Source organism: Trichosurus vulpecula, chromosome 4, assembly GCF_011100635.1.
Source record: "Trichosurus vulpecula isolate mTriVul1 chromosome 4, mTriVul1.pri, whole genome shotgun sequence".
Lineage (NCBI taxonomy): Eukaryota > Metazoa > Chordata > Mammalia > Diprotodontia > Phalangeridae > Trichosurus > Trichosurus vulpecula.
Window position 1 is genome coordinate 180,465,797 of NC_050576.1, and position 143,847 is coordinate 180,609,643.

At 42.7% G+C, this 143,847-nt stretch overlaps 3 protein-coding genes and 2 pseudogenes across 3 annotated transcripts; 3 read left to right on the plus strand and 2 right to left on the minus strand.

Moving 5' to 3' along the window:
• Positions 1 to 15,527: 15,527 nt before the first annotated feature.
• On the minus strand, positions 15,528 to 32,500 carry RSAD1 (radical S-adenosyl methionine domain containing 1). Its single transcript, XM_036757257.1, has 10 exons — positions 32,232 to 32,500; positions 31,371 to 31,504; positions 30,991 to 31,195; positions 29,900 to 30,265; positions 29,475 to 29,538; positions 29,248 to 29,395; positions 28,911 to 28,965; positions 25,014 to 25,117; positions 24,668 to 24,850; positions 15,528 to 15,685 (listed from the first exon to the last, which is right to left on the minus strand). The coding sequence occupies exons 2-9, from the start codon at positions 31,427 to 31,429 to the stop codon at positions 24,676 to 24,678; spliced, it is 1,176 nt and encodes a 391-aa protein (XP_036613152.1). The 5' UTR covers positions 31,430 to 31,504; positions 32,232 to 32,500; the 3' UTR covers positions 15,528 to 15,685; positions 24,668 to 24,675.
• Positions 32,501 to 34,874: 2,374 nt separating this feature from the next.
• ACSF2 (acyl-CoA synthetase family member 2) lies at positions 34,875 to 71,947 on the minus strand. Its single transcript, XM_036757256.1, has 16 exons — positions 71,634 to 71,947; positions 52,316 to 52,511; positions 51,653 to 51,781; positions 51,039 to 51,092; positions 50,200 to 50,318; positions 49,799 to 49,961; positions 49,460 to 49,555; positions 48,922 to 49,070; positions 48,421 to 48,512; positions 48,014 to 48,090; positions 40,068 to 40,175; positions 37,793 to 37,944; positions 37,267 to 37,408; positions 37,031 to 37,147; positions 36,099 to 36,167; positions 34,875 to 35,957 (listed from the first exon to the last, which is right to left on the minus strand). Exons 1-16 carry the CDS (start codon positions 71,765 to 71,767, stop codon positions 35,907 to 35,909), a joined length of 1,848 nt encoding a protein of 615 aa, XP_036613151.1. The 5' UTR covers positions 71,768 to 71,947; the 3' UTR covers positions 34,875 to 35,906.
• On the plus strand, positions 42,816 to 46,886 carry CHAD (chondroadherin). The gene is made up of 3 exons (XM_036754039.1): positions 42,816 to 43,610; positions 46,218 to 46,381; positions 46,745 to 46,886. Exons 1-3 carry the CDS (start codon positions 42,831 to 42,833, stop codon positions 46,884 to 46,886), a joined length of 1,086 nt encoding a protein of 361 aa, XP_036609934.1. The 5' UTR covers positions 42,816 to 42,830.
• Positions 71,948 to 124,470: 52,523 nt separating the features above from the next.
• Positions 124,471 to 125,367, plus strand: LOC118847889 (annotated as a pseudogene).
• Positions 125,368 to 126,259: 892 nt separating this feature from the next.
• On the plus strand, positions 126,260 to 129,985 carry LOC118845897 (annotated as a pseudogene).
• The last annotated feature ends 13,862 nt before the right edge of the window (positions 129,986 to 143,847 follow it).

The following is a 143,847-nucleotide window of genomic DNA, read 5'->3' on the forward strand; positions in this document are numbered from 1 at the left end:
CGGAACACGATGCCCAACCAGGGCGCCCATGGCCTGGGGGCCAGCGAGCCAGGGTACGTGATGACGACATCGGGAGGGTGCGTAACGCCCGGGGTCGGGCGGGGCAGCAGAGGCAGAGCTTGTATCTCAGCATCTCGGAACGCAAGGCCACCTCCGGGGCCATCTAAGTCCAACCCCACTCCCCTTCCCCACTTCACAGAATTCAGGGCTTCTGGGGAAAAGGCAACTCGCTCTCCCCTTTGGCCTTTAATACACCGTCCCTACAAATGAGAAGTCCAAGCAAGTGGCAGAACTGGGATTCGAACCCACGCGTTCTCCAAATCCGACTTCCTCTGAACCCAGCTGCTGCCTTATCTGCGTATTAACGAGCTGACATTCTAATAATCCATCAGTCAATTTACATTAATAAGTGCCCACTATGTGCCAGGCAGCCTGCAGCGTGATGGGGTCACAAGAAAAGGTAATTACATGGTCCCTTTGGATCAAGGAGCTCAGTCTAATGGTGACAACATGCAAACAACTACCTACAAGCAAACTACCTACATCCTATAGGACATCTTGGATACATGAGCGACTAGGTGGAACTCTGGGCCAGGAGTCAAGAAAATCAGAGTTCAACTCCAGCATCAGATGCTTGCTAGCTGTATGACCCTGGGCAAGTCACTTAACTGCTATTTGCCTCTGTTTCCTCAGCTCTAAAAATGGGGAAAACAGAGCACCTACTTTCCAGAACTGTTGTGAAGACCAAACGAGATAATATTTGTAAAAAGTAGTGCTATATAAATGCTAGTTTAGTCAACAGAAGGAAGGCCCTGAAATTATTAGAAATACTCAACAGAGATTTATCACTTTAAGAGCTACAAAACATGCAAAACAATTCCAGGGGGGTAGATAACAACCTCACAGGGGTTAAATGACTTGTACTTGGTCATAGGATCCCAGACCTGGAAGAAATAAAAATAACCAAAAACCCCTCATTTTATAGTTGAGGCTCAGAGAAGTTAAATAAGTTGTCCATTGCTGGATATCCAGTGAATGGTAGAGTCTGAATTTGAAACCAGTTCTTCTGACTCTGTATCTAGTATGTTTCTACTGTACCAGCTGGAGGTCCACCTTTTGTGTGCTGGGTCAGTCAGTGTTTTCTGGGGGATCCCTGTATTCCACACCAGCCAGTTCTAGTCCTCCAAATACTGTCCATCCTTATTCATCTTTTCTGTGCTCTAGAGCAATGAGCCCCAGGACACTTGCAGGGCTGCCTTACCAGATGGTAACAACTCCTTTCCAGGTTTCCCTAGTTCCCCTCACCAATCCTCTCATTCAGTTAGAAAGAACTCTGGACTTAAGTCAGAAGACCTGGGTCCCAGGCACAGACTATCTGCTAGCTATGCAATCAATTTACTCCCTCTAAGTCTCCACTGTGTGTTTCATAAAACAAGGGAGTCGTGTACAATGGAGAAGCATTTAAAGACATTCTCCATTGTTAGAGGTACCCTCATGGCAGCACTCCCTCAGTTCAAGTTCAATTTCAAGAGGAAATGAGGCATTTCTACGTCACTGAACAGGTAACAGAAGGAGGTTTACTTGGCCCTAACATGACAAGGATATAGGAGCACTGAGCTCCACCTTCCATAGATGTGGCCTCCTTATGGCATCTTGTCAGCAGGTAGGGTATGGTATCTCAGGCATCCACTGAGTATTGGAGGTCTGGAGCCCATATGCATGAGACTTTTTGTGACCCTGTTGCAGGAGGGAAGGAGTGAATGTAAACCATGTTGCAGTGGAAGGTGATGGGGTGAGACATGGGCCTAACCTATGTTATGGGGAAACACAGGCAGAAATTATTCCCATCATGCCCATTAACAGCAACTTTCAAGTAATACTGTCCACTATCACAATCTCTTCAGCTGCAGGAGGCTGCAATACTGGCAAACTCAGATGCCAGATTGTATCTGCACAAGGTTTGTTATCTGAATGATACCTGCTGAGGCCAGACTAGAAGGGTAGCTGTTCTTCCTAAGGCTCTAAGGGCTCAGGGGTCCTAGGTTGTCTCCATTTGAATCTGAGAGGAGGGGGTGGTCACATGCTCCATGAAATGGCCACTATTACACATATATTGGGGGCAGCCAGGTGGCACAGTGGATAGAGGGCTAGGCTTGGAGTCAGGAAGACTCATCTTCCCGCGAGTTCAAATCCAGCTTCAGACATTTACTAGCTGTGTTACCCTGGGCAAGTCACTTAACCCTGTTTGCCTCAGTTTCCTCATCTGTCAGAGGAGCTGGAGAAGGAAATGGCAAACCACGTTTGCCAGGAAAACCCCAAAGGGAGTCATGAAGAGACTGAGATGACTCAACAACAACAGCACATATATCTCCTGCTGTGTCTGGAGGATAGGTCATAATTGGAAAAATGCTTTAACCCAGTTGCACCCTGAATCTCACCATTAAGTTTCTAGTGGTCTGTGACTTTTTCTCTGAGATTATGGCATCGTTTGCAACTGTTAAGCATCATTAGGAGAATATGTTTTTGTGCCAAGAAGCAACTTGGAATCATTGGACGATTTCCAAAATACATTCCAGGAGGCATATAAGATAAAGCTACAAAAAAATCTGCATTTTGGCATATGACTAGCAAAAAGCAGGTAAACTGATAAATACTTTTTATAATAATGACAAAATATAACAAATGAGAATTAACCTACCAAGATATATAAAAATCCATGGGAAACAATTTTCACAGAAATAAAGGAAGAACTAAATAGTCAGTAGTATAGCCTATGCAAACATACAATGAATTTAAAATGTCAAAATTACACAAGTGAATTTATAGATTTAATGTTACACTAATTAGTTCTATGCTGTTGGGCTACTTCAGAGAACTAGACTCTTTTTTTAAAGCATCAGTTCCTAGAACACTGAGGAGTATTATGAATGAGATCCATAATCATTCAAAAGAATTTGGTCTAGTTATAGAAGAAAAACCAGGTGCATGGAGAATGCATATTGTCCAGACTATGATATATAATTAGATGGATCACCTCTAGAGCCCATAACCAGTATAACTTATCTATGTCAATATACATGCATGTCAGTATTTGTGTGCCTGTATATATGTGTATGTATATGCAGTGGTGTGCTGGTAAATGTTAACAACCAGCTCTATGAAAATGTGTGGAACACCTATTTTTAAGTTTAGTCTATGTTATTAACATTTCTTCATCACTTTCTCAAGTCTAGATAATCGAGAAAACAATAAATCATGCTTTACTTTGTAGCATTTGCCAATTTCCGACGTACAAATGCCCACACTGAAAATTTAGCAATAGCCTCTCATGAAGGTTAAAGTTAAATCAAGCACAAGCATATACATATATGATGGGCATGTGTATATGTACATTGTATGTATATGCATACATGCATGCATGTGTATCTCTAGGATAGACATTGCACATAGACAATGAGGTGGTCCCAGAGTTGAACAGGAAGGAGATGGGTGTCTGGATTGCTTTTGGGAAATTGCATAATCCTTTTGTCACCTTAAGCTTCTTCCTGAAACAAAGGCCCATCTTTTTAACACCAAAGTTCTTAGAATACTATAATCTCTGAATATCTAAATGAATGAGCAAATGTATAAGCACTTATTAAGCATTTACTATGTGACAAGCCCTAGGCTAAGAGCTGGGGAAATAAATGTTGTTCATCGTCCATTTTCGAAGAGGACCAATAACCTCGAGGAGGGATGACTTGGCTTGTGTGTGAATTTGAATTTAAGTGAGGCAGAGTTATGCAAAGTCATCAGCTTCACTCTCTCTTCCAGAGTTATCTTACCACATCAAAGTGGTAAGACAAAAGTCAAGACAACCCACTGTTGAAACAAATACAAAATCAAAGTCAGTCCTTGCCCTCAAGGAGTTTATATTCTAAAGGAGAGATGACCCACCTAGGGGAATGGTGGCCAGGGCCAGGCACTTTGGTCTGGAAATTCTGAGGGAAGGTGGTGAGTAGGGCCATAGAGTGGGTTGATACACTCCATACAGGAGTTTACTTGAATTGGAGTTGGGTAAGCCAGGAGAGTAGGGAGTGAAGTAAAGCATGGTAGGTGGTACTCTCTTGAAACAGTGGTCTCAGAGGGGCAGCCACCAATGAGGACAGTGAGCCCCATGGTGGAATTTCCTCCAACATGGTGAAGCAGTAGCATGGTTATACTCTAGCCCCCTCTCTCAGAGGCATATGGTGGGAGTGAGCAAGCTGCAACTCATCACAAAGAAGAAATCACGTGGGAAAAGTAGTACATTTTTATAAAGGATATTACCAGAGAAGCATATGACTGGCCAAAAAAAATGGACTGATCATATAATAAGAGCAAGCGGTAAGCAGTGGACAGCCAATGGGCTCTATTGCTATGCACACAATATCAAGAGAATTCAAGGAAGGCCCCTAGTCCATTGGGAGGATCCCTATGTTAGCTTATGGGAAGGGACAAAAATCCCATAGGTTGGCAGGCACAGATGAGTTATAATATGCATTATTAGATTGGGTATCCCATCAATGATGTCACACACTTATTGTAACATTGGAGTGTGAGGAAACAAAAGGCAGCATTACTAAAGGGGACCATGAGGGGGAAACAAGAAGCAAGACTTGCACTGTTGTTGTTCAGTTGTGTCTAACTCTTCCTGAGCCCATTTGGGGTCTTCTTCGAAGAGATAATGGAATTGTTTGTCTTTCTTACTGGCGGCCTGGCATTCTATCCATTGTCACCTAGCTGCCCAAAAGACTTACTACCAGGACTCAGCTCATCATCTCTTGTCTGGCCTATTGCACTAGTCCGGGTGCCCAGTGTCTCTCCTCTCTGAGTCCTTCTCCACACAGCTACCAAAGTGAATTCCTAAAGCACAGGTTTGACCATGTTATTCCCTGGCTCAAGAAGCCCCAGTGAGTCCTGATTGCCTCATAGATAAAATATCATTGTCTGTTTGGCGATTAAAGTCCTTCGAAGCCTAGTTCCTGCCTAGCTTTCCGAACTTTATTACTCTCCACCAAAGTGGCCTATTTGAAATTCTCCTCCTACAACAAACCCCTCAGCCAACATGTTGCCCCCCATGTCTAGAATGCTGTCTTCTCATAGAAACCCTTCTTGTTGTTGTTCAGTGGTGTCCAACTCTCCATAACCCCATTAGGGACTTTCTTGGTAGAGATATTGGTTTTCCATTTCCTTCTCCAGCTCATTTTATAGATGAGGAAACTGAGTCAAATAGGGTTAAGTGAATAGTCCAGGATCACACAGCCAGGAAGTGTCTGAGGCCAGATCTGAACTCAGGAAGATGAGTCTTCCTGACACCAGGCTTGGCATTCTAAGCTGCCCTGTAGAAACCCTAGCTTCCTTCAAAGCTCATGTCACATGCCACCACTCTCCACAAAGCTTATCTCAGCAGCCTCTCATCCAATTGAGAGTGCCCTCCTCTACCAAAATTACTTTTGTCTATATATTTTTAAATATACTAATCTGTGTTCGTGCTTTCTCACGGCTTTGAGTCCAACTTGGACATATCTAAACTGCTATTATAACATTCTAGAGTTCTGTGATTACCCAGCTCTAGCAGCTTGCTCCTTTGCATGGCTCCTTCAGGCAGTATAGCCCTGCCAGGCTGGCAGAAGGCTTGAAGTGTCCAAGAATACAGACATATATTATTACTTCACAGCTCAGTTTACAGCAACACCTGCCAGGGACAACCCGTGCATGACATCAGTGACACTTTCCAGAGGCTAGACTCTCTAAATAAAGCATGGGTCCTCCCAACAGGCCCTTGTCCATCATCATCACAACCCGTCAATAGATTTTAGGGAGCCTCCTTTAACTTACCACCCCTCCACTCCCATCATCATCTTTCACTATCAGAATTTTTGCTAGGACTCTGATTGTTAAGGATGCTGCAAAGCAGTGGTATTTCCTCTTGTTTTCGTTTTCTTCTTTCACCTTTCTTTGACCCTCATCCACCAAGAGCCTTCCATGCTGTTTGATATATTAATTTACTGCTGAGAATGATCCTTCCCAACCCAGATCTCTATTCGTTCTTCAAGAATCCATTGTTACTACTGACAAGTAGGTGGGTGTGGATTTGTCCGGGGTGGGGGAGACAAGGGGGGCAGGAAATGTGAGGAGTAAGGATAAGGCCTGATAAACAGAGTTTAGGAGTGGGAATCCTCCTAGAGAGGGTCAGACAGGGCTAGATGAGATTAAATAGAAATACAGTTTGATACATATGTAAACAACTCTCTCAGGCTTAGACTTTGATTCCTTATCTTTCTCTTTCCTTTTCTTTCTTCCTTTCTTCTTTCTTTCTATCTTCCTCCTACCCTCTCTCCCTTCCTTCCTTCTTGCCCTCCTTTCTTTTTAAACACTAGATCTTCCTATGTTGCCCAGGTTGGAAGTGCAGGGGCTACACATAGGCTTGATCCTACTCCTTGAGCTTTGATCAGCTCCATTTCTAATCTGGGCCATTTCACCCTTCCTTTGGCAGCCTATTGGCCCTTTTCTCTCTGGGGGATGGGGTCAGGGGCAACGTATCTCACCATATCAAAACATGTTGAACTTAGTACAGACACATGATCAGCATAGAACTTCAGCTAAGAAGCTTCTGAACTCAACTGCCTTAGCCCCCCTGGTAGCTAAGATTAGTTTTGTAACAACAAGCCCAGCTATTTTGTCTTTTGTACTGAGACTTACCCTTAATTCCCCGGGAAAGGTCTGTTATTGTTTTTCCTGTTTGTTTATTTTTAATCCTACCCCTTGTTCAGTCCTTAGTTCCACAGCTAAACATGCCCCCCAAAGTGGACTAGGTACACCATAGGTACACCTATGTGGTACACACAGGGACCAGAGACCCAAGCCACCACTCAGACTGTATAACGTGGTGTAAACAGCATGGGACTCAAAGTCTGAGGACCTTGACTTGAATACTGGCTCAGTTACTTACCACTACTACATGTGTCACCTTGGACAAATCCTTTGGGTCTTCAACTTCTTCACCTGGCTAATCTTTAAAAGTTCTTTCCTATTTGAAATCCGATGGTTCCATGATCCCCTCCCCCAGAAAAAGGCAAATAGTGGTGATGGATAGTTGTGAAGGATAAAGAGGCAAATTGTTTCAGGCAGGATTTCATGGGATGTTTATGTAGGTGGGGTCAAGTGTTTGATTCTCATTTCTGTAGGTAGCTCTGTGGTATAGTGGTTAGTTTGCTGGCTTTAGAGTCCAGAAAACCTGGGTTCAAATTCTGCCCTCAATACTTACTCTTCTGTGCATCTTTTAAATTTAAATTTTATTGTTTATTTTTAATTAACAAGCATTGATTTTCTGTTTCTCTCACTTCCTCCCTCCCCTTTGAACACAAAGAAAATAAAATTAAAAATGCTCATAACAAATACGCATAGTCAAGCAAACCAAATTCCCTCACTAGCCATGTCTAAAGATGTATGTCTCATTATGCACTTTGAGTCCAAACACTTCTCTGTCAGGAGGTGGGTAGCAGGCTTCCTCTTTGATCCTCTAGAATCATGGTTTGTCATTTCATTGGTCAGTTAGAAAATTTTCCAAAATTTTTCCTTTGTTTTTCTTAAAACATAGTTGTTGTTATATAAATCATTCTCTTGGTTCTGCTTATTTCTCTCTGAATTAGTTCAAAAAGCTCTTCCAAGTCTTCTGTAAAACTAGCCATTTTGTCATTTCTTATGATGTAATAATATTCCACATCCATATGCCATAATTTCCATATGCTGTAATTTGTTTAGCCATTCCCCTATAGCTAGGCATCCCCTTTATTTCTAGGTTTTTGCCACTACAAAAGGAGCTGCTACAAATATTTTTGCACATATGGGTCCTTTTCCTTCTATGATTTCTTAAGGTGTATGACTAGTAGCTGTATCTCTGGGTAAAAGAGTGTGCAACAGTTTAGTGACTTTGGAGGTACAGTTCTAAATTGCTCTCCAGAATAGCTGGACCAATTCATAGTTCCTATAGCTGTGCATTAGTGTACTTGCCCTATTCATTGATTTATTTTCTCTCTCTTTTGTTGATGAAAGCATTTAGAGATATAAATTTTCCTCTAAGGACTGTTTTAACTGCATTGCATAAGGTTTGGTATATTGTCTCATTATTGTCAAGTTCTTTGATGAAATTTTCTATTGCTTCTATGACCCACCGATTTGTTCTTTGACCCATCAATTCTTTAGGATTAAGTTAGTCTCCAATTAATTTTTAATTCTTTATTCAAAGGCAACTGAATATAATTTTATTGCATTTTGATCAATAAACTATCTTCTTTTTTGATTTGAGGTGAAGTTTTTATGGCCCAATACATAATTAGTTTTTGGTAAAATGCCACCCATGGCTAAAAAGTATGTGAACTTCTTTCTGTTCCCATTTAGAAATCATCAAAGTTGTATCATCTCTAATTTTTCTAAAGTTCTATTCGCATCCTTAACTTATCTCTTGTTTATCTTTTAGTTAGATTTATCAAGGTCTGAACAGGGCATGCCAGGGTTCCCCCATCATAGTTTTACTATTTCTGCATGCAATTCAATTAACTTCTCCTTAAGTATTTAGATGCTATGCTATTTGGTGGATATATGTTAAGTACTCATATTGATTTGTTATCTAGGATGCCTTTAAGCATAATTTCCCTGCTTACGTCTTTTAGTCATATCTAAGTTTTCTTTAGCCTTAGGTGAACTTGTGATTGCTATTCCTATGTTCTGAGGTTATTGGAAGCATAATAGATTCTGCTCTAGTTCCTCATTTTGACTGTGTTTCTTGTAAACAACTTATTTTTGGATTCTGCTTCCTAATCCATTCTCTTAATCTCTTCAGTTTTATGCATAAGTTCATCCCATTTATTAAATATGGATATTTTGGCCAAAGGATGTGAAAGCAGTATGCTTGGATCATAGGATAATAGATGTAGACATGAAAAGGGACCTTAGAGGCCATCTCATTCTTCATTTTACTGATGGGGAAACTGAGGCCCAGAGAAGTTAAGTGACTTGTAGCCAATGTCAGATAATGTCAAAGGAAAGGTTTGAACCAAGGTTTTATGCTGGGGACCAGGGTACTGGTGGAACTGGGGAGGTGTGAGTTAACCACTCCCAACTCCCAGATAGGTGGCACAGTGGATAAAGAGCCAGGCCTGGAGTTAGGGAGAACTGAATTCAAATCCAGCCTCAGATACTTACTAGGTTTGTGACCTTAGGCAAGACATTTAACCCTGTTGCCTCAGTTTCGTCATGTCAAATGAGCCAGAGAAGGAAATGGCAAGCCACTCCAGCAACTTTGCCAAGAAAACCCCAAATGGAGTCACAAAAAGCCAGACATGATTGAAAAATGACTAAACAACAATACACTTCCATAAGACTTCCACAAGGAAGTTGTAGAGCAGACCTGGAGCAGTTTAGGCTAATTTTGCCCATAAATATATTGATCTGGGACCCAGTTGTGAGTTTTTTGGGCAAAAAGAATACAATCAGAGTTTTTAAGAGTTTAGTGGCAAGCTCCCTGAGACCCTGGGGAACCTCCTTGTCAAGTGCTTGCAACATTCTTGGGGTCACTTGTCATTATTTCACTGCCTTGGGACATACTTCCTAGAATAGGGGAGGATTTAAATGATTTTTTATTAATAAAAGAACTGTTTGCTTGAACCCCTGGGCACCAGAATGTGGAATAGTGACTAAGATGTCTTCTGACTTTTCCACTCCTCAGCATGCTCTTTCTACCATATACCCTGCTGGGATGAAGAGTAAAGCAGTAGACACATGATGGCAGACAGCTGGACTGAATGAGGGAGCACTCCAGGCTTAGTGTGTGAGGAGGGGCAGTAGGCATACAACACCTAATCCAGAATTTGAGGGAAGAGGAAAAGTTCCATCTGGGGGTGGGGGAAATAGACATGGGATTCTCACCTGACTTACTAGGTGCAGCTATCATTAGATGGGCAACTCCTGCTCTCAAAGGGCCAGTCACCTATGTAATGGTCCCTTACCTGTTTAACCTGTTTGTAGGAAGATGGTAGGAGCCATTGACATGAGTCACCTTGGGGAAAGGAGCCCTTCCTCCCACCCCTGGGGTCTTCTTACACCTGGATACTTCCCCTCTCCTCAATTCTTTCTCCACCAGCCCTACCCTCAGACTCACCATTGTCTCTTAGGCTAGAGGGCAGATTTTTTTCTAATGGCCTAGAACTCCCTTCACAAATATCACAGATCTTGTCCCTACCTATCTAGTCTTATCCACCAGGAATTCTGGCTCTGTTCTCTTTCCCCCCTAATGAAAGCAATAGTGGAGGCAATTGATCTTCTGTGGGTACCACAAATACAATTTTCCACAAATACCAGCTCTCAGTGTTATAATGCTTCTGTAGCTTCTGGTCTAAAAGTTTCAAAATTATTATAGGACTAGACCTCTAAAGTTCCCATCTCTTGAAACCTACAATCCTAAAAAGAGGAAACAGGGACTAGACACACTAGACAGATGTCGGCAGCTTCAGACCTGAATCACCCCAGCTAGACAATGTGTATATCCAAGGGGGAACAGAGCTAAAAGCATGTGATATAATGACAAAATCACTGGAACTGCTGTCCGAAGACAGCACTTTTTGCCACTTATTAGGCTATGTGTGATCAAGGGCAGGTCAAGTCTCTGGGCTTTAGTTTCCTCATCTATAAGATGGGGATGATAATAGTTGCCCTGCCTAGCTCCTAGTTTAAGGGCAATCAAATGAGATCAGTACACAAAAGCACCTTGAAATTAGCAAAAATCTTACCAATGTAAGCAGTTTTAAGCTGTAGTTCTATAATTATATATACACACATACACGTATATACACACATCTACATATATTCATGTGTATATATACAATATATGTATGTTCTCTGTGTCTCTCCCCCTCTCTTTCTTCTCTTGTCTTTCTCCTTTTCTCTCCTCCTCCCTCTTCTCTTCCCTTCTCTCTTCTCCCTTCTCTTTCCTTTCTCTCCTCCCTCTCTTCCATTCTCTCTCTCTCTCCCCCTCCCTCCCTCCCTTCCTCCCTCTCTCTCTCTCTCTCTCTCTCTCTCTCTCTCTCTCTCTCTCTCTCTCTCTCTCTCTCACATTTCCAGCTTCCCTTGTTGTCTGCAGTAAAATGGAAGGACCGTGAAAGAAATGAGAATTACAGTTATTACACAGAACCTATTTCCTGTCATGTATTTTCTCACAGACATTGATAGTATCATGTAGGGGCCCTGATCTTCAAAAAGGTTGGAAACCACTAGTATAGTGGAAAGAACATTGTACTTGGGAGTCAGAAAACCATTGCCAAGTCAGGTAATCTAAACTTTTTCATTTGTAAAATGCAGTTAATACTATTGGCTCTACCTGCATCATAGGGGTCTTGGCTAACTGTAAAATGATTTAGCAGCAACATTGGTCCCAAAGAAGACACACACATATAAACCCTAGGTAAGGGTTGGGGGGGGTACCCCAAGGGGTCCTATGAGTGTGGAACTTTATGTATGACTTTCTCATGTTTTTTCTGATTTTTTTTTTCTCAGCTCAATTCTACTTTCTGCAGGAAGCCTTCCTGGTGCCTCCCCACCCCCAACCCCTCAATCTTCTCCCAGCTAGTGCTTTTCTTCTGAGATTACCTTCCAATTACATTTCATATACTTAGTATTCGCAGTTATTTGCATGTTGTCTTCCCCATTAGAATGTGAGTTCCTTGAAGGCAGGGATGATTTTTGCCTTTCTTTGTGACCCCAGAGCTATGTATCCTCTGGAACATATCCCACGGAATGGCTTAATAAATGCTTGTTGACTTACTGACTTCTCTTCCTCTTTTTTCTTTTTTTAAAAAAATTTTTTTGTTATTTACTAAGCCATGCATACTCCATGATACCATTACTAGGCCTAAACCCTCAAAAGATTAAAGAAAGAGGGAAAGGACCCACATGTACAAAAATACTTCCAGCAGCATCTCTTTTTGTGGTGGCAAAGAAGAGGAAATAAAAGGGATGCTCCTCAACTGGGGAATGGCTGAACAGATTATGGGATATGAACACAAAGTAACACTATTGCGATATAAGAAACAATGAAGGTAACAGTTTCAGAGAAACCTAGGAAGACTTGTATGAACTAAGTGCAGAGCGAAGTAAACAGAACCAGACAAGCAAATTATACAGTAACAACAGCATGGTAACGACAAACAACTTTGAAAGACTTAAGAATTCTGATCACTGCAATCACCAACCACAATTCCAGAAGATAGATAATGAAGCATGCTACCCACCTCCTGACAGAGAGGTGATTGACTCAGATGCAGAATGAGACATACTTCACCGGACATGGCCTTTTCTGGACCTGGCCAATGTTAAGGATTGGTTTTGCTTGATTACATAAGCTTGTTATACAGGTATGTTTGTTTTTCTTTTAAATTGGCAAATTGGAATGAGATGCAGAGGGAGAGAAAACAGATTTTTGTTCATTAAAAAAATGTCATTTTAAAAGTCCTTTGTCATTGGGCATGGTTCTCTGGAAGGAGAAGGGTTACAGGGAGAAATCTAGATGATTTGAAAACAAAAGAGATCAATAAAAATCTATTTTCAAAAATGATTTACCAACAGAAGTGTGAGGTAAGCATCCTCTTATGTACATCCAGTGTGGCAGAGAGAACCCCTGGGACCAGAGGATCAGCGAAACCTGAGAGGCAAAAATTGGTGACCCTGACACAAATTCAGCCCTCCTCTTTCCAAGCCTGACCCTCTGTTCCTTCTAGTGGAAGTGCTGGGTGTTGGAGAGATGACAGCAGAAGGGAAAAAGGCAGGGCCCAGATATGACACAGAGTGTGGGATGTTTGTCTCCTGAATCACTAGGAGCCAGACCTACTGAGCACTAGCTCTGGCCCTCATTCTGGCCCAGTGCCCCTTGGCCCTTTGAAGGAAGGAAGCTGCCCTCCCTCAGGCCAAAGAGGAAGGCTAACCAGCAGCATGAGGTCTCAGGTGGCATGAGTCTTGGCGGCTGGGAGGAACCTGAGTAGGGATGGCAAGAATAGTCCCAGAGCATATCTAATGTATCTAATGGCAGCATTTGCTCACTGCCTGACCTTCATTTATTTATCAAGATCCAAAGATGACTGGTGAGAGGGGAGACACAATGGTGACACTGGCTTTGGGTTCACATTCTACCCATGGGACTCAGGACTCTGAAGTGAGCATGTGTAGAGAAACAAAGGGGGATGTATCCACCCCATGAGTTGCCTCATCCTGAGGCTGACTTTAACACACCTGGCTTTGATACTCCAACCTAAAAATACAGCTTCCACACAGCTGGGAAACTTGTAATCTAGAAAGAACCTCCAAGGCAAATTGCCAGGGCCAAGGTGGCGAGCACGTGATTAAAACAAAAATTGCCAAGTCACATGCTCAGTAGATAAATGGAAAAGGAAAGATAAGACTTATGCTTCCCTGTTGGCTTTTAAAAGCCCTTATGAAAGGCAGGATGGTACAGCGGATGGAATTTTGGGTGTGGAGTCAGGAAGAACTGACTCGACTTCCCACTCAGATGCTTACTAGCTGTGCCATCCTGGGGAAATGATTTGACCTCTTACAGCCTCAGTTTCCTCATCTGTAAAACAGGGATACTATTAAGTGGTAAAATAAATAAAATTTCATATTAAAAAAAAACCAGGGATAATATTCACACCTATTTCTCAGTGTAGTTGTGAGGACCAGATGAGATAAATATGAATAAAACACCTTGTAAACTTATAAATATTAGCACTTATCTACATACAGAGAAAGAACTATGGAGTCTGAATGCAGATCAAAGCAGGCTCTTTTCTCTTTTTTCTCTCTCTCATGGTTTTTCCCTTTTCATATTCTTCTTTCACAACATGACTAATGTGGGACTATGTTTAATATGATTGGACATGTATAGTCTATATCAGATTGTGTGCCATCCTAGGGATGGCAGAGGGGAGGGACAAAGAAAAAAATTTAGAACTCAAAATCTTATAAAATTGAATGTTGAAAACTATATTTACATGGAATTGGAAAAAATAAAATACCATTGGGGGGAAGAAAAAAAAAGAAATGTTAGCATTCTTCAGCCAGTCACATGTTCTGTGGATAAATGGAAAAAGATAAGGTTGGGGTTTTTTTTTTTGACAGTCAGTGTCCATTCCTTTTACAGTTTATGTTGATTTCCATGGACTGCACAAGCAATCAAAGGCACCCAGCTATGCTTTACATCAATGTTTCACACAAAGCAAATACAGAAATATCATGTTACCTAATTTTCTATTTTAAAAAATTCCTATGGGCACAAAGCAGAACATTGGAAAGTCACCAAGGAAAGAATATGCATAAAGAAAGAAGTATTTCCTACATCAAAAAAAGTCCAAGAATCACAAAGTCTACAGGAGCTTGGTTAATCACATACTGCAGTTTAATCAGTATAAAAACAAAAGGGGGTTAGCTTTGTAATAAAAAATAAATTCCAATTTGGGAAAGGGCAAACTTTACAATAGCAGCCAGTAAAGAAGGGAAGGGAAAGGTGGCAAAATAGGTGAACAGGCACATTGGAACTGTGGGGACATATAAATTGACCACAGTCAAACCAGTGTAAGTTTCTTGGTTTTCCATGGAAGACATTTTATCTACCTCTTTTTTCCTTTTAAACTTAAGTCCATTGAAGTCCAACACATTGCTTCAATTTTTATTTTGGCTTGGTTTTCTTGGCAACAATACAACAGAATAGTAAGTTTACTACTACTTCTGCTCACTGTGGAAAAATTAGATGATGAAGATAAGGTTTATAAATGCCCATACCACTCCCTTTATTTGCCACCCTACTGGCAAAAAAGCCTTTATGAAAGGCAGTGTGGCTTAGTGGAAAGAGCGCTGGACTTGGAGTCAGAAGGACCTAGGATAGAATGCCACTTCAGATATTTCAATCAGGCAACAGGTGTGTATCAGGCAACTTGTTATGCCAGGCCCTGTGCCTGGCAATGGGAATACAAAGAAGAGTGAGACAGTTGGGGCAGCTAGGTGATGCAGTGAATAAAGCACCTGTCCTTGAGTCAGGAGAACCTGAGTTCAAATCCGGCCTCAGACACGTGCTAGCTGTGTGACCTTGGGCAAGTCATTTAACCCCAATTGCTCTGCAAGAACAAAACAAAACAAAACAGAGTGAGACAGTCCCTGCCCTCCTAGACCTTACATTCTATTGGAGGAGACATGTCTAAATCCAGGCATAATCTTAATTTTTTTTGCATTTTTAAATTAAACTGTATTAATTTAATATATTTTATTATTGTATTACTGTATTGATTTATTAAATTAATTACTGTATTAATTTAATTTATAATCTAAATTAAACTGTACTTTTTAAAAGAAAGGGAACAGAATCTTGGGGGAAGAGTCAGTTTTACCTAGAGTGGATTAACTGGCATAGCGAGAGATTCTGTGTATGTGTGGAAAAGACACAGAAAGAACTCACAGAACTTCTTTCCTAAGAGACAGATATTTTTTAGAGAACTTAGTTTAATTCTTAGCTTATGAAGAGACATTAGGTGGAGAATTCCTGGGAGACTTGGGTTGTCCTGAGAAAATTGTGTTCCTATAGTTGACGTCCCATTGGTAAAAAGATTCAGGTCCATATCTCTTTTCCCTGTTTTTGGAGAACAAAAAGTGACTGAGTGTGAACAGTTTCTTACTGTGACACGTTGTAAATAATTATTTGTTTTTGTTTTATTACTTGTTACATAGTTAATAAGTTATATGAGCAAGAATATTGATGTTTAAGCCCATGAGGCAAAGGAGTTTGAGATTGAAAGAGAAGAGGAAAAGCCGAGGGAGAAAGAAGTTTCTTTGGTTTATTTATAAACTGGAGTTTGGAGCTAATTGAGAGAAATTATGTATTTCTAGTCATTTCTGAGGAAATGTCAAAACCTACCCCTTGATTGTCTTAGAACTCAGAGAAATAAAAAAGGAAATGAGCTACTAAGTTAGACAGGGCTGAGGGTGGGTGTGATTTTCAAGTGGTTACATATGTAGCCCCAGTAAGACTTCACACAGGCTATGCATGTGGGGGAGAGGATTGGCTATTGTTTCTAAAATCTCTTATTTATCAAAATAAATACAAAGTTATTTGGGAGGAAAGTACTAGCAACTATGTGGATTAGGAAAGACCATGCAGATAGTAGCATTTAAACTGAACCTTTTTTTTTAGTACGGGGGAATGGGTCTCCCTGTTTCACTCAGGTTGGAAGGACATTGGCTACTCACTGGCTTGACCCCACTACTGATCAACCCAAGAGTTTTGACCTGCTCCATTTGTGACCTAGGTCAGTTTTCCCCTTAAACATACTGCTATCCACTATCCCCACATCTCTTTCCTTATCCCCCTGCCCCCCACTCTCAAGTGTGGACACCTGATTAATTCACCCCTACTGCAGCTCAAAACTCCAGAGCTCAAGAGATCCACCAGTCTCAGCCTCCCTAGGGATTACAGGCATGTGCCACTATACCTGGCACTTGAGAGCTGAGTCTTGAAGGTAACTGGGGGATTCAAAGAGGGACTTACTTATTGGCTAACCTCAATAAACCTCAGTTTCTCATCTATAAAATGGAGATAACAGTACCTACATCATAGTGTTGTTATGAGTACCAAATGAGAGAATTTAATGCATTTTCAGACAGGACCAAAGTGGGAATTTGTTTTGATTGAGTATGCATATTTGTTACAACAGTTTTGTTTTTCTTTTTTCCCAATATTAGGATGGGAATGTGGAAGGAAAAAGAGGTATTAATCAGGTTGCTAAAAATAAGAATGAAAAAGAAAAGAAGGAAAAGAGAGTCACTAAATCATTTTTTTAAATGACGGAAGAGGATGAAAAGAAACACAGATAAGGACAGCTTTGATTGTTAAATATTGAATTAATTTTATATTTAAAAAGAAAGGCAAGAGGGGAGTTTATGTGAGCCAAGATGTCAGAGAAAAGCTAAAAAGTTGCCTTAGCTCTCTCCAGTTTCTCTCAGAAAACAATGTTAAATCAAGTCTCTAAATGGATTCTGGAGTGACAGAACCCACAAAAAGATGGAATGAAACAAGTTTCCAGCTTAAGATAGCTTAGAAGGATTTTAGGAAAGAAAGGTCTGTCTCACTTGGGTAAAAGGGGAGCATAGCCCAGCACAGACAGTACCTGGGCAAGTCAGTGGGAGGCTCTTAGCCACAGCATAGATCAGCAACAGAGGCCCCTAGGTCCTGGCTCAGGAGGCCAGTGGCACAACAGGCCAGCTGTGAGGCCTCCCACCCCAGCACAGAAGGCTTACTGCCAGTCCTGGAACCCCAGCACAACAGGTACAACTAGGTCAAGCCACTCCAGCACAGTGGGCAAGCTGCAAGCTCCAGTGGCTCTGGTGCAGAAAGCCAGTGATCAAGCCCCTGGCCCCCCAGCACAAGAAGCTTGGGGCAGTGCCTGCCCTGTGTCCCAGGAGTAGAGCTCAAGTTTAAATGTCACAAAGTAGGCTAAAAATGAGCAAAAAACCAGAAAAGAGCCCTGACCATAGAAAGCTACAAGGGCAACAGGAAAGATCAAAACACAAACTCAGAAGAAGACAACAATATCAAAATGCCTACATGCAAAGCCTCAAGGGGGAATATAAATTGGTCTCAAGCTCAAAAAGCCTTCTTGAAAAAGCTCAAAAAGGATTTTAAAAATCAAATAAGAGAGGTAGAAGAAAAATTAGGAAAAGAAATAAGAGTTATGCAAGAGAGAGTCAACATCTTGGAAAAGGAAGGACAAAAATTGACTGAAGAAAACAATTCCTTAAAAAATACAACTGACCAAATGGGGGGGAAACCCACTGAAGAAAACAACTCCTTAAAAATTAGAACTGGCCAAATGGAAAAGAAGATGCAAAAGCTAACTGAAGAAAACAATTCCTTAAAAATTAGAATTGGGTTAGTGGAAGCTAATGACTCCACAAGACACCAAGAATCAGTCGAACAAAATCAAAAGAATGAAAAAATAGAAGAAAATGTAAAATACCTCATGGAAAAACAACCAACTTGGAAAAAAGATATAGGAGAGATAATTTAAGAATTATTGGACTACCTGAAAGCCATGATTAAAAAAAAAAGAGCCTGGATAGCATCTTTCAAGAAATTATAAAGGAAAATTTCCCTGATATTCTAGAAATAGAGAGTAAAATAGTTATTGAAAGAATTTACTGATCACCTCCTGAAATGGATCCCAAAATGAAAACTCCAAGAAATATTGTCCAAATTCCAAAATTACCAGGTCAAGGGGAAAATGCTGCAAGCAGCCAGAAAGAAACAATTCAAATATCAAGGGACCACAGTCCAGATTATACAGCACTTAGCAGCTTCTACATTAAAGGACCAGAGGGCTTTGAACATTCCTGAAGGCAAAGGAGCTTGGATTACAACCAAGAATCAACTACCCAGCAAAACTGAGCATAATCTTCCAGGGTAAAAGATGGACATTCAATGAAACAGGGTATTTTCAAACTTTCCTGATGAAAAGACCATAGCTGAACAGAAAAATTCAATCTTCAAACTCAAGTATAAAATCAAGTATAAATCCTTCAGACTCAAGTATAAAAAGGTAAACAGGAAAGAAAAAAAAATCATAAGGTTAAACTGTTTGCATTACTACATGGGAAGATGATACTTGTAACTCTTGAGAACTGTATCTCTATTAGGGCAGTTAGGAGTATACATAGACAGAGAGAGTGTGGGTATAAGTTGACTTTGATGTGATGATATAAAAAACATTAAGGAGTGAAAAAAGAATTGCACTGGTAAAAGAGAAAAGGGTAAACTCCATGACATAAAAAGGTGCAAGAGACCTACATTGTTTGAAACTTACTCTCATTATATTTGGCTCAAAGAGGGAATAACATACATACTCAACTGGGTATAAAAATTTATCTGGGAAGTGGTAGGGGAAAGTGGAAAGAAAAGAGATGAGGGAAGCTAATAGAAGGGAAGGCAGAAGTAGGAAGTGAAAGGGGAAAGAAAAGGGAGGGGGGCTGATAGAAGGGAGAGCTGCCTGAGGGAGGTGGTGGTCAAGAGCAAAACACTAGGGAGGAGAGACAGGGTGAAAGGAGAGAGAAAAGAATATGGGGGGTGGGGAGAAATAGGATGGAGGGAAATACAGTTAGTAATCATAACTGTGCATATGATTGGGATGAACTCTCCCATAAAATGGAAGTGGATAGCAAAGTAGATTAAAAACCAGAATCCTATATGTTGTTTACAAGAAACACATTTGAAGCACAGAGATACACACAGAGTAAGAGTAAAAGGCTGGAGCAGAATATATTATGCTTCAGCTGAAGAAAAAAAAAAAGCAGGGAAAGCAATCCTAATATCAAAGCAAAAGCAAAAATAGATCTAATTAAAAGAGATGAGGAAGGAAACTACATCTTGCTAAAAGGTACCATAGACAATGAAGTAATATCAATACTAAATATATATGTACCAAGTGGTATAGCATCCAAATTCTTAGAGAAGTTAAGTGAGTTACGGGAAGAAATAGGCAGCAAAACTATATGAGTGGGGGACCTCAACCTCCCCCTCTCAGAAGCAGATAAATTTAACCACAAAATAAACAAGAAAGAAGTTAAGGAGGTGAATAGAATTTCAGAAGAGTTAGATATGATGGACCTCTGAAGGAAATTGAATGGAAATAGAAGGGAATATACCTTTTTCTCAGTGGTACACAACACCTACACAAAAATTGACCATGTCTTAGGGCATAAAAATCTCACAGTCAAATGCAGAAAGGCAGAAATGTTAAATGCATCCTTTTCAGATCATGATGCAACAATAATTACATGTAATAAAGGGCCATGGAAAGACAGACTAAAAATTAATTAGAAACTAAATAATCTAATCCTAAAGAATAAGTGGGTCAAACAACAAATCACAGAAATAATAATTTCATCAAAGAGAATGACAATAATAAGACAACACACCAAATTTAAGGGATGCAGCCAAAGCAGTTCTTAGGGGAAATTTTATATCTCTAAATGCTTACATGAATAAAATAGAAAAAGAGCAGATCAATGACTTGGGCATGCAACTGAAAAAGCTAGAAAAAGAACAAATTAAAAATCTCCAATTAAATACCAAGTTAGAAATTCTCAAAATCAAAGGAGAGATCAATAAAACTGAAATTAAGAAAACCATTGAACTAATAAAACTAAGAGCTGGTTTTATGAAAAAAAAAACACCAAGAAAACAGATAAACCTTTGGTTAATTTGGTTAAAAAAAAGAAAGAAGAAAACCAAATTACCAGTATAAAAAATAAAAAGGGTGAATTCACCACCAATGAAGAGGAAATTAAAGCAATAATTAGGGCCTATTTTACCCAACTGTATGCCAATAAATCTGATAATTAAAGTGAATTGGATGAATATTTACAAAAATACAAATTGCCCAAATTAACAGAAGAGGAAATAAAATACTTAAACAACCCCATTCTAGAAAAAGAAATTGAACAAGCCATCAATGGACTCCCTAAAAAAAATCTCCAGGGCCAGATAGATTTACAAGTGCATTCTACCAAACATTTAAAGAACAATTAATTCCAAAACTATGTAAACTATTTGGAATAGGAAAAGAAGAAATCCTGCCAAATTTCTTTTACAACACAAATATGGTGCTGATACCTAAACCAGGGAAAGCCAAAACAGAAAAAGAAAATTATAGACCAATTTCCCTAATGACAAAGAGATTACAGCAATTTATCACAAGGATAATACACTATGACCAGGTGGGACTTATACCAGAAATTCAGCACTGATTCAATATTAGGAAAACTATCAGCATAATTGACCATATCAACAACAAAACTAACAGAAATCATATGATTATCTCAATAGATGCAGAAAAAGCTTTTGACAAAATACAGCACCCATTCCTATTAAAAACACTAGAGAGCAGAGGAATAAATGGAGTTTTCCCTAAAATGATAAGTAGTATCTATCTAAAACCATCAGCAAGCATTATATGTAATGGGGATAAGCTAGAAGCTTTCCCAATAAGGTCCGGGGCGAAGCAAGGATGCCTTTTATCACCACTATTATTCAGTATTCTCCTGGAAATGTTAACTTTAGCAAAAGAGAAGAAAAAGAAATAGAAGAAATTAGAATATGCAATGAGGAAATAAAACTATCACTCTTTGCAGATGATATGATGCTGTACTTAGAGAATCCTAGAGAATCAGCTAAAAAACTACTGGAAGCAATTTACTTTAGCAAAGCTGCAGGATATAAAATAAACCCACATAAATCACAAGCATTTTTATATATCAACAACAAAGCCCAGAAACAAGAGATAGAAAGAGAGATTCCATTTGAAATCACTGTTGACAATATGAAATATTTAGGAGTCTACCTGCCAAGACAAACCCAGGAACTCTATGAACACAGTTAAAAAACACTTTTCACACAATTGGAAAAATATTGATTGCTCATGGGTAGGCTGAGCTAATATACTAAAAAATGACAATTCTATCTAAATTAATTTACTTATTCAGTGCCATACCAATCAAACTACCAAAAATTATTTATAGAGCTAGAAAAAATAATAACAAAAATTCATCTGAAAGAACAAAAGATCAAGAATATCAAGAGAATTAATGAAAAAAATGGAAAGGAAGATGGCCTAGCCATTCCAGATCTAAAACTGTATTATAAAGCAGCAATAATCAAAACTATTTGGTACTGGCAAAGAAACAGAGTGGTAGATAAGTGGAATAGGTTAGGTATACAAGACACAGCAGTAAATGACTATAGTAATCTACTGTTTTATAAACCCAAAGACTCCAGTTTCTGAGATAAGAACTCACCATTTAACAAAAACTGCTGGGAAAACTGGAAAACACTATAGCACAAACTAGGTATAGACCAACATCTCATACTCTATACCAAGATAAGGTCAAAGTGGGTACAGGGGGGCAACTGGGTGATGCAGTGAGTGGAGCACTGGCCCTGGAGTCAGAAGGACCTGAGTTCAAATGTGGCCTCAGACACTTGACACACTTACTAGCTCTGTGATCTTGGGCAAGTCACTTAACTCCAATTGCCCTGCCTTCCCCCCTGCAAACAAACAAACAAACAAACAAAGTGGGTACATGATTTAGACATAAAGGGTGATATCATATGAAAATTATGCAAGCAAGGAATGGTTTACCTGTCAGACCTCAGAAGAAGGGAAGAATTTATGAATGAACAAGCAATAGAGAAGATTATGAAATGCAAAATGGATAATTTTGATTATAGTAACTTAAAAAGGTTCTGTACAAACAAAACCAATGCAACCAAGATTAGAAGGAAAGCAGAATGCTGGAAAACAATTTTTACAGCCAGTGTTTCTGATAAAGGCCTCATTTCTCAAATATATAGAGAACTGAGTCAGATTTATAAGAATATAAGCCATTCCCCAGTTGATAAATGGTCAAAGGATATGAACAGGCAGTTTTCAGATGAAGAATTTAAAGTTATAGTCATATGAAAAAATGCTCTAAATCACTATTGATTAAAGAAATGCAAATTAAAACAATTCTGACCTACCTTACACCTATCAGATTGGCTAATATGACAGAAAAGGAAAATGATAAATGTTGGAGAAGATGCAGGAAAACTGGAACACTAATGCATTGTGGGTGGAGTTGTGAACTGATCCAACCATTCTGGAAAGCAATTTGGAACTATGCCCAAAGAGCTATCAAACTGTGCATACTCTTTGATCTAGCAATACCACTGCTTGGTCTGTATCCCAAAGAGATCATAAAAAAGGGAAATGGACCCACATGTACAAAAACATTTGTAACAGCTCTTATTGTGGTGGCCAAGAACTGGAAATTGAGGGGATGCCCATCAATTGGGGAATGGCTGAACAAGTTGTGGTATATGAATGTAATGGAACACTATTGTGCTATAAGAAATGATGAGTAAGCAGATTTCAGAAAAACCTGGAAAAACTTCCATGAACTGATGCTGAGTGAAAAGAACCAGGAGAACATTGTATACAGTAAAAGCAACTTTGTGAAATGATCAATTATGATGACCTAGCTCTTCCCAGCAATACAATGATCCAAGTCAATTCCAAAAGACTCATGATAGAAAATGCTATCCACATCCAGAGAGAAAGAACTATGGAGTCTGAATGCAGATTGAAGCAGAGTATTTTCACTTTTTTTGTTTTTTCTTTCTCATGGTTTTTCCCTTTAGTTCTGATTCTTCTTTCACATGAGTCACATGGAAATATGTTTAACATGACTGTACATATATAACCTATATCAGATTGCTTGCTGTCTTGGGGAGGGGAGAGGAAGGGAAGGAGGGAGAAAATTTTGGAACTCAAAATCTTATAAAAATGGATGTTGAAAACTATCTTTACATGTAATTGGAAAGTATAAAATACTATTAATGGGGGGGGGAAGAAAGGCAAGCTGTACATAAAAGAGATTCTGTTTCACATATAGTCCTTTCTTTCTGTTCTACAATGTATATGGAAATGTTAATTTTATCTGGTGTGGGTTAAGTTCAGAATAAAAAAAATAAAATAAAATAAAGAGGGGCAGCTAGTTGGCGCAGTGAGTAGAGCAACAGCTGTAGAGTCAGGAGAACCTGAGTTCAAATCCGGCCTCAGACACTTGACACACGTACTAGCTGTGTGACCTTGGGCAAGTCATTTAACCCCAATTGCCCTGCCTTCCCCCCCTCAAAAAAAAAAAGAGAATAAGCGAAAACAAAAGACAATAAAAAAATGAGTATATGTGAAAATCTTTGCCAAGCTTTAGGTTGGCATAAATGTAAGCTATATGCACTCTCCTTTCCGACTCTCCTCTAACCTCTAATCCAAAGCACAAGAAAAGGCCTGCCCTCCTGCTCACCACCCACTGCTAAAAGGCTCCTGTTGAAGCCCTTTGAATTGCTGACATTCTTGGGTCCAAGGATATTCTCCAGCACCTTCTAAGGAAAATCCCCAGATATCCATCACATCGGAACATTCTACTTAAGCTTAAGTGTGCAGAAAGTTAAACAGAATTGAGAGACAGCAAAGTAGGGAGGAAGGGAGGGTTGGGGAAAAGACCCTCTGTAGGTAGTGTGATCTGACAGCTCTCATGTTTCTAGGGTCTAGCTACAGCTCCACAAATCTCTGCGCATCAGTAGATGGAATGTTTATTACAGAAAGAAAGGAGAGAAAGGGAAGAGAATAATCATTTATTAAGTGCCTACTGTGTGCCAGGCACTATAGTAAGGCTTTAAAAATATCTCATTTGATCCTCACAACAACCCTGGTAGGAAGGTGCTTTTTTTATCCCCATTTTACAGTTGAAAAAACAGAGGCAAAGAGGTTAAGTGACTTGCCCAGGGTCACACAGCTAAGAAGTGCCTGAGGCTGAATTTGAACCCAAGTTTTCCTGACTCCAGGTCTACCACCTAGCTCTCCCTTCAGAAGAACAAAGGAATACTTATGGCTTTCATTCTTCCATTCCCCTATCAAAGGCTAAGGAGAAGGCTATTCCCTAGTTCTGGTCCCTGCCCCCCCAACATTGGTTCATCCCATTCTCTACGATATCAGAATCACAGAGTTTTAAATATATGTACCTCAGAGGTCACCTGGCCCAAGCTCTACTTGAAGCATGAACCCCTCTTTGGGAGGCAGCTCCTGACTCAGTGACCTTGAGGGTGGGAGGAGGCCTGTTTTTCCAGGCATTCTGGAGCTGGAGGAGGAGTCTCAGCAGTATAGTATCCAGCACAGCCAGCCCGTCCCAGGAACACCGAAGCCCGCTGTAACAAAAAAGAGGTGTGATAACAATCCTCCCTCCCCCATTCCCTACCCCTTAACCAACAGCTTCCCCAACTGTGTGGTCCTGTCACACTGGTTATCCCAAACCGTAACCCCTTCCTATCCTCCCATCCTCCCCTCCACTCTCCTCTCCCACCAACTCACCCGTGGTCCAGCAGCAACAGGCCTTGCGACTGAAGCTCCTTCACTTCCTCAGATTCCCCAAACACGTCCCACAGGGACAAGTGGGGTGCAAAGTGCAGCCAGTGCTGGAGAGGACAGAGTCAGAGTTATATCCCACCTGACTCCTCAACCTCTTGCCCGGGGGACGTTGTAGTCCCCAGCTTCCAAAGGCTGGAATGTGAACACTATGTCAGGGTGCATGAGGGAGTAGGCCTGGAGAGACCCTCTGGGAATAGCTATACTATGTCTCACCCTGTATATGTGCATGCTATACGCTGATGTCTCACTCAAGCACAGGGCAACTCAGAGCACAGCCTGAGGATGAGCAAACATCACCCTTGCTTTCAACTGCTCATCAACCAAGAATCTGCAAATGATTAGGGAGTAACCTCCAGGCCACACTTCCTCCTTCCCCATGCTTTCCACATCTGATCCAGTCTCCCTCTCCACCCTGTCTCCCATTGTTATCCTGTTTTATTTTCATCTTTGGTTCTGTATCCCCCTCAATACCTAACCTCTGGCCTAGCACATAGTAGGAACTCAACAAATGTTTGTGTACAGGGGTGAGAGCACTGGCTCTGGATTCTGGGGACTGAGGGAGGGTATAACATGTTGTCTATGATGCTCACTGTCTTAATCTCTGTTTCCCTTTCAGTTCCAACTCTCTGTTCATAGCCAACATCAACATCAATACAGACAACCCTTCTAAAATCCCGCACAGTTAAGCCAACCTCTTCTATCTAATCCAATCTGCCAGCTGTTTATTAAGCAACCATTTAATACTGTATTTAATAACCATAAAATTAAGTGCAAAATTATAAAACTGGGAATACCAAGACAAAATGAAATGGAGTCCCTGTATTCAGAAAGCTGACACTCTACTAGATCTGGTGCTGGGAGGGATAGGGAGACAGATGGGGAAGATATAACATGTAAACAGATAAGTATGTACATGATAATCTGGAGAGGAAGGAAGAAGCACTAGCTTCTGTGGAGATCACAAAAAGCTTTCCAGAGGAGACAGCAAATGAGCTGAGCTCTGAAGGGATTCAGGGAGTCTAAGAGGTGGGGAGAGTGCAATTCAGGCACATTCAAATACAATACAATACAATACAACACAATACAATGCAACACAACACAACAAAATTCAACACAATAGAGGCTATACAAAAGTATGGAGGTACAACGTAAAGTACCAAGTTTGGGGAACAGCAAATACGCTAGTTTGAATAGAATAAAAAGTGCAGACATAATGTACAATAAGCCTAGGCAGATAAGTTGGGGACAGACGGTGTAGGGCTTTAAATGCCAAGGGAGGAGTTTTCATTTTATCCTAGAGTTAACAGGTCGCCCCTGAAAAGTCCTTGAGCAGGAGAATAACAGAGTGAGGTGTGCTTTAGAAAAATTATTTTGGCAGCTGTGCAGAGGACGTGTTAGAGAAGGGAGGTATTGGAATCTCGGAATCCAATTGGAGGCTGTCACAATAGTCCTGGTGGAAGGTGATGAGGACCCAAACTAGGGTGGTGGCCATGTTACTGGAGAGAAGGGAACAGATGGGGGAGAATAACACACAAGACTTGGCAACTGAGTTACTGTAGAGAGTGAGGGAAGGGAAAAAGGCAAGCCATCCATCTACCAGGACAGTCTCATCTCAGACCTCATATTCACTTGATACCTGAATTCCCTACTCTGATCACAATCTCCCCTCTCTATTTCTTCCCCACCCTTACCAATACTGAGCCTCCTGGTGTGACCTCCAGTCCTTTGACTTCTCCCTATCCCTTCAGCCCTTCATTTTTGTTCTGGCTTCCCTTCCTTCTGGATCTCAGAGCTAGCAATTCTGCCATCTAAACTTCCTCAGACCCTTGATCTTCCACCATTACTGTCCTCCTAATCTCCAAGCTTAGGTAACCCTCACTAGGTACTCTCTCCCACACACTGCTACAAGTAGTCATGAGAATGTGCTCATTATAAATTATAGATACATTACATAAATATATTACATAAATGCATTACATAAATTATAAATACATAATATGCATTATAAATTCATGATAACAAATTCGCTGCTGGCTGTTCAAACAGAATCCAGCAGATGACCTCACATATAAACTCACTAACATTTCCCTTAAAACCCACTCCTTTTCCTGGACTTCCTGTTTCTGTTAATGGTAGAAAGGCCAAGGTCATCCACTGAATCCTGGGCCACTGCCAGTTGTCTGGACTTTTGTCTTGCTGCTGGACTTCGATGACCCTGGAAGAGACAGTGAGGCTGACTACTTTGGGCAGCTCTACCTCACTTAAACCTAATTCTCTCACAAGTCAAGACATCACCCTCATGATTTCATTGGTCCTCTTCCAGAGCAAAGGAAGAAAAACAACCCCCATCACAAATGTCCAAATCACCCAGGCTCATAACCTCAGGATCTTCTTTGACTCCTAAAGGCCACTAGGTGGCGTAGTGGATAGAGTGCCGGGCCTAGAGTCAGAAAGACCTGATTTGTGGCCCTGGGCAAGTAACTTAACCTCCTCTTCCTGCCTTAGTTTCCTCAACTGTAAAATTGGGATAATAACAGCACCTTCCTCTCAGGATTGCTGTGAGATCAAATGATATAATGCATGCAGTTAGCACAGTCCCTGGCACATAGCATGTGCTTAATAAATGTTTTGTTTCCTTGCTTCCTCTATCTCCTCCCTGCCCCGCAAAAGGGATCCCCACAATATGCCTGGAATTACCATTCCCACTACCACCACACCTTCATTTAGGTCTTTATTATATCTTGCCTGGATTATTTCAATATCCAACACCCCATAAAAATTATCTTTCAGATGCACTCATCCTGATACAGTCTACTGCTAAAACAAAACAAAAAAACCTTCAATAGCTCCTCAATGTCCCCTAAAAAAAGTCATAACTATTGATTCTGGCATTCAAGCCTTTCTACAACCTGACTCCTAAATCTCCTCTTCCTTGCTGTATGTCATGATGTCTATACTTCAGCCAAACTATTCCTCATTCCCTGAGCTCATCTCTTATTTTCCCACGTTTGCTCATATTGTTCCCCATTCCCCAAGTACCTTTCCTGTCGTGTGTCCCTCTTTCCCTCTCTCCTCTCTATTTTCACCTACTGAAATCCTACCTATCCTTCAAGGCCTAGTTCAAAAGTCATGTCTCCCATGAATCTGCCTCTGCGTACTCCAGCAGGAAGTGATCTCTTATAAAATCCTATAATAATGGTTTGTAGCTATTCTATCTACCTCCCATATCCTCTTCTGCATTAGTTATTTGTGTGCTTGCTTTTAATCTCTTTTATTAAATTGCTAGTTTCTCAAGGGCAGGAAGCAAATCTTGTTTGTCTTTGGACCTGCCTGCATGCTTAGCACAAAACAGGAACTTAACACATATCTGTCCAGTGAATAAAAGAATTAATTGCAAATGTCACTCCCATTTCATAGACCGGCTTGCTGCTAAGTCAGAGTCAAGCTGACATTCTTGTAGCTTCCCCACCAAATGCGGCCTAACTCAGTCCTTGTGCCTAAATATTAGGCCTGTGAGGAGCTCCTTCCCTCCACTGTGGTTTTTCCTATTCACAGCTTTAGATACTGCTCCACCATTTATAGAGGGAAGGAGGAAGACCCTGTGATACACAAAAGCATCCTTTAGAACTTGCCCCCAAGATGGGCCTCTAGCCTGGGCTCAGTGTGGAAGGGTGTTCATTGTGTGATGGTGTGTGTGTGTGTGTGTGTGTGTGTGTGTGTGTGTGTGCATGTGTGACTGAATGGTAGGTAGTATATGATCTCCAGGCTGGCAGAGAAGGCCCTGGAGGTGAGAGAGGTACAAAGTAAACTCTAGAAGGCAGTTCTCATCAGTCACTTTACCTGGTGAGTGATTCCTATGTCTGTACGTAACCCCAGAGCCAAAACCTCCTCCAATCTGAAACAGAGATGCAAACAGCTGTACCAATGCTCAAGAGATTCTGGGGAAAGGAGCCGCCGCCATCATCATCATCATCATCATCATCATCATCACCACCCATACACACACACACACACACACACACACACACACACATATGCTATGTTAGGTGTTATGTGTAGATGGTAGGTGAAGCCCTAGGAAATATACAGAGAGAGGAAGGCAGTCAATAATAATGCTAGGAAGAGCCTATGGAGGCGGGGAACAGTGCAGAGAAAAGCTTCACCCAGATATACTCACAGCTCCAGCTCACGCAGGGAGACTCGCTTCCGGGTGCCATGTCCAAACATTGAAACTTCCTTCATCCAATTATCAGGTTCCAACGTCTGGATTCGAGCTTCTCGGAGGGTCCCTCCATCCCCCTGGGGCACAAATCGCCCATGGGCCCCTAAGACAGAGAAATCCTAATAGTATAACTCACTTCTAGCTCTTCCACCTTGGCCTTCCCATATGGTCTCAGGACTCACCGGGCCCAACACCTATGTACTGACCACCTTGCCAATAGGTCCAGTTATGGGTGCTGAGAGCTTCCTGGAAAGGAGAGGGACAGTTAGTGCAGAGGAGAAAGAGCCCTAGGGCCCATTCCCATTGGGTGATATGAATGCCCAGCCTGGGAAGTTCCCCAGCCAAGTGAGGACATATAGTCCTAGGAAGGAATTAGTCAAGGAAGGAGGAGTATATGAGTCCTAGGAACCCCCAGGCAGATTCCACAGTGCCTTCTCAGGCTCCCCAGTGCCTTCCCAAGTCCTGATGCCTTTTTACCCATATGCCCCACCCTTCTCTTTCAATTACCTGGACCTCCTTACTGTCCTCAAAACAACCATTAGGCACCCCCCCCCCCCCCCCCCCCCGCCGCCCCAATCCAACATCATACTTCAAAGCAAGGGCTCACATTTCTGGCAAAGTTGGACACTTCATACTGACGGAACCCGGCCTCCCTCAGGACCTCCCGCCCATCCTGGTACATCTCAGCTGCAACTTCTGGGTCTGGGGAGGGCAGGGTCCCTTGCTGGACATGGGCAAAGAGCAGGGTGCCCCTCTCCAGGGTCAGCTGATAGAGAGAGACGTGGTCATCACAGAGGGAAAGTAGCTCCTGCAGCTGCCTGAGCCATGGTTCCACTTGCTGTGCTGGGAGGCCAAACATGAGATCAACAGATGTGCGCCCTGGATACAGATGCCGTGCCTCCTCCAAGGTCCCCAAGGCTTCTGACACAGAGTGGGTCCTGCCTAGCAGCTGGAGTTCTATATTATCTAAGGACTGAAAGAGGGAAAGGAGAAAGTAAAGGGAGGAACCGTGAGGAGCCCGGTTTGGGAAGGGGGTGGAAAACAAAATTGGTCTTGAGAAGGTATGGATATGACAATATATGGAGCTGGGAGAGAGTTAGAGGAGAGGCAGAGGGCTTCTGGAAAAAGGAAAGGTTGGCGATGAGCATGACAAGGGGGGGTGGTGTGTGTGTGTGTGTTCAAGAAAGGTAGGAAAGGGGCAGCTAGATGGCGCAGTGAGTAGAGCACCAGCCCTGGAGTTGGGTTCAAATCTGACCTCTGACACTTTGACACACTAACTGTGTGACCTTGGGCAAGTTACTTAACCCCAATTGCCCTGCCTTCCCCCTTCAAAAAAAAAGTTCAAAAAAAAGAAAGGTAGGAAAGTGAGACATCCTATGACTGATTGTTAATCTGAGGTCTGTGAACTTCTTTTCTTAAAAAATTTTTTTGATAACTACATTCTAATATAATTGGTTTCTTTTATAATCCTATGTATTTTATTTCATGCATTTAACAACATTATTTTGAGAAGGGGTCCAAAGTCTGCTCAAGGAGTCCATGAAACAAAAAAAAATTAAGAAGGGTAGGAAGCTGATTCAATCAACCAATTAACTCTGGAGTAAGACCTAGAGAAGAAGGGGGGCAGGGGAAGTGCAGGAGGTAGAGCAGAGGGGTTTGGAAACACTGAAATATAAGGAGAAGGGAGTGGCTGGTCACCTGGATGCCAATGGATAGTCTGTTGACACCTGCCCCTCGGAAGGCAGCCAGCCTTGATGCCTTTGATGAGGTAGGGTTGGCTTCTAGGGTAATTTCAGCTTTAGCAGGCAAGTGGGTGGTCTGGGCGATGGTCTCCAGGACTGAGGCCACTGTATGAGGGCTGGCCAGGCTCGGTGTGCCCCCACCAAAGAACACAGAGTCGATCCTAGAAAGGAAGCAGCAACAGAGGATGGGAAGAGGGATGAGAGAAGGCCCTGAAGGTCCCCTGTTTTTGTATTCCTTGTACTTGACATAGTGCCTGCCCCCCAGGGGTTCTTAATAAATGCCAGTGAATTGACCAATTGATCCCCTTCACCTCCCATCTCTCTACCTCCACTTACCTCTGCACTCCACTGAGTTTCAGCAGTGTAGTTGTCTCCTTCACAAGGCATTTCCGCATGGCATCCTCATCTAGCCTTCGGGGGATATACTTGTTAAAGTTACAATAACTGCAACGCTTTTCACAGTATGGCCACTGAGAAAGAGACACACAGAGATAGAGACAGAGACACAGAGACAGAAACAGAGAGAGACAGAGAGGAGAAGAGAAGAGAAGAGAAGAGAAGAGAAGACAAGAGGGTGGGTGAAGCAGGTGACCTTAGGCTACCCAGGCCCTTCCAGGGCTCAGCTAGGTTCCTAGCACTACTTCCCTAACCCAGTCTTTCAATGCTCATGAATACCCTTGACTCTAGTTCCCCAAGGGAGGGAAAGGTGAGAGCTGCCCCTCACTTCCCATCTGAGCATCCCTCAAACTCAATCGTTCTCTTCTCCCAACCCAGGATTCCCCAGGCTCCAGAAGCCTACTCCATCCTGGATGTCTTCATTTTGGTTTGGAAAGTTACAGGGATGGTGAGTGGAGCCACAGAAGAATCAGATTAACGCTCTTTTAAGGAACAATGATAGGTGATTTGATGACGGTTTTAGAACTGGAAAGTGGGGAGAGCAGTATTTTTTAAATCATAAAATGCATAGGATTATAAAGGAAAGCAATGCTACTGAAACATAGTTATTGGGATATTTTTACAAACAAGTTGCCAGACTCCCTCCCAGGGGCAGAGGAAAAGGGCTCCCAATTTCCAGATTGCCGGAAGCTCCGAGCAAATAGCTCTGTCCAAACCTGAGACCAGGGCTGGGACCGAGACAGTGGCTGAGCAGGGGGCTGGGACTGGGATTAGAGATAGGGCTGGCCCTGCTCTACTCACGTGCACGTAGAGCGCAGCGCTCTGGCTTGCAGGTGGCGGCTGCACGGCTGCTCCAGGGCGCCCCTGGCCCTGGTCTTGACCTTGATCGGGTTTCCTGACGCAGTTCCGTCTGCCCGCATATTGGATACCTAGGTTGGCCGCGGCCCTGCAGCGGGCCCGGATCCCAGGAAGCGCCAGGCTTGCGGCGAGCCCCGGATCTTGGCCACAGCCTTCTGCCTTTCTTCCAAAGCCTTCTGGCGCCCTGGCTTCCCCCGGTCCTCCGCTCCGCCTCCCCTTCTCCCCCCCTCACCTCCCTGCCCCAGCACAAGAGCTGGGTGCAGACGGCTAAGGGTCCCTTCTGTCTTGTCTAGGTGGATAGGAGGCCAAGGTCAACCAGCTGCGCCTTCCTCCCTTGCACACGCACCCCTGTGGAGCAACCCGGCTCTGCGGGGGGGAGGGGTGGTGCAGCAGAACGCTGAGTGGAGCTGCACGTGGAATCTGGATGACTTCCGCGGATCCTGGAGTCTGAAACCTTAAAAGGCCTGCCCTGGACTGGCTGGAGACCTCCGGTCTGCGGGCGCCACCTGCCGGACACTAGGGCCTATCTAGGACCCTGAATCTAGAGCAGGAAGAGACTTTAGATTTCTTGCAATCCGACCCCCAATTTTACAAATAAGGAAACTGAAGACCCCCTCTCACGTGGACTATGCAATAGCCCCCTAACTGGACTCCCTGTACATGTTTCTCCTTTCTAATGCCTCTTTCGCACAGTTGCCAAGGCGGCATTGCGAAAGCATCAGCGTTTGATCGTGCCGCTCTATATTAATCAAGAAACTCCCTGTTACCCCTAGAATCAAGTGTTTTTGGAACTTGAAGCCCTTTCCAAACCACCTTTCCAGTTTTTTTTTTTAATACATTACTTCCCTGCAGCAAGTCTAGGCTCTAGCTAAACCGGCCTATTTAACATTCCCCCATACACAATACTCCATTCCTGATCTCGTGCTTTGACACCCATTCATGCCTGGAATGCATTTACTGCTGCAAGTAACTGACCCTACTATTTCCCAACCCTGTATTTATTTTGTGCATACTTATATGTATATATGTCTCTCTGTAAGCTGTAAAGTCCTTAAGGACAGAATTCTTTGGTCTCTGTCCCCAGCACTCAGCGCGATGCCTGACGGTGTTTAATAAATGCTTCTTGACTTACCACAGATTTGGCCAAGGTCATAAAGATAGTAAGTGATGGAACCAAGATTCAAACCCAAGTCAAAGGACCACAGGTACAACTGGGAGATTTAGAGGGGCACTGAGTCCAAACCACTCTTTCCACGGATGAGGAAACAGGTTCAGAGAAATTTAGCGACTTTCTCAGTCACACAACTAGTAAACCTGTGGGCCCTCAGGTCACTTTTTTTTCTTGGCTAATTTAATAGACATTTGGAGGATTCTCATAATTTTTTAAATGTACATTTCTCTGATCTCTACAGATTTTGAACATTTCCATGTGATTGTTGCTGTTTCTTCTGAGAACTACTTATTCACATCCTTTGACAGCCTATCAATTGGAAAATGTCCTTACTCTAATGAATTTGAGCTATAAAATTTTATCAAAAGTATTTTCTTCTCTATTTCTTTTCTTATTCTGGATGCATTGTGTTTGTCGTGCAAAAGATTTCTATTTTCATTCATTTTTTTTACTTCTTATAATTTCCTCTAGGTCACAGCTTATTAAGAAATTATCCTCCCCTTCATAGTTGTGAAAAATGTAACCATCTCTTACTCTTTACGCCATTTCTCTTTCAGATTCTGAACTTCAAAACCATGCCTCATCTATTGCTGGCTCATCCAGGAACTTCTCTCAACCCCAGTGCTCCTCCAACAACAGCCTACTATTCTTGATGTCTGCTCACTCTGGAATAGCTATCCAAACACCCCAAATACCCCTCCCCTCCATCTAATCCCTTGGTGAGTTCCTCTTGGAAGTTTCATTTTATGAAAGAACCCAGGCCAGTCAGTTCCCCAGCCAGACAGTTTTTTAACTTTCTAAACTTAAAAACCGTGGCCCCTTTCCAGGTATCTTTACACACTCCTCCTCCACTTCTCAGCTTCCTTTTGTGTATTGTCCCCATTCAAATATAAGCTCCTTGAGGTTAGGAATTGTCTTTCTTTTGCTTGCATTCATATACCAGAGTTTAACTCAGTACCTGATAAGCAGTAAGCACTTAAATCCTTCTTTCCTCCCTCCTTCCCTTCTTTCCTTCCTTCCTTTCTTCTTTCTTTCTTCCTGCTGTGTGCCATATATTGTGAAATTTTGGTTTATTCCTATTTTTCCCCAAACTACTTTCAGTTTTTCAGTTTGCCCCACAGTTATTTTTGTTGAATGACCCCTTTTCCAGTGTTTTGAGACCCTAGATTTATGAAACATTAGATTACTGTCTGAATTTGATTCTAGCTTGTCATTAGCTCACGTGTTCTACTGCTCTATCTTTTTTTCTCTAGTACCAGGCATTTTTATAATTACTCCTAGATAATTTGAAATCTTGGAGTATAAGCCCCATGAAAAAAGGAGTATTTGAGAGGAGAGGGGAAAATGGAAAAGGAAAACTCCTTCTGAGACTAAATTTCCCCTACTGTGAAATGGGGGCATCTTTGCTTCAAGTCTCTGAGCCAGTCAGTCATTTATTATAGTGTTTATTAAGTGACTACCATGTGCCAGGAACACGCTAAGCAGCGGAGAATAGAAAGAAAGTTGAAAGACAGTCCCTGCTCCCAAGGAACTCCCAGTCTGATGGGGAAGACAACATGCAAACAAGTATGTAGAAACAAGATAGAGACAGGATGAATTGGAGGTAATTAGGGAAGTAACTAAGATTTAGGAAAAACAACTGGGAAAGACCTCTGGCACTTTAGCTGAGACTTGAAGGAAGCCAGGAAAACCAGGTATGAGGAACTGCCCCTGAAAATGCCCGGAGTTGGGAAATGTAGTGTCTTGCTCAGAAGAACAGGAAGGAGGTCATTGTCACTAGATCACCATGTACATGGGAGAGTATAATGCATAATAAGACTGGAAAGAAGACTCTGGACTGAAGAGGTTCAAATTTACAATCTTTGGCCAGTGTTAGATGAAAGGTGCTGCTAACCCTTATTCATCTGAACCAATTCTGTCCCCTCCAGCCTATCCCCAGACTTCTGAGAGACCAGTGTGTTTGTTGTTGTTCAGTTGTTTCATTCACACTGCATGTGACTCCATGGGGGGTTTTCTTGGCAAAGATACTGGAGCAGTTTGTCATTTCCTTCTCTGGCTCATTTTACAGATGAGGAAACTGAGGCAAATAGAATTAAGTGACTTGCCCAGGGTCACACAGCTAGTAAGTGTCTGAGGCCAGATTTGAACTCATGAAGATGAGTCTTCCTGATTCCTGATTCCATGACCAGTGTTCTATGCACTGTGCCACCTACCTTCCCTCTAAGAGTAGTAGGGAAACTTTATCCGATATTCTATGAATATTTCTGCTCTCCAAAAAAAGAAGATACTGTCTTTTAGATTTCTTTTTCAAAACATCTGAAAGATCCATTTAAAACAGAACCTCTTTATGTGATGTTAAAGAGGAGTTATGTAGGGAGCCAGGGTGGGGTAGAGGCGGGGATGCAGGCAGGCTGTAGAGAGGATGCCTCCTCGCCCTGGCCCTTGATTCACAGGTTCAGATGCTTTTCCATCCTCTCTCGAAGTTTGTATTTTTGAATCTAAGGGAAAAAGAAGAGTAAAAGTTTGGATGACAAAGGCCTCCTTGACCCACACTCATTGCCTCAGATCCTTGATGACCTCTCCCAGGCTCCTGGCACCCATTCTTCCTTTCCTTTTTCATCTGCCCCAACTTTACAAACCTTCCCGGAGACTGTGAGGGGGTATTCTTTAACAAACACAATGTACCGAGGAATCTTGAAGTGTGAGATCTGCAGATACAGAGACCAGAGAGTGAGGATGGAGTTCCAAAGCTTGAAGCATAAGGCAGAGAGGAGCTTGAAAAGGGGCAACTATTAGCATGGGGGTGGACCCTGTTGGGGGTCGGGGGTGGGGGGTGGGGGAGGGTGTGTACTCAACCCCCCACTAAGCTGCCAAAGTGACCATCCTAAAGGGCAGGGCTAAGCATATCACCTTCCTAATCAAGAAACTCTAGGGGCTCCCTATTGCCCTCAGGATCAAAAATAAAATCCTCTTTGGGGCTTTTAAAGGCCTTTACAACCCTGTCCCTTTCTATCTTTCCATTCTTCTTATACTTCACTCCCCCATACTTGGTAATCCAGAAACACTGGCCTTGCCAGTTCTTTACACAAAACATTCCATCTCCTAGCTCTGGGCTTTTCCCTTGGCTGACTCCCTCACCTGGAATACTCTCCCTCCTTGACTCTGCCACCTGGCCTTTTTGTCAGTTGTCCCAACTCCAAAATCCATGCATTTTCTATGGCCAACCCCCATGCCTGGAATGCTCTCTCTTCCCCCTGCCTCCTGGTTTCCCTAGCCTCCTTCAAGACTTAGCTGAAATCTGATCTTCTGCAAGAGTCCTTTCCTGGTCTCCCCTTCCCCCACTGCTAATACCTTCATGTCCAAGATCATTTCCCATTTATGCTGCATATCTGGCACCTATGCAGTTATTTGCATATTGTCTCACCAGGTAGAAGGTGAGCTCCTTGAGAGCAGAGATGGTAATTTTTCTTTCTTTGCTATATCCAGCACTTCATGTAGTGCCTGGAACAATGTAGAAATTTAATGGATGCTGGTTGACTGACTTCACTGTGACAGGGGGCGAACCACCTACCTTTCCTTTGCAGTAAGCTTGTAGTTCCTTGGGGGTGATCTGTTCTTCTGCCTCAACCTTGAGACGGATGCAAGCACAGATTTCCTCCCCCATCCGCTCATCTTTCACTCCAACCACCTGGTATATGGAGATGAGGCAGGAGGAAGGAGGGCTGAGAGGACACTCCAAGGCCTCCCCTCCTTCTCTCATACTCCCTGACCCTGAGGAGTACCCTCAGGAGGTCAAAGGTGGCTCACCTGGGCTTCCTGAACATAAGGATGTTTGTGAAAGAAGTCTTCCAGTTCAGCTGGGTAGATATTCTCCCCTCCTCGGATGATCATGTCCTTAGAACGGCCCACAATCTTGCAATAGCCCTCTTCATCTATTGATGCAATGTCCCTGTAGTGAAACCCTCGGGCTCAGTTCCCAGCTCTTCCCAGCTCGGTCCTACTCTAGGCTGCCCCTACCCAGTGTTTTTCACACCCTTAGATGTTGTGCCCACCCCTCCAGCTGACCATATAAATCCCGGGGCTCTTTGCCAGCTGCTCTAGCAATAGAAAAACCCTCTCCCCCTGCATCCTGGCATTCCTTCCCCCTCCTCTCCATTTTCTTCTCCCTCATTGTTTAACTTTCCACTTTCTTTGGCTTTTATCACAATTCAGAACCATGGCCTTGATGTCTAGCCCCTTTTCTTCCTTCTCCTTCCCATAGACTATCTCCTCTCCCTTTGCAATCTAGATCTTCTCCCCTGGTTCTTGGGCTTAACACCTTATGTTCTCTCACCCTGTCCAGTACCACTTGTCCTCATCAATGGTGGCCTTGGTCTTCTCAGGATCATTCCAGTAGCCCATCATGACACAGTAACCACGGATACACAGCTCCCCTGGCATGTTCATCTCTAGCTGTTTCTTTGTCTGTGGGTCCATGACCTGGGCCTGGCACAGGACAACTTCAGGCCAGACCCTCCCCAACCCCAACTTATTCAGGGCTGGGAGGGCCTGGGCAAGTGAACATGACAAGGTGTGGGGAGGGAGGGAGAGCAAACTGAACTGAGTTCATGATTAAAGAATGGGCAGAAGCCCCAACTCATCATAGGAGGGAAGACCAGAGGACTGAGCTAAGGCTAGAGTAGCCAAAGACAAAGAAGAAAGGATAGTACCAGCCTAGGTCAGAAGGTATTAAGGGCCTAGGGTAGTAAAAGTAGATAGCAAAGTATATAGAAAAGACCCTGAGGAAACAAAAAAATTGAGAAGAAAAAGTAAACAATAAGGGAGAGTTCTTTAATAATAATAACTAGAATTGACATAGCACTTTAAGTTTTGGTTTGCAAATCACTTTACAAATATATTATGTCATCTGATACAACAATCCTGGAAGGTACAGCTTGTTATCCCCATTTTAGAGATAAGCCCAGGATCACATAGATAATAAGTGTCTGAAGCTGAATGGGAACTCAGATCTTCCTGATTCCAGAGCCAGCATTCTCTCCACTGCACAGTCTAGGTGCCTCCCTCATAAAATATTAAACTACCACTAAGCTAAGGATTCTTTATCTGGTACTGTATGTGTGTATGTGTATGTGTGCACAATCTATACATGTGTATATATGTGTATATACATATATGTGTATATACACATATATACACACCTACACGTATATAGATATGTATATGTATAGGTTTGGTTAGCTCTGAAGTGGGGAAAGCCAGCCCCTACCTCACAGGGTTGCTGGGAGGCTCAAATGAGATAACCTTCGTAGAATCTCACAAACTTTGCAGTGTTCTACAAATGTAGATAGTTTACCAGTGTTGCAAACCACTCTCCCGAGTGACCCCAAAATAAAGAAAAAAGCCCAAAGTACACAAGATGTCAACTAGAAGCTATAAAGAAAGGCAAAATTTTCATCTTTAGCAAAGGAGTCCTGCAGAAGTGGCTTTGGAAAAAGGGCAGTTGTGACCTTAAAGGATCACTCCCTGGGGGAATAATTCGGGCTGAGAGAGGCCCCCAGTGCTATAAGGCATTAGTAAAGTTTGCATTCCAGTTAAAGATGAAGAACTTCAGAGAAGTGAAGGAAATAGGAGTGAAAGGAAGGAGCCTAAGATCGGAGAGAGAGAAAGGCTGAAGAAATCAAATCGAAGACAGAAAGTCTTGTCATTTCTTTTGCTTCTTTGAATGAGACTGGATGGCGGCAATTCAGGCTATAGGTAAACTGACAATCCGGCAGCTAGGTGGTACAGGGGATCGAGTACTGGGTTTGGAGTCAGGAAGACTCGTTTCTGAGTTCAAATCCAGCCTCAGACACTTACTAGCTGTGTAACCCCAAGCAAGTTACTTAACCTTGTTTGCCTCAGTTCCTCATCTGTAAAATGGGCTGGAGAAGGAAATGGCAAACCACTCTAGTATTTTTGCCAAGCAAACCCTAAATGGGGTCATGAAGAGATGGCCACAACTGAAATGACTCAATAACAAAAAACTAGCAATAACCTGACCAAGACAGAGAGGAAGGTCAAAAAGCCTAGCCCAAATCTGTTTTTGGCTAGCCCCTAGTCTAACTCTCAGGACTGGTCACTGATCACAGGCTGGAAGAGGAAGATAAACAGAGCCCATCTTCAATTACATGGGAACATTCTTCCAGGCTCAGGAAGTTTCTGGAAGTGGGTTTTTCTCAGTGACCAAATGAAACTGGCTGGGGTTATTTTGTAAGGGAGGAGGAATGTTTGTACAGGAGAGCTTTTATTCATTGGTCACCAGATGGAGGTATGGGGATCCGGGGGATGGAATTGTTTAGATTTGAGTAGGGCTGAAATTGGTGTGGTGGACTGGGGGCCTGACCATACCAGGAGAAGACAGTGTGGTACATTGGAAGGAGTCCTAGATTTGAGGCCAGAAGGCCCAAATTCAAATCCAAGCTGTGTCACCTGCCTTTGAGACTTTGGGCAAGTCATTTATCTTCCCTATACTTCAGTTTCCTCAAATACAAAATAAGGGATTTGGACTACATGGCATCTAAGGGCCCTTCTAGGTCTAAATATATGATCTTATGAATTGGGGTGCTCACCTCTGTGTGGGGCATAATCTTGCCCACCGTGAATGTCTTCCTTTCTGTGCTGTCATCATGGAAGTTCATGAAGGTCACAGGACTGTTCTCTGTGGTCCCATAAGCAACCTATAGAGTTGGGAAATGGGACTTAATTGGGGGAGAGGCATCTTGGGAAGACTAAGCGTTATGGAGAGGTGCGTGGTGGTGGTGGGAGGGGCCATATTCCTTTTAAGTTCCTCATAAGAGGGCTAGGGAACTCATAAGAGGCAAAGGATGGAGGGGACATGAAGAAAAGTGAAGCAGTAATCAAGTCTTGGAGACAAAGGAGCTAGATAATTATTAAACCTAATCGGCGGGAGTCCCAGACAACCTTAAACAGCCTCTGGTACCTTGGTTAAATCCCTTAGTTTCCTTATTTACCCAAAGTAGCCACAGTCCCATCAACTCAGGGGCATACCTCTCACCCGCTGTCCCTCGGTTCCCTACCCCCCTTGCTGGTTTCCGGCCACAGTGCCTCCCCCTTCACAAACTCCAAAGATGCCAATAAAACCTGATGAGAAAACCAGCCTCGTTCTTGATTGGAGTGTATGTGGGGTGTGTTCGTGTGTGTGAGGGGGGTGATGGTGGGGAACAGGACCTGGGAACTGACCAAGAGACACACCTCTACCCTAGCCATTACCCTGGCCAAAGAGCCCTGGGGTGGAGGGCCCCTGCCCTGGACAGCTCCAGGGCCCTGGAAGGTTAGCAGTTTCCTGTGAATTTAGGATCATAAAAATAAAATAAATATCCAAAATGAGGATATTAAGAACCTCAGTGCTCCAGCTGTCTCCTGTTCCAGCTCGGGAGGAGCCAGAAGTGGTGGTGGGGAGAGGGAATAGGAAAACCAGAAAGCAGACCTGGCACACAAGACAAAGAGAGGGACAGGAAAAGTTCCGCTATCCGGAGTTGGGGAATTAGAGGGTGGAGGGGAGAAGAGATTAAGTTGCCAGAAGACGGAGCAGGGGGTCTGAAAGAGAGGGACTACACACCTAGACACAGGATATAGAACTAGGAGACTGGGTTTCCCATACTTCTAGATACCCTCTGCCTCTCAGCATTGGGCGCCTCCCCAGACGAGTGCTGAGACACCAGGCCCTTTGTTGCTGGAGTCTGCCCCCCTCTTCACCCGGCGGCTGGCATGGAGCGGGCACCACTGGGACCTGGCTAGACCTCCATGCCCAGGCTCCTTCCTTCCCTACTCTCTCCCTGGCTGTGCCCCCCTGCCAGTCAGGCTGGAGCTTGGGCTGGAGCTGGATCCACTGCCCATCAACCCCCCCCACACACACACACACTGAGCGGACAGCCTCTCCCCTGCCCGCAGGAATCCGGACACAGTGGCTGGCAAAACACAGGGAGATCTTGGGGACTGGTAGGGGATTGGGGAGGGTGAGTAGGGGGCACCTTCCACATTCCCAGTGGAATCTATCATCCTGCTACCTGACCTGGTCCGACTCTTGTTAACCCCTTCCAGGTTCCCCAGGAAACAACCCTGGGTAGAGACCCCTCTCCCCTACCCCCCATCTCCGGTACCCCTCCCCATCAGCATCAACACCTTGTCCTGGTCAGAATCCGGGATTCAGGCAGGCATTGCCTGCAATGAACCCACTCTCACTCCCCGCTGACCAGCCACCTCAAGAAAGAACCCAGGTGGAAACAGAGATCCCAGGATTAGGTTTAGGACGTGGTGGAAAATGCTTGCTGATTTGAGGGCTAAGAAGCACTTCAAGGATCCCTTTTTCTAGCTTTTTTGCAAACTGTGTTGGGATGGATGGTGGGTATGGAAGTCCTTATTTGTATCTTTCTGCACACGGGTAGCTGGCATTAGCGTTGACCTGCTCTGTGTGTACCCATCCGCATAGGCAAACAAGCACTGGAGTTTCTGCTTTTCCAAATCCAGCTGTCGGAAAAAGTGGCTATAAGCTGCAAGCAGCTGGGAAAAGTACAAACTATAGGGAACCGCCTGCAGAGTTTGGCCGCCCAAGGGGTGCGGCAGACTCTGGGGTTTGTCCCGCCCCAGGCTAGCTGGGTAGCTGGACACTGGAGCCTCTCTCACGTTCCGTCTGGGCGGCACAAGGGCTCTATTAACGCGGCGTGCCCTAGTGGGCAGCTGAGAACCGCTAGGTCCGACGGCAATCCCTGCAGGGTCTTAGGCGCCAGGCCAAGGTCCAGGCGACTAGGAAGGAGGAGAAGGAGGGAGAGGAGGGATGGGAAGGGGGGAGCCGATCTCAAACTTCAGGAAAAGTCCCAGAAATACACACCCTTTCATAGCACCCCTTTCTCCAACCCCAGACTTAGACCCATACATACTCTCCCCGGGCACCTTCCCACTATCTGCCTTCCTCCAGCGGGTCCTGGCTCAGCAATCACCTAGTGGAGGATCTGGAAAGAATCTGGGGTCCTTTAAGAGGCATCTAGGACCCGTCGCATTCTACCCCCATCCCTTCCAGTAACAGGCATACTGCCAGCTCTGTTGTGGAGTGGGATGGGGAAGAGAAAAGGCAAAGGGGTTCAGGGATAAAGTGAACCAGGGTAATTGGGAAGAGCCCTTGGGTCTCCCTCCATCCTGGGAGGAGATGCGTCTCCAGACATGAGGGGGTTAAGCCTCGACAGCTCCACGTAGGAAGTTGGCTTCTGAAGCCGTCTGCGGTCTGGGATCCTGCATATATAGGGCGGGGACCTCGGCTGATTGCAGGACTCAGCTCCCGCCAGTTTATCCTCCTCCGTTCCTGCACTTCAACGACCATGGCTCCCCCAGCCCACCTGGTCGGCCTTTGCCTGCTGCTAGTTGGCCTCCTGCCTTCCCTGCACGCCTGCCCCCAGAACTGCCACTGCCATGGCGGGGACCTACAACATGTCATCTGTGACAACGTGGGGCTGCGCAAGATCCCCAAGGTGTCTGAGAAGACTCGGCTGCTCAACTTGCAGCGCAACAACTTCCCGGTGCTGGCGGCTAACTCCTTCAAATCCACCCCGGCCCTGGTCTCTCTGCATCTCCAGCACTGCCAGGTGCGCGAAGTGGCTGCCGGCGCTTTCCGAGGCCTCAAACAGCTCATCTACCTGTACCTGTCCAACAATGACATTCGGGTGTTGCGCAACGGCGCCTTCGACGACCTCACGGAGCTCACCTACCTCTACCTGGACCACAACAAGGTGAGCGAACTGCCTCGGGGATTGCTCTCCCCTCTTGTCAACCTCTTCATCCTTCAACTGAGCAGCAACAAGATCCGAGAGCTGCGCCCAGGAGCCTTCCAGGGAGCCAAGGACCTGCGCTGGCTCTACCTGTCGGACAATGCCCTAAACACCGTGCAGCCTGGAGCCCTGGACGATGTGGAGAACCTTGCGAAATTCCACCTGGACAAGAATCAGTTGTCCACATACCCCATTGTTGCCCTGAGCAAGCTGAGAGTGGTGGAGGAATTAAAATTGTCTCACAACCCACTTAAGGTAATCCCAGACCAAGCCTTCCAGTCTTTTGGACGATACCTGGAGACCCTCATCCTGGACAACATGAACCTGGAGAAGGTGAGCAAGTCCTTTTGCCCATCCTCATTCTCCCCTTGCAGGGTTTTGGGACACAAAATCTCTTTCCTGGGATACCAAATCGATGGGCAGTGTAATCTAGGGTTCAGCATCCCTTCTCACCCTCTGTCCCATAGTTCCACTCTGCTGTCTGTCCATCTCCCAGGCTGGCATCCTAGCACCTATGGGAAAGGCAACATCCCAGCCTGGGATTTCTTCTTTTCTACCCTCACATTGTCCAGAATTCATAGTTTTTGGACATTTCCCTCCAAGGACCCTTGCCTATAAAAAGTTTAGGAGCCAGCCTGAGGTGGTACCCATACCAGCTCACTCTTCCACAATTGGCTGCCCTTTCCAGTTGGATCTTGGTAAGAAACCTTCCCCCTCTGGTTTCTCTCCCTCCCCCCACCCTTCTCCTGTAAAAGCCCATAAAGGGAGGTTTGTTTATTGATGAGCCCTCCTGCAGAACCTAGGCTGAGTCAATCCCACAAAGAGACCCTGTTCCTTGTGGGCAGGGGAGTGTGTGTGTGTGTGTTGGTGGGGCTGTGGTGACTGGAGTGGGGAGGGAAGGGAAAGGGCAGGGAGGCTGAGACAAGAGAACAGAATCCCTGCTCTACAAAACCAAATTGGGAGCACGAGTGCTGAGCAGAAATTTCCTTTGCCTCTAAAAAGCCTCTGGACTCCAGAGAAGAACTTTCTTAGCAGATCTTCCTCTGCCCCACAAAATTCAACTGTTTTTTTCATGAGCAGAGACTGTTCTCTCACCTCTAAAAAGCTCCTGGATCCCAGAGAAGCACTTTCTTGGCAGATCTCCCTCTTCTCTACAGAATTCAACTATTTTTCATGTGTCTACTTGGCCACAATTGGGGCTGACAGGGCATGGATTCCCCACTCCATCCCCAAAAGTCTTTGGCACTTTGTTTCCAGTATCCCAGGAAGTACAAACACCATCATCTACTCAACCCTTGGCATATGGAGTCTGGGAATCTATGATCATCCATCTATTTGGAGGTGGAAGGGACTTTCAAGGTCATCTAGTCCAACTCTCATTTCATAGTTGAGGAAACGGAAGCCCAGGATTTCAACTCAGCTCCCCTAATCTCATATCCAGCATTCTTCCACTGTACCCACTAGAGATTAATAACAGTTCCGATATTAATAATAGCTCCAATATTATCTCAATTGGTCCTCACAAAACTCTTGATTCTGTGGGAATAAACATTATTATGTCCATTTTACAGGTGAGAAAATGGAGATTCAAACTGATCAATTGACTTGCCAAGCTAGTATAAGTGTAAGAGAGAAGGTTTGAACTGAGGTACCTTCTCTGACTCCAAATCCAATGTTCTTTCCCACTATACCATGCTAATTGCCCCTAAGCCTCTAGACTTGCCTCAGTTTCCTTTAACACTGACTGTGACACTTCTTGGAAAACCCCCTTCCTATAATGAAAAGCCTTCTAAAATAGATGGTCCTTCCTGATTTAAGATATCCTGTTCCTGTAAGCCTTCGGCCCTTCATCTTTACCCACTTGGAGCCTAGGGTACAAAATTGGGGATCGAAGGAAGTAGGACAGCAGTGAAAGCTAAATGCTCAGTTGTCCCCAAGCCTTGAGAACCAAGGAGCTACCTCCCTGCTTTGGTCAATATGAATTTGGCCAATATGAAGTGCTTTGGCCAGACCTCCAAGAGCCCTGTAGGCACAGGGGAGGGTTCCCTCCTCACAAGAGTGGAAAATCAGTCTGGGGCCAGGAGGGCTGGGCAAAGAGACTTGGGGTGGATGCCGGCCCTGCCTGGTGAGAGCATCAGGATGGAGGAAGCAAAGGCATCAGGATAGATGGGAGGGCTTTAAACAGGACAAGCCTATGTCCTAAACTCCAACATTAACAACAGATTGGGGCGGGGAGCTGGAAATATTGTGAGACATGTGGTAGAAGGGAGGGAGGCAGGTCTGGATGGGGCTTCCAGCCTTGGAGATAGGGTATCCATTGCAGCTAGCTGATCATGCAGCTTTTTGGCTAGTGGAAATGGTTGCTGGTCCTCAGAAGCTCCCTAATGCCCCTTATCTGAATTCCACCACTTCCGCTCAAGCTTGAACTCCCTCTACTCCCCCTCAGAGCAAGAGTGCAACATGGGCAACTCATCCATGTAGGAGAGTTTTGACATTTCCATTTGTCCAGAGATTCTAGGGCCTCTGGCAATGTTAGCCTGGGAATAGGAAACAGCAGCTAGATTAGAGAAGGGTGCCAAGAAGATAGTTGGGCCCAGGACATGAGCCCTCAGACCCAGACAAAATCTATACCAAGTAATGGAGGAAATCTCAAGTGTATGTGCATGTAGTGGTTCCCCCACTGAATGGTTCCTAGGTTTTGCATTCAAAAGCCCTGAACATTTGGGCACAAAGTCTGCTTACTTTCTTGCCCCCCAACTCCATGCCCTGTGGCATTGGGCCAAAAGGTAGTGGTAAGAAATGATTCTGATCTCAAAGCCAATAAGGGGTGGGAATAAAGGGTGGAAAAGCCATACTCCACAGCTAAGGGCTCTGAGTAAAAAAAGAAGGTGGAGATCAGGGGACCAGATTCAAATAACCACTGTCTGTCTTTCCCTTCAGTTCTCCGACGGTGCTTTCTTGGGTGTGACCACCCTAAAGCATGTCCACCTGGAGAACAACCGGTTGAGCCAGCTGCCCTCTAATTTCCCTTTTGATGGTTTGGAGACACTGACCCTGACCAACAATCCCTGGAAGTGCACCTGCCAGCTCCACGGCCTTAGAAGGTGAAACTCTTCCCTAAATATTAGGGATTAGATGAGACCCTGCCTCCAATTTCTGGTCTGGGGTATAGGCATGAAACTCCTGCCCTGGCTCAGGGGAAGGTGGGATGGAAATAAGGGAAACTGACTCCTTTCCTTTGACCTTCAGAAGGAAAAAATAGGATTAGAAGGAAACTTTGCCTTCAGGAGTAGATCTTCCTACTCATCTACTCTCTTCAGTCCTTAGAGCAGAAAACTGAAAGACTCTCCCCCTCCCCCATTCCTACACTTACGATGCCCAAATAAGCATGTCCTAGCATCTTGAGACATTCGTGCAGGCCACTACCCTCTAGTTCTGGCCCCTACCAACTCTCTCTGCCCTGCCAGGTGGCTGGAGGCCAAGGCTTCACGCCCTGATGCGACATGTGCATCTCCCACTAAGTTCCGAGGTCAGCACATCCGGGAGACAGCAGCCTTCCGAGGCTGCAAATTCCCAACCAAGCGATCTAAGAAAGCCAGCCGCCATTAAACAGGTAATAAAGCATGGTGAGGGAGTGGAGTTGGGCATGGGTTAGTGAGAAGGCCCTCTCTCTCATTCACTTCCATCACTTGGCAGCAGGGCCTAAGGGGGTTGGAGGAGCTGGGTCCAGTGGGAGAGGAGAAAATGGGAAATGTAACCCAAGATACCAAAGAGTGACTGGCCCATTGGACAAAAGGATATAGCTCAAGGATAGGTAACCTTCTCTTTTTAGCAGGGAGGGGGTCCATCCTTGGGAGGTCTCTCTGGGGAGGGCTCTACCTCTGACACAGTTCTCTGAGGACTTCCCATTTTTTGTCTCAGCTCCCTATCCTGGGTCCCTGTTTACTTTGATCATAGCTCCTCATCCCTCATCAGGTTCTGATCTGGCCAGTCCCAGTGACCAGCCTCTTTGTACTGATTCCTCTCTCTACTCCCAGTCAACTCCATCCTCTCCTCCTACCCCTATGCTGATAGAAACCTATCTATCCCTGGATACTCAGGGTGGATGGCCTGCTGGGCCAGAGAGTTCTTCAACAACCATCATTTCTACTCTCCATCCCAGATTATCCCTGATAGAGAGATAGTCTAAAGTCAGGGTGACCAGCCCATACATTTATCACCATCCTTCCCTTATCACCTGTCCTCTGAAATTAGAAAGCAGAAATCCTATTTCTCTCCACTCACACTCCACCCAAAGGGTTCATCCTTAATTCTTTACAGCCCTACCATGGAGAAAGAGCCTCTTCCCCCTTGGCCCTGCCCTCGGGAATCTCCGGCAGGATACCGGTGCTTTGCTGACCTGGTCCTTCCTATGTTATATTTCTCTCTATCCCAGATTTATATAAATACATATGTATAATATTTCTTTATCTCTCACCTGTGTCAGTGACTTTCCCATCCTCTGAAGAGAGCAAATTTTATTTTTCTGTATGTCTGTTTTCCAGTTCAAGCATTGGATATGAAGACATAGCCATCTTCCCCTTATCTCCCTGGTTGCTACCCCGCCCTCCAGTCACTACCCTTTGCCCAGCAGGTCTGCCCTCAGCCCTGGTCTAGTCACCCACTCACCCACCTACAAAGTCCATATTGAAGATCCCAGAACCCAAGGGATCTCATCCCTGCCTGGAAAAACTCACCGTCAGTTCTGTCATGTTCATCTTCTCGATGATAGCTCTCATGAGCTCTGGGAGGACTGGGGCCCCCGCAATCACACCTGAATCAGAGATAGCACTCACTCTCAACTCACCCTCTCCTCTTCCCTCTGCCCACTCCCCCATCAAACCCTGCACCTGTCTATCATCCATACCATCCTACATACCACACATTGGGCTGTTACTGGACTGGATCCCAGGGAAGGAAGGGACCCAGGACCCTTTCCCACATTTGTGCACCACCCACTTCCCAGGGTTGGGGGAAAAGAGGTTCAGGGCAATAGTTGCTTCCCCAACTATCCCTCCCTCCCTGAAGCATTACAATCCACAAGAAAGCAGGATAAGGCTATCCCAACCCCTGCACCCACCAACCCTTGGCCCCCACCCCCAACCTCCTCGAAGGGTCGAAAAGTCATAGCAGGAAAAATCAGGTTGGTTCAGCATGTCAACAAACATCGTAGGGGTGCCATAGATCATTGTGGCCCTGTATAAGGGGATGACCTTAGAATCAGGACTGAAAGTTGGGGTGCCCTCCCCTTCATTTTCCATAGCCCTCTCTCTAGGTCCCTAAAATGACCAGAAATATACAGAACCCCCAGTGCCAGATCTGTTTGTTAGGAGGGGAAAAGGGTCACTACACCTGACTATGGGTGAGGAGAAGGAGAAAGAATATTTGATGACCAAGGTTGGACCTCTCTTTAAGTCCCCTCCCACATCAAGCTGGGGCCCCTTGGTGAAGAAGAAGGAAATCCCAGGGAAGACAGAGCAGGAATCAGCTGGTATAAGGAGCCAGAAGGACTTCAGTAAATAGGGCCAATGGGAAAGGAGACCATATCTGCTCTAAGGATGGGTCATGGGGTAGGAGATGGAGGGACATGGCCTCAGGTGCCCACCTCTCCTGAGTGATAGCTTCCAGCGCCCTCTTGCTCTCAAAACTCGGAGATGACAAGATGAGAGTGACACCATACAGCATGGACACCATCGTGCCCCCCACAGAGCCCAGGCAATGGTAGAGGGGGCTAGGAAGGACCAACCGGGACTCCTGCAATCCCAAATAGACCAAAGAGTCAGGTTAGGCCCCAGGGCCCAAGGCTAGGGCTAAACCCCTAGAAACCTCTCCCTGGAGGGGAGGACACTGCTTAATTCCATCCTAAGGTCATAGGCATAAGAGCTAGAAGGGACCATAGAGGTAATATACTCCAACCTAAACGAGGAAACTGAGGCTTACATAGATTAAGGGATTTGGACATGAGCAATAGAGTCAAGATCTGAACCCAGGACCCCTGACTCCAAAGCCAATCTTTTTTGTAACCTGCCCCATCAACCTTTCCTCCTCCTAATCATACCAAATACTGTTTTTGGGCTCCCAACTCCCAAGACTAAAAAGCTCCTTCATCTCGTCTCCATTCCCCTCTCCTTCCCACTCTTTACCTTGTTGCGAAGATTCAGCCGATCCCCTATCAGGTTGGCATTGTTAACAATGTTGTAGTGAGAAAGTGTGGCTCCCTTAGGGCTTCCCGTTGTTCCCTGGCAATGCAAAGGTCTTGTCAGTCTGGATATCCCAGAGATAAGGAAGGAATTTTCCAGAATGTCACCCCTATGCCATGCACAGGGCTTTCCCAGAAGGCAATAGAGTGGATGTGAATTTCAGAGGAAGAGCGACACCATGTACATCCTTTTGGGGGGGTGGGGTGGCTGGGGTCCTAAACAAAGACCATAAGACTGGGTCTGGGAGGCACTGGGCTTGAGGCCCCCAACCCTTTATCCTACCGAGGTGAACTGGATATTGATGGGGTCATGGCAGGACAATGATCTCTGGACGTCCCTGAGCTGGGTCATCTGGGCAGCTTTCCCAGCCTGTAGTACATCATTCACATGTAGAGTTCCAGGCAATTTGGAATCCAGGATGATGACTGTGGTCAGGTCTGGAAGCCTGAGCCAGGGGAGGGTAAGAGAGGAGCAGTGAGATTCTGGTGAGCCTGGGGAGGGTGGGACCACAGAAGACTCACCAGCCCCATTCCTTGTTGGAGGGTGAATCTTGGTGGGATGAAAGACTCAGTAGGAATGGAGTTGACTTGTCCTGGAGCTTGGAATCACAGTGTTAGGGCCCAACAAGCCTCCCATTCTCTCCCCCCCCACCCCATCCTTTCCAACTCCTATACTACACCTACTTCTTGCTCCTTAATGCCCCTGGACTGCACGTCTCCAGCTCTGGGCAGATCTCCTTCAGAATATTATAATAATTCTGTGTCTTGAACTTGGTGGGGAAGACAAGGGCTTTGCAGCCCACCTGAGAAGGTAAAACCCCATATCCACATCATGCTGAGTCCCTGGGAAACCCTAGATTTGGTGCCAGGGTCACCCAGTGGATGGTCACCCATCCTTGAAGGGTGCTCTGTAGATAGAGCTTCCTCATATATATAGGTTCCCCTATACCATAAGCAACCTCCCCAACCTCCATGCCCCTAGCCAGCTGCTACCCAGTCAAGTCTTACTCCTACCCCACAGGGCTACCCAAATTGCTCAGTCCTGTTTCTCATCTCCCAACCTTTCAGGAGAGGCTAACAGAATGTAGAGCAAGAATTAATTTTAATGATCATCTAATCCAAACCCCTCATTTTACATAGGTAACTGAGGCCCATGGGGATAAGAAACTTGCCTAAGGTCTCCCAGGGAGTGAACAACAAAGATTCAAACCCGGGCCCTCTGATTTCCTGTTCTTTCCATTCCAAACTGTGGTTGCTTCCTTGAGACTGGATTCCCCACTCCCACTTTCTACTCACCAGACTGAAAAAAGGGTACCTGCTACTCCTTCCAAATTACTCCATAAGGTCTGAAGGCAGCAATGGACTTAGGGCACAGCCTTTCCCCATGAGACACTGGCACCAGCTGAGATATGCAGCCCCTCTGCTTCAGGGGCAGAGCTCATAGCCAGAGCACCTTCTTCTGCACCTATCCCCCTCCTCACTCCCAGGGAGTTCCCCCCGCATCATCCCCAAGGGACTTGTACCTTTTCAAGAACAAACTTTAGCTCTTGGGACTGGTAGGCAGGGTTCACAGAAATCTGTTGAGAGGACAAGCCAGAAATGTTACTCTTTGTACCAGGTACAAAGGCTGCCTGCCCCCAGCTCTCCCCAAGCAAAGACCCAGATGGCTCGCTCATTGCTGTGCTCAGGAAGGGAGTCTTATCCCTCCCTTCCCCTCCTGTGGCCCCAGAGAGAACACCGGGATCTCCAAGATATGAACCCTTTTGTGTCAAAGTGGCCAGGCCCAAAACAAGGTCTGAGACCTGTAACCACTGGTGAAGTCTTATATCCAACAATGTAATCGCATAATCACATAATGACCTTGAAGGAACCTGAGAGAGAGAGAACATTCAGTCCAACTGCCTCACTTTAGAGAAGAAAGGGCTAAAGCCTGGAGAGGAAAAGGGACTTGCCCAAGGTCACACAGCAAATCCATTTCAGATCTTGGATTTAAACCAAGGTTTCCCAGCTGAGCACTCTCCAGGCTTCGCCAAAAGTTGCTTTTGTTAGAGGTCTCCCAACCTTGGGGACTCTCCATTCCATCCTCAGGCCTCCTCCTCCCTCCAGGACACTCATCCTGGCTGTGCCCCTTCCTCACCAGGATGATGCCAGCCTGTGCAGTGGCCAGTTGCATCAACACCCACTCGTAGGAGTTAGGGCCCCACATGCCAAGCCGATCCCCCTTGTTGAGGCCAAGGCTCAGAAGCCCTAAGGCAGCCACGTCTACCTGAAACAGAGAAGGTACCAGTTGATTGCAGGGTCAGGGCCCAGCCCTCCTCCCTCTACTCAAACCAACTGCCCCTTTGCACTTCATCTTTGATGTGTATACCTACCCTCAGAAGCCTTCTGGTAAAAGTTTAACAGCTGGCTCTCCAGAAAAACAATGTACCCGTGACACACTTTAGCTTTAATCTTCTTTACTAACATTTTCTCTATAGCTCTTTTAAGTTTAGACAGTCAACAAAATAACAAATCAAGCCCTGATTTCTAGCATTCACCAAATTCTGAGGTGCAAATGTTCACACTGAAAATTTTAATAATTGAGTTTGAGCTGGCTCCAGCACATTCCTGCCTTCCCATCCCCACTTCACCATGACCTGGGATGGAGGGAGGGCAAGCAGTAGAATAATGTGGGGTTCACAAGAAGTTCTTGGAGCATGGTACCCATTCCAACCCCCTCCCCTCACTATTAAATCCCTAGCCATGGCCACATCAACCATAGCCCTGGGCTGAGGTTTAAGGATCATAGATCAGAGCCTACCTCCTCCTTAAACTGAGCAAATGTCTTCCGGATGTTCTGGTGTAAGTCAACTACGGCTTCTCGGTCTGGAAACCTCTGGGATATGTCATCTAAGCACTGCCCCGCTGTCTTAGAGATGAGCTTAATGTTCGTGGGCCCCTGAATATAGCTGAGGCTGCCAGTGGGTGGTGAAATACGGCTCCTAATGTCTGTAGAACTTCCAAGAGAAAGTTAGTTTATTGGGACCAAGATCATCTGGCCTGGCTCCCTTACCCAACTTTCTCACCCAGCTTCTTTGGCTACCTTTCCTACTCCAAGACAGCCAGAGTGGATTTAGCACTACACAAACCACGAGGGTAAGCCACCCTTTCCCCCACTTACCCCTGAGATTCACCCACACACACATACACACACACTTTCTGTATAGCAGAAGGGAAGGATTCTTGTGATCCCTGATATTATACCTGGAACAGGATGAGATGGAGAATAGAAAAGAGGCTAGATTTTATCCTTAAGAAATTCTCCCTTTTCTGACTCTTGGGCAAAAGAGAAGTGATAACGTCAAACTGGGAAGGAGCAGAGTGTCCTGGACACAAAACAGGAAATGGAAATACAAAGGACAATAAAAAATAAAGGGCAGACATTTATCAAAGCAAGAAGAAACACAGTAATTGAGGAAGTTATACAGATTAGTTTAGGTGATAGAATACAACAGAGACAGAGGGGCTCTGGTTCCTGAGTGAGACAAAATCTCAGCTTACCCAAGGAGAGGATGGTCTTACTCTAGAAGGTCACTTTTAACAATCTCTGTGGGTACAGGCATGGAGAATCAAAGGGCTTGTTGGGGTGCCAGATTTCCTTACATGCCTGTGGCTCTTGGGTCTTCTGTTGGCCATTCAAGTCTGTGCTTTCCCTTTCCTTGCCCGTCTCTGCACTCTCTCTCTCTCCTCCCTTTCAGCTTTCTCTCCCAAGAGTTTCTCCAACAATCAGGAGTAGGTCTCCCTTATTATACACAACATGCAGGCTCACAGGACTGTCCTTTAGGGAACTGCCCAACTCCCTCTGGGTGGGTGCTATATTCACTGTCAGTGATGTCCTGTTAAAATATCCTCTATTATGCCCATCAATTGGGGAATGGCTGAACAAGTTGTGATATAAGATTGTGACGGAAGACTATTGTGCTATAAGAAATGACAAAGTAGGTTGGCTTCAGGAAAACCTAGGAAGTTTCTATGAACTGAAGCAAAGTGAAGTGAACAGAACCAGGAGAACACTGTACACAATAATGCCAATATTGCAATGATGATCAACTGTGAAAGACTTAGCTACTCTGATGAAGACAATGATCCAAGACAATTCCAAAAGACTCATGATAAAAAATGCTATCCACCTCCAGATAGAGTACTGACGAACTCTGAGTGCAGATTGAATTATACGTTTTTCACTTTCTTTATTTGTTCTTATTTGTGTGTGTGTTTTCTGTTGCAACATGGTTAACATAGAAATATGTTTTGCATGAATTTACATGTATAACTAACAGCATACTGCTTGCTTTCTCAAGGAGTCGGAGGAGGGATAGAATTTGGAACTCAAAATTAAAAAAAAAAAAGAATGTTGATTTTTTTTTAATGTAATAGGTGGGGCACAGCCAAGATGGTAGAATAGAGACAGCAACCCAAAAGAACTCTCCCAGCATTCCCCTCCAAACAACTTTAAACTAATGCTTCAAATCAAATTTTGGAGAGTAGAATCAACAAAAGGTAGTGAGACATTTTTCAAGCCTTGGACAGCTTAGGAGATCAGCAGGAGAGGTTTGTAACATTGGGGCAGGGGTTGCCAGAGGGTATGCAGCAGCAGCACCACCAGTGGTGGGCCTTGGAGGCTGTCATATCAGCTGTAGTAGTAGCTTAAAGAGCTCTCAGTCCAGAAATTGTAAGGGGACAGCAAATAGTAAGAACAACTTGTCAGAAGGAGATTACAGGGGACCCTTTCCTGGCACTGGCTGCAGCTGGTGCTGACTGGAACCTCTATTACCCATATGCAGTTCTGGGTCATAGTTCCAGGATGGAGAAGAGTGCTTGCGATCTGTCACAAGGGAGCAGGGGAATTGGTCACAATTCCAAAGTAGAGAGGAACACTAGAACTTGTAGCTTCGGGGGAGCAGAGGCCCCTCCTGAAGCTTGGCACAGCACCTCCCCACCCCTAGGTAACTTTAACATAAATTTCAAATTTAAGAAATAGGCTGGTAAATGAACAAATAACAAGAAAAGAGAACTTGAACATGAAAAGCAACTACAGAGGCAGAGAAGGCCACGATACAATCTCAGAAGAAAACAACAAGGAGAAAACAGCTACAAACAAAGCCTCAAAGAGAAAAAAAATGCAAATTGGATGTAAGTCCACAAAAATTTCTAGAAGAGTTAAAGAGATAAGAGTGGTAGAGGAAAAATTGGGAAAAGAAATGAGAATGACGCAAGAAAATTATGAAAAGAGAATTAACAGCTTGGTAAAAGAGACACAAAAAGTACTAAAGAAAATAATACTTTAAAAAAACAGAATACACCATATGAAAAAGGAGGTATGAAAGGTCATTGAAAAAAAATTTCTCAAAATAGACTTGGGCAAGTGGAAGCTAATGACTTCCATGAGACATCAAGAAACAATAAAACAAAATCAAAAGAATAAAAAATAGAAGAAAATGTGAAATATCTCATCAAAAAAACAATGGACATGGAAAATAAATCAATTTAAGAATTAACTTGATATCATATTTCAAGAAATTATAAAGGAAAAACTCCCCTGATGTCCTAGAACAGGAGGGTAAAATAGAAATTGAAAGAATCCATTGATTATCTCCTGAAAGATATCCCCAAATAAAAACTCCCAAGAATATTATAGCCAAATTCTGGAGCTCACAGGTCAAGGAGAAAATATTGCAAGCAAACAGAAAGAAATAATTCAAATATCATGGAGCCACAGTCAGCATCACACAAAATTTGGCAGCTTCCACATTAAAGGAGTAGAGAGCTTGGAATGTGATATTCTGGAAGGCAAAGGAGCTGGGATAACAACAAAGAACAAACTACCCAGCAATACTGAGTATGATCTTTTAGGGAGAAAAATGGATGTTTAATGAAACAGAGAACTTTCAAGCATTCTTAATGAAAAGACCAGAGCTGAATAGAAATTTGACATTCAAACACAAGACTCAAGAGAAACACAAAAAGGTAAACAGGAAAGAAAAATCATAAGGAACCCAATAAAGTTAAACTGCTTACATTACTATATGGGAAGATGATACATGTAACTCCTAAGAACTTCATCATTATTAGGGCAATTAGGAGTCTACATAGAGGGCATGGTATAAATAAGGAAGAGCTTTTACAAAGGAGGTGAAAATGGGAGAGGCAGGCAATGCTTAAACCTCACTTTTATCAGAATTGGGTCAAAGAGAATATATATATATATATTATATGTATACACACACACACACACACACTCAGTTGGGTGTAAAAATCTATCTTATCCAACAGGGAAATAGAAGGGGAAGGGGAAAAGAGAACTAGGTGATGGCTATAAAGGGGAGGGCAGATATAAAGGAGAGTGGCCAAAGGGACTTTTGAGGAAGGACAAGATAAAAAGAAGAGAAGTATAATCAGGAAAAAAAATAGGATAGAGGGAAATCTGCAGTTACAAATCATAACTGAATGTGAATGAGATGAGCTCACCCATGAAATGGAAGCAGTTAACAGACTGGATTAGAAACTAGAAACCAACAATAAGTTTTTTGCAAGAAACACACTTGAAACAGAAAGACACACAGAGTTAAAATAAAGGGCTAGAGCAGAAACTATTATGCTTCAGCTGAAGTAAAAAAGGCAGGAGTAGCAATCGTGACTTTGGACAAAGCAAATATAGACCCAATTAACAGATAATCAGGGAAACTACATTTTGCATGAGTTCAGGGCTCATCCCTGTTTGCTTTCTTTTGAACTAAGTCTGTTTGTCTATTAGAGGGTAATTAGCCACTAAACCGGGAGGAGAACTCACTCAGTGAACCTTAAAAATGAAATGACCAGGGCAACTTAGCACCTATTTTATGGGATGGCCTCAATAGGCTGATCCTTATTTGTGCTTCATGAGGTTCCAAGCCCTGTTATACACATATTTTATAAATGTGACCTCCCACCTCTGAGCCTTTGCACAGGCTGACTGTCCCCATATATGGAAAGTGCCATGCTCTCCCTCTTTACCTTTGTCTTTGGAATCCTTTGCTCCATCCAAAACTTATCTCAAGTAAGTTTTAGCACCTTTGTTGCTCAGTGTTGTTCAGTCATGTTTGACTATTCATGACTCCATTTGGGTTTTTCTTGGCAAAGATGTTGGAGTGGTTTGCCATTTCCTTCTCTAGCTAATTTTATAGATTTAATCTCCTTATGTTACCTCCAGCACTCTCTGATAGGGACAAACCCTTGGTCCCATTTTGTTTGTTTTCGTTTTTTCATTTCTGCCTAGCCTTCACCTGTAGCTGTTCAGGTTCTGGCATGAAGGCATCTTTGTGCCAAGCCTTATTAACGCAGGTGCAGCTGAGCAAAGAGAATATATAGCTAGCATACTAAAAGCACACAATCATTGGTTCATCCATTTAGAGTTTGAAGAGATCTTAAAGTCAGGGAGGGGTTTGTTGGTAAATGTTTAGCAACCAGCTCTTTGGGGTGGGATGGAGGGGAGTGTATCAGATACATTTTTAAGTTTAATTTGAATTGTTGACATTTTCTCCATCACTTACTCAAGTTTAGACAATCAACAAAACAGTAAATCAAACGCTGATTTATACGTTTGCCAGTTTCCAAGGTATAAACATTCAACCCAAAAAAATTTAGTTGTTTGCAGCACACCCCTGTCTTTAAAGCTCATCCAAACCCCCTCATGTTACAGTTAAGCAAACTGAGGGACTAGAAGCAGGATTTGAACCCAGTTCCCTTGATTCCAAAGTGAGTACTCTTTGCAGGGTGCTATACCCTTCAGCTGATTCCTTGGGGTCAACAGTCAATTAGTTGCCAATCCTTTATGCTTGTCCCTTTCCATGCCATTTTCTTGACTGTGTACCATGCAGAGCTCCTTACAGTTTTAGGACTTTTGGCTCATCCTCCAACCTCCAGTTTCAGATCATTGCCCTTGGGAATATCTGGTTTCACCCTCAACTTAATTTAGGTTTTGTTTTGGATTGTTTATTCTCCAATTTTGTTTGTGATTTCCGGTGTTGCCCTCTGGAATGGTTGCTTCTGTAAAATTCTGCTTTGGACCTCAGCCAGGTATTCTCCACCTACTTGATCTTAGCTTTGTCCTTCCTTCCCTTCCCCCTTGCCTTAAATGTTCTCTCCCACCAGTTCAGTTAATTGATAATCTCTGTCACTGCATCACTAATTTCAGGGCCACCTTCACTCCCTCTTCCCTGCCTGACTTTCTGGTTACTTTTTCATCCTCTGACCTAGACAAGGGGGGAGCCCCTTCCTGTACACAAAGGGCTCCAAAATCAGGTTGAAGCAGCTGCCCTGACTACCAACAGCACAGCAAATCTCCTAGATCTATTTACTTGTCCAACAGAGCATTTGGGGGAGGAGGAGGAGGAGGAGGAGGAGAAGTAAGGAAGGAGGGAAAGCAGGAAGGAAGGAAGGAGGAGGAGAAGGAGGAGGAGAAGAAGAAATGAAGAAGAGGAGGAGGAAGGAGGAAGAGAAGAAGAAAAAGGAGAGGTAGAGGAAGATGAGGGAAAAGGAAGAGGAGGAGGAAGAGGAAGAAGAGGAGAAGGAGGAAGAAGCATTTATATAACACTTTAAGTTTTATAAAGAAAGTGCTTTACATATATTATTTTATAGCATATGTATTATGAGGGTTTTATTTTTCTCTCTTATTGTTGAAGATGAGAGGGGGCAGTAGGAGGGAGAGACAAAAATAGATATTTTAAAAAGTGAGGAAGGTGATGCAAGTATTATTATGCCCATTTTACAGATGAGGGAAATAAATGTTAGAGAAGCCCTTTAAAAAGAAAATCACACATTTTTTAACTGGAAGAAACCTCTTGTCTAACCCCCTCTTTTTACAGATGAGGAAAATGAAGTCCAGGGAGGTTAAGTGACTTGTCCAAAGTCACATAAGAAGTGGTAAAACTCAAAATCTACACAGCTGATACATGTTAGAACTGTAACTCATTCTGCTCTCCTGACTATAGTGCCAACTATAGTTCTTTTCACTCCACTCTCCTGCTTTGCCACTCATGCACCTTAGTCCCCAAGAGAGTCCTTTCTACCCTTGAAATGTTCAGCCTTTTGGGAGAAGTCATCTGACAGATCACTCCTTTCATCTTTTATTGGAAAGGGAAGTGAATTTATAATCAAGTCCTAAGTTCAAATTTTGGTTTGCCTGTATTACGTGACTTTGAGTAAGTCACGTAACAACCTTTCTGTTCCTCAGTAGCTTCATCTATAAAATGAGGAGCAAGATTTGATGATCTCTAAGGTCCTACCCAGGTCTAACTCCTCTGAGCCTATGGCTCTTTATTAATGGAGAATACTTTCTCACCCCCAGTCACTGGACAGTGTAAAAGGTTCCCTTGAGGACAAGAGCTATTAACCAGAGGTCTGTGAATTTTTAAAAAAATAACTATTTGAATATAATTGAGTTTTGTGTAATATTATTTATTTTATTTAATGTATTTGAAAACATCATTCTGAGAAGGGTTCCGTAGGCTTCACCAGATTGCCACGGAGGCCCATAGCACAAAAAAAGAATCTCTGGTTAAGAACCTCTGGGGTAGGGGTTCAAGAATCTTAATTCGGTATACTTGAAATTGTCACCCGCCAGATTTATCAAATGAAGCAAAGGCAAAATAAAACAAAACAGTGGTGGAATATGCTAGGTCCTTCAGGACCCTAAGCCAAGGTTTGACTTAGAATACAGGTGTCCTGGATAAACACTTTCCAGGATGATTGGTTTGGCCTATCTGCGATGGATTAGGGGAGGATGGTTAACAGGAAAGTTAGTCAGTGGCCTACCCACTTTCATCTGGCAATATACTCACAGAGTCCTGCATGCTCAGTCACACCTGAAGGCACTACAGTTACTCCAGCCCATCCCCTGCCTTCCTGCCAGTAACATAGGGTAGTCCATGCAGGTTGGAAGTTACTGGTTCTAGCCTACCCATGCAATCAAGGCACAGGGTAACTATAGATCAGCCTATCTGGATCTTAGGGTAAAGGAGGTATAGATGGAACCCACTTCCTACCAGTCTACATCCACAAAATCCTATAGCCCTTTTGGCAGCTCACTTGTTTCTGACCTTGAGGACAATTTCCCAACTATTAGAAACTATGAGATCCAGTTTTTCTGGATTCTGGGGCCTCGGGAAATGTCATGGTTTTGGTGCTTGCTCAGCAAAAGTGAGTATTCTTAGAACTTAGTGTTTCTCCTGTTTTAGTCCAAGAAATAGACATCTGACTCATTTTATCTAGACCAGAGATCTAACTAAGCCCATATGTTCACCATCATTTTCCCTAGAGGTTTTTGGGCATTCGTTGTGGTTCACATAATCTGCCAATTACCTACTTAATCCTCCAAGTTATCTTGTTTGTGGATGTCATGGTAATTAGAGATGCAGCACATTATAGACCCTACAAAACAAGATCCATGATATCTCAAAGGAGTTTGGCCTAATTATCCACATAGAAAAAACTAAGTAGATGAAAAATACCTTTTGTCCAGACTATGATATGTAGTTCGATGAGCAGCCTTCAAAGCTGTCTCATTGGGACTTATATCTTGGACAGATACTGCTGATGGACAATAAACTGGGACCAGGAGAAAACAAGAAGAGCAGAGGGGCCTCGACTGACTTTGGGGAATTGCATGGTACTTTTGATAATTCAAAGCTTCCACCTGAAACGAAGGCCCATGATTTTAACATCAGTATTCTTTCATGCTATTCCATATAGTTGTAAGTCATGTAATACCAAAGTCTCTGAAGAATTAAGGTTTGGGTGATCCAAAGGGCAATACAAAGATGCATAGTGGTGTATAAAAGGCAGGGCTGGGCAAGGCATTTATTAGGACACTCCAAGAAAAGTCAGAAAACAGTGCTCTGGTTGGAGCAACAAGAGGAGACAAAACCAGCACAGTACTTCACCTACTTCAAGGGAGCCAATTTCTGATTCAGAATTGTTGAAAGAGAAGGAGACAGAGACAGGACCAAGGACAGTACCTTCAATAGGAAGTGGAGGTATAAACCAGAGATTGCAGCAGAGGTAGAGGCTAGTCCCAACCACCCCATCCAGAACTGTAGTGACAATGTCATCCAGACTACACAGGAGACATAACCAAACATGGCCTGACTACCCCATCCAAGATTTGAAAAGAGGCAGAGCCTAGTACAGACACAAAGTCCTAATTCAGAAACTGAAATTGATATTGAAGTAAACAGAAAAAAGCTCTAAATACAATCAAGAGACAAGATGGGTTGAGAAGCCCAAGATATAAACCGAGAAGAAGAGACAAACCCTACAATAACTATATGAACAACCTCAGAGAAAAGACTGGCTTGACAACAAGGACTCCCAGAGTGGCTAGAAGATATAAAGTGAGAGATAAAGGGTGAAATTAGAGTTCTTGAGGAAAAAATGGAAGGAGAATAATAGTTTATTCAACATTCTATTGAATATAGAAAACTTTACCTAGGCAGTGGGTATATAATGGAGCAATCTTAACTCAAGTATTAAATGAGATACTAAGAAATATTAGAAGTCAAAAAGTCAAAAAATTGAAAGAATTTGTAAAGTATATACTATTAAAAAAAACCTGACCTAGGAAACTGGTTTGAAAAGAGATAATTTAAGAATCACCAGGACCTCTCCCATCCCACCACAAAATGCAGAACCAAACAAAAAAACAAGGACATCATATTTCAAGAAATAATAAAATAGCATAGATCTATTAGAATCTAGGGGCGAAGTGAAACTATAGAATACTTCAAATACCTCCTGAAAGAAACCCCAAAATGAAAATATTTAGGAATATCACAGCCAAAATCCAGAACTTACAAGTCAAAGAAAAAATGCTGCAAAAAAAGTCAAAAGGAGTTCAAGGACCCAAGGGATCCTAGTCAGGATCACACAAGACAATGCTGCAAGTATAATAAAGGAGAAAAAATATTGGATTTTTTGCCAAAAAAAAAAAAAACAACAGATAAAAGCTTACAAAAAAGAATAATTTAACGTGCAAAACTGAATCTAATCCTGCAGGATTAAAATGAACTTTTGGTATGAAAGGGCTAAGAGGGGAATAGAAATACACTAGGGAAGAAAGGAGGAAGAAGGGGGATTATTCTCATAATTACCACGCATGAAAGGAATAAGATGCTAATGTGCTAACCAATGCCATAAGACAAGAAAAAAGTTTCAAGAATCCTAATTCTTGAGGGCAGGGACTATCTTATTTTTGCCTTTGTATCTTTGGAACCTGGCATATAATAGGTACTTAATAAATGCTTAACTGATTAATAAGCAGAAATTCCCAAATCTGCATATCCAGTTCTAATTTCTCTCCTGAACTCCAGTCACACATCAACTTTCCATTGGTCCTTACCACCTGCAGCTCCCACTGGCACCTTACATATCCAAAATGTAATTTATCAGTTTCCCCCTAAAACCTCCCCTTTCTCCTAACTTCCCTATTTATTTCAAAATCACTACTATCCTTCCATCCAGGTTGAGAGTCATCCTTCCCTCTTCTATTGTGGCCCACCTTTAATCACTTGTCAAGCCTTATTTATTCTACCTCTATAAAATTTCTCACAATCTTCCTCTTCTCTCCACTTACATATCTTCTCTTCTAGTTCCTCATCACCTCTTGACTGGATTATCATATTTCCAAATTGTTCTCCCTGTTTCTAGCCTCTTCAAACTCCTATCTAACCTCTCTACAATTGCCAAAAATAATTTTTTTGAAGTGCAAGCCTGACCATCCTCTGTTCAAAAAACCTTCAAAAGTCCCTCAATGGATTTAGGATGAAAAAAAACCCCAAACAATCTCTTAACCAAGCACTGAAATCCCTCTACTCTTTAATTACAATCTGGCACTTACCTTTCCAGATTTATTTCACACCACCTATCCTTTATGTGCTTTACATGACACCCAAATAGGGATGGCTTGATGTTCCCTGAACTCAGCAACCATTTCCCAAACTCAAACTTCATGCATTCTCTATCTGGAGAGCATTGATAAAGAGCTGTCAAACTCCAGAAATAGGTAATAGATTCTGGCCCAGCACTGGCTGGTTTGGTGATATCTCTTTGATTTTGGCCTTTAAGGTTTCTAGAATGACAAAGCCAGAAAATTGTCCATCTTGGGCCACATGGAAGGGAGAGGAGAGGGCAGAGACAAGCAGGCTGTGTTTCAGATGTGTGCTGCTCCCCTGTCCTTTCCCTTCCAGACTTCCCAAGGATGTTGTTGCATGTTGGGGGCAATTGGAGCTGTGGGGTGTCCAGAGAGACTGCTAAGAATGTTAAATGGTGAGACAATGTGTACTCTCAGCCTGTGACAGGTGACAGAGTAGCTCATCCAATTCTATCCCCCTTATATTAGAAAGGAGGAGTTAAAAAGAGAAGAAGCTTCCCAGCCCAGCTGACTGGTGACTAGGAGAGTGCAAACTAGCTCATTTAGCCACTACGGTTACTAGCTGGCCCAAAGTACTAAACAATGCTTCACTTTCACATCCCACTCATCTAGCCAGCCAATAATATCATTACTTCTGTAAAGGACAGTCAATTGCCTGCCCCACTATCAATTCACCATTGCGATGACTTCTCAGATGAAAACTCTTTTCCCTAACCAACACTCTTCCTATATATGTTGCCTTTTCCTATCAGAAGACAAGCTCCTAAAAGGCAGATACTGTCTCTTTTTTAATATTTGTACTTCTAAGGCTTAGCACAGTGCCTGGCAAATGGTAGGTCTTTCATAGATGTTTTTTCATTCATTTACTGACTGTAAACCCAGTGTTTTGTCCACGATACCACAACACATTAGATCTTGTCTCAGATTTGAGATAAATAAAATAAACAGAATAATAATTAATTTGACCTACTTGGAAAATGAATTGACCTGTGAAATCAGGAGACTTAAATTTTAATTCCAGCCCGAAATTCTGTTCTCCAGCCCTCAGTTACCTAAAGGTACTATTTATCTCTAAATTTATAGTCTGATTATAAAAGAAGTATTCCTGGGGCTACCACTAATGAATGTGACTAACAAGATCCTCTATGTCCTGATATGTTTAACTATATGAGAATGCCTCTTTGATTAAGTTACAGAATCAAAGCTGTAAAGTGGGTGTCCTAGTGCCAATATTAAATTAATCAATCAAAGGTATCACCTATGTGGGAATAACCTAGTTGATTGAGTTGGGAAAGCTGGGAGGGGAGATTCTGAGAGCCATTGGATGACGTTGGATGACAAAATCATTAGGGTTGGTTGAAAGAATTAGACACACCTCTGGGTTACCTATATCAAAGAAAGAGAATGCAGCAGAAACATTAAAGCAATTGCTTCAAGAGTTAAGCTTTGGGAGAGCACTTTGAGGAGCTGGACCCTAGTCTCTGTAATAAGAGAGCAGCAAGAAGGATAGGGGGAATGAGTCCAGAGGGAATATCGTACTCCCCTTCCCTCCCTACTTCCTCCATGGACTATGTTATTGAAGAGACTAATCAGTAATAAATAGTACATCCTATGAGAGCATCCTCTCATCCTGCCGAGAAAACACAAACTACAATAAAAAAGGCAGCTTCAGGGAGCATCTCCTGTTCAGGGTAAATAAAAAGTGGCTTCAAGACTCTACAAGGGTACATACTCTTGGAGCCCAAGGGAAAGCTATATACATCTTAGAGGAGCTTTATGAGGACTCAAGGAAGGGAGAAAAAGACTTCCATCCAAACAAGAGTTTTGAGTCAACAATTTGATACATGTGATCTCTAAGCTTGAGCCTACATTCTGCTGGACTCTGCTGGACATGTGAGAGAGTGTGTCCTAGACTTTTGGGGGGGTGTTTTTGTACCAACTCTTCTTACTATACCATCTTATTACATACCTCTTTAAAAAAAGATATTTAACACTGTTTGTCAAATTGATAATCAATGAGGAGTACACCAGTGGGGGCTCATAAATGACTGTGCTAGAAAATCCATCTCCCCAGCCTAACTCTGAGAGCTGCCTTCAAGGGACTGAGTCCAGAGCATGGGTTACACTATGAACTCAAAAGGCATAAGAGTCTGGAAATTTTTGGTGTAGTACAACAGACCTACACATCTCACTAAGCTCTGAGGGCCTGAGTCGTCCAGAAAACATCAAATTGTACTCCATATTTAAATAGTGTTCTATTTAAAAAGGCAGAGAGTCAATAATGCATTTCGGAAATTTCAGAGGCGCAATGGTTAATAAAATACAAGCAAGTTTTAGGATGGTTGTCTACAAAATCCACTAATAAGGAATGTCTTATTCCTTGACAGGGCCAGATGGAGAGCTATTAAGGGGCCATTATTATATTATATTTCTTAATTATAATAACTGATGTTAATATGGTACTCAAAGATTTGCAAAATGTTTTTTCATCTGTAATAATAGCTGGCACTTATATAGCACTTGAAGTTTTACAAAGCACTTTACAAATATTATCTCATTTGATCCCCACAACAACCTTGGAAAGTAGGTACTACCATTCTTTCCATTTTATGAGGAAACTGAGGAAGACAGAGGTTAAGTGAATTGCTCAAGGTCACATAGCTAAGTAAGTGTCTGAGGCTGGGTTTCAACTCAGGTTATTTTGACTCCAGGTGCACTGCTTTATCTACCACACCACTCAGATGCCTCTTCTGTGAGGCTGAGAGGTGAAATAATGTGTGTATAGTCATATCGATTAATTGGATCTCTGAGGCAGGATTTGAACCAAGGGCTCCAGCCTATTTAGTCTGGTTCATTTTCCATTACATAGAGTTGCCTCTGTTTATTAATGTTTGATCTTTGAGCCACAATCCTAACTTTTTGAGGGTCGTATCCTAACTCCTTTCCCCCAAAATGTCCCTTAGTGCCACCATCAGATACAAAATCTTTTGTTAGATGGAGAACTCATTTTGGTATTTTCATGTACTTATGAGGTTGTGCTAAAAGATCCAGAGTGATACAGAGAGACAAAGATAAATTCATCCATGTATTTATCTCTAAGGGAGACTCTAGCCCCATATAACAAGGTCAGGTGGGATTGGCTTGGTTGCTAAAGAGAACCAGGGACTCCTATGGGAAGAGTCAGGAGCAAGAGGGAGTAGGTTGGGCACTTTTATTACCTGGGAAGTTTCCAGAGAAGGGAATGAGTGGCAATTCTGTCCAGATTTAAGATTCTCCCAGAAAATTGCTTAGATGCTGTCAAGGGTCTTATTTCCCCCTTGGCAGGACATGGGGGTATATATTATCACAACACTATATGACAGAATTTACAAGAGAGATTTACAAGTAACGTTCTAGAACACAAAATACTACATTTCCTCCTTCTCCCAACTTCCCTCTATCAGCAGTAGAGAGATTCTACCTCACTTCCCGCCAGCTAAGGTAAGTGAGAATTAAATAGGAATAACAGTTATAGCCTTAAGGGTCAGATATTGAGCCACTACTCTTGTACTCAATCATCTTTCCAAAGAGCATGTGTCAAAGAGTGAAGACCCCTGATACTAGCTAATGGGGAGCAGAGCATAGACAGGTAGAGAGAAAATAAGTTCCTAGGCCAGGCTACGAGGTTCTGCCAGCAAGGAAGGAGAGTGGGGGTGTCTCTGGAGAAACTCTTGATCATACTAGCCTCCTTTCCTGGTGTGCTCTGGAGATGCTGTGGGCAGTTCTTTTGAGAAACTCAGAATACAAGAAGTAAGATCCAGTGCCTAGGACTCTCCCTGTTGCCAGAGACTAGGACGGAATATTTTATGGTGCTAGAGCAGACAACCCTTTTAAGTACAGTTTCTAAGGGTCACACACTAGTGCTAAGACTTTAAATGTCTCATTTTTTTCCCTACCCTTGGGAAAGGTATAGTCTTTGTGCAAAGTTAGATTTAGGTTAAAATGAAAACAAAACAGGGAGAAAAAGAGAAAAAATAGCATTGAGCAATGTTTACTCAGGATCAGAAAAGATTCAAAATTACACACACTGGCTAAGATGTCCATACCCTTTGACCCAGAGATTCCACTGCTAGGCAGGTATCCTGAAGTCATTGATTTAAAAAAAGAAAGAAGAAAGAAGGGAAAGGGAGGAAGGGGAGGAAGGAAAAGAAGAAAGGAAGGAGGAAAGGAAAGGAAGGAAAGCCTCACATACCACACACATATATATGTTTGTGTATATATGTGGATGTATAAAAACACACATATATATGTATATATATATATGTATGTATATATATATATATGTATAGACACACACTTTTGTGGTAACAATGAACTAGAAACCAATTAAGAACCCATCAAATGGGGAATGGCTAAATGCGTTGTGGTATATGAATGTAATGGAATATTATTATGATAAGAAATGATGAATGCAAAGAAGCATGGAAACACATAAATAAATTAATATGACATAAAGTAAAGCAAGCAGAAATGCACCAGTCCTGATTGGGAGATCCAAGAAAAAAACCACAGTGAATCATTTTTCCAGCAAAGATCAACATAGAGAGACAGAACAAGAGGTTTTCAGACACTGGGGAAGGGTGTCTCGTCAACAACACCCCATAGAGAATTCCAGAACAGGAAGAGGCAAAGAAAAGAGGTCCAGTTTTATGCAGGGAGCAGGAATATATACCAACCAGCAGCTCATTGCCTAGTTCTGGGTTACAGATCCAGAGCTGACTGAGGAGGTGCCTAGGGCCTAATGGTGACATTTGAGGGTAAGAAGGGGTTGCAGGCTGTCCATAGATTCCCAAAGGGGGCCACACTGCCTTCTGGGGGGTGCTGGAACAATGGGCGGGGTGGTAGTAGCCTCAGGTGCAGCTGGGGACTTTGAATAAAAATAAGGAAGCAGTAGAAGCATAAGAAAAGAAGAGAAGAGAACTTTGGAAAACTGGTTGTACATGTTTCATCTGTTGTGTAACAGAGTTAAAGTTGTAGTAATCACATTATTTTCCAAATACATACACAAAATGTAAGTTATAACCAATCAGTAGTCAACTTTGCTGAGAGATCTTAATAAGCAAGTGTTGGCAGATGAGCATGTATGGCACATTGTTGGCAAGTCCAGCATGCATCAGCAGGAATGTGTTCATGTAACAATTTGTTTACATTAAGATACTGTATGTTTACATGACACAATATTGCATCATCAAAATTTCAATGCAGGAAAAACCCCACAAACTTACAATAAATTATTAAATTTAAGATGCATCATTTTTAAAAAGTATATATATTTTTAAACGATACAAATTTCAAAAAAAAACTGTTAAAGGGTTAAAGTAGAGAAAACACAGCTTGAGCACAAGTTCAACTAGAATTTTTGCAAAAATTCTTCATCTCTTGCAAGAGATGAAGGGTTGAAGAATGTTTTAACAAATGAAAGAAAATGTGTTGTAGTATGTGAATGTCTATTTAGAGGAAATATACTGGTTAGAGGAAAAAACTGGTAAAGAAATGAGAACTTGAGAGAAAGAATTGGAAAGGGAATTAACAGCTTGGCACAGGATGTATAAAACTTTGCCTAAGCAAAAGAAAAAATCCCTGAAAAGTAGGATGGGCCAAACAAATCCATGAGAACACAAGAAATATTTAAAGAAAGTCAAAAGACTAAAAAAGTAGGGGAGCTTTTAAAGTATTTCATAGCACAAAAAACTAATCTGGAAAATGCCATGACCAAAAAAGGAGCATAGACATCATATTTCAAGAAATCATAAAGAAAATTAATCATAAAGAAAACTAAATCATAAAGAAAACATACTTAGGATAATTAAGGGAAACAATTGTATTGGAGGATCAAAATATTAAGAAAAAATTCGTGGACCCCCAGGTAAAAAATCCCTTGTTTAGGATTAGAGGCAAAGAGGATAGTGTTGTGAGAAGAAGAGGGGAGGGTGTATGTGTATTTCATTTTGGCTTGGGAAGAGGAGGGCCTCTTTTGGGGTGGGTCTCTCCTCTAGAGCTCTTGACCTGGAAGAAACTCTAGTGACCATCAAATACAATCTGCTCATTTAATGGATAATGACCCTGAGGCCCAGAGAGGAAAATGATTTTTCTAAGATCAACACAGCTGGTTAATGTCTAAGCCAGGGGAAAAGGTCTAAAAGCAGGGTCTTGTGACTCCCGAGGCAGCCCCCTGTTTTCCATTCCCAACTCTGTTCACCAGTCAGGTTCTCCCTGAAGTTCTCTAGCTAGTGTTAGCAATGGATGGCATATACATAGTAGGAACTTAATACATGTTTATCGACGTACTGAAAATGAAATATCAAAATGGAGGTTTTAATTTAACCTAAGAGTCACAAACTTTGGAACGCAATGGAATTGGAAGCTCAACGAGCTGAACATAGCCAAAGGCCCTACACTAGGTCAAGATTTAGAGACCCATTCTATTTTTTTTTTAAAGAGCACAAAATAACATATAGGATCATTACAAAAATCTCATTATCAGAAAGCATTTTCTGGAATGCAGATGAAGTAAATTATGCAAGAGCAATTTCATTAATTAAAAAAATATAGCTGGTTAGTAATAGATAAAAAATGTACTTCTTCAGACCCCCTAGAATAATCAGTTTCTATCAATCAATCAACATTTATTAAGTACCTGCTATGTGCCAGGCACCATGCTAAACAGTGGGGGATACAAAAAGAGATAAAAGACAGTTCCTGACTTTGAGGAACTTACACTCTAATGGGGGAGACAACATACAGACATAGAAGCAGGCTATATATGGAATAGATAGGAAATAATTAACAGTTAAGGCACTGGCATTATGAGGAGTTAAGCACTGATCAGGTGTTATCTTGTACCTGATGCCTCTGCTGATTCCCCTCTCTCTCCCACTACTCATTATTACTGGTCTCTTCCTTTTGAAATTATTTTATATGTGTATAGTATTTATTTATCCGTGTATGTGTTCTTCAGCTTTGAGAGCAGATTGTTCCATCTTTGCTCTTATTTCCTGATCCCTGGTGCAATGAACCCTCAAGAAATGTGTCTTAAATGTAGATGTCCCTCATAATCATTGGGTCATAGCCTTAGAAGTCATAAAGTCCAACCTCCTCATTTTAGAGATGAGGAAACTGAAACCCAATGACTTGCCCAAGGTCTTACAGGTAATAGATGATAAAGCCAAGATTTGAAGAGATTCCCTGATTTCAAATACAGTATTCTTTCCCCTAAGCCACACTGGAAATAACATGAGACCCCAGACTTGAGATTTTTACCCTGGCTATTCTAAACGTAGCTTAAACTTACAGACTGTAAATTTGTTAATTTTGTATGAATATTTTGACAAATGCATTTCAATGTAATTAAATATAATTGCAGTCTTATGCATTTTATTTATATATTTAAAGACATTATCTTGAGAAGGTGTCCATACGCTTCACCAGACCGCCCAAGGCATACAAAGGCAATAAAAGACACTTGCCCTAGTCCTAGAACTCACGCCTAAATCCACCATTGCTTGGAACATACTTCAGAGGTCTTGAGTCAAAAAGTCCTTGTGCATGAATCAGAAACAAGTAATCAGTCACCCAGCATCTGAGAATACCTTCAGTGGCAGGGAACTGACTACAATGCTTTCTTCTTTCTCAGAATGTGAGCCTTCTAGGCAACTTCAGACCTTTGTGTATCCATGTAGCACAGCTGTCCAAACTGATTTTGTCTTATTTTATCTCTTATTTTCTCTATTCAATTCACTTTCAGACCTAGCATCCTCCTAATCTTCTCTTCACCTCTGAGGTCAGTCAATGATATAGAGAGCCTTGTTCCACCATCTTCGATTGTCCACAAGGTCTCCTTGAAGCCTGCTCTCCTAAATAGTGAGTCCTTAGGCTTGACCACCATTTCATGAAGGTCCACAGCCATGCCAGCCTGATTCGTTTTCTGTCCTTCTCCAACTTGCAAGACAGCAAGCAAGCCTTATCCCCTTCCTGGGTACCTGCTCCTCACCCCCCTTTTTGTGTGGTCTTCCCCCATTAGAGAGTAAGTAAGCTCCTTGACAGGAGGGATTGTCTTATTTGCTTGTGTTTGTATTTCTAGCACTTAGAACAATGCACATATTTAAGTACTTAATAAATTCTCTGTCTCTGTCTCTGTCTCTGTCTCTGTCTCTGTCTCTGTCTCTGTCTCTGTCTCTCTCTCTCTCTCTCTCTCTCTCTCTCTCTCTCTCTTTCTCCCTCTCTCTCTCTCTCCCCTCCCCTCTCTCTCACTTTCACTCTCTCTGTATGTCTCCCCTCCCCCCACCCCCAGCTGTACCTGTAGGGCGGATGGGACCCAGAGTCTCAATCAATACCCACTGATCCTATCCTGGGCTCCTACTTGGAGGCCTAAGATAATTAATGAACATCCACGACGTAAATATCAACACTGTTTAACTCCTGAAAAATATTCACAGTGCTCAGCAGTTGGCCGGCACCGGGAAGGACCCTGACCTCAGACCAAGGGGGAATGAAGAAGAGATCAGTGAAGAGCAAGAAATCAGGGCGAGTTCTGCCGATTCAACATTTGTGAGGTCACAATTTGGAAGTCATTCTTAATTCACTCCACTTAATACTCTAAACCCCATCCCCATTAACTGAGGCGGGTGTGAAATTGTAATGAAAGAGACCTTCCCTAAAAAGTGCATGTGTTTTACCCACTGAAGACACAAGAACCCAAGGCTGTTGATTGGGGAGAGCCCAGGGGAAGGGATGACTTCTCTCCCTCTCCCACGTCCACCCTTAGCAGGCTATAGAGGGTCCTAACCTCTTGGGGCCCCAGAGGGATAGTTGCTCTGATTCCATTCAGAAAGAGGCAGGCCAGAGAGAGCTCGGCAGCCCTGGCCAGGATGGGAGAGAAGAAAAAAAGGAGGAGGAGGGGAGAAGGGAAGTAAGAAACTCCGGACTTTGGGCACAGAGAGGTCGGGGGAGATGTCAGCTCCAGAACACGCTGGGACCAGAGGGCAGAGCATCCCGACGGGATTGCAGAGCTCTCCGCCACGGTTTGGAGCTTCGCAGCTCCCCGCGACCCCAAGTGCGCCTGGAGTGTCTGCCTCCTACACCCCAGGTCACCCTAACATTGCACCCCCACTCCACCCCCACCCCCAGCTCCCCGTACCTGAGCAGGCGGATTCCCTGGAACTCCGTTCTCCGCCAGCCCCGGACAGGCACTAAAGCTGAACGAATCCTCAATACCCCCATCACCCCCGCTGGCAACCGCCCCAACCGCCGCACCCCAAATGAGACAGCCATGACTCTGCTACAGTCAGCACCCCTTGCCCAGCCCAGCGACTAAACTTTTAAAGCAACTGGAATCTGGGCGGGGGGTGGTGGTGGGGGGGGGGGGGGGGAGATGAAGAGGGAAGGGGAGGGGAGAAGTGGCGAGGAAAGGGGGAGGTGGGGGTTCCTAGCCTATGACGGCACCCCAGGACTGGAGCGGGGGCGGAGCGAGGGAGTGTCTCCCAGTCACCCCGCCTCCCTGCTCAGCCCCCAAGACTTCTAGATCCCGGAAACTCATCATCTCTCTTCAATACTACTGAGCGTAGTGTAGCTTGGCGGGAGCGAGGTGATGGTCTATCTTAGGGATCCCTTCAGATATTGTTGGAGTTTACGTCGGTTTTACAGGTGACTGGGACTGGACCTGTCCTTTTGCTCCCTTCTTAATCCGGAGTTGGAGAGGGACGAGGGGACTCTCTTCACTGGCCAGATCCTGTCATTCAGCAAGCATTTATTAAATGCTTATTATATGCCAAGCACTGAGCCAAGTGCGGGCGACACAAAGAAAAGAAAAAACACGTATGAGAGGGAAGAGAAGTGGTTAGTGAGAAGTCTACCCGCTCCTCTAGGCTCAAGGTGTGTGACTTTGCTTCTGAACAGTCCCTGCCTCCAACCACCCCGAGCTTCTTGCGGTCCGTGGCAGGTCTTTCCCTTCCAGTCCTAAACCCTGTACTAAGAATAAAGCATTGGGAATAATTTTGCAGAGCTGTTGTCGAAGCATACCACTGAGCTAAGAGGTGGTGGACTACAGGTGAGAAACGGGGCATCCATTTTCCAACATGGCAACGTGACAATTCATTTTACTCGGCTGTACTGATTTGTTGTAAGAAAGGGTTCTGTGGGGGGGAAGGAGGAGTAATTGGGGAGTGCTAATGATGTTGGGGGGGGGGGAATAAACAACATCAATAAAACATTCGTTCAAAGTTGCTGAGATTTCGCTCTAGGAAGTCTACCGGTAGAGAAAGCTCTCTTCTCAGAATAGGGGTTCGCTGTCAAAATTTTACAGCTGCAGCCAGAAAAACTCCAAGTTTATCAGACTGGGCTAATTCTGGACTGGGCCCTGGGGCCACACAGACGATTCTCCCTTTTCATTTCACATTAACCCCCTGCACTCCACCTGGATTCTCAAGTTAGAGAGTTATAAAATCCTGGAATTTTTGTTATACTTGGAAGGTCTTAAAGGTCTTCTGGGTGTGTGCAGGGTGGAAGGATCATAGCATTAAAGAAGTTAGAGCCAGGAAAGGACTTTAGGGACTATCTCACCCTGCCTTTTCTCATCTTACATAGGAAGAAAATGAGACACCAGAAGGCCTCTTATGAAAGGGCGTAGAATTGTAGAATCTCCTAGTTGAAAAGAACTTCAGAGGCTGTCTAGTCTAACTGGTTCCATTCTGAATGTGAGCCCTTTGACACCAGCAACTGCTTTTTCTTTCTTCTGTATGCCTGGAGTTTAGCCCAAAACTGTCGCAATAAGCACTTGATTGATAAGCTCATTGACTTGACTGATTGGTAAATGACCAAACATCTGCTCTACAAAATATAGTCTTCAGGCCTCAACTTCTGTGAAATGGAAGTGACCTGGAAGAAAGACATCAACATTTCCTTCCCAGAGATCACAGGATCTTGGACTCTGGAAAGAAACTTCTGTGTCATTTTACAGGTGAGGAAACTGAGGCCCAGAGAAGTTAAGTGATTTGCCTAAGATCATACAGGTAGGAAAGTCAAAATACTTCTGTCCTTTTTTCTAATAGCTGCCTAGTCTAATCAAGTGATTGGACCCCATCCCCACCCCCAAGTAGGAAGAGATGTGATCAACCATTTTTTTTTCCACCAGGAGCAATTAGCATGCAGGCAGGATTCTTTGTTGTTGTTCAGTTGTGCTCAACTCTTTGTGACCCTATTTGGGGTTTTCTTGGCAAAGATACTGGAGTGGTTTGCTACTTCCTTCTTCAGCTCATTTGACAGATAAGGAAACTGAGGGGAACAGGGTGAAGTGACTTGCCCAGGGTCACACAGCTAGTAAGTGTCTGAAACCAGATTTGAACTCCTGATTCCAGGTTGGGCACTCTATCCACTAAGCCACCTTGAGCGCAAGACACCCTCAATTCAGTTGGTGACAGAAACCCTTTGACACCCTGAGAACAATGCTGGAGAGGCCTATGAGGGGAGCTCAGCTCAAGAATGCCGTATTGTAAATAGAGTACCCAGGAGTAAAGATTCTGTCACTCTGCCCTATGAATTCTGTAAGTTTTTGTTTGTCCTTCATTTTCCAAGAGGGCTATGACATCAGGGAGGTGATCCCATGATATACAGTTGAACTGGATTTAAGTGAGGGAGGGCTGTGCAAAGTCATCAGCCTCACTTTCTCCTCCGGAGCCACCTGTGTCTAGTGGAGGATATAGATCAGGACGACTGGAGATGGCCCTGGATGCAGAGATCTTGGCCATTTAGGCTAAGGTCTTTCCCAGGTCTCAGTTTCACTGAGGCAAAGCCCATTCAGTGATTAAGGCTAGGTAACAAATGAGGCAGAGAATAGCTTCTTTGCCCAGAAAAAAAAATCAATCCAAGAGGAAGACCCTCAGGATTTCTGGCCAAAACATCCTGATCAGGGTCCAAACCATGTCCCTTACCTTCAGGTGCCCTGCCCAAAGGAATCTAAATTTTGATCTCTGAAACCATTTTTCCCCTTAAGGACCATGCCTTAAACCCAAATCACCCTGGCCTTCTTTAATTGGCCAGCAATAGGTCCCAGGCCAAGCCCCACTTGGTTCAATAAGTAGATTTGCCTTCCAGGACCTCCTAAGGTGCTTTGCCATAAGCAGGAAATGAATTAATATCCAGTTTTCTGAAAAAAAAACAAGAGCTTAATACTGTCAATTCACAAATACACATACATATTGATGAACAAAGTTTCCCCCTAGGCTTCTGTAGTGTCTGTAGCAGGGGTTCTTAACCTTTTTGTGCTATAGAGCCCTTCTCAGAACAACAGTTTGTTGCCTATATTTATAAATAATAATGTAATTTTTTCCTTTCCAAGTTCACAGACCCCCTCCCCCTTAAATCTATCCATGGATGCCTTGGGATGCCTTGGGGAGGAGGTGTATGTACCCTAAGTCAAGAATCCCTTGTCTATAAGCATTTCTTCTTCATCATTGCTAAATTGTAAGTACATATTCCAAAGGGCAGCTAGGTCAAAAAATGGATAGAGCACTGGGCTTGGAATCAGGAAGAACTGAGCTCAAATCTGGCCTCAGACATTTGCTAGCTGTGTGACCCTGGGCAAGTCACTGAACCCTGATTGCCTCAGTTTCCTCATCTGTCAAATGAACTGCAGAAGAAAATGGCAAAACACTCCCATATCTTTGCCAAAGAAAACCCCAGAATGGGGTCATGAAGAGTGAGACATGACAACAACAACAAGGGAGGGTTATAAACATTAAGCAATATGATTGCTGTTTGCTTTTAGGGTATAATGGAAAAAGTATTGATTTTGGGGTTGGGGGACCTGAGTTTGAAGCCTGCCTCTGATACTTAACTGTCTTCTGGGCTTCATTTTCTTCATCTGTAAGATGAAAGGGTTGGGACTAGGTGGCCTCTGAGTTCTCTCAAGTTCTAAAACAATGATCTTATCCTCCATACCCACCCTTTATGCTGGTTGAGCACCTTCTTGAAGGTCAACGTGAGGGTGCTTCACTGCTAGGCAGCACAGGTCTTAAGGTGCCTCATTCAAAACATGTCAAGGTACTGCTTGGCTTAGCCCTTGCAGGTCACCCTTTTTGCTATCTAGGGGAGAGGGAGAATTCTCTTGCCTTGTTTCTTTTCCCTTTCTGTCCACTTGGGGAAGGGTCTGGTAGCTTTTTCTGTTTTTTCCTATCTAACTCAATGGCTCACTCAAAGCCTGAAGGTTCAAACAAGCAATCTTTTTTGCTGAAGTTATATTACTTCTACTTTAAGATAGCAGTTCACAAGGCAGTTACAAAGCATTTTCAGAAGGAAAAACCCGCTGTCAAGAAGTTTAATACAATCAACAAGGGGATTCCCAGATGTTTCGTGAGTTCCCTGGCAAAGCGATAAAAACAGCTTTTTATAGTCTTCTTACACAAAAGGCTTGCAGTTGTCAATCTGCTTGGAGATATACTTAACCCTTATCCACCCCTCCCCAGTTCCACTGATATCCAAGCCCATAACAGAAGGTGAGTAAAACTGTAAGTTTAGCTTCTGTTTGCTAGACTGAATTGCTACCTATCCACCAGGGCTGGTCCTGAAGAGGTTTAAAAGGTTCAGGGATCACTTGAGGACCAGAGTACTAGATAGGGTCATCTGGAATGAATTCACAGACTCATGCATTGTTTAAGTCAAGGTGGCAAAGGTTTATTGTTATGCTTTTCAGTAGGCAAGAGTTCTTAAGGAACCTGCAATTTAACAGGAATGATGCTAAAGCTTATATAGGAAAAGTAGTGGACTATCTGGCAGATATGCTAATTAGGCGATAACTTACTACCTTGGTCACAAGCGTTATTCGCTACTGGAAACCAAGGGAAAGTGTTTCTCAGGAGAGTATTTTTGTTCTGTTACATCAGTAGCAAGATAGATTTGAGAGCTGATGTCTATAGCTTGATGTCTGGATTGAATATAACTTTGGGAATCAATACAAGATAATTCTGTGGTTACAAGATAGTCCTGTTTTCACACGAGAATTTCTTCAGAGGCCAGCTTGTTCTGGTGATGAGGAAAGATAGTTTGTTTTATTTGGGCCCACTCATGAGTAATTGTGGGGAAAGGTAGTTTGTCTTACTGGGGCCCACTCATGAGTTATTGCTAGGCATAGTACCCTTGGGCCGGGGAGAAAACTGTCAGGGATAGTGTTTTGAAGCTAGGGAGAAATGTGATCTTGGAAGTAGGGTCCAAGCACAAGCACCCAAGCACCCCATCAGCCCCAGACAAAACTAAAGTAGATAAATTCTGTCTTTCAACCCTTTTCCTATATGGTACTGAGGATCATTTAATACCATTTTATATCATTTTTGTAATTTCAGTAAGGGCCAGAGCCTGAATTAATGATCAACTAGAAGAAGAGCTGAACCTAAGTTTCTTTGTTCTCTGAAGTTTGCTCAGAGAATACCCCTTCCTCTGTCAACAAGGCCAGATCAGACTGACCTAAGAACGTTCTTTCCCCTATTAACCATTAAAGGATGAGACCTTAATCCCGAGAAACTATCTTGCTTAATATTTTATGGGCATATATTATGTTATGGAATGTTAATGGTAATTTAAACACAGAAATGCTGGGTTGTAGTTTCAACTGACCCTTGTCAACACTCTTATCTTATTGTATTTACAACCTATTCCATTAAGGAAAATCCTTGTCTTGTATCATGGTTAAACATACATGGAGATCATAAAATCGAGTAGCCCTAGTACGCTAAATTGCGACTGTTCTAAGATGTATTTAAGCTTTCTCATTTTTTTGTTGAGCAGTCAGACTTTGTCTGGCTTCATACATGTATGTCTGCTGTGCCTTAAGGGAATAAATGAATAAGTAATATAAATTTTTCTATCACCTAGTTGTTTGCCTCCTTTAACCAAACTCTCAGGTCAACAGTACTTAAATTACAATGCACAGATTAAAACCCAGGTTCTTTGACTCTAAAGGTAAAATTCTTTTGATTGATTTTTAAATATTATTTCCCCCTAATTACATGTAAAAACAATTTTTAACATTCATTGGGATTTTTAAAGTTTTGAGTTCCAAATTCTATCCCTTCTTTCCTTCCGTCTCTTTTTCTTGAGATGGTAACCAATCTGATATAGTTTATAAGGTGCAATCATGTAAAACATTTCCATATTAGTCATTTTGTGCAAGAAGAGTGGAACAAAAGAGAAAGGAAGGAAGGAAGGAGGAGGAAAAGAAGGAAGGAAGGAAGGAAGGAAGGAAGGAAGGAAGGAAGGAAGGAAGTGAAAAATAGCATGCAAAGCTAATAGTCTTAATACTACAACACACTGCCTCAGGTGGGGTGGGCAGATTGGAGACCTAAGCCCTTTCTTCTGCCCCAACCAGTAACTCTGAGACTTTAGGGCAGAAGTTAGGTCTTGGCCTAGCAAGAAAGAGTCCCTGGCCTGGTCCCAGAGGAAGAGGGAAGTATGTATAAGTGACAGAATCTCTAGCCCTCAGTCCTGGCCCTCTACAGTGAACCTTCCTCCACCAACATGAGAAGAAGTTTCAAAGAGCGATGAGAGGTAGAATAATCTGTCTACTAGGACCCCCTCCCTAATCTGACCCTAGAGGTTGGAAACTGAGCCATTGCAAAAGAAGCCCATCCCATGTTATTCTTTCCCTTAAATGACCTTTGTTCCTTTTTAAGAACCCTTGCCAGGGTCAGATAAAAATAGTAAGAAGAAACTTGGAGTTTGAGTTCAGTTTCACGGTCCAGGTCCTTGCTGCTTTGCTTTCTGGTCTTGGGACTGGCTGAAAAAACCAGCTGGACCTTTGGAAGAGGATTCACCAGGATCCTAAGTAGGAGGGAAGAAAGAAACAGCTATAGATGCTTATGCAATGGATGGGCTTGCCTAGGCTCACCACCATGGTTAGGCAAACTCTCAGGCCCTAGGGCCAGAGCAGGGGAGGAGCAGATGCTGTTGGAGACAAAGAAACAAAAGAAAATCAGTGCAAACCTTCCTTTCTGTACCTCTCTCCTTCTTCTCTCACATCCCAAAGCTCTGTGATCTCCTGTTTTCTCTGCTGGTTGTCTTCTCTATCAGCATCTTATCTTCCCTCTGAGTTAGACGTCTCTAAATTGTTTTTTCCTGAAGAGGGGCTGCATCTTGTTTTTCCAAGTCCCAAGTCCAAGTATTTTTCCAGTCCCAAGCAGTGGGACCGTGTTCCTCAACTCTCATTTCCCTCTTTCCCCACTCCTCCCCCACCTTAGAGGAGTTATTTCGCTTAATTTTGGGGTTCTGTCCTAAGGTTGTCTTGCCTTGATTGAGGGGTGGGTGAGTGGAAAAATTTACCAAACCCACTATATGTCTAGTTGATGGCAGACCATATTTCATATCCCATCCAGCCATACACCAGGACACTGAGCCTACCCTGACTCTACCTTCTCATCCTAACCCCAACCCCAACCCCACTACCATGCCAATGCCCCAATTACTACCCCTTGCTTTGGGAACATTCTTTTCAACTTAATACCATCAATGCTATGGAAAGAGTATGATAGCCTACTTCTCTATAGCTACATGCACAATCCCTGTGACTAGCCATATCACTTCTCCTTTCCCCTTCTACCACTTCCCTATGTTATAAGGCCACAGATAGAGCCGGAAGGAATCTTAGAGGTCTTAGAGATATCTTGCAGATGAGAAAAGTTTCCCAAGATCACAGAACTAATAAGTCTCACAAAAGGCTCCCTCATGGCTCTTTTCCTTTCCGCAGTGCCCACACTGCTTCTTATTCATTATGTTCATGTCTTACATCCCCCTATTAGAATGTAAACTTCTATGGCAAATGTTGCTTGTAGAGGTAGGGGGACTATGGGTGTGAAACATTGTAAATACTGTTAGATTGTTGACGTGTTGGTTAGCTTTTGCTAAGCTACTTTCTCTCTCTTTTTTATTCTTTGTTTCAAGGGATGTCTTGCTAAGTAGAAGGATGTATTAGGAATTAAAAATTTCAGGGAAAAATAAGCTCCCTAAGGGAAGTAATTGAGAGAATTGTCTCACTTCTAGAAGGTAATCGTATTCTCATCGTCTATCACAGTTCCTAGACCATAACAGGCACTTGTGATCAATTAATTGAGTAACTAATAGAAGTGGACCCCAGTGAATCCAAGTTCATAGCCTGGGGAATTTCAAATATACAATACTCTCCTTGACTCATGTCCTGATCTAGAAATCTCTCTTGGAAAGCAAGAATCTGGTGTGATTTTAGGTCTCCTCTAAAGGTAAGTACAATAAGCCCCCTGAAGACAAACTGAAGTCTCTCACAGCGTTCAAACATAAAGCATATTTATTGCAAAGCATAACTAGGTTAGAATATTCTGTCCCTCTTAGTGATTCTAGTATGCTACAGTATATTATCCTTCTTCATCTCCTTTCTTTCTCTTGAATTCAGTCAATTTTAAAATTCTGATTCTTTCTTCATGCTGTCTCTGGGAATCATGAGGTTTTTTTTTTTAATTTGATTCTCAATTTATTGAACTACAAATAAAATGAGCATTCCTATTTCTATAAAAATATAGAACAGAAAGAAAGGATTGTACATGAAATTGGAGGATCTCCAGTGTTGCAAATTCAACGTAAAACTTTCAAGATTGAGTCTGATTCTTTCTGTCCTCTTCTCCTTTGGAGGGAAGGGAAGCCTGTTGATAGAGTCCCCTTCCCTTCTATTTTTGTTAGAAAAAAAAGAAAAACCAAACCAAACCTTTATAACAAATATGAATTGTCAAGCAAAACGAATTCCCACATTGACCACGTCCAAAAATGTATATCTCATTTTCATCCTGAGTCCATCCCTTTTCAATCGGAAGAAAGGGAGTATGAATGCTTCATCATTGGTACTTGGGAAGCCTGGTTAGTTACTACATTGATCAAAGTTCCTAAGTCTCCCAGTTATCTTTCTTTACACTGTTGGAATTATCACTTCTTAATGCTAATTCCTACAGACAACGGTTTCATCTCTGCTACTTTCTACCTATGTGAGACCTTAGGCAATTCACTTACCCTCGTGTCTCTCAACTTAGTTCAGAGCCTTGTTATTTCTTGCATCTGATCCTGCCAATAAGAAGGAATTTAATTCTTGGATATTTGATACTTTAATGGATCTGTTCTGTCATTAAAGCCGGATCATCCAAATGGCAATAGAGAGGCACATAATGGGTATGAGTAGACAATAATATTTTACTCATGAAGAACCAATATATTACCTGCTCAGGAAAAATGGCCTAAGGGACAGTTTTAGAGAGGTGTATGACCAGAAACAAAGCACCCTGTGTAGTCCTTTGGTATCTACCTAATGTCGGAGATTTTAACTCAGGAGGAGCTTATGAACTAGTTGGTTTTTTTTAATGTTTTGATAATTGTATTTCAATAGAAGTGGCTTCCTTTGTAATTCCATGTACATCATTTTATGCATTTAAAAACATTATTCTGAGAAGGCTCAAAGGTTTTGCCAAACTGCCTAAAGAGTCTATTATATAAAAAGATTAAGAAACCCTTTATTGTATCTAATATATATTATTATATATAAAGCATTTATTAAGTACCTACTATGCACCAGGCTCTGTGCTAAGCACTTTACAAATATTATCTCATTTAATCTTCATACCACCTTGAGAAGCAGATGTTATTATTATTTCTATTTTATCATTGAAGAAACTGAGGAAGACATGTTAAGTGACTTGTCCAAGATCACACAGTTAATAAGCATCTGAGCGATAGAATCTTAAAGCTGCCCCAGCTCCAATATTCTAACTTCCTTATGGGCCTCACTGAACAGCAGGCATGCCCTGATTTAATCACACCATCAGGCTTAACCGCACCATTGCCCACAGACTCAATCACAGACCTCTTTGAACAGCAGGCCCACTGCCCTTAGCTAGCTACTGCACCCAGACCTAATTCTCATATTTCCCACAGAAAAAGCAGGTATGTCCATGCACTCAACCACAACCATAGCTATCTAATCTCAGACAGGACCACAATAGCCAACCAATCAGAAATCAGCACCACAGGGTTGCCCAGACAGGATGGGGACCCCAAAACAACAGAAGAGACTTTCCCTAAGTAGTCACCTGTGCAGTAATAGCAAAAGCTGCCCTTTAGGTGAACTTATGATGTAGAGAGGCTTATTACAATATCATTATCATACATACATGCCTCCCCAAATGGGTTTTTCTGTATGCATTATGGGTAATCACATGAGTGGTTCCCCCAAGGCTGAGACCTCTCTCCTATTACCTAATCCCTTGACAAACCCCTCTTGACTTTTTAATATTCATAATTTCTATTGTGTAATCAGCATCATTACACTATAAAATTGCCTGCCTTGTCTTACTGAAGTTGCCAGTTCCTCTTGAACTCAGCCTGCTGAAGAGTGTATTTCTCAATAAATACCTTTGCTTGGATTGGAGATGGTCTGAGTCTGTGAATTCTTTTGAGATAACCCCTATAACACACCATGAAACTGCAACATGAGGGTATCTGAGGTTTTGAACTCAGATGTCTCCAACTCCAGACCCAGTGCTCTATCCACAGTGCCACCCAGCTTATGGCTTGACTGGCATTACAGTGTTCTTTTCAGCTGGAATCCTCCTGTGCTCTTTTAGTAAGAGCAAAAGGCTCTTAGCTCAGAATTAACAGAACCCTCTCTTCTTTGAGTCTCTCACCTTGCCTCTGAGGTTTGTCACTCCCAGGAGATGAGAGAGGCTTAGCCTCTCCTGTTCACCCATTTTTTTCTGGTTCAAAGTAGATTCCTTCAGTGAGAAACTAGATTTCTGTTTCTGATAATCATTTATGCTTCCCAGAATCTCATTTGGGTCCTATGCTGAGGAGTGTGTGGCAACAAAGATATGAAGTCAATCTGTGCCTGAATAGCAAATTCAGTATCAGTTCCTGTCTTTTCATTTGTATTTAAGCCTCACACCCTTTTCTAAGGTGTGGAGTGTTTTCTGATAGGGCTTTCCCTTTACATTTCAATGTCTCTGCCTTTTGTCCCTCCCGTCCTTCAACTTTGATGAAGTCCAATAGATAGAGCACTGGGCCTGGAGTTAAGGAGACCTGAGTTTGAAATCTCAGATACCCTCTGATACCTATTGACTGTGTGACCCTGGACAAGTCACTTAACTTCTCTCTGCCTCAGTTTCCTCAACCATAAAATATAAATAGTAATAGCACCTACTTCTCAAGATTGTGTGAGGATTAAACGAGATAATATTTGTAAAATGCTTAGCACAGGGCCTGGTGCATAGTAGGTACTTAATAAATGCTTTATATATAATAATATATTATATACAATATAGTAATTTACCAAACACATGTTTTATATATGTGCATATGTTACATAGACACATATGTCTCTATTATATAGAGACATATGTATACTTACATATAGCTTAATAAATGCTTCTTCTCTTCCTGCTCTCTCAAATATGCTGTTACACAAGATTGACATTGCTCTAATCCTGTTTTGGACCATAATCCCCTTAAAAGATTGGGCAGCTAGGTGGTGCAGTGGATAGAGCACTGGGCCTAGAGTCAGGAAGATCTGAGTTCAAATACCACCTCAGATACTTACTTGCTGTGTGACCCTGGGCAAGTCACTTAATCCTATTTGCCTCAGTTTCTTCACCTGCCAAATGAGCTGGAGAAGGAAATGACAAAATACTCCAGCATCTTTGCCAAGAAAATCCCAAATAGGAATAGGGTCACAGAGTCAGACATGACTCAAATGACTAAAAAAAAAAAACCCACCCCTTAAGGGAAAGTTTCATATACCTTCACTGGATAGCTGGATGGAACAATACCAAAATGCTTTTGCGATATCTACTAAGACAATCTCTTACAAGGTACAAGAGGAGGCAGAGTGATGAAAGAAATGTATGATGTGAGGGACTGATGTGACTTAACTGGGAAGTGTATGTAGGAGCTAAATATGAACAGCATGTGAATTCCTACAGGGGATTATGGGGTCAGACTTTCCTTTTATGGCATCATAAAAACATGGGTGACTCCTCTTCTGTGGCCCTTCACCTTGCAATACTTCCCTCCTACAGCTGTTGTGAAGGAAAGTGTTTTGTTAATCTTAAAGCTCAATATAAATGCCAGCATTTAATAGGTTTTTATGGTTTTATTTCAGAATCCATTGCGTAATATGTTCACCTGTTTACCTTCTGTTACTGTCAGGAAATACAGGGGCTTCATAGAAAAATGAAATAAATTATTCAAAGTTGAAAGTTTTTCTTATTTGTCATGTTTGAGGGAAACCCATGTGGCTAAACAGGAGACAGCCAAGGGCACCTAGTAGAAGGGAAAAGAAAAAAGTACTGGGGCAACCTGTCAGAGGTGAACTCAAGGGCTGGGACAAACACCTCCAAACTAGGGCAGTTGTCTCAATCATACCTTCCTCCTATGCCCCCAAATCCCTGAGACTGGTACTGGCACCTTCACAGCAGATCTGGGAAGGGGAAGGAAAAGGTACAATCCATGGATATTAGGGGTCTTGGATATAATGCTCTTTAGGCCAGTAGGAGGAGAGAATCAAGATGGTCAGGACGTCAATGAGGCCAGGAGGTTACTCCCAGGTCTTGGTGGATGGTTATACCAAATTCTTGATGAAATTACTCATCTGTGCTTCAGGGAAGCTCGTCCATTTGGGACAGAGTAGAGGGAGGGAGCTCATGAAAGCTCCAAGAACAGAGCAACTCGGGTATCTCTTGTCTGATTCCTTTTTCTGATTATTCTCTTCTATCGTTCTATCTTTTCTTTTGCCTTAGGACATCTCACCCAGTCTTTTGACCTCATTGTGACCCCTGAATTGGCTAAGCTCTCCCTTTCCTTCTCTGGACTGCTTGGTGAACTAATTCAACACTCTACTCTCCAATCCTTTAGCGCCCCTCTGGCCATATTCTTGCTTGGTCATGCCTGGCTAAACCCCACTCACTGTGTGCCTTCTTCTATTCACATGCTACTGCATGGAGATGGAGGAAACCAAAGTGCTGATTGAGTCTACTGCAAATTTATGTTATCACACCTCAATTGTGCCTTCACTGCACCAGGGCAACATTCCATTCCTCTCTAATCCATTCAGGATCTCTCGCTTTGCTGTGGCTCCTCCAGACCTTCAAATCTCTCCTCCCCTCCCCCCAGCTGAGGACCTCACCTCATACTTCACTGAAAAAACTGAGCCTATTCAACAAGAGCTCTCTTGATCACTCCTCCTCCTTTCACATCACACCATACATCTTCACCCATTATCTCCTCCTTCACTACAGTCTCTGATGAAGAGGTGGCCTTTCTCCTTGCCGTGGTAAACCTCTACACATGCACCCTTAATCCAGGAGTGTGAGAGTAAATGTTTAACAACCAGCTCTCTTTTAAAAATGTACACAGGACATAGCTTTAAGTTTAATCTGCAGTATAAACATTTCCACCACGTTCTTAAGTCAAGTCAATCAACAAAATAATAAATCAAGCCCTGATTTGCCATTTTCTAAGGTGTAAATGCTCACATTGAAAATTTAACAATAGGCTCTAAAAGAGAGCTGGCAAGAGCTATCTTCATCATTCCCCTGGATTTTTATTCTATCCTCTCCAGCATATTGCCTCCAATTTCATGCCCACTATCTCTCTCTCTCTCTCTCTCTCTGTCTCTGTCTCTGTCTCTCTCTCTCTCTCTCTCTCTCTCTCTCTCTCTCTCTCTCTCTCATCTTCAGTCTCTTCCTACCTATTGGTTTCTTCAGGGATGCCTGCAAACATGTCCATGTCTCCCTAATTCTTAAGAAAAAAAACCAACTATACATACTAGCTATCTAGCTATCCGATAGATCTCCTCCCCTTCATGGTTAAACTTTTTGGGAAAAAAAATCTTTTACGATTGGTGCCTCAACTTCCTCTCTTTCTCTCCTTTTCTGAACCTTCTGCCATCTTGCTTCTGATCTCATTATTCAAATGAAACTTCCCTTTGTCAAGTTAATAAAGAGCTCTTAATTGTCAAATTGAATGGCCTACTCTCACTCCTCATTCTTCTTGACCTCTCTGCAGCATTTGGCCCCATTAATTACCTTCTCCTCCTAGATCCCCTTCCTTCTTTAGGTTTTTATGACACTACTCCCTCCTGGCTCTCTTCCTATCTGTTTGACAGCTCTCTCTCTCTCTCTCTCTCTCTCTCTCTCTCTCTCTCTCTTTCCCTCTCTCTCTCTTGCCCCTCTCTTTCCCCTCCCCCTTCTCTCTCTGGCTCCTCATCCATGTTATGCCTACTAATGATGAGTGTCTCTAAAATTCTGTCCTGGGCCCTCTTTTCCTTCTATACTATCTCTCTTAGTGATCTCAACAGCTCCTACGGATTTTCTCATCATCTTTATGCAGATGATTTCCATATTGATATATCCAGCCTCCATCTCTCTCCTGAAGTACAGTCCTGCATCACCAGCTGATTTTTGGATATCTAAGATTGAATTGTCCCATGGGCATCTCAAATGTAGCATGTTTAAAAGAGAAGTCATTACCTTCCCTTCCTATGCTCTTCTCTTTTCTCAACTCCCATTTTACCATCAAGGGCATCACCATCATCTTGGTCCCCCAGGGTCATACCATCAGCATCAAACTCAACTTATTACTGTGACTCACCCCAAATATCCAATCTACTGTCAAATCTTGTCATTTCTACCTCCACAACATCTCTTGTATACATCTCCTTCTCTCCATGCACATAACCACCATTCCATTTCAGGCCCTCATCAATTCTATCCTAGGCTGTTGCAATAACCTTCTAACTGACCTCTCAGCCCCAAGTCTCTTTACACTTCAATCCCTCCTCCACACAGCCGCTAAGCTGATTTTTCTATAACATAGGTCTGACCCTGTGTTCCCCTACTTAATGGGCTTCGATGGCTCTCTATTACCTGCAAGATCAAATGCAGACTTCTCTGTTTGGCAGGTAAACAATGGCCTCTTCCTACCTTTCTAGACTCCTTATGTCTTATTCCCATCTTCACACTCTATGATCCAGCTTCACTAAACTACTTGACCTTCCCCATACAGGTTATTCTATTTCCTGTCTCTGGATCTTGCTACTGACTATCCCCCATGACTGGAATGCTCTGCTCCCTTATCTTTGTCTTGAAGTTTCCTTGGCTTACTTGAAGACTCAGCCCAAGATTCTTATGACTTGCTGGAGGCCTTTCCTGGTCACTTTAACTGTTAGCACTTTCTCTTGAGAAACTATTTTCTATCTACTCTGCCTCTATCTTGTATATGTCTATGTACATGTTATATACATGTTGTCTCTCCAATTAGAATGTAAGCTCCTTGAAGGAAGGGACTATTTTTGTCTTTCTCTGTGGCAGCATTTACCACAGTGCTTGGTTCATAGGCACTTAGTAAATGCTTGTTGACTGATTGAGGTAGGGAGGGAAAGTGTCCTGCTAAGGGAGATCTGACTGGTTTTCTACCCCTGACATCATAGGCAGAGAGACACCAATCAACTGAAAAAAAAAAGGAAATTTCTAGTCTAAAACAGAAGATGTCAGATATGGAGAGTTTCAGAGAAGGGGAAAAAAGAAGGAAATAAAAGGTCAAAGGAACAAACTGGATAAACAAAACATAAAATTATTTGAACATAGTAGCAAAGTGTTTGGCACACTCAGAACTCCAAAATATTGGAAGAAGGATTCCTGATTTAATGAGAATTTCTGAGCAAACTAGAAAGCAGTTTGGCATGTCTTCCTGGTTTTGGGGTAAATTCTCTACCCACTACTCCACAAATACAATAACATAAATATAGAAGACCAAGAGCCATTCCCTAATAGATAAGTCAAATAATGAGAAAAAAGAATTTTCAAAAGAAGAAAGGCAACAATCAGTCAACAAACATTAATTAAGAACAGAATATGTGTCAAGCACTGTGCTAACCATTAGGGATAAAAAAGGCAAAGGACAGTCCCTGCCCTCAAAAAGCTTACAATCTAATAGGGGAAACAACATGCAAAAATACAAAATAAGCTATATACAGGATAAATAGGAAACAACAAATGATAGAGGGAGCAATCTGTTGGAGGAGACAGGATGAATAGGAGTGCTTGAACAAGTAGAAGGATAGCCTTGGGAAGGTGTAAGACCACTTCATCATCTGAGTCAAGGATGAAGGAGGAGATAGTGGCAGAAGGCACATGAGTGATAGATGAGGAAGAGGGGAGAAGAGGGAGCTCATGGTGAATGGCCTCAGTTTTTTTCTGTAAAATGTGAGGCAAATATTCCCCAATAAATAAGTGGTCAAATGATATGAACAGAAAGTTTTCAGAAGACTAAATCAAAGCTATCAATAGTCATTTGAAAAAAAATGCTTAAATCACTATAAACTAGAGAAATGTACATTAAAACAGCCACTTATGCTTATCAGATTGGCTAACATGATAGAAAAGGAAAACAACAAATGCTGGAGGAAATGTGGAAAAACAGGGACAACAATGCACTGTCGGTAGAGCTGTAAACTGATTCATACATTCAGGAGAACAATTTGGAACAATGCCCAAAGGGCTATAAAACTCAGCATACCCTTTGATCCAGCAGTATCACTACTAGGTCTGTATCCCAAAGAGATCAAGGAAAAGGAAAAGGACCTACATGTACAATATTTGTAGTAGCTCTTTTTGTGGTGTCAAAGAATTGGAATTTGAAGGGACATCCATCAGTTGGGGGATGTGAACAAATTGTTCATGATTGTGGTGGAATGCTATCATGCTATAAAAAATGATGAGAGGGATAGCTTCAGAAAAACATGAGAAGACTTACATGAATTGATGCAAAATGAAATGAGCAGAACCAGGAGAACATTGTACACAGTAACAGCACTATTGTGAAGATGATCGACTGTGAAAGACTTAGCTACTTTGATAAATACAATGATCCAAGATGATTCCAAAGAACTCATGGTGAAAAATGCTATCCACTTCTAGAGAGAGAACTGATGAACTCTAAATGCAGATTGAAGCATTTAATTTTTCACTTTCCTTATTATTTGTGCTTTTTCACCCCACATGATTAGTGTAGAAATATGTTTTACATTACTTTCACATGTATAATGGTACCATATTGCTTGCCTTTTCCATGAGTGGGTGAGGGGCTGGAGAGAGGGAGAGAATTTGGAACTCAAAATTTTAAAAATGAACATTAAAAATGAATAATTTTTTTAAAAAGAAAAACATATAAGACAAGGTTCTCAGCTGAAAAAGAGGAAGGAGGAGAACTTATGGCAAGGTTGAGGAGAGATGAAAAGGTTTGGAATAGCTGCTGTGGAGAGTTGGATAATGAGTCAATAAGAAGGTATAGAAAGATTGCCTAGCAGCAATAAGGGGCCAGTTGCACTTATGTGACATCCATTTGTAGTGGACCCAGTCAGAACAGCTGTGTGATTTTCTCCAACTTAGTTCAATAGTACATGTGAAGGCAACAAATAGTGGAAGTGATACACAACTGAGGCTTAGCTGTACATAATCAGTGACGTAAGAGTTGAATTGGTTCATCAAGGAGTAAAGATGGTGAGAAGAGGAGTGAGTGGCTAGTGCTGGGGAGATGGTCTCGTTGAGAATTGAGGGGTCAAGAGATTGATGGTCATGGTGTGGGTGAAGAGTAGGGTTAAAGACAGGGAGAGATAAAAAGTCCATAGATTTGATCGGATAGGGGGATTTCAGAATGCTTGAACATGGAGTGTTGTGGGTGATGACAAGATGCAGAGTATGACCATCTCTTTGTGTGGCTGAGTTGAGGGTGGAAAAGTGGCTCATGGATGGTAGATATGTTGAGGAACTGAGTGGTTAGGGTGTTTAAGACAGAATCAGTATATATGTTGAAGTTCCCTAGAGGAATAGATTTAATATGAAGGGAAGTTTGTTGCCTATGGAACAGGCATTCCAGAGGGCACAGTGGAAGGGCTGGGTGGAGTTAAGATGAAATGTTGGGTTGAAAGAGTTGAGGGGGATAGGAATGAGGGATCTGGTGATAAGAGGTGAGCAATAAGGCTTTGGATGATGATCTACAGGAGTTCAGATTCACTAGAATGTGAAGGATATGACCAGGTGTGAGAGTGTTCATCATCGAATGGAGAGTACCACTCCTCTACCATCAAAGGACAAGTGCAAAAGGAGATGGGAGGCTTTAAGTGAAAGAGATGGTTATTCTTCTTTGCACTGGAAGTTCTCTCTATCCTACTTGGGAGATTGGGCTGGCAGTGGGAGGTAGAAGATGCATTGTGCTATCACCAAATTATATGAAAACATGCTCCAAATAACTAATAGGAAAAGAAATGAAAATTAAAAACAAGTGAGATTTCATTTCATTTCCATCAAAGTGACAAAGATGGTAAAGACAGAACTAAGCAATGTTGGAGGATCCTGTTGGAAAATAAGTCTCCTTGCCCTGCCCTATTCCAAGCTGCCAATTCAGACCCACTGGGCACCAGATGATCGAATGGAGTGGATGCCCCAGAGGATTCTTCTCTTTGACTCTTTGACTCATTCCACCTCCCACCCATATCTCACTAGGCATGGTGGAACAGATCCTGAGAAGCCCTCCCTACTGCCCCAGCCTACTCAGCCCACCAACCTTCCTGGCAACACTTCTTCCCCTTTCCCTTTCCTGGCTAGATGCCAACTCTCCATTCCCAACCATCCTTGGGAGAAAGCCCAGAGCCCTTGCTCTGCTCTTACTAAACTCAGCCCTACTTCCTCCTTTCCAACTGTTCTGGGCCCAGGTCCCTTTCATCCCTCTACCTATGAAGTGGATATGATTTCTTACATTGCTTCAATAATTGAGGAGTCACTAATTCTATTTAGATGGATGTCCACTGGGCTTTACCATCAGCCCTGCAGCTGAAAAATCCTATGTGTGCTGTCTCCCCAAATTAGAATGTAAGCTCTTTATCAACAGGGACTGTCTCACTTTTCCATTTTTATCTCCAGTGCATGGCACATTGCTTAGAACATAATCTGCTTATCAAATTAGGTTTTCTTTTTAAATTTTATCCATCCATCCGTTCATTCCTAGGTTCACTGATACATAATTTGTGGAGCTATGAATTAATCCAACCATTCCAAAAATCACTTTGATATTATGCAAAACAAACAAAAAAGACACCACTAAACAATTCATAGGACTTTTGGTCACAATGGCTACTTAAACAGAGCAGTCTAGCTCCTACACACGAACTCCACCAAAACTCTAAAAATAACACCAGACCAATAATGATCAAGAGAAATGAGAAACCCCATTAAGTAAATTCACCCACCCTAGAATTATACCCCAAGTCAGACAGAAGCTCACAAGCAATACCTGACAAGCCTGCTTAAAAACAAAACAAAACAAAATGGCCTCAGGGCTGTCAAAGAAGACAGAAGCCTCTCTTTGTCCAGAAATAATAGTAACCACTAAGATTTTGTATCCAGAGACAGTAAGAACATAAGACCAGGAGAAAGCCTTGTGGTTTCAGAAATCCACAGTGAGTATCTTGAGAGACCAAGAGCAGCAGTGACCAGTCAGAGAGGAGGGGAGGGGAGTAGTTAAATGGGGAAACTGCTGTTCTGACCCAGGGGTTCTGAGAAACCTATTGGAGAAAATGTCATATTTTGAAGTAAATATCTTTTTTGTAAAAGCTACTTCTTGTTGGGTGGTTAAATGGAACAGGAGCACTAGTCACTGTTTCCTAACAATGGTGGCGGTGGTGGTAGGGGCCATAGCTGCTAGGCACAAAAGTGAGTAACCTGTGGCCTCAAGGCCACATGAGACCCTCTAGGTCCTCAAGTGCGGCCCTTGGACTGACTCCAAACTTCACAGAACAAATCCCCTTAATAAAAGGATTTGTTCGGTAAAACTTGGACTCAGTCAAAAGGTCACACCCAAATTTTACGGAATAAATCCTTTTATTAAGGCGATTTGTTCTAAGAAGTTTGGATTCAGTCAAACGGCTGTAGTTGAGGACCTAGAGGGCCGCATGTGGCCTCAGGGTTGCAGGTTCTCCCTCCCTGTACTTGGGGTTTAAGCAGCAGAGAAGAGATAGCTCCCCATTTCTCAGGGCTATTGCATGGAACGCTGAGAGATATCCAATCTGGCTCTAGAAAAGAGAAATAAAACATACACCGTTCGCTTTTATTTGTATAGAGAACTTTAAGGTTTACAAAGTACCTTCCTCACAATGTCCTGGTAAAGATTGATGGAACAAGGATTATTAGGCCCATTTTGTAGATGATAAAAGTGGAAAATCTCAGAGAGGAAAAGACTGCTGGGGTCTAAATCAGAGGATCAGAGGAACATAGATTTATGCCTGGAAGGGATCTTCAAAGACATCTAATTCTCTCATATTTTATAGATGAGGAACCAGAGAAAGAAAGTGATTTGCTAATAGTCATACCAGTAATATGAAGTAGAGCTGAGATTCAAACCCAGGTCCTCTGCCTTGGGGCAGCTAGGTAGTACAGTGGATAGAGCCCTGGGCCTGGAGTCAAGAAGACCTGAGTTCAAATCTGGCCTCAGACACTAGCTGTGTGACCCTGGGCAAGTCACTTAACCCTGTTTGCCTCTGTTTTCTCTTTTGTAAAATGAGCTGGAGAAGGAAATGGCAAGCCACTCCATTATCTCTGCCAACAAAACTCCAAATGGGGTCACAAAGAGTCTGAAACTACTTAATAACAACTAAAATATTTATATATCAAGAATAAAAACACATTTTGGGGGAGCATTCCCATTGGTTCATTCCCAAACTCAAAAGTCAGAATATACATTTATTAATTTATTATGATGCCTGTTTAATAATTTATGATTTTCCCTTGAGGGAAGGACCAATGGGAATGCCCCCCTAAAGTGTGTTGGCACACCTGGTCCACACTCCTTTCATGCTTTTATGGCTGAAGATGAAGGATTAGGATGAATGTGGGTGACGGTCATTGTCATGGATGCCAAGTTCATCAAGGAGCAGAACTCTTAAGTAGATGACACTTTGCCATATTCAAACTGACATGCATGCTTTCCCCCTTTTTTTTCTTTTAACTACCAAATTTCTCTGGCAGAATGTCTTGGACTCACGTTATAGATAGACAATGAGCTAGGTCCTGGAATTGAAGAGGAAAGGGGGGACAGGCTGAATTTGGAGCTTAGATGGAAGAAATGACAAGAGGAAATTCTGAATCTAATTTCTCATTAATTGGGAGAATGGGAATGGAGTTGGAAATGGAAGTGGAAAGAAGAAATGGAAATGACGGGAAAATTTGGGGGAAAGGACCATTCCATTCAAGACATGATATAGGAGAAGGGACTGAGTATAGTCAGACATGCAGACTAGGTTCTGAGAAAGATTTCAGGAGGTTTAGAGGAAAGCTAGGTAGTCTCATGGACTAAAAATACCTCAAAGCAAGTCAGCTCAAGGGGATGGGAGATATTCAAAAATGGAATCCTTAAAACACAATGGGAAATAATTCCATTTGGGGAGAAAAAAATGGGATTTGCTGAAAGAATTGACCACGGATACACGGATACACAACCAACTTAAATTTCAAAAAGAAATGTACACGCATATCACCTGTGTCAGATTGCATGCCATCTTGGGGAGTGGGAAAGGAGAGAGGAAAAAATTTGGAACCCAAAATCTTATAAAAGTGAATGTTGAAAACAAAACAAAAATAAATAAGTTTAAATTTTTTTTAAAAAAAGAAATGTGCAGAAAATGAAACCAAGGCCAGGTAACAGAAGATGAATATGTCTGTGGAATGTTAAAGTTCAGAATGAACTGAGCTTGTTAAGGGAAGCTAAAAACAACAACAATAACAAGTTTTTTTTTAATTTTTTTAATTTTTTAAATTTTTTTTATTTTTTTTTTCTGTTGACTTTTTAAACATTTTTTTTAAATTTAAATTTATTTTTTTAACATATTTGGTTTTCAGCATTGATTTTCACAACAGTTTGAATTACAAATTTTCTCCCCATTTCTACCCTCCCCCCCACTCCAAGATGGCATATATTCTGGTTGCCCTGATCCCCAGTCAGCCCTCCCCTCTATCACCCCCCTCCCCTCTCATCCCCTTTTCCCTTCCTTTCTTGTAGGGCAAGATAAATTTCTACGCCCCATTGCCTGTGTATCTTATTTTTTAGTTGCATGCAAAAACTTTTTTTGTTTTTGAACATCTGATTTTAAAACTTTGAGTTCCAAATTCTCTCCCCTCTTCCCTTCCCACCCACCCTCCCTAAGAAGTCGAGCACTTCAACCTAGGCCACGCATGTATCATTATGTATAACCCTTCCACAATACTCATGTTGTGAAAGGCTAACCACATTTTGCTCCTTCCCAACCCATCCCGCTTTATTGAATTTTCTCCCTTAACCCTGTCCCCTTTCCAAAGTGTTTGTTTTGATTACCTCCACCCCCATCTGCCCTCCCCTCCATCATCCCCCCCCTTTTATTTTTTTTATCTTCCTCCCTCTTCTTTCCTGTGGGGTAAGATACCCAACTAAGTATGTATGGTATTCCCCCTCAGGCCAAATCTGATGAGAGCAAGTTTCACTCATTCCCCCCTCACCTGCCCTCTCCCCTCCTCCCACAGAACTGCTTCCTCTTGCCACCTTTATGCAAGATAATCCACCCCATTCTATCTCTCCCTATCTCCCTCTCTCACTATGTTGCTCTCTCATCCCTTAATTTCATTTTATTTCTTTTAGATATCTTCCCTTCATCTTCAACTCACCCTGTGTCTGCTCTCTCTCTTTTACATATGTATATATATACATATATACATATATATACACATACATATAAACACACATATATATAAAAAACACACACACACATATATATACACATACATACATATACACATAGATATATACATACATACACATTCACTTATATATATACATATATATATATATGTATATATATATGCATATTCCCTTCAACTGCCCTAAAACTGAGGTCTCATGAATCATACACATCATCTTTCCATGTAGGAATGTAAACAAAACAGTTCAACTTTAGTAAGTCCCTTGCAATTTCTGTTTCTTGATTACCTTTTCATGCTTCTCTTGATTCTTGTGTTTGAAAGTCAAATTTTCTATTCAGTTCTGGTCTTTTCACTGAGAAAGCTTGAAAGTCCTCTATTTTATTGAAAATCCATATTTTGCCTTGGAACATGATACTCAGTTTTGCTGGGTAGGTGATTCTAGGTTTTAATCCTAGCTCCATTGACCTCCGGAATATCGCATTCCAAGCCCTTCTATCTCTTAATGTAGAAGCTGCCAGATCTTGGGTTATTCTGATTGGGTTTCCACAATACTCAAATTGTTTCTTTCTGGCTGCTTGCAGTATTTTCTCCTTGATCTGGGAGCTCTGGAATTTGGCAACAATATTCCTAGGAGATTTCTTTTTGGGATCTATTTGAGGAGGTGATTGATGGATTCTTTCAATTTCTATTTTGCCCTGTGGCTCTAGAATATCAGGGCAGTTCTCCTTGATAATTTCTTAAAAGATGGTATCTAGTCTCTTTTTTGGATCATGGCTTTCAGGTAGTCCAATAATTTTTAAATTATCTCTCCTGGATCTATTTTCCAGGTCAGTGGTTTTTCCAAGAAGATATTTTACATTGTCTTCCATTTTGTCATTCCTTTGGTTCTGTTTTATAATATCCTGATTTCTCATAAAGTCACTAGCTTCCACTTGCTCCGATTTAATTTTTAAAGTAGTATTTTCTTCAGTGATCTTTTGGACCTCCTTTTCCATTTGGCTAATTCTGCCTTTCAAGGCATTCTTCTCCTCATTGGCTTTTTGGAGCTCTTTTGCCATTTGAGTTAGTCTGTTTTTTAAGGTGTTGTTTTCTTCAGTGTATTTTTCAATATTTTTTTGGGTCTCCTTTAGCAAGTCATTGACTTGTTTTTCATGGTTTTCTCGCATCCTTCTCATTTCTCTTCCCAATTTTTCCTCTACTTCTCTAACTTGCTTTTCCAAATCCTTTTTGAGTTCTTCTATGGCCTGGGGCCAGTTCATGTTTTTCTTGGAGGCTTTGGTTGTAGGCTCTATGACTTTGTTGTCTTCTTTAGGCTGTATGTTTTGGTCTTCTTTGTCAGCAAAGAAAGAATCCAAAGTCTGAGACTGAATCTGGGCGCATTTTCGCTGCCTGGCCATATTCCCAACCAACTAACTTGACCCTTGAGTTTTTCAGTGGGGTATGACTGCTTGTAGACTAACGAGTTCTATGTTCTACATTTGGGGGGGAGGTGACAGCTCTGTCAGAGCCACACTCCTCCTTCCGCAAGAACCCCCAGTCCAGACTGGGCTTAGATCTTCAGCAGGCTGTTTCACTCCTGCTCTGATCCGCCACTTAATTCCTCCCACCAGGTGGGCCTGGAGCCGGAAGTAACAACAGCTGTAGCTGCCCCACCTCCGCTGCCCCCGGGGCTGGAAGCTGAACCACGAACTCCTTCCACTCCCGCAGCTTTTCCCACTAACCTTCTCCTCAGTCTTTGGTGTTTGTGGGTTGAGAAGTCTCTCCTAACTGCCGCAGCTCACTGAATCAGGGCGCTAGGGCCCCCTCCACCCAGCTTCTGGTCTGGATGGTCCACGCCGCTCAGGCTGGGCTCTGCTCCACTCTGTTCCCAGCTCCCAGCTCTGAGCTCCGTGTGGGATAGACCTCACCCAGAGACCATCCAGGCTGTCCTGGGCTGGAGCCCTGCTTCCCTCTGCTGTTCTGTGGGTTCTGCCGTTCTAGAATTGGTTCAGAGCCATTTTTTATAGGTTTTTGCAGGGACTCGGGTACTGAGCTCACTCTAGTCTCTGCTTACCAGCTGCCATCTTGGCTCCGCCCCCCCAATAACAAGTTTTAAAGTTAAATTGGAAAAGAAAAGAACCAAAGAAGGCTTAGGGCCTTTGCTTGGGTTGAAGGAAATGATGATAATTGACAATAGACAGAGGCCAGAGGGGTTCAAATCATTTTGTTTTTGTTTTCTCTGCAAAGGGGAATGACCCAGGCAGATGAGAGAACAAAATGACAAATAGGGAGTTGATAAAGAAGATTAATAAGGAGATAGTGAAGATCAATAGTAATTGCCCTTGAACTTAAGTCCCTTAACACAGATATTGGGTACTGAAAGAACTGGCAGACATTCAAGAGCCATTGTCAGTGACATCTGAAAGATGATGGAAAAGAGGAGAGGTTCCACAAGACTGATGAAGAACAAATGTCCTCATTTAAAACAAATGTGCTGTGTGACCTTGGGTAAGTCACTTAACCCCAAATGCCCTGCCTCCCCCCAAAAAAAGGTGGGAGTAAAGAACAGAGTCAGAGTAAATCTAAGACAAGATTGTCTTAGACAGTAAATCTAAGACAAGATTGAACAAGTAGAGAGGTTAACTTTGGTAAGGAGTGAGGCCACTTCATCCTGAGAGATGGGGTGAAGGAGGAGAGAGTGGCAGAAGATGCCTGAGTGACAGAAGATGAGGAAGAAAGAAAAAGACGGAGCTCATGGTGAATGGCCTAATTTTCTTTCTGTAAAATATGAGACAATGTTATTAGCTGAAAGAGTGAAGGTAGTTGCAATGGGGAACAAGAAGTATCTCAATTCCCCTGCCTTGACCAGTAAGCAAGGTACAACCAGTACTAGAAAGGGTTCCCAGGAAGGCTGCATCATCAGGGGAAAGTCAGGTTTTGGTAACAGCTAGTAGGTGAAAGGAGTGGGAGAAGAATAGACTTAAGATTAATTCCACCAATATAAAAGGGGGAAAGCATTGATAGCAGTTGATCTGAAAAGGATTTGGGGATTTTAATGATTTAAAGAGCACTATGAGTCAGCATATTGCATATGGCAGGCCAAAATGTTAATGCAATCTTGGATTACATAAGGAAGGGACAGAGTTTCCAGGAACAGGAAGGTAATAATTTCACTCTCCTCTGACCTTACCAGATCTTATCGGGAGTATTGTGTTCAGTTCTGGACTGAACTGAACTGAAGGACATTGATAATCTAGAGATTGTCCACAAGAGGGCAAACAGAATGGCCTTGACTTCACCACATCTGGCTGAAGACAGGATGGAGGAAGGGGACTTGTTTGGCCCACAGAAAAGAAGACTCAGAGAGAACATAATAGGTATGTTCAAGTATTGGAAGGGTTGTGAAATGGTGGTGAATTTAGACTTCCTCTCTTTGGCCCCAGAGGACAGAACTAGAAATGATTGCTAGAAATTTGGGAAGAGGCCAATTTAGACCTGATGTCAGGAAAGACAAAACTAACTTAGAAGCTACCCCAGAGGAGAATAGTTTGCCTTGAGAGGGGGTAGAATACTCACTCCTTGGAAGGCTTCAACAGAGGCCTGACAAATATTTGTTGGGTCTGTTATAGTGGGGATTCCTTCATGTATGGGTCATGGCATATGACCTCTGAGGTCCCTTCTAACTCCTAAATTTTGTGATTCTATGAAATTCAACTGAATAGGAGGAAGATTAGTTACTAAAGTGGCTCACAGGTTAGTAAGATTGTAAACATTTATTGTCTTCCTGTTTTAATTAAGCATTTTGCTAACAAGTTGCTAAGTTCAGTTGTTAATTTTTTCACCCTGTAAGTTAAAACTCCCCTGGGGCCAAACTCCAGCTGCAGTACCCTAATTATGACCCTAAATATAAATATCCCTAGAATAGAGAAACATAATTCATCAGGCTTAATGGAAATGTCCCTGAAGAACAATAAAGTTGTTTAATTTCTATGCTCAACAATCAACCTCATTTTTCTGTAATTTTCTCTACTGTGTACATCTACGCACCAGGAGAGAATACCCTGTTTGGATGACCAGAACCAGTGGCCATTACCAGCTCTGTCTTCCATTGTAAATTAATAAATGGGTATCTTGGTTCATAAATGAATCTCTTGTGAATTTGAGTATTATGAATTGCTTCTTTGGAATCTGACCACCTGTGAGCTGATAAAGTAAAGCCCCTGAACCTGCATAGCTCACCAGAAGTGGTCCTGCCAAGATGAAGTCATTCACGGAAGACCATTTTCCCTCTCCTTCCTTCCCTTCCCCTCTTCCCATCTCCGTTTTCACACTCTTCTTCTTTTCCTTTCCTCTATCTCCATTTATCTTTCCTTCTCTCCCCTCTTTTCCTCTCTTTCCTCCCTCTCATTCCATCATAACCCAAACTTAACCCATCTTTCAACTATAGAAGGTGCCACTATATTATTTATTTCTCAAAAAGTAAAACACATAGCTAGGGGCTTAGGGTTTTTGTTAGCAGCGTCTAGTATTGAAAAAGAGAGTCTCGAATTTATATTTAACCCACAATCCAGAGAAGGTATCCTCTACCACAAGAGGACAGGGTTCAATTCTGGGTAAGGTTGGCCCCAAAGAGGAGAGTCAGGTCTTTTATTTTTCACTTTCCGGATCATTATGCCTCCAACTCAGAAGGGAAAATCTCTTAATCACAACTTAGATCTGGCTCACATCTAGGGTTTCCTCTAAAAGGTCCCTTCTAAGAAGTTACTCAATGTGTATAGTAATAGATATCAGGTATAGGACAGCTATTTATTGCTTTCCACATAACAAAATTTCTTTTTAAACATGACTCATAAATGACCATTTACAAATACTTAAGACATGAACCCCATAATTCATAATTCCTATCATCCTCTCCTGGGAACGAAAGAATCCCAGCAGGCTTGTGGGACTACTGAACAGATTTCATTTTTGCTTTAGTTTGTACTTCTGAGCAGCAACTCACTCAAGGTATATATCTTCCGCTCAGTCAGGCATGTGTGCCAGCATTGGCATGAATGTATGATGAAGTAATTGACACAAAAAGACAAAGACATGGGGCTGGGCAAGTAGTATAATCAGGCTATAGACTGATTTTAATGGAGTTACTGACAGTATTTTATACAGGTTAATTGCTGAGTCATCCTGATTTCAAAGAAGAGTACAATAAAGGATTGGTTAAGTTTTTTATCTCCTTGTTCCTGGGAGTGAGACACTATTTTTCCTCGAGGCTAGCCAAATTGAAACATTTATGTTCTCTCCTATAAAGATAACCAGACTGAAACATTTCTGTCATCTCCAATATAGATAATCAGCTACAAAGGTGGGTTTTCTTTGCCAAGTCTTCTTATCCTAAAACTGGCCTTGCCGTGCATAGACCCATTCTCAATTGGCCCTGCCTTGCAGAGGTCTAAGAGGCCTAAACAGGATATAGCTGGCTCCCCACAGGCATGCACAGCTCATCTTCCTGGCAGTGATTACCTTTTACCCCAAGAAGGGTATAGCTGTAGCAATCATTTCCCACTGGATAACAAGTGTTTAGACTATTTGATGACTCCTGACCTCTTGAGTTCACAAGATTAGCTACCAAGGCTGAAAATACCCATCTATAAGGATTGCTGGTCAGTCACTTAAGAAAATACCCATCTATAAGGATTGCTGGTCAGTCACTTAAGATCTAGAGTCTGGCTTACCAGGACAAGCATATAGTCTCTCTGTCATATCAGTGCAACCCTAAGACTGCTTAAGGATGGAAATCCCTATGGGAGGGTCTGATATATGTACAGACTTCATTAGCTTACTTGGCTGATGCAATCTTTTCACATGGAGGAGGCTGAGAACATGGCTTCCAGGAGAACTGGGTAATGAGAGTGCATTGGAGAAATTGTAAAGCATACATAGACTTTGTAACTGGTCCCAATTGGCTAACCACATAATTGAGAGGAGCATTTTTCTGAATGGTTCTGTCACTGGAACTGTGAGCATCTCCCAAAAGCCCAGAGTCAGCTCTGGCTGTCTCTGTGCTTCGTTTACCTCTGGCAGACCTCAGTGACTCCTTTACTTATGTCATCCAGGGAGAGCTCACGTGATAAGAATGCACCTTGGGTGACGTCCGTCCTCTCTGAGGCTGTATGGCCCCCGTAAGAGATATGATTCAGTCTTTGACCTTTTTAATTTGTTCTTTCCTGTTCTTGGTGAATGGAGGGGAGTCTTTAATTTTGGGAAAGCAAGCCACAGAAGCCCAAGAGGCACAGGAATCAAGGCATGTTTACTGAAGTAGATAGAGTGCCAGGTCTGAGTTTAGGAAGACCTGAGTTCAAATCTGGACTCAGGCACTTATTAGCTAGCTGACCCTAAGCAAATCACTAACCTGCCCCCCCATTTGCCTCGGTTTGCTCATCTGTAAAATGGGGATAATATCATCTATTTCCAGAAATGTTGTGAGAATCAAATGAGATAAAAATTGTAAAGCACTTAGCACAGAGCCTGGCACATAGTAAGCCTATATAAATGTTGGCTATCATCATCATCATCGTCATCGTCATTGTTGTTAGTATGCTTTGGCTTTCTCTCTCTCATAGAGAAGCAAGCTACATCTCCCCCTCAGGGTGCCAGGGTTCCCTAAGTGCATAGGTTCTTTTTTTCCAGCCTACTGGCGCTCTCTCTCTCTCTCTCTCTCTCTCTCTCTGTCTCTCTCTCTCTCTTACTTTTTCTCCCCCCCAACCACCCACCACTCAGAGAAACTGGTCATCCTTCCCTGCCAGAGTTCCCGAGCAGCTGTGCAGACTCTTCACTTGGCACTAGCATATACTGCTTAGAGTGTTAGTGACTATTTTATGTGTGTGAGTTCAGGGGCTCCTCCTCCAGCAGCTTTCTTTAGAAAGAGGAAACCAGAAGTAAGCTCAGCAGTCAGCAAATTGAGAAGCCTTCTCCTGGTAGCGACCACAACTCTTAGCACTGCTCACTTCCTCAATCCTGATGCACAGATAGGCATCTCCATGCACTCCGAGATCCAATCGGACTGGCTTAGTCGCTGCTCTTCACACGACACTCTGACTGAAGAGGTTTGGGGTTGAGGGGTGGACACTCCAACTGAAGAGGTTTGGGGTTGAGGGGTGCTCGACACCCCAAAGTACCGACACACTGGGTCCTGCTGAAAAAATTCGACTCAAGCCTTCTCAGCCAAGGGAAAAGACAAAGTTTATTAAGGGTTAGCCATATTGGTCTGCCCCAAGAGATTCCACCCTTTGTGACACTTGTAACAAGCAGGCCAGATCAATCTGATCTAGATTGGATCTGAGCACCTTCATGGAGGCAAGATGGAGATTATATACACAAAGATTGTGGGAGGGATTGAGGGGTGGTCTGGGGTGACCAGAGGAGGGGTTTAGGGAGGGACTTGAGGAGGAGTCTAAGGAGTAGCTTGAAGGGACTGGGATGAGGTCAGACTCCAGGGTGGGAAATAGCTGAAGGCTACATGGAAATGACAGACAATAGAGGGCTAGAGTAACAGAGCTAGGGTATAGATATTTTGATCAGGATTAAGGGTGGGAAACAGCTGGACAATAGAGGGCTAGGCAAGGTAGGCATTTGGGCCTAATGGTTATAGCCTCAGGCCAAGGCCAGATCAAGTGGGAAGATTCAAGGAGAGTTCAAGGATTCAAGGGGTTCCCAGAGACTGTGCCCTCATCATTCCCCCCTCAAACAAATGGGACCCAAATTCCTTTGGGGTAAGGGGCGAAGGTCTCAGCTTCTGAAATTTCTTCCTTCTGGCAAGGGGCGTAGAGCTGTCCCTGCCTTGATGGGTCCCATTCGAGGGGTACATAGGCCGAGCAGTCTTCTGGAAGTTGAGCCTCCTTTTATCTACCTGTTCCCTGGAGGGTGCTGGAGTCTTTCTAAACAGTAGCTTGAGGTCCTCCAGGGGCTCACAAGTATATTCCGGAGTTTCTGGAGGAAAAGCAAGAGGTGACACTGGTTTAATCCTAGAATTATGAGTCTAGCTGGGGAGGCCTTCGAGTTTTACTGCTGTTGGAGTGGTGAGTATGACTCAGTAAGGTCTCTTCCAGGGGACATCTAACTGTTCTCCCTTTTGGGTTTTCCATGATTTTAAATAGACCCAATCTCCCGGTTGTACTGTAGCAGGACACTCTTTTTCATTGCCCACAAGTTTTGGAAGACACTTATTGGCATATTCGGTTAGAGCACTCCTGACAGCCCCTCACTGAGTTGCAAATTGGGTGATTAAATGCTGTTCTGGGTCTACAAGGATGTCAGAGGTTAGAAAGGACCTCCCATAGAGAAGTTTGAAAGGACTAAGCTTGATATTTTCCCGAGGTGTGATACGCACTCTGAGAAGCCCAATTGGAAGATTCTTAACTCAATCTTCTTGAGTTTCTATGCACAGTTTAGTAAGGACCCATTTAAGGGTATGATTCATTTTCTCTACTTTACCAGAGGATTTTGGATTCCAGGCTGAGTGGAGGTGGTAAGTGATTTTAAGTGTCTTTGCCACAGCCTGGGTTATCTGTGAAATAAAAGCTGGGCCATTGTCACTCTGTAAGGAACCAGGCAAGCCAAAACGAGGTATACCTTCCTTTAATAGGAATTTTGATACCTCCTGAGCCTTTTCAGTTCTACAAGGAAAAGTCTCTATCCAGTTAGTAAAGGTATCAACAAAAACCAAAAGAAATTTGAAACCCCTACATGGGGGCATATGTGTAAAGTCTATCTGCCAGTCTTCACCAGGGTAGGTACTCTTCCTCTGAACAGGTTTTAGAAGAGGGGGAGGTTTGACTGCCCCTTCAGGATTTACCTGGGCACAAGTTGGGCAAGCCCGACAGATTTGTCGGATGGTTTTTCCTAGCTTGCTGCCAATAAAAATGGGCTTTATCAGAGACTGGAGGGCATTTTTTCCCAGGTGCGTAGCCTGGTATAGGCCAAAAATAAGCTTCCACTGCCTTTCCTCTGGGATAAGGAGCTGGCCTGCAGGTGTCTGAAGCCACCCAGAGGGGGATAGAGAGTATCCCCTTTCTTTAGCAAGGGCCTGTTCTTGGGTGCTGTAGGAAGGTGTGAAGGAGCCAGGGAGCTGTGGGAGTAGAGGAGCCAGCATAGTTAACTGATGGGCAGCATTCTTAGCTGCAGTGTCTGCCAGGTGATTTCCCACTGCCTGTTCTGTTTCCCCTTTCTGGTGGCCTTTGCAAAAGATAACAGCTATCTCTGACAACTTCTGAACAGCTTGTAGGAGATGTGAAATCTCCTGGGCATGTTTGATAGGGGAATTGTTTGTTGTCAGGTATCCCCTTTCTTTCCAAATTGTTCCATGGGCATGTAGAACATGGAAAGCATATTTTGAGTCAGTAAAAACATTTACTCTTATTTTCCCCTAGCTCTAGAGCTCTGGTGAGTGCTATTAATTCTGCCTTCTGAGCAGAAGTCCCAGGGGGCAAGGGTTTTGCCTCTATGGCTTGGTGGAGGCTGACCACTGCATACCCAGCCTTTCTAACCCCTTTTTCAATAAAGCTAGACCCATCTGTGTACCAATTTGCTTCAGGGTTCAGGAGAGGCAAATCTTTCAGGTCAGGTCTACTAGCATGAACACAGTCCAGGGTCTCCTCACAGTCATGTACCAGAGCATCTGAGTGTGTGTTGTCTGGGAGGAGGGTAGCTGGATTAAGTGTGTGACACACCCTAAGGATTAGGTCAGGGGTATCTAAGAGCAAAGCTTGATATTTGGTGAGCCTGCCACTAGCCAGCCACTGGTGGCTCTTTGTTTCCAGGATGCTCTGAACTCTGTGTGGAGTCAGAACTTCCAGGGGCTGGCCAAATGTAAGTTTAGAGGCTTCCTCAATTAGAATGGCTATAGCAGCTACGGCCTGAGACATGCAGGCCATCCAGCAGCCACGGAGTCTAATTGTTTTGAAAAATAAGCAGCAGGCCTGGGGGCAGGTCCTAAGGACTGGGTTAGTACTCCCAAGGCCTGTCCTCTCCTTTCATCAACATAGAGAGTGAAAGGTTTTTCTAGATTGGACAGAGCTAATGCTGGAGTTGTGGTCAATTTAGCTTTCAGAGTCTCAAAAGCTTTAGCCTGGTCAGGGCCCCACTCTAGAGGGAGTGAGTCAGGGCCTTGAGTGGAATCATAAAGAGACTTAGCAATGAGACCAAAATTAGGGATCCAGAGTCTACAGAATCCAGCCATGCCTAGAAAAGTTTGGAGCAGCTTCTTAGTGGCTGGAATAGGGATAGACAAGATTGCCCTTTTCCTCTCAGAGGTTAAGGATCGAGAGGTGGGTGTTAATTCATGGCCCAGATACTTTACAGATTGGCATGCTATCTGGACTTTGTTCAAGGAGCCCCTATAGCCTCGAGTGCCCAAGAAGTTCAAGGTTTCTGCGGCCGCAGCCAAAGAAGCCTCCCGGGTGGGGCTACAAATAAGAATATCATCCACATACTGAATTAAGCTACTATCAATTAATTTCAGGTCCCTTAAATCCTTTCCCAGAGCCTGACCAAATAAGTGAGGGCCGTCCCAAAAACCTTGGGGCAAGACTGTCCATGTTAGCTAACGTGGGCTTGACTCCCCAGGAAGTATCCATTCAAAGGCAAAAATAAATTGTGAATCTGTGTGCAGAGGTATACAGAAAAAGGCATCTTTGAGGTCCAGAGTAGAGAACAATTTGGTACCCCCAGGGATCTGAGTGAGTATAGTATATGGATTGGGGTTTATAGAATGTATAGGAATAACAGCTTCATTAACAGCCCTAAGATCTTGAACCATTTGGTGTTCTTCATTAGGCTTCCTTACTGGAAGAATTGGAGTGTTGCATGGAGATTGACAATGGACGAGGATCTTATGCTTAAGGAATTTTTCAATTAATGCTTGCAGTCCTTCCCAAGCCTCAGGCTTAATTGGATATTGACGGCGATTGGGAAACACATTAGACTCTCTAAGGCAAATAAGGGCTGGGGTGACATGAGACATGAGTAGCTTTCCCAGGAATTCCCTGATCCCAAACAATTGGCTTGACTGTCTCCCACACTTCTGGAGGAACGTGGGCAGGTCTGGTGAATAGGGGGAAAAGGGAGATGGGAGATTTAACTAGAGAGAATTGGCTCCCCAATTTCACCATCAGGTCCCTTCCCAACAAGAGGGCAGGGCAAGAGGAGATAATAAGGAAGGAGTGTTCAAACAACAGACCCTCAAATAAGCAGGGGAGAGGGTATGTCTCACAACATCCCTTAGTTTTTCCCTCAATGCCCATGACTTGATAGGTCGAGGGGTGGGTAGGACCACAGTAATTGGTTAGAACAGAGAACGTTGTCCCCGTATCGATTATAAGTCAGGTAACCTTACCTTCCACCTCGATATCTGCCCAAGGCTCGGCAAGAGAGATGGAGAAAGTGGGAGCATTGCCAAGCCCTAGGCTTCCCCGTCATTCTGAGTCCTGTGAAGACTGGAGAACAGGGTACTGGGAGGTGGATCTACCACTTTTCCATGCTCGGGGACAATCCTTCCTCCAATGTCCCTCCTGGTCATATGTTGGTCATGGTCCTGGAGGCAATGCTCCTGGGGGCTTTCTCTGGGGGGTGCCCTGGAGGGGCACTCCTTGGACCAGTGGCATTCCTTGTTACAACGAAAGCAGGTTTCCCCTCTGCCAGAGTTGCCAGAAGCACCCTCAGGCAATTTCCTGGCCATGGCAGCAGCCAACAGTTGGGCATGTTCTCTGTCTCTAGCTCTTTCCTCTGCCTTGACTAAGTCTCTATTATTGCACACTCCGAATGCTGTCTCCAGTAATTGGGCCTGAGGTGTTTGGGGTCCCATTGCCAATTTCTGAAGTTTCCTCCTAATATCTGAGGCAGACTGATTAATGAAATACATGCTAAGGATTGCTGCCCCTTCAACAGAATCAAGATCCAAATTTGTATACTTCTTAATAGCTTCTACTAGCCGGTCTTGGAAAAGGGCAGGGTTTTCCTTTTCTCCCTGACTTATCTCCCTAATTCTTAGAAGATTTATCTGCTTTTGGAATGCTGTTCTTAGACCTTTTAACAGGCAATTTATCATATGGTCTCTCTTTCCCCTATCTTCACTTTTTTGATAGTCCCATCCTGGGTCACTAGTGGGAACAGCAATTGTACCTGGTGGATGTGTTGTTGGGTTATCGCTAGCCAAACTATCCCCAAATTTTGGGGCTTGTTCCTAGATTCTCCTCTTCAGTGGTACAACAGGTAGAGAAAAGGATATGCAGATCACCCCAAGAAAGCTCAAATTGTAAGGACAGATCCCTAAAACCCTCAGTAAGCTTGGTGGGGTCTTCCGAGTATCTCCCTAGTCTCTCTTTAACTTGAATGAGATCTGAAATGGAGAATGGAACATGCACTCTCCTTGTCCCAGTAGGGGAGGCAGGCACTTCCCTCAAGGAAAAAAGCCTTGAAGGAGCTGTGTAGACTGAGGCTTGGGGAGGGATGTAGGAAGTCCCACTTCTTGTGAGGGAGGGGCTGGGCAGTGCTGGCTGAACTAGATTAGACTGCAAAGCCAGGGGATCAGGCTGACAAGGGAGAAAATCAGTTGATACCTGAGGAGGGGTAGGGTCAGAGGGGAAGATACCCCAGAGACCCAAGTGGGTGCCTCCTCAGGTCCCAAGACTGGAACCTGAGTAGGGGCCTTTTCAGGGGAAGGGGCCACAGAGGGGGACACCCCAACAGGATCCTTGGCTGGGATGTGAGCAGAGGTTGCCAAGGGGGGAGGGGCCGAAGCCCTGGGGGCCATAAGAAGGGGGTCCTCCAAAATGTCCTGTTCACCTCCATTGCCCTTTTGTAGGGCAGCTTTAGCTACAAGCATCTTACAATCCTTTCTGAGGACAGGGTTCCAAGAGAGCTCCATGAAGGCCATCATGTAGGCAACTTCTATCCATTTTCCTTCTCTGCGACTATAATTCTAACTGCAAAAGAGTATTATGTTTTAAAGTCCCCAAAATAGGCCATACTTCGTGGCCTTCTAAGTGATACTGAGGCCAAACAGTATTGCAAAGGCGCACCAGCCTTTTCCTTTTAAGTTCTGTAGAGAAGCTAGATTATTCCCAATTTTGCAAAAGACAACCTAAAGGTGAATTTGTAGGAATTGAAAAGGTTTGACCCATTTCGGGCATTTGGGCTGGAGGTCCCTTCCTCCTTAGTAAAGGAGAAGTTAGGAGTAATTGTTGGGAGACAAACAAAATAAAAGAAGATAAAAAAAATATACAAAAAGTACCTGAAATCTTCCCAAATCCCCAGTGCCGAAAGAATTGAAAGGATCTGGTATATGCTTCCAGATGGGCCATCTGTCCATGTTCTCCATGCTTCAGAAGCCATGCTTAGGTCCATGGCCTCCAATATAGCCACTGGACCGAGAACCACCTGACAGTGTCAGGCTGAACAACAAGACAGCCTCCTAGCTGTCTGACCTACTGGGATCTGCTGAGGTCAGGCCCAAAAAGCACCTCCAAAATGCTTGGAGAGTGAGGCAGGGGGGATTGGGAGAGGGGAAGGCTTACCTTCCAGTCCTTGGTTGGAAAAGAACTTGAGATTAGCAGTGTTTCCTAGTCAGGGAACCAGCTGAAGAGGTTTGGGGTTGAGGGGTGCTTGACACCCCAAAGTACCGACACACCAGGTTCTGCCGAAAAAATTTGACTCAAGCCTTCTCAGCCAAGGGAAAAGGCAAAGTTTATTAAGGGTTAGCCATATTGGTCTGCCCCAAGAGATCCCACCCTTTGTGACACTTGTAACAAGCAGGCCAGATCAATCTGAGCTAGATTGGATCTGAGCACCTTCATGGAGGCAAGGTGGAGATTATATACACAAAGATTGTGGGAGGGATTGAGGGGTGGTCTGGGGTGACCAGAGGAGGGGTTTAGGGAGGGACTTGAGGAGGAGTCTAAGGAGTAGCTTGAAGGGACTGGGATGAGGTCAGACTCCAGGGTGGGAAATAGCTGAAGGCTACATGGAAATGACAGACAATAGAGGGCTAGAGTAACAGAGCTAGGGTATAGATATTTTGGTCAGGATTAAGGGTGGGAAACAGCTGAACAATAGAGGGCTAGGCAAGGTAGGCATTTGGGCCTAATGGTTATAGCCTCAGGCCAAGGCTAGATCAAGTGGAGTTCAAGGAGAGTTCAAGGGTTCAAGGGGTTCCCAGAGACTGTGCCCTCATCACGACCACTCCCGGGTCCATGCTTTGGCCCTGATTGTCCTGCTTGCCTGGAACTTTCTCCTTCCCCACCTCCACTCCTTAGAGGCCCTGGCTTCATTGAAGTCTGAGCTTAACAGCCGTTTTCTACAGCAAACTGCTCCTGCTCCCCCAGCTATTAGAGTTTCTCCTCTGAGGTTTCCTTCCTTCTACTCTATATCTTGTATCTTTTATGTACATATTTATTTACATGTCTTCCTCACTAGAATGTAAGCTTCTTGAGGACAAGGACTGCCCTGGCCTGTCTTTGTCTACCAAGCCCTTAGCACAGTGCCTGGGATATAGTAAGTGCTTAATAAATGCTTGCTGATGGGTTGATTGGGGATGCTTGGGCAGGATGAGCCACAAGCACCCAGGAATAACACTGCACCACTATCTGTGATTAATTAGTCCAGTCAATTCTGGAAAACAATTTGCATACATAAGTATGTTGTGAGACTTGAAGAAACCAGTTATTGCTGACAGAAGACCCCTGCCCCTGATAAAACCCTGCAGAAAGAATGAACTCAGACCTTTTGGCATTCAGCAAATGTCCCTGGGGCTCCGTGACTCCTCCAAGGAATGTCAGTAGATAAGATTATACCACTTAAGGATAACCTGTCAGAATCTTTGATCTGTCAGGACCTTTTTTCCTGTTCCCCTGGACCACTTTGTGACCTGGCCCGTAAATTTCAAGAGACGATTAACCACTGCACCCTGTTTTTTCTGTATAAATATGGCTCTTTCAGTTCTACTCATGGCCTTTCTGATTTGGGTTGAACCCCGAACGGTCACCAGCTAATAAATTCTCCATTAAACTTATACTCTGTGATGTGTCTAGCTTGCTCTCGGTATAACATATATGCATATGTATATATGTATATATGTGTATGTGTGTATGTGTATATACATACACACGTATAATTTAAAACAAGAGGCCTTTGGCTCTCCTCATTGTGGTCCTGTGAATATATATATATATATATAATATATATATGTGTGCGTGTATGTGTATATACATATACACACATATATGTCTATATGTGTATATGTGTGTATATGTATATGTATATGTATATATAATGAGAGGCCTTTGGCTTTCCTCACTGCCATGTGGCCCTGTGAACATTATATATGTGTGTGTATGTGTATATACATATACATATGTATATACGCATGTATGTGTGTGTGTAAAATACAAAATAAGAGGTCTTTGCCTCTCCCCACTGGAGCTGCCATGTATTCCTGAGATACACACACACATCTCCACATTATACATATTTGTATTTTATATTTACATTAATATGGTGAATATAATATATAATATATGTATATAATGTACATATATACATGTGTGCTCTTCCTCCTAGGATTTGTGGTGTGGAGGTTACAGTATGGAACCCTGTGGGTGTGGGCTGCACTTTTCAGGGGACAGTTGCCATCTCTCCTAGAATAACTGCATATGACAAGAGCCAACTGTACTCTGCCCCCTGCATTGTGCTGTTGGACATGGGGACCCACATGAGGCCTTCTACATTAGATGAGGTGATCTTAGCCAGGTTTTTCTGTACTAGAAATGGGCTTTTCTTTAACTGGCCCTGCTCCTTTCCTCAGGACCACCCATAGAGGGGCTTTGGGTCTCTGTCTCCCTCCCCTCCCCCTATTAACTGGTAACTGGTGATCCTTGCCCCTGGAAACTTTGTGTCCCAAGGTCTGAGATCTCCCCCTAAGCCTTCTTGCTACCGTCCCCTACTCAACCCTTCCCCCATCCCAATACACCATGCAGTAGATCAATCATTAGATCTCTACATCAATATTTACTACTAATTAGTAAATATCTGTAGTATGGCGCTCAGCAAGCCATCTTTTGCACCTATTAAACCTTTCCTAAGTTTCTCCAAAGAGTCTAGCTCTTTTCTTCTCTTCCTAAATGTCGAGCCTTGTTCAAATGTGGCATACCGTATAATGAATACAATGCCATCCAATCCATCAATACCATCAACAGGACAAGTGAAAAAATCGCAAAAGTCAAATAATTACATTATAAGATTCAGCAACGTAGAGAAGAGAGAAGATCAAGATGACCCAACTATATGGTAACCTCCAACTATTCCCTCCCATGAGGCCCCATGGTGGAAGTTCTAAAAAGATCCAAGGCACAGTGGGTAGAAAAAAAGCTGGAGTCAAGAAGACTCATCTTCATGTGTTCAAATCCAGCCTTGGACACTTACTAGCTACATGATCCTGAGCTAGTCCCTTAACCCTTTTTGCCTCAGTTTCCTCATCTGTAAAATGAGCTGGAGAAGGAAATGGCAAACCACTGCAGTATCTCTGCCAAGAAAAGCCCAGATGGGGTCATGAAGAATCAGACATGAGTGAAAAATGACTAAACAAGCTCAGAGCTCTAACCACTGCACACTCTTATCCTTCCTCACCTAACTCCTATCCTCAGCCTTAAGGATTGGTTAAGCAGGGGAGAACCTTTATTTCCTCATTCTTCTTGTGGCTTTGAGTCTGAATAGTAAAGAAACAAAAGACTTTTAATCTGAGGCTAGAAATTATAGTCTGGGCACCTAGGTGACACAATGGATAGAGTATCTGGCCTGGAGTCAGGAAGACTCTTCTTTCAGAGTTCAAATCTGGCCTCAGACACTTACTAGCTGTGTGACCCTGAACAAGTCACTTCATCCTGTTTGCCCCAGTTTCCTCACCTGTAAAGTGAGCTGGAGAAGGAAATGGCAAACTACTCCAGTATCTCTGCCAAGAAAACCCAAAATGGGGTATTGAAGAGTCAGACACAACTGGAAAAAATGACTGAACGACAACATAAACAAACTTGATTCACGTCTGGAGGAATCAAATCACAAAACTCATCAGAGTTCACATTTCTGTCTATGGGGCATTCAGGTTCTGCAGGATAGCAAAATCAAAAGCAATCTGCTGTTATTATTCAATATTAACATTGGAGTTGATAATGTTTTTCCTAAGCACTGCATAACCACCCCCATTTTACATTTGCCTTATATTCCAGAAGCTCCCAGTTCTTGTATTCTGCATTATTTCTAACATACACTTTCTGTGTTCTGTGCACTTAGCTTGGCATCTTCTCATTGAGATCCTACATAGGGGCATAATCACTCCTTGATGGAAGATCCTTGTTACACGTGCTTTTCAACCAGAAGGTGCCAAAGCTTAAACTCTTAGAGCATTAATGATCATCATTAGATTGCATCTGGCCCATGTTTGGAATACTTCTGATGGTGTCTCCCCATGTGGAGACACCGGGGAGCCAGTTTCCAGCAGGGTCACTATGATGAGGAATGGAGGAGCCTGGGATAAACTGTAGAGGACACATACATATTCTGTCACTGCTTCTAGTCAGCTCAGACCTTTGTTACTAGCTAGCCAGAATAGAGGTATCTTCAAAAAGTCCAGACTCCTGGTTGATTTCAGAAAAACCTGGAAAGACCTACATGAACTGATGCAAAGTAAAGTGAGCAGAACCCAGGGAACATTGTACACAGTAACAGCAATATTGTAGAATGATCAGCGGTGAATAACTTAGCTATTCTCAGCAATGCAATGCTCTAAGACAATTCCAAGGACCCATGATAAAAAATGCTATCCACTTTCAGAGAAAGAACTGATAGAGCTTGAATGCAGATTGAAGCATACTATTTTTCACTTTCTGCATTTTTTGTGTGTTTTTTTTCCTTTGGGTCTGTGTCTTTTTTTTTACAACATGACTAATATGGAAATATGTTTTGCATAATTGCATATGTATAACCTATATCAAATAGCTGACATCTCAGGGAAGGTGAAGTGAAGGAGGAAGGAAGAAAATTTGGTACTCAAAATTTAAATGAATGTTTAAAATTGTCTTTATGTGTAACTAGGGAAAAATAAAATATTATTTAAAAAAAAGAATGTATGTAAGAATGCAAAAAAAAACCAAAAACAACCCAACAACCCAACCTGACTCCTTTGCTGGTAGCATTTGATGAGGTATAATTACTGTAAAGAGAGAGGCCATAGGCTCTCTCCCTACTGAGGCTGCCATATAGCCCTGGGAATACAAACCTGGGGTCTTTGCCTGCCTTAGCATTTGTTTTTCTTCATTTTAGGTGAAGAACATTGGAGCCTTGTGAGATATGAGTTTTGAGAGTTTAGGAGGGTACCTAGGCATCCTGGCATTCAGAGTATCTGGATCTGGCAGTCAGTGCAACAAGGACAGAAGAGCAAAAAAAATGACTTTGAGGAAATGACTTCTAGCAGCCCGGCTGTAGCAGAGACACGGACTAATCCAGCAGTCATTCATTCTATATCTGGACATGAACTTGGTGGAACCAATGCTATGTAGGAATGGAGCTAAGAGTGTCCCTGAGACGTTGGGAGGAACCGTTTTCTAGGATTTTTTTTCTTATTATGACTGAAATAAACATTATTTTCCCTTTGGAAAGCCTAATTGATGGTGAGAGGTTAAATGGAACTGGGGTGCAAGGCATCGTCGCTTGACAGTGGAAGGAACGCAGCTGATAGGGATTCCGTTTGATGGCAATAGAGAAAAGATATAAGAGCCTCAGACTCTGAGGGGCAGATATATCCTCCCGGGCTCTGAGTGAGTCAGGCAGAGGGGAAGGAAAAGGGGAAGAAGGGAACAGGCATTTATTATACACCTGCTAGGTGGCAGGCACAGTGCTAAGTACTTTACAAGTATTCTCTCATCTGAAATTCACAACAACCCTGGGAGACAGGGGCTGTTACTATTCCCATTTGAACTCAGCTCTTCCTGACTCCAGGCCTAGTCCTCTATCCACCACACCATTACACCCTGCTCAAAAATAGCTTTTCAAACACAGGAAAGAAAAACATAAAAGGCATTTGTAAAGTATCTACGTATGTGCTAGACAGCAAGGTGGCACAATGGATGGAGCATTGGGTTTGGAATCAGGAAGACTCATCTTCATGAATTCAAATCCAGCCTCAGACAGTAGTTGTATGACCCTGGGCAAGTCACTTAACCATGTTTGCCTCAGTTTCCCCATCTGTAAAATGAGCTGGAGAAGGAAATGGCAAATCGCTCCAGTGTCCCTGCCAAGAAACCCCCAAATGGGGTCACGAAGTGTCAGATATGATTGAAAATAACTGAACAGCAACAACAAATGTGGCAATGGAGATACAAAGACAGAAATGAAATGGTACCTGCCCCAAGGAACTGACCTTCTCATCAACTCTAAGGAGTTTACAATCAATTGTTAACAGTAAGAATGACATCTGACATTGATTTAAAAAAAAGCATCAAGGTTTGCAAAATGAGTCACATCAAATATTACACTCAATCCTTGAATAACTTAGCTACTAGTGTATTAGATTTAAAATATTCAAATTGCCAAGGATATTGTCCTTTTCCCTGACCCCCTACTCCCTTCCTCCTTTAGCTTTTTAAAAAATATTATTTTATTAATTACATGTAAATTACATGTAAAAACAATTTTTAACATTCATTGTTGCTTTTTAAAGTTTTGAATTCCAAATTCTATCCCTCCTTCCCCTTCCCCTCCATGAAATGGTAAGCAATTTGATATTGCTTACATGTGCAATTTGATATTGCTTACATGTGCAATCATGTAAAACATTTCCATATTAGTCATTTTGTGAAAAGAAACTCAAAGAAAGAACAAAAGAGAAAGAATGAATGAACAAAAGAAAGAAAGAAAAGAAGGAAGGAAGAAAATATGCTTTGTTCTGTATTCACATGCCATCAGTTTTTTCTCTGGATGTGGACAGAATTTTTTATCATGTTGGCTAACACGACAAAATAGATAAATGATAAATGCTGGAGAGGATGTGGGAAAATTGGAACACTGTTACATTGTTGGTGGAGTTGTGAATGGATCTAGCCATTCTGGAGAGCCATTTGGAACCATGCCCAAAGGGCTATAAAAATGTGCATACCCTTTGACCCAGCAATACCACTTCTAGGGCTGTATCCCAAAGAGATCACACAAGTGGGAAAACGACCCATATGTACGAAAATATTTATAGCGGCTCTTTTTGTGGTAGCAAAGAATTGGAAATCAAGGGGATGCCTATCAATTGGGGAATGGCTAAACAAGTTGGTATATGACTGTAATGGAATACTTTCGTGCTATAAGAAATGGGGAAGATAGGGACTTCATAATAACCTGGAAAGACCTACATGATCTGATGCGGAATGAGGGGAGCAGAACCAGGAGAACATTATACACAGCCACAGTCATATTGCTTCTGTGATGACTAACTTTGATAGACTTGGCTCTTAGAAATGAGAGTGATGCAAGAAAATCATGAAAAACAAGTCAATGACTTGCCAAAGGAGACCCAAAAAACACTGAAGAAAATAAAACCTTAAAAAATAGACTAATTCAAATGGCAAAAGAGCTCCAAAAAGCCAATGAGGAGAAGAATGCCTTGAAAAGCAGAATTAGCCAAATGGACAAGGAGTCCCAAAAGACAACTGAAGAAAATACTACTTTAAAAACTATATTGGAGCAAGTGGAAGCTAACAACTTTATGAGAAATTGAGATATTATAAAACAGAACCAAAGGAATGAAAAAATGGAAGACAATGTGAAACATCTCATTGGAAAAGCCACTGACCTGGAGAATAGATCCAGGAGAGATAATTTAAAAATTATTGGACTACCTGAAAGCCATGATCAAAAAAAGAGCCTAGATATCATCTTTCAAGAAATTATCAAGGAGAACTGCCCTGATATTCTAGAGCCAGAGGGTAAAATAGAAATTGAAGGAATACACCGATCGCCTCCTCAAAAAGATCCCAAAAAGAAAACTCCTAGGATAGACTTGGCTCTTCTCAGCAATACAAGGTTCAAAGACAGTTCCAAAGGACTCATGATCGGGTCAGCTAGGTGGCACACTGAGTACAGCACCAGCCCTGGAGTCAGGAGGACCTGAGTTCAAATCCAGCCTCAGACACTTGACATACTTTCTAGCTGTGTGACCTTGGGCAAGTCACTTAACCCCAATTGCCCTGCCTTCCCTCCTCCAAAAACAAAACAAACAAACAAAGGATTCATGATGGAATGAGCTATCTTCATCCAGAAAAAGAACCACAGAGTCTGAATACAGATTGAAGCAAACTATTTGCTCTCTTTTTTTTCCTCTTCTTTTTCGGTTTTGTTTCTTCTTTCTCCTGATTCATTCCATTGGTCATAATTCTTCTTTACAACTAGACTATTGTGTAAATAAGTTTAATGCAAAGGTAGAACATATATCGGATCCCATACTGTCTTGGGGGGAGGAGGGAGGAGAGGGAGGGGAAGAAAATTTGCAACTCAAAAACTTGGGAAACTGAGTATTGTAAACTAAAGAAAAAAATCTAATAAAAATACTTGGAAAAAAATGAAAATAAAGTACTGAAATAAGGATGAATCTGTAGTTTAGTAGAAATGAACAAACACCAGACTTAAGATTTGGATTGAAGTTTTAGTTTTGTTTCTTAACCTCTTAGAAAATCAATATCTTATTCACTAAAATAAAAAAATGATGTTGCCTATCCTATTGATCTCATAAAAAAAAGGAATTTTTCATCATGAATCCTTTGGAATTGTCTTGAATCATTGTATTGCTGAGAATAGCGAAGCCATTCATAGTTGTTCATCATACAATATTGCTGTTACTGTGTGAGATGTTCTCCTGGTTCTGCTCCCTTCACTCTGCATCAGTTCATGTAAGTTTTTACAGGTTTTTCTGAAATCTTCCTGTTTGTCATTTTTTACAGAACAATAATATTCCATTAACATCATATACTACAACTAGTCCCCAATCAATGGGCATCCCTTCAACTTCTAGTTTTTAGCCACCTCCAAAAGAGCTGCTATAAATTTTTTTTTATAAATAAGTTCTTATTCCCTTTTTTCTGGATCTCTTTGGGACATAGACCTAGTACTGGTATTGCTGGACCAAAGGGTATGCACAGTTTTATAGCCCTTTGGGCATAACTCCAGATTGCTCTCCAGAATGGTTGGATCAGTTCACAACTCCACCAACAATGCATTAATATCCCAGTTTTCCCACATTCCCTCCAACATTTATCATTTATCATTTTCCTTATCTGTCATATTAATGACAGGTGTGATGTGGCACCTCAGAGCTATTTGAATTTGCATTTCTCTAATCAATAGTGATTTAAAACATTTTTTCATATGACTAGAGATAGCTTTGATTTCTTAGTCTGAAAACTGACTGTTCATTACCTTTAACCATTTATCAATTGGGAAATGACTTGTATTCTTATAGATTCGACTCAATTCTCTAAATATTTGAGAAATATATTTGATATTTGATTCTTGTAATAACCCCAGGAGATAGGTACTATTATTATCTCCATTTTACAGGGTGGAAAACTGAGGCAGATAGGGTTAAGTGACTAGCACAGGATTACACAGCTAATATCTGAGGCTGGATTTAATTCAGGTCTTTCTGATTCCAGTGTGGGTGCTCTTTCTACTGTACAACCTAGCTGCCGGGTCATATAAATCTTTCCAAGTTTCTTTTAATTCTTCTTGTATAGAGACAGGTTTTTTTTTCTTTTTGTTTCTCTTTAAAATAAATTTATTTATTTATTTTTGATTCATTTATAACCTGTCTCTCCCATTACCTTCCCAATGAATAACAAAAAAAAAAAAAGAAAAGAAAAAGAAAATTGTCTTCCTAAGTATGCATAGTCCAGCAAAATTAATTTCTATATTGGCCATGGCCAAAAATGTATGTTGAGATTGACATTTTTTCCTCTGGGCAAAATGAAGCATCAGTGCTTTATTTGCAGTTGACAGATCAGCACAATAAAAACAGGAAGGTAGGATAAGTATGCTTATGGAGAATGCTGACCTTGCCTCCTTAGCTTAGTTTTTCCTCTGGCTCAGATAAGCCAGAGAGGATCTTCTGAATATCTGAGAACCCTAAGTTATCTGTAACAGAAGACTTTGATCTCCAAACAAGCATAGGATGCAAGATGGAAATTCCTACTATTATTAACCTAAGGGCACTCTGCATGACCTTTTTTCTTAATAAGCTGGGTGTGTTGGCCATGATTCAAGAGTTATCAGGAAGGAGTTCTAGGGCGCCTGGATGGTAAAATGATAAGAAGCAATGCAGTGAGCTCCTCTCTATAAACTCCTCCAAACAGACCTAGAAAATACACCAGACCAAATTCTGAGGGGGAAATCTGGAAAAAAAAATCACGATTCCTTTGTCCAGCTTGGCTCAGCATAGGAAGATAGACAGGAGATGGGCCAGGCTGGTAGCACCCTGAACCTAGGGGAGACACTGTGCATCAGAGCAAGAAGAAGTCTCAGCCCATACCCCTAGACCTACACCAGGGCACTTCGAAGGGAAGAGGTGCCAACTGGCAACTTTGTCACCCACTACCCAGTCCCAGATGTCAGATTCAGGTTGGAGTGAGAAAAGGACTAGCCCGTGTCAGTGGAGTTCCTGGGTAGGGGAGACTCTGGGTAGTGTGCAGAGCAAGTTCAGAAACCAGAAACAGCAACAACAGCAGCAGCTGCAGCAGAAGTGTGACTTACACCTCAGGCCCAAAGCACGGTCTTACTTCAAATGTCTAACCAATCTCGCAGAGGAATAATCAGGGTGGGAATCATAGACAAAGGGAGAGCCTACAATCCTGCTGCTCTAAGCCAATAGACCTTTCCACTTGGCTGATGGGGCAGAGTCCAGCAGCAATCTACTCTTGCTCAAATCCAAACCCAGGTCAGGAATTTGTAAAGATCAGGGTAGCAGCTATCAGATTTTGCCCTGGATCTGATCACTCTAGGAGCACTGAGAGATTGAAGATCACCAGGCTGACTCTGAGACCCTGAATAACACAACACTTGACACCCCAAGAAAGCAGCAACAAGACCAGCCCAGATTTTCCCTCCAGAAGTGCCACAAAACCCAGCTCTAACATCAAGACCAAAGGTCAGGAAGTAGGCTGGAAAAAATGAGCAAATAGAATGCCACCATAACCAGCTATTATGTTGGCAGGGGCACTCAAGTCACAATCACAAAAGAGAATGACTTCAAAACATCTACAAGCAATGCATCAGAGAAAAAACACAGCTTGGCACAAATTTAGCTAAAATTCCTAGAAGAGATGAAGGCTGAGTTTTATTAAAGAGTTTAAAATTTTTTTTAATAAATGAAATGACAATGTTTGAGGGGGAAAAAAGGAAAAGAAATGAGAGCTATGGTAGAAGGAATTCCAAAGGGAATTAACAGCTCAATTAACAAACTCCTTGAAAATTTGAATGGATCTAATAGAAGCCAATGACTCTATGAAGGAACGAGAAATATTAAAATAGAGTTAAAAAGGATGAAAAACAGAAGAAAATGTGCAAAAACAATTGATCTGGAAAAACACATCAAAGAGAATAAAATTTTAAAATTATTGGACTATTTGAATGCCATGAACAAAAACATAGCTTAGACATCCCATTTCAAGAATTCTTAAAACTGCCCAGATCTTTTAGAACCAGAGAGCAAAGTGTAAATAGAAAGAATCCACCAGTCACTTCCTGAAAGTAACCCTAAAATGAAAATTCCTAGGAACATCATAGCTTGATTTTATGTGTTTGTAATTGTTTTAAATCAACTTCAGTTTATTGTCTATGTTTAATTTAAGTACATTAGATATGTAATGATAACATCCATACCCACACTAGATTTGGGCAATCTGCTGGCAAAAGTGGTACAATAGCAGAGGGAGTTCCCACAAGAGAAATTACATATGCTTACAGATTCTCATTGTCAATGTACTCTGCTAGGTATTGAGTATGTAGATTGATAAAATACCTAGCTTTTAAAAAAACATAATTAATTTATTCTTAGTTTTCAACATTCACTTTTATAAGATTTTGAGTTTTAAATTTCTCCTCCTCCCTTTCCTTCCCCCTACCCAAGACAGCATGCAATCTGATATAGGCTATACATGTACAATCACATTAAACATATTTCCACATTAGTCATGCCATGAAAGAAAAATCTGAAAGAAGAATCAGAACAAAAGGGAAAAACCATGAGAAACAAAAAACAAAGAAAAGTGAAAACAATATGCTTCTATTTGCATTCAGACTCCATAGTTCTTTCTCTGGATGTAGATGGCATTTTCCATCATGAGTCTTTTGGAATTGTCTTAGATCATTGCATTGCTCAGAAGAGTTAAGTCTAACAAAGTCAGTCTTTGCGTAATGTTGCTGTTACTGTATACAATATTCTCCTGGTTCTGCTCACTTCATTCAGCATCAATTCGTGTAAGTCTTTCCAGGTTTTTCTGAAATCTGCCTGCCCTTTTCTTATGGAACAATGATATTCTGTTACATTCATATACCACAACTTGTTCAGCCATTCCCTAACTGATGGGCATCCTCTCAATTTCTAATTCTTTTGCCACCATAAAAAGAGCTGGTACAAATATTTTTGTACATGTGGGTCCATTTCCCTTTTTTACAACATCTTTGGGATACAGACCTAGAAGTGGTATTTCTGGGTCAAAAGGATATGCACATTTTTATAGGCCTTTGGGCGTAGTTCCAAATTGCTCTCCAGAATGGTTGGATCAGTTCCGCTTTTGTTTTTCTTGCTTTCTCACTGGAATATGAGGAGGGAAGTAAGAGGCAGAGAAGACTGATCTCTGTTTGAAATAAAAGTCAATTTTTAAAAATTCTTTTAAAGGAAGGGGTTCTAGCCACTATACCCCCAGGAGATATAAGCCAAGATGACATGGGTGACCCTACGGATATGATCTTAGAAGAAAGTAGCAGGGAGTAACACACAGCAGGAAACTACATATCCAACAGAGCATTTGCCAACAGAGATTATGTAGTGATAAAATCAGAGCTCAGTGAAGCAACATGCCCAGAAAATATGTTGTAACTAGAAAGGAGCAGGCCAAGTAAGAGCAGCTTAATGACTTCACCAAAAAAAAAAAAAATCAGGGGCCCTGGCTCATCAGAATTGTGAGTTGTTCCTCCATGTGTCTGGGTCCTTCCTAGTGTCCCCATGCATGCCCACTCTCTCCATTGATGTTCATATTTGCGGCAGTGTGCACCCTGAGTTTAAGGGGGTGGAGGTGGTGATGGAAATGTTCTATAGAAATTCTTCTATTTCTATCTCCCCTTCAGAGTTGTAGGGTATCCCTGAGGGATTGGGTATCTCTTCTTCATTGCCATTGGCTCAAGCTTCCAACAACTGTGTTTTTCTCACTATAGTGTAATATTAATTAAGACTTTTTTCTCTTTTAGAATGCTAAAGCGATCAAGTGCCTTTGAATAAATCTTACTAGGTGCAAAGCCCCAGGTCCACACCCTTTTCCTAACTAGGTACAAAGCCCCATGCCCACACCTTTTTGCTGATTAGATGTGAAGTCCTCGGGGCCCTAAGAAGGGTATATAAACTCAGAGGTTAGTATTTTGTTTGGGGTTCTCACTCCCTGGAAGAGTGTTGGTGTGGAGACTCTGGGTAGCTGCTGGAGCCCCCATGCCTCTGCCCCTGGCTTTGAAGAAAACCCAGATGTTGGTGCTTCTCTTTTTGGTAACTATGTATGTGATATCTTGATCAGACAAAGCCTGTCTGTTTAATTGTATTATTTGATCTGTTAATATTTTCTGTTTGTAATTTCTATTTGTGTTTGCTCTGAAGTTCAGGGTGCTGGCTTTTCCTCCTGAACTAAGTGAATGATATATGTATGTTTGATTGAAGTGAGATTGTTAACCCCTTAAAGTTGCTTTTCTTAGAAAAGCAGATCAAAGAACCTGTGCTGTCTGCTCTTGTTGCTGGTCTTGTTGGGTCTCACACCCCTACAGCAGCTGCTAGCAACATTGTTGTTACATATGGCCACTAGTGACTAGTGCTCCAGTTGCCTTTAATCATTCAATATCAACTAGTTCTTACAAAGGTATACTTGCCTCAAAGACATAGCAAGAGCAAAAGGACAGGGCATACTCTCTCCTATTCTATCTTAGTCTCTGAGAAGAGTAAACTCAAACTTAGCTCTGTTTCTGCATAGCATTGACTCCACCAAATTAACATCCAAATCTGGTACTACCACTAGATGAGTCTGTCTCAATTACCACAGGGGCTGAGTCCTGAAAGCCACACTTATCTGTCAGTTCTAGCTCTTCTGGGCATTGATACTGAACTGGCTGCAAAACCTGGATTCCAATTCCCTTCACCTAAAACAAAACACAGAAGAAAGCAGAGAACCAAGATCTGTATTCAATGAACCCTATGAGCTTGGAGGGAAGGAGTCTTTCTCTCCTTCTACAACATTGTTTCTCACAAAATCCTGTGATCTGAGTCAAGATCTATTAAGTTTGAGAAGAATGGTGGAGACTTTGTTAAGTAAGCAGCCCCCAGTTCTGGCTACACAGTCAATTAAAAGTCATTCACCTAACAATGAAGTAACAGAGGATGACCTTTTATGGAATATCTATAAGTGCCCCACCATCTCTCCAAGGAATTTCCATTCCAAGTCATAAGGACTCTGCTGGAAGAAGCTTCCTTAGCTTCTCCACGTGGGGAGATGGCTATTAGAGGTTCTTTGTACATGTTCCAGTCCCTGATGAAGTTAAATGCCTTTGCTTTGAACTAACTGTATCCTCTTTCTAACTAGAAAATAAACACATTAGGATATTCATGAGCTACAATTGCAAGTGAATATGGACTCATTGGAACATGAGATACCACTTCTAGAGTGCTGAGTGTGGGAGGGTGGTACCCCAGGCTTTATATTCATATTCACCATGTGAAAGCACACTAAGGTTAATATTTTAACTGTAGTAATTGTAATATGACAATATTACAGCCTGAAGTCCTTCATCTCACTTAAATGAAAAATTTAGTCAGCTTTCATTTGAATAGTCAACTTATAAAAGCAACATCTTGGTTTTCTGTTTTTCTGTTTTTGGTGATCAGACTAAGAATGGAAGTGTCTGTTTAATTCAATTAGAAGTATTTTGAATCCACCTTAAACTGTAATTATAATTGGGGATACTAAAAAGAAGGAACGACCTTTTTGGTTAACTAAAGAAAGTATCTCTCTGTCTTTATGAATGTCTAACTCTAGGGAGATGACCCCATTTAACCCTGTATCTGATTTGTTTTCCAGGAATACAAATCATCTCTAGAGATGGGCTTTCCAATAAATTAACATTTCCATAGTACTGTCTGTTGAAACCCAGATGTCTCAACATTAACACAACCATATTTCTGGTAAACCCTAAATTTAAACTATGTACTTTTGTTTTCCTTTATGATGGAATTTTGTCTGCAACTCTGGCTCAAAGGATCAGCTGTGTGAAACTTTCTCTTTATCGATGGAGACAGACTATTCAATGCCCCAAACTTGCATGAGGGGCAGGCAGAGTTGGCAATAGTGGCAGAGAAGAGAGATCTGGTCTTTTCAGTCTCTTTGGGCTTTTTCTGGCTTCCAGCTTTGAAAGAGAAGCCAAACTCTCTTCAAGTTGCTGAAGAGAGAAAGACTCTAGGAAGAGGTGACCATGTAGAGAAGCAAACAGTCTCTATCATATCTCTATCCACAGCTTCCTACACTAGAGATTTCAGGGAATTTTTTCCATCAAGTGAGATCTGGGGATCTCTCTTGGTTGAACTGAGCTGTCTCCCCAACAACGGGAGGACTCCTTCAATTTGTATTATCTGGCATATATTCTCATATGTATATTTTCTCTGAGGAGTTTAGCTTGAACCTAAAAATGGTGTCCCCTAGACTAATAATAATATTTTAGAGAGTTGATACATATAATTCTAGCATGGTATTCCCTCTCTCCCTGAGGAAAGTAAAGTGGCTAATCTCTGTTCCCAATCTCCTGCTTCCCTTCCTGGCAGGAATTAAAATCTCCCTTGGAGAAGGGTGGGGGGAGAGATATCTATTGTCATCTCCCTATGAGCCATACACACAAAACCCCTCTTGCTATATGTCTTTTTTTCTTTTTCTTTTAACTTTTACCAAGGTATGTTAACTGAAAAGATACAGCAACTACCAAAGCACAAAAACATTCTACAACCTGGGACAGACATTCCCCTCTACCACCTTGGTCTCTGAGAAGAGTGGACTCATGCTTAACATGGTTGCTCCTTGGCATTCACCCACCAAGTTCACTTCTTGGTATAGACAAGGGTGGGGAACCTTCATCACGTGGCCTTGAGGCTGAAGGTTCCTCATCCCTGAACTGAGCTTCCTCTGCCCAGTAGATTCAATTCTGGTCACTAGGGGCTGTGTTGGTTTTTCAGCAGACTCAGCTTTAGCCATCACAATAGTCTCTGCCAGGGACTCTCTCTGGAGGCTTCTCCAACATTTTGAAGCTCACAGGGCTACAGCCTGGTCCACTCTGACTCAATATTCATTCATCCAAGAGAAAGAAAAATATGAGGCAAAGAAATAGGCTCACCATATGTTCTTGGCCATGTCTTAGACGGAGTAGTGAAGAATATGGCAGTCAAAGTGGCTGCTCCTTTTCTGCCCTCTCCACTACCCCCAATCCCAGACATTGTAGCAGCTTTTTTTTTTCCTTGTGAACCACAGAAACTGAAGGCTAAGGGTAGAGAGAATTTCAACAAGGAGTAGGGAACTCCACTGTTGAGTTCTCTTTCTCTCCAAGCAGAGATGCTTAGATAAGATGGTCTCTGACAGATTGTGGCTAAAAGAGTATACAGGTTGTTTTGTTTTGTCTTTTTTTCTCCCCGCAATCGTTTCTTAAGGCACAATAATACAATAATCACATTCATGTGTCATGTCTGGTTAAGTCACTCCCTGGTACTTCCCACCAACTTTGCTTCCAGTAAGTACTTTGCCCTCACCAATGGTACTGCTATAAATATTTTTATATATATGATACTCTCCTTTTATTGTTCACCTCTTTGACATGTAGGCCTGGAAGTGGGATCAGCGGATCAAAAGTATAGTATGGCTCTTTCCCCTCGCTCAAGATGGCGGACAAAAAGCCTCCAAAGGAACCAAAGGAAAAGAAGGTCAAAAAGGAAAAAAAAGAGAACAAAAAGGAAGATGTGGCTGAAAAGGTGGTGAAAAAGCCTCGAAAGCATTGCAGTCGGAACCCAGTCCTGGCCCGAGGGATTGGTAGATACTCCAGGTCTGCAATGTATTCCTGGAGAGCCATGTACAAGCGGAAATGTGCTGCACCAAAAACCTGGATTGAAAGGAAAAAGAAAGAGAAGGTGCCTGCTACTATCTCAAAGCCAGTTGGTGGTGATAAGAATGGAGGAACCCGTGTGGTAAAGATTTGAAAAATGCCTTGGTATTACCCTACTGAGGATGTGCCTAGAAAGCTGCTAAGTCATGGCAAAAAGCCCTTCAGCCAGCATGTGAGGAGACTTCAAGCTAGCATCAAGCCAGGCACTGTTCTGATCATGCTCACTGGCTGCCACAGGGGCAAGCGAGTGGCTTTCCTGAAGCAGCTGGCTAGTGGCTTGCTACTGGTGACTGGACCTCTGACCATCAACCATGTTCCTCTGAGAAGGACCCATCAGAAATTTGTCATTGCCACCTCTACCAGGGTTAACCTTTCAGGTGTAAAAATTCCAAATCATCTTACTGATGCTTACTTCAAGAAGAAGAGGCTCCATAAACCTAGACACCAAGAAGGAGAGATTTTTGACACAGAAAAAGAGAAATACGAGATTACAGAGCAGCGCAAGGCTGATCAGAAAACAGTGGACTCTCAGATCCTGCCCCAAATCAAGAAAATTTCTCAGCTCTGTGGCTACCTGCGTTCTGTATTCTCTCTCTCCAATGTAGTTTATCTGCACAAACTGGTGTTTTAAATGCCTTCCAGAGAACTCTTATTAAAATATTTGGAATACTTAAAAAAAAAGTATAGTATGTATAGTTTGCTTTCAGGATAATGTCTGGTCATTTTTTGGACCAGCTGGACTAATTCTACCAATAGTGCATTGATGTGCTTGTCTTTCCACAGCCCTTCCAAAATTAGTCATTTTTGCCTTTTGTCATCATTGCCAATCTGATGGGTATGAAGCGAAACCTCAAAGTTGTTTTAATTTGTGTTTCTCTAATTGTTAATGATTCAGAACCCTCTGAAATTGTTGTCTTAAAGGCTGAAATTCTTGCAGTTGACTTTCCAATGTTTTAACTCTGCCGTTCAGAATTGGTCCATGGGACCCTTCCAACTGACTTGTAGCCGAAACTTATGTTTTTGTCTCCATTAGAATATGAGTTCCCCTATGTCCAAAGGGCTCCAAAACTGTGCATACCCTTTGACTCAGCAATACCACTTCTAGGTCTGTATCTCAAAGAGATCACAAAAATGGGGAAAAGATATTTATAGCAGCTCTTTTGTGGTGGCTAAGAATTAGACATGAGGGGATGACCAACAATTGGGGAATGGCTGAACAAGTTGTGGTATATGAATGTAACAGAATACTATTGTGCTATAAGAAATGATGAGCAGAGAGACTAGAGGAAGAGACCTTCTCAAGGACCAGTCCTTCTCTGCGAGATAAACCTTCCCCAGGGACACCTGGCCCCTAGCCTCTTACCTGCTTGTTCTTCCCCCAGCCTCTACAGCCCTCCCTCCAGTGAGGGGCACCATCTACCTCTGCTACTCTGTCTGTCTGTCTCACCCCACCAATCTCTGTATCTGGATTTCTGAGCATAAATATTTCTGTGAGCCATTTTTTTATTTGCTTGTTGTCAGACTTCTCCTACCCCAAATAAGAAACTCTTCAGAAATGTTCTTCCTGTTCTTAACACTGCCTCTTCTGTGGGTCACTGCCAACTGTTGCAACAATCTGCCACCAACAACCAGCATGCAGAAAGCTGCCAGCACAAGTCTTTGATCTGTTTTACTAAGGAAAGCAACATTAAGGGGTTAACAATCTTACTTTAATCCAGCATACAAATATTATTCACTTAGTTCAGGGGAAAAAGCCAGCACCCTGAACTTCAGAGCAAATACAAACTACCAACATCAATAGACAGACCTTGTCTGATTCAAATCTCAATGCATAGTTACCAGAGTCTAACAAAGTCCAAACATCCGGGTTTACAAGCTGGAGGGCTATTAACTACAGCTGCCTAGAGTCTCCACATCAGCATTCCACCAAGAGTGAGAGCCCTAAGCAAATATCTCTGCTCTCTCTTGTTATACACTTTTTAGCTGTCATCAAATGTCATCTGAGTGACCAGAACTTAGGCTCCTGCTATTGGCTCTGGTCTTAGCAACTCCCCTTAGGACTCTGAGGGCTTCATGCCCACGCAGGCTTAGCACCTAGTAGGTAGGGGTTTGGGCCTGGGGTTTAGCACCTAGTAAGACTCAATCAAAGAAAATTAATCATTTTAAAACAGTAAGAAAGTCCCACCTTAATTGATATTACACTCTACCCCTTCCAGGTTCCATGGCCAAACAATCTAAATTAAATGGCCATGGATCCTAGAACAAATAGAAGCATTATACATTGTGATCCAATCCAGCAGGAAACTAAAACATATCATTCACAACACAACAAAACATATCATTCAGTGTCATTCCCAAATATTTGTTTACAATACAAACATGATCCACCCTTAGGTCCCAGTAAGTTAATCTCTTCAATCAATCATCCCCCAAAATACTTGTTTACAATACACCATGATCCACCCCTAGGTCCCAGCAAGTAACAATCTTCTTTAGTGAATACAAAATGTCTAAGTAAAGTACTTCTTGAGCACGGGTCCTTTTACACACACTGCCCATTGCAGGCTTCCTCCCAGTACCCTCAGGCATGGGCATGCTTTTAGTTAGCAAAGTCCCAAAGCAAACAAACGAACAAAAAAGTCCAAATAAAGTTCTCTTGGGGATATGTCCTTCTCCCCACACTTCCTCTTGGCACCCAAAGTCCCAACTCAATGAAAAAGTCCAAATAAAGTTCTGTTGTCAGTCTGCTCTCCCCATACTGTTCCAGCCCCCTCTTACAAGTCCTGAGGGGCAGCTGGGTAATAAAGCCAACAGGGTGGGGTCCCTGGGGGTCCAAGATACTTCCCCCACCCCACTATAAACAAATCCACACCTCCCTCCTGGGTCCCAAACAGGCCAGGGGGAGGCAGAAAAAAGGCACACTTATCTCCTTGCTGCAAAATTTCCATGTTGCCCCAGGGCTGAATTCCAAGCCCCTGGGTTCCTGGTCATATAGCTCTGGCTGGTCTCTCCTGGCTTCTGCTGGAATCCAGGTCTTGATGTAGGCAGTTCTCCATCTTTGCACTCACATCACTGTGTGGGACAATAATTCCACCAAAATGAAATAACAATCAAAGGTCTCTCAAGGTAAAGACAGAGGCTTTATTTGCAAGTCTTGCACGAGAACTGGGCATCACCTACTCCAGGGCAGAATGGGGTAGGGAGGCCACTTATAGAGAGCAGACAGGAAGTTTATATACCCCTCGAAGACAATTCTAAGAAATGCCCCTAAAAACCCCCTTACAAAACAATTCTAAGAAAAACCCCTAAAACCCCCTTACAAAACAGTTCTAAGAAAAATCCCAAAGTGTGGAACTCTATCCCCATTGGTGGGGATAATTGGCCTCACGTTCCTGAAACAAGGAAAGATTCTTAATCTAACACCTTAACCCCAAACTAAAAGACAGCAGTTACAGGCATGATGCAGGATGTGGGTATATGTGGTATATGTGCAAGTCTAAGCACGGAGGGGGGGGTTAACTTTAAACTTTATGATATAGCTCAGGCTTTATGGAGAGTAAAATATTAAGTATCCTTTTCCTTAAATGAGAGACTTTCAGCCATTCCACTTATCACCAAAGTTGGCTGGAAGGTAGCTCACTGCCCTCACCTTTCCAAAGTTCTCATGTAGACAATCTTCTGCTCTGTCTAGGTCAATATGTCGGCAGCCACTGTCAGCTTTTTCTCTCCCCTCACCAGCTGCTCCCGCCAAATCTGTATGAAGGCCATTCTCCATTTTTTCTCTGAATTCTATAGTAAGGCAGTTCTCTGTTCCTGTTTCAAAATTCCTCATACAATATAATCTCAAAACATTCACCCTTTTAGCACAGACCTCCAGAGCCAGGCTTATCAATTTAAGCCCTCAGAAGGAGGGATTATCTTCAAGGGGCCCTGCTCTGGGCTCCTGGGAAACCACTGGCCTGTTTTCCTTCAGGGCTTTGTTGCTCCTGGGGCTGCAGAGAACCATAGCCATCCCAAGTACAAAGAGCAATCCAAAAACTGAGAAACATTCAACCACCCCAGCACACTAAAATGCCATACTTTCCTTTTAATTTGCAGATCCTGCCATGACTATGCCATTTGTGCAACAATCTGCTAGCAGCTGCTGAAGGGGTGTAAGACCCATCAACAACCAGCACACAGAAAGCTGCCGGCACAGGTTATTTGATCTGCTTTACTAAGGAAAGCAACATTAAGGGGTTAACAATCTTACTTTAATCCAGCATACAAATATCATTCACTTAGTTCAGGGGAAAAAGCCAGCACTCTGAACTTCAGAGCAAATACAAACTACCAACATCAACAGACAAATTCAAATTGAGACAAATTCATTGAGATTCAAATCTCAATGCATAGTTACCAGAGTCTAACAAAGGCCAAACATCCGGGTTTATAAGTTGGAGGGCTCTTAACTACAGTTGCCCAGAGTCTCCACATCAGCATTCCACCAAGAGTGAGAGCCCTAAGCAAATAGCTCTGTCTTCCCTTTTTATGCACTCTTTAGCCATCATCAAACATCATCTGAGTGACCAGAACTTAGGCTCCTACTATTAGCTCTGGTCTTAGCAACTCCCTTTAGGACCCTGAGGGCTTCACTCCCACACAGCCTTAGCACCTAGTAGGTAGGGGTTTAGCACCTAGTAAGACTCAATCAAAGACACTTGATCATTTTAAAACAGTAAGAAAGTCCCATATTAATTGATATTATACCAACACAGACAGGAGTGAGAATAAGATTATTGGTGGTCAGACAGTATTCCCCACTCCCAGCCCTGGAGCTGTTAATCAATGAGAATTTCTGCTGTGGGGGTGTCCTACTGTCCAATTGCTGGGTCCTCACAGCAGCTCACTGTACCCACTGGAACTTTGGTCTGGGGAAAACACAATATCAGGCACTGGGAGTCCTATCAGCAAGGTAAGGGTGAAGCGCTGGGTTCCCTACCCCAACTACAACCCCAGGACCACCAATATGCTGCTCTGCCTGGAGAGGTCAGTGAGGCTGACCCACCAAGTTCAACCCATTCAGCTGGCAAAAGACTGTGCCAATCCCGGCACAAGCTGCCTGATGTCCAGCTGGGGTGCTGTGTCCAGTCATTTCGCTATATTTCCCAGCACCCTTCAGTGTCTGAAGATCAATATCATATCTGAGGAAAAATGCAAAAATGTTTACCGCAGAGCCATCACTTCTGGCATGGTCTGTGCTGGGGACAAGGAAGGTGGGAAGGACACTTGCCAGGGTTGATGAGGGCACAGTCTCTGGAAACCCCCTTGAATCTGGAATACAGTCTCTGGAAGCCCCCTTGAACTGTCCTTGAATCTTCCAACTGGATCTGGCCTTCCCCTAAGGCCACAAGCCTCACATTATCATTAGGCCCAAATCTCTACCTAGCCTCACCCTTTGTTGTCCAGCTACTTCCCCACCCTTGATGTATCGGTATCCATGCCTTCAGCTAGTTCCCACCCTTAATCCCATTACCTCACCTTGCCCTCCTTGGACTTCCCCTCAAGACCCTCCCTGAACCCCTCCTCTAGTCACCCCAGACCACCCCTCAATCCCTCCTACAATCTTTGTGTATATAATCTCCATCTTGCCTCCATGAAGGTCCTCAGATTCAATCTAATTCAGTAGGTTGAATCTGGCCCGCTTGTGGAAACAGGCGTCACAAAGGGGGGAGGGGGGATTTCTTAAGACAGCCCATTGTGGTGAATCCCTAATAAACTTTGTCTTTTCCCTTGGCTGAGAAGGCTTGAGTCGAATTCTTTTGGCAGGACCGGGCGTGTAGGTATTTTGGGGTCTCAAGCCCCCCTAGAAACCTATGGTTCACTACCCATCATCATCTTGCTTAAACCTCTTCAATGAGACTTCAAAAAAAAAAAAAGAAAGAAAGAAATGATGAGCAGACAGACTTCAGAAAAACCAGGAAAGACTTACATGAACTGATGCTGAGTGAAGTGAGCAGAACCAGGAGAACGTTGTACACAGTAACAGCAACATTGTGCAGTGACCAGCTGTGATAGACTTAGCTCTTCTTAGCATTGCAAGGATCTAAGACAACTCCAAAGGACTCATGATGGAAAAAGCTATCCACTTCCAAAGAAAGAACTATGGAATCTGAATGCAGAATGAAGCAGGCTATTTGCTCTTTTTCATTGTTGTTTCTTCTTTCTCGTGATTTCTCCCATTGGTTCTAATTCTTCTTTACAACACGACTAATGTGAAAATGTTTAATACGAGTGTATATGTAGAGTCTATATCAGATTACATGTCATCTTGGGTAGAGGGGAGGGGAGAGAGAGGGAGAAAATTTAGAACTTAAAATCTTGTGCAAATGAATGTTGAAAACTAAAGTAAATAAATTAAATAAAAGAAAAAAGATTGTGAGTTCCCTGAGAGCAAAAAAAAAAAAAAGTCTTACTTTTCTATTTGCTTCCTCAGTGCTTGAAACAGTAAGCACTTAATAACTGCTTTTTTATTTATTCTCAATTCCCTAAAATCAATTCAAATGAAACTCTTGCCATTTTTTCAGCAAAAGAGAAAAAGAGGATAATATCATGTCCAGCAGTCACATGTTTGGGAAGATAATCGATCACCAAGATAGAGAAACAAAGTGCAAAAGTAAACAGGAATGGGAAGAAAGTTAACCCAAGTAAATGGACTGTCAATCCCTAATTCCTTTGTCAGATTAGTTCCTGGAACTACACAGTGTATTTTAAAATAAACCTTAAAACAGCTGGACACAGAGGAGAGGATCAGATGACACTGTGAGGGATGATTATTATGAAATATTATAAAACTAAGATTCTAAATTCCTAACCATAAGAAGAGGAATAAATAATACTTACGAATCTTAGGACTGCCCGTGTAATTTATCTTAACATTTACACAGCATGTATGTGTGGACCAAAACCATTCATCTAAGGACTCAGAAATTTCTAGTTTCAAAATTATGACTCAAACATTCCACATCATAGCATTTATAGTTTCTCCCTTAGCTCATCTGCACAAATACATCAGTGTTCTGATTTAAAAAACAAAGACAAAAATGGTTTATATCTAACCCAGAATACAGCTATGCTACCATGGGCATATTTTTTTCTTGGTCATAGCTAATGTGGAAATTTGTTCTGCGTGATTATTTATCTTTGTAACAGGTATTTTTCTTGCTTTGTCATAGTAAAGATGAGGGAAAAGTGGAAGGGAGAGAATTTGGAGCCAAAAATAAGATTAAATTTTTTTCCTGGTGATAACTTTTATAGTTTAAAGATAAAAAAAATTAGACTCTCACATCTCTATTGGGACAATGGTAAAAATATAAATTCTTGTAACTTTTTTAAAAATTACATACATCCAGCCATAGCCTAAGAAGAAAAACAAGAAAAACACTAAAATAAAAAAGTGTGACCTAGATAATTAGATATGAAATATAGTTCAAATTTCACAGAAAGGAAACCACATCATACAGGACATCTACATTAATATCAAATAAGTCTCATTTTGATTAAAACAATTTCTAAAAATAAAAAATCAAAGAAGTTAAAAAAGAGAAAAAAATTCATGTACACATGCAGGCCTGTTTTTTTTTTCCTTTCCCCATATTCTCACTCAGTGCCGCCACTGTTCGTGGAAAGTCATGGCCGTGTGCTTTTTTTATACACGCTCCAAGAGTCTCATGAACTTGGCATAGTTTAGCTTTGGCTTTTCGGCAGGCTGTATTCACATTCTCCCAAGTTTTTCTTTGAAAACAAGAGTGCAAACTTCCAAAGCATACAGGAATACGCAGAGTACACTGAAGTCAGCTCAGGGACAAGTATGTGGAATACTTTACCAAAATAAAATTAGCCCAGTCAGATAAATGGTTCACATGAAGAAGTAAATTTTAACAGCTTCTAAGAGTAAACCACATATATTGAAATTAGGCAGAAGAGACAAGTACATAAAAGGGTGATGAACAGAAATAAGGGTCAGGAAAGAGGGAAGATATATGTATAAACAGATAAGAGATTGGAGGCTGAGTTGGAAAAGAAGCATGTTTAATTTATTAAACACTTTGAAAGGAAAACAAGCTGTATGCCATATAGATTCACAACTTCGTGTATAATCTTTTTCTGGTCTACTTTGTGTAGAGAATCCCTCTCCCAGGGTCAGGCAGGCTACATCTTCCCCTCAGGGTTCCAGGGTCCCCAAGGGGATTGGGAGGTGTCTTTTTTTTACTGCTGGCTTGAGCTCTGCCTCCCTACCTAGTTCCCTTATTGCGAGCTGCCAGTGACTAGCCCCCAAGTTCCATTTAACTATTTAACATGAATTAGCTTTTGCAAATGGATATTTAGTTCAAAGCTATACTAAGAACCAATGTACATTTTCCCCAAGTATCTCAGGGACCCCCATACTCTACATAACATTGGTCCAATCTATTCACACCCAGCCCCTCTCTACTGGATGAATCCTTGTCTTAGGTTCCTCTAGCTTAGGTCCAGAAATTTACTCTTGAAGGTCATTCTTTGCTCTTTGAGGGAACTGATGCTGGAAAAATTAGGAAGTCAAGGCACCTTCCTTTGTTCTAGAAACTCATGAGACCAAAGGAGTCCAGTTCATTCACCTAGAATGGAAAGAAACAAATGCAGAAACCAAGAGCCAAGTCTTTTCACAGGACCACATGGCCTCAGAGGAGAGGAGACCACCAGGCTTCTTTCTCCCTTTACAACCCTGTCTTTCTCTGGACAACCTAAGCCAAGGAGTCACTGTAACAACAATGTGGCTTGCCACTACTATGGCTGTGTAAGGCCAATAACAACAGCACACGGAAGGGCTGCCAACACCAGCTCTTTGATCTGCTTTTGTAAGGAAAGCAACTTTAAGGGGTTTACAATCCTACAATTACACATACATATACCGTTCACTTAGTTCAGAGGGAAAAGCCAGAAAAGCCAGCACCCTGAACTTCAGAGAGAATACAAACAGAAATTACAAACATACATTATATAAACAGAGCAAACACAAACAGAAACCAACAGACAGGCTTCTATCTGTCTGACCAAGGAATTACATAGTTAGAGAGAGAGGCACCAACATCTGGGTTTTCAAAGAAAGGTGGGGCAGTGGATAGAGTGCTGGCCTAGGAGTCTAGAAAACCTAAGTTGAAATCTAGCCGAATTGATCATTAATTTATGAAATTATGAAATGGGGCAGGAACGCTCTGTTCTTTGGGTTCTTGCCAAGAATGAGCATGATGGCAGTGGGAAGTGAGGCTTTAAACAGAAAGCACAGAGACAACTGGAGAAAGGGTTACGGGAGGCAAATAGCCTGGGGACAGAGCTAGGGTGGTGAAGGAAGGCAGGCAGCATGAGAAGGGGAGGGCAGGGAGAGAGGCACAGATAATCATGATGTAACCATTGATTAGAGCTGGAGGCATTGGAGTCGGCAGCATGGATCTGATGGAGATGGGTGAGTGTCTGGGTGGCAAGAGTTTGAGGTCTCACTTTGCAGGGTTTTGGGGAGAACAGACTAATTCTAATCGGTGCCACCTTGGCATTAGTTCATTAACATATTCAATTCACCTCAGAGTTGTCAGTAAAACGTTAAAGTTAACATATCCACATGATAACAAAGTTACCAGCACCATTTGGGGTTTGCTGGTCTTACTGTGGATGTCTTGAACTTCTCTGAGGGTTACATATCACAAGAACAGAAGGTCCTGACAGCAAAGCCTCCATAGCTTCCCTTGATTCAGCACATATGACCGGGGCATGACTTTTGGTAAATAGATGATAGGATATGTAAATTATTTTCCTTTGATCTTTGGGACGGTTTGTATGTGACTTCTGGGTTGCCCTTTGCAATCTTACTTTCTGCTATTGTCACGTTATATTGACTACTTATAAACTTACTAGAATGGACGTGGGGTGCAGGGGACCAGAACAGTATACAGTTTTAACACAGATACTCACTAGCCATGTGACCCTAGGCAAGTCATTTAACTGCTGTCTACTTCAACTTCCTCATCTGTAAAATGCACCCACATCCCAGGGTGGTTGTGAGGCTAAAATAATAGTCATAAAGCATTTTGCACTATATTAGTGCAAAATATAATAGTGCACATTTTGCACTATTTAAAGCACTATATAAATGCTAGCAACTACTATTACTACCACTACTACCACCACCACCACCACTACTACTACTACCACTACTACTTTCAAAACTGTCCCACATGACTTTACTTCCTTCTAAGGTTCCTTATATTCTCTTTTTTGCAATTAAAATAATGTTTCAATGATCCTCCTTTTTTCATCAATATTTTTAACCTCCCCTATCTTCCCCAACCCCTAACTGTTAGGGGCTGAGTTAGAGCTGAGCCCTGCCCTCCTCGGACCTCCAGGCCCAGGGGCCTGCTGAGATAAACTCAGGGCTTTGAGTTATGGGTGGAGCCAGGAGGAGGGGTCTCGCCTTTGTTGCCTCCCTAGCAATTCCAGGTCTTTACCCGGACCTGCCTGAGCACATGGAACTTCCGGTTCTCTTCCTGGCTTGCCAGAGCACGTGGAGTTTCTGGTTCTTTACTTTGACTGCTTGTCCGCAGGGAGCTTCAGGTTAGGGAGGGAAGAGAAGGGGAGGAGAGTAGGCGGAGTTGGGGCGGTTCTAGTACCCAGGTGTCTTGATTTTTACCTGTCTTTCACCCACGTAACCAAAGAATGTACCTACATCACTAAAGATATAAAAGTGCTGCTTGCTGAAATAATAAACGGAGTCATTCACCATCTTTCGGCTCCCGCCCCATTCATTGTCCGAGAGATCAGGCCCTTTGCTAGGCAAAGGCCTGGGGCTTGGGGGGAACCCCGAGTATAGTTGCGAGGCTTCGGGAGCCTGTAACACCTAACTAGGAAAAAAAACAAGATGGGGAGGGGAGGACTTTGTAACAACTAAATATAATCAAGCAAAAAGGAATCCACAGAGGAGCCATGTACCTAAAATGTATATCTCTTTGTTCATCTGGTGTCCATCACCTCTGTCAGGAGACAGGTGACATGCTCCACCACAGTCCTCTGGAGACATGGCTGGTCAAATCAGAATTCTTATGTCTTTCGAAGTACCGTATTTCCCAGGGTATAAGACGCTCCCATGTACAAAACATACCTTAATTTTGGGGCACAAAATTTGAAAAAAAAATGTATTACATAAAGTTACTGAACTCAAGTTTTATTCATCTGCTCATAGCTTTCAGGCATCTTTTGGGCAAGTGTGATGAGTGTACGTATACTTAGTCCATTCTGTTTCATGAACCTGAAGCACCAATTGTGTCCTCCTTTGAAATCAGTAACTTCATTTTCATCAGCAATTCTTTTTGCCTCCTGCTGAACCATCTTTGGGGACACAGGAATTCCAATTGCCCTTTGCTCTTCAATCCATATCTTCAATTCCCTCTCTAAATCAGGCCATTCTGCTGACTTGCCTCTCATGGCCTTCTTCTGCCATGGCATTTTCAGTAGGGTTTCTTCTTCCTGTAGCCAGTCTCAGATTGTTTTCTCAGTTGGAGGAGGCCCAAACTTACATTCAGCAGCACGATTTCCATTCACTTTTGCAAACTGGATCACTTTTAACTTGAATTCAGCACTGTACGAAAATCTTTTCTGAGCCATTTCTGGGCAGAATGTGGCAAAACGTAACCTAATATACTGGTAACAAACGGAAAACGATGAGTGCAAAGACAACAAGCGCAAAAAAGGGGGAAATGCAAGTAAAAAAATCTACAGCCACTGTATAAGACGCACCCAGTTTTTAGACCCCAATTTTTTTTGAAAAAGTGTGCATCTTATACATGGGGAAATATGGTATGTTTTCTGTACCATGTTGTTGTCCTTGTGGAAACAGCTCCCTTGGTTCTGTTTATTTCACTCTGGGTCAGTCTATACCACCCAGGATTATCTTTTATCACCACTTTTATCATTTCTTATGGCACAAAAATAGTACATTACAATCACATACTGTATCAGGAGGGCCGAGTTTATAATCTCAAAGAAGATCATAAACATGTCTGAAAGGTTCGGAATCGCCGGATAGAAGAAACTCTCAAAGTAGAAGGCAGAAGAATCAAAACATTTATTTAGGCTCCACAGTAACCAACCCATGAACCAGAAGCCCCATTTTGATATGTTGGTCATAATCTTCCAGGCCCAATAGGTACGCCTTGAAAGAGTAACCAGGAGGCTACAGAGAAACATGATTGCGTAAAGCAAAATCATGTTTCCCCCTTGATGGTAATAAGATTACCCACTGGACTGAAGTCTTTGTTCAGCTTCCTCCCGTAGATCAGCTCTGCTGCTGGCAGCTCCTGCCTCAGCTGTGTCTGTTTCTGAAACTGAAGCTGCAACTGAAACTGACGATGTAACGGTCGTAACTGCCTCTGTAACGGTCGTTGTAACTGCCTCTGGCTCCAACCGGAAAAGGAAAAAGAGGAAGAATCTTCAAGCTGTCCTCTCCCCTCTTATAGGGTTTCTGACATCATCAAGCTCCGCCCAAATGACCAGGGCCGATTGGTTCCTGAGTTGGCTCCTCCCCCTAGGGTAGACCAGGTTCTGGAGCTAACACCTCCCCTCAGCCAGCCCCATGACTCCCCACACAGGAAGCCGTCTGCCTCCCGGCATGCTCCCCGGGCCTCCTGCCCCGGAAGAGCAAGCCACAGTGTCCAGAGGCTCAATGAGGCAAGCTGAGCCATTCAAAGAAAACAAAAGCCATTATGGCTACATTCCACCCCTTGTTATAGGATACATAATCTAATCAGCCATGTATCCTAGAACATACATTGTGATTCAATTACAAAGGAAACTAAAACATATCATTCATTATAAAGCAAAACATATCATTTGGTGACATTCCTAAACATTGGTTTAACGATTCAAATGCGATCCACCCCTAGGTCCCAGCAAGATAATCTCTTCAATCAATCATCCCCAAAATAATTATTAATAATTCAAATGTCCACCCCTAAATCCTTGTATCCATTACATAGGATCAATAATATCATAACAATAAAACAACACAGCAAGGATAACACAAAATAAGTAAACAGAACACTATCATCATTTCCACCCCCCTTGAACGATTGGGGCTCAAAATCTTGGGGTGAGGGGTGAAGGTCTCATTTTCCATAGCTTCTTCATGCTGAAATTGGATGTAGAGATGGCCCTGCCCCCAAAAAGTCCCATTCCAGAGGTCATTTCTTTAACGAGCTGGCAGGAATTCCAAGAATGCTACATGCTTAGGCAGTCACCGGAAAGTGCAGGGTGCTTAAGCCTGAAGGAAACAAAACTAGCAACAAGGTTAGCCAAAACAAAGGACAAAAAGAATAGACAAGTATGGACTATAATTCTTCAAATAAAATCATCTCAAGTTTGGTTGAGATTTCAGTTATGCAAAGATCCAACATCAGAGCCAAACTCAGGTGGGAAATGTTTCTTTTCAAAAGGAACATAATGAGGAAGCCAAGAGGATCCCACCCTAGATATAGACTAAGATTGTCCTCCCAGCCTTTCCCCAGATGTACAAGTTTTCATCCGTTGATCACACAAGGTCACCTTCACTCTGAGTGGCTTGTGGGCTTGCAGGAGCAGTTCTTATTTCCCTATTTCTCGTGTTATCAAGTCCTCTATCTCTGTACATTCTATATAATTCATTGGTTGGAATTCCATCTATCATTTCAAAACCTACTCCTGCTCTCAATAAAGCAGTAAACATTTCTTTCCTTGTTACTCTCCTTTGGCGCCAAGTTTGCTGGTTATACACTCTTCTCTCTCGAGGAGATCTATCCCTTCCCCAGTCACCTAAGTCATATAACTGTAAAATCTTATTTATCACTGTTGTAAGACGGCTCCCTACTTCTCCAAGCAATAAATTCAAAATTAGTTGTTTATAAGCAGGGGGAGCTGTCCTAATTATTAAATTCCTATGAGACAGTCCCATTGGATCATTGTAATATTTGTCTGCAGTTCCTATCATAATGGCAGTCTTCATTACCTCCTCCTTTAGTCTCATGATACAATCTCTAAGTGAATACCAGGGTCTGTGCTCAGTGGGCCACATAGAATCAGTATCATATCTCTTATTGCATCCCACAGCGGCTAATGCCAACAGAGTAGTCTTGCTATCACCATCTCCTTGCTGATGATGTTCCCTAAAAGCTTGTTGAACTAGAGGATCATGGCTGATACCTATGAATCTCATGCAGTCTGTCCCATCTACTGATATTCCACCGGCCCCTTGATCACTGAGTCTTACCATCCAAGATATCAATGGTTCTCCTATTCTTTGGCTGAATCTACTCAAAATATCTGTGACCTCTTGCGGTGAGAAATCTTCCTGAATTTCCCTTGTAACTGAATCTTCACCTCGGGTTTCTGTCTTCCTCCTTTGTATGGGTCGAGCCCTTGTCTGATCATTTAACCATCTCCTATTCTCTGTGTGAGGCACATCCTGAACCCCAGTAGTGTTTTGTGCCTCAGCCGGCTCTTTCTGGGCTGGGTTGAAATGCACTCTGGGCTTTTTTGGTCTCCTGTTGCTCTTAGCCACATTAATAGAAAAGTTCTCATTTGAGTCAGTTTGGTCTTCTGCTATCTGAGATTTCCCTTCTTCCTGTGGGGTAGGAGTGCCCCCATGTCTTTCACTTAATCTCAATCTTTCGTATACTAGCCGGTAGGCTGATAACACTATCCAGCTTTGCCTAGATAGTGATGCCCCTGACTGAATCCCAACTTCTCGTAAACACTTTTCTAAATCCCTAGGATCTCCTCTCCGTAGCCTTGGTTCCCAGTTTTCACAGGGTCCAGCTTTTTTAGCCAATTCTTTTGCTAGGGAGGAATAAAATGGATCCTCCCATCCTGGGATATTTATCTCTTCCTCTGGAATTGTTCTGCTTCTAAATAGAGATCTTATACCTAGCGATCCTGTTCGTGACGCCAAATGTATCAGGAGGGCCGAGTTTATAATCTCAAAGAAGATCATAAACATGTCTGAAAGGTTCGGAATCGCCGGATAGAAGAAACTCTCAAAGTAGAAGGCAGAAGAATCAAAACATTTATTTAGGCTCCACAGTAACCAACCCATGAACCAGAAGCCCCATTTTGATATGTTGGTCATAATCTTCCAGGCCCAATAGGTACGCCTTGAAAGAGTAACCAGGAGGCTACAGAGAAACATGATTGCGTAAAGCAAAATCATGTTTCCCCCTTGATGGTAATAAGATTACCCACTGGACTGAAGTCTTTGTTCAGCTTCCTCCCGTAGATCAGCTCTGCTGCTGGCAGCTCCTGCCTCAGCTGTGTCTGTTTCTGAAACTGAAGCTGCAACTGAAACTGACGATGTAACGGTCGTAACTGCCTCTGTAACGGTCGTTGTAACTGCCTCTGGCTCCAACCGGAAAAGGAAAAAGAGGAAGAATCTTCAAGCTGTCCTCTCCCCTCTTATAGGGTTTCTGACATCATCAAGCTCCGCCCAAATGACCAGGGCCGATTGGTTCCTGAGTTGGCTCCTCCCCCTAGGGTAGACCAGGTTCTGGAGCTAACACCTCCCCTCAGCCAGCCCCATGACTCCCCACACAGGAAGCCGTCTGCCTCCCGGCATGCTCCCCGGGCCTCCTGCCCCGGAAGAGCAAGCCACAGTGTCCAGAGGCTCAATGAGGCAAGCTGAGCCATTCAAAGAAAACAAAAGCCATTATGGCTACACATACCACAATTTGTTCAGTCATTCCCAAAATGATGGGCACCCCCTTCCCCACCCCTACTCCCAGATATTAGTTCTTTGTTTTTCTTTTTTCCTTTTAGTCTCCCTTTCAGGATCAGAAACATTATTTTCCTGGTGACTGCCATTTTTTCCCTTCTGTTATCTTCCCTCTTACCAAACACCTTCCCTCTTTTCCCTATCCTCCTATTCCTTCTTGTTTTGCTATTTAGTCTAATGTATTTCTACACCAAATTATTTGGAAGGGTATGTGTGTTGAATCATTCTTTTTTAAAAAATATTTATTTATTTTTAGTTTTCAACATTCACTTCCATAGGATTTTAAGTTCCAGATGTTCTCCCCCTCTCTCCCCTCCCCACCAAGACAATGTGTAATTTGATACAGGCTCTACATATACATTCATACTGAACCTATTTTCACATTAGCCATGTTGTAAAGAAGAATTAGAACCAATGAGAGAAACATGAGAAAGAAGAAACAACCAAAAAAAAAGGGAAAAAAGAGAGAGAGAGCAAATAGTATGCTTCTATCTGCATTCAGACTCCATAGTTCTTTTTCTGGATGTAGATGGCATTTTCCATCATGAGTTCTTTGGAGTTGTCTTGAATCCTTGCATTGCTAAAAAGAGATGTGTATCAAAGTCACCGCACATTGTGGCTGTTACTGTGTATAATGTTCTCCTGGTTCTGCTCACTTCATTCAGAATCAGTTCATGTAAGTCTTTCCAGGTTTTTCTGAAATCTGCCTGCTCATCATTTCTTATGGAACAATAATATTCTGTTACATTCAAATACCACAACTTGTTCAGCCATTCCCCAATTGATGGGCATCCTCTCAATTTCCAATTCTTGGCCACCACAAAAAGAACTGGTATAAATATTTTTGTACATGTGGGTCCTTTTCCCATTTGTATGATCTCTTTGGGATACAGACCTAAAAGTGATATTGCTGGGTCAAAGGGTATGCACGGTTTTATAGCCCTTTGGACATAGTTCCAAATTGCTCTCCAGAATGGTTGGATCAGTTCACAACTCCACCAACAATGCATTAATGTTCCAATTTTTCCATGTCTTTTCCGGCATTTTAAATTTTCCTGTTTTGTCATGTTAGCCAATCTGACAGGTGTGCTGTGGTACCTCAGAGTTGTTCTGATTTGCATTTCTCTAATCAATAGTGATTTAGAGCATTTTTTAATATGATTATAGATAGGTTTAATTTTGTCCTCTGAAAACTGCCTGTTCATATCCTTTGACCATTTATCAACTGGGCAGTGTCATATCATTCTTTGTCCATTTCTAATATTTGCGCTCCCTTCTCTTTCATTTCTTAAAACCCTCTGAACAGAACCAACCAATTCTTCTGTTTTTCTTCTTTAATTCCTTCAATTCTCTTTGAAGAAGGTCCTGAAGGGTTGTTTCCTCGTAGGGAAGTGAGCACCATATCATCATATAGATCCTTCTAATTGCTCGTACAAATTTACTTTTTTATGTTTCTCTTTACTGTTGTGTTTTTATTGCTAAGTTCCTACTCAGTTCTGGTCTTTTCATCAGAAATGCTTGAAAATCCTCTATTCCACTGCAGATCCATTATCTTATTTTTCCCCACCCTAACTCTCCCCGCTTTCTTAGAATCACACTCAGATGTGCAAGGCAAGTTATTTTTCATTCTAAGAATATACCTTTTGCTAGCTGTGTGACCTTGGGCAAGCCACTTAACCCTAATTGCCCTGCTCCCCTTCAAAAAAAAAAAAGAATATACCTTTTGTTTTTGGAATGTATTCCAAATCTCCTCTCATTTCTAGTGAAAGCTGCCAGGTTTGGGGGTCATCCGGACTGTGGCTCTTTGGTACTTGAACTATTTCCTTCTGGATGTTTATAGTATTTTTTCTTTGATGTGGAGGCTCTGGATTTTGGCTTTGAGATTCCTGGAACCCTGGGGGAGAAGTGAAATGTAACACACTTGGCCTTCAGGCAGTGGGCCAGGATAGGCACTATTATACTTTTAAATCTGTTTTCCACACAGCTACCAAAGTAGATATTAAGTGTGGATCTGATTATATTGTCTCCCTCCTTGGTGAACTCCAGTGGCTTCCTATTGTCCTTACAATAAAATGTAAGCTACTCTGTTTGGCCCTTCGCAATCTGGGCCTGCCTTTTCGGTGTCTGGTACATGACTCCTCTTCCTGCTTTCTGTTCTCCAGATAAACTGACCTTTTTCTGTTCCTCACACAGGCCACTCAGTCTCTTATCTCAGTTGCCTTTGCCGTGGCTGACCTGCATGACCAGAACTACTTCCTCCTCACCTCCACCTTCTAGATAGAGTCCCTGATTTCAATCATGACTCAGACTTGTAGCATTCCTTACTATAGCAGTGGATAGATGAAATGGGTTTTGAACCTGGGACATTGGAAGGCTGATGGCGCCTTCCTCAGAAATAGGGAAATTTGGAAAAAGCAGGGCTCATTTGTAAAATAGGGGTAATAATACTTATACAGCCTTCAGAGGTTGTGGTAACTATTCATCTACGTGAAGCAGAATGAGGATGGTATCTTTTAAGTCAGAGAAGAAGGTTTAAAAGAGCAATGATTGGGATTCTAGGCAGCAAGGGGCCCTCAAACGGTGTATTGGGGATCCTTGAAGGCTTTGGCTTTTGTTTCCTTTGGCTAATTCAGTGTATTTCATTGAGTCTTACTGGGTACTAAGCCCCAGGCCCTAACCCCTATTAGGTGCTAAACCTATGTGGGTGTGGATTGATAACTAAGGTGGGCCCCAAGGTGGGGCTAACTAAGGGAGGCCTGATGAGATCTTTGCTCCTAAGTTTGCCCCAAACCCCTAATTACTAGGTGCTAAGCCTATGTGGGTGGGAAGCTTCCAGGGTCCTAAGGGGAGGTGCTAACTCTAGAGCCAATCATAGCAGCCTAAGTTCTGGTCATTCAGATGACGGTTGATGACAACTGAAATGGTATAAGAAGAGGAGACAGAGCTATTTGCTCAGGGCTCTCACTCTTGGTGGCACATTGATGTGGAGACTCTGGGCAGCTGTAGTTAAGAGCCCCCCAGCTTGCTGGGATGTCCGGACTTGGTTTTCTTGGTAACTATGAATTGTATTTGGTGTGTTTGTAATTTGTTTGTATTTTGCGCTGAAGTTCAGGGTGCTGGCCTTTTCCCCTGAACTAAGTGAGTGATATTTGTATGCTGGATTAAAATGAACTTGTTAACCCCTTAACGTTGCTTTCCTTAGTAAAGTAGATCAAAAGAACCTGTGCTGGCAGCGTTCTTGCTGTTGGGCTTGTGTTGGTTTTTCACCCCCACAACAGCTGCTAGCTGGATTGTTGAAACAAACGGATAAAGATCTGACTGCAGAAACTGGGTCCAAGAGC

What these genes read in the sequence shown, in the direction of transcription:
- RSAD1 (XM_036757257.1), bottom strand. Translation starts at nt 31,429, where the DNA reads ATGCGGAAATGCCTTGTGAAGGAGACAACTACACTGCTGAAACTCAGT. An exon ending in TGTCCAACTTTGCCAGAAAT is followed by an intron (nt 29,539 to 29,899) that starts GTGAGCCCTTGC and finishes TCTCCTTTCCAG; the next exon opens with GAAGCTCTCAGCACCCATAA. An exon ending in GTACATAGGTGTTGGGCCCG is followed by an intron (nt 29,396 to 29,474) that starts GTGAGTCCTGAG and finishes TCTCTGTCTTAG; the next exon opens with GGGCCCATGGGCGATTTGTG.
- CHAD (XM_036754039.1), top strand. Translation starts at nt 42,831, where the DNA reads ATGGCTCCCCCAGCCCACCTGGTCGGCCTTTGCCTGCTGCTAGTTGGC. An exon ending in ACAACATGAACCTGGAGAAG is followed by an intron (nt 43,611 to 46,217) that starts GTGAGCAAGTCC and finishes CTTTCCCTTCAG; the next exon opens with TTCTCCGACGGTGCTTTCTT. An exon ending in CAGCTCCACGGCCTTAGAAG is followed by an intron (nt 46,382 to 46,744) that starts GTGAAACTCTTC and finishes CTGCCCTGCCAG; the next exon opens with GTGGCTGGAGGCCAAGGCTT.
- ACSF2 (XM_036757256.1), bottom strand. Translation starts at nt 71,767, where the DNA reads ATGGCTGTCTCATTTGGGGTGCGGCGGTTGGGGCGGTTGCCAGCGGGG. An exon ending in GGGGCATTAAGGAGCAAGAA is followed by an intron (nt 49,962 to 50,199) that starts GTAGGTGTAGTA and finishes CCCCTGGCTCAG; the next exon opens with GCTTCCAGACCTGACCACAG. An exon ending in CCCTCACAGTCTCCGGGAAG is followed by an intron (nt 35,958 to 36,098) that starts GTTTGTAAAGTT and finishes TTTTTCCCTTAG; the next exon opens with ATTCAAAAATACAAACTTCG.